The 128,271-nt window shown below is 34.8% G+C and overlaps 4 protein-coding genes across 11 annotated transcripts; 1 reads left to right on the forward strand and 3 right to left on the reverse strand.

Annotated features, from left to right (window-relative positions):
* Nucleotides 1-16,566: 16,566 nt before the first annotated feature.
* On the reverse strand, nt 16,567-52,057 carry LOC126814926 (uncharacterized). Of its 2 annotated transcripts, XM_050540376.2 has the most exons (11): nt 51,216-52,057; nt 50,235-50,413; nt 49,142-49,567; nt 47,909-48,091; nt 41,630-41,728; nt 35,170-35,292; nt 33,998-34,167; nt 32,853-32,895; nt 30,721-30,857; nt 20,114-20,290; nt 16,567-17,392 (listed from the first exon to the last, which is right to left on the reverse strand). In XM_050540376.2, the coding sequence occupies exons 1-11, from the start codon at nt 51,235-51,237 to the stop codon at nt 16,573-16,575; spliced, it is 2,379 nt and encodes a 792-aa protein (XP_050396333.1). In that variant the 5' UTR covers nt 51,238-52,057; the 3' UTR covers nt 16,567-16,572. The 2 variants fall into 2 exon arrangements, with proteins under 2 accessions (XP_050396333.1, XP_055955697.1); XM_056099722.1 differs by lacking the exon at nt 50,235-50,413.
* Nucleotides 52,058-56,615: 4,558 nt separating this feature from the next.
* LOC126814922 (toll-like receptor 6) lies at nt 56,616-65,414 on the reverse strand. 2 transcript variants are annotated; one of them, XM_050540368.2, is made up of 2 exons: nt 65,290-65,414; nt 56,616-61,054 (listed from the first exon to the last, which is right to left on the reverse strand). In XM_050540368.2, exon 2 carries the CDS (start codon nt 61,023-61,025, stop codon nt 57,387-57,389), a length of 3,639 nt encoding a protein of 1,212 aa, XP_050396325.2. In that variant the 5' UTR covers nt 61,026-61,054; nt 65,290-65,414; the 3' UTR covers nt 56,616-57,386. The 2 variants fall into 2 exon arrangements, with proteins under 2 accessions (XP_050396325.2, XP_050396324.2); XM_050540367.2 differs by lacking the exon at nt 65,290-65,414 and adding an exon at nt 63,031-63,140.
* A 1,393-nt stretch (nt 65,415-66,807) lies between these two features.
* Nucleotides 66,808-83,184, forward strand: LOC126814923 (uncharacterized). 2 transcript variants are annotated; one of them, XM_050540369.2, is made up of 9 exons: nt 66,826-66,885; nt 70,715-70,802; nt 71,767-74,184; nt 74,787-75,364; nt 76,095-76,282; nt 76,548-76,668; nt 78,450-78,570; nt 79,388-79,503; nt 80,621-83,184. In XM_050540369.2, the coding sequence occupies exons 3-9, from the start codon at nt 71,823-71,825 to the stop codon at nt 80,672-80,674; spliced, it is 3,540 nt and encodes a 1,179-aa protein (XP_050396326.2). In that variant the 5' UTR covers nt 66,826-66,885; nt 70,715-70,802; nt 71,767-71,822; the 3' UTR covers nt 80,675-83,184. The 2 variants fall into 2 exon arrangements, with proteins under 2 accessions (XP_050396327.2, XP_050396326.2); XM_050540370.2 differs by lacking the exon at nt 70,715-70,802 and having other exon boundaries at nt 66,808-66,885.
* A 1,144-nt stretch (nt 83,185-84,328) lies between these two features.
* On the reverse strand, nt 84,329-105,400 carry LOC126814928 (F-box/LRR-repeat protein 17). Of its 5 annotated transcripts, none has more exons than XM_050540386.1 (7): nt 105,346-105,400; nt 98,658-99,945; nt 97,743-97,854; nt 97,357-97,488; nt 96,967-97,074; nt 86,945-87,152; nt 84,329-85,948 (listed from the first exon to the last, which is right to left on the reverse strand). In XM_050540386.1, exons 2-7 carry the CDS (start codon nt 99,845-99,847, stop codon nt 85,662-85,664), a joined length of 2,037 nt encoding a protein of 678 aa, XP_050396343.1. In that variant the 5' UTR covers nt 99,848-99,945; nt 105,346-105,400; the 3' UTR covers nt 84,329-85,661. The 5 variants fall into 5 exon arrangements, with proteins under 5 accessions (XP_050396343.1, XP_050396341.1, XP_055955781.1 ...); XM_050540384.1 differs by having other exon boundaries at nt 105,282-105,394; XM_056099806.1 differs by having other exon boundaries at nt 105,069-105,394.
* Between the last annotated feature and the right edge of the window lie 22,871 nt (nt 105,401-128,271).

Raw genomic sequence — 128,271 nt, forward strand, 5'->3', positions numbered from 1 at the left:
TAAGTGTATCGACAGCTATAGGATAAACTGAGTCGTTGAAAGGTTATTACCTGGTATCGATATGGCTATTTGAAGAACAGATGAGTTTGTTTGTAGGTTTCGGTTCGAAATCCAGGCCAGCCACCACGCCAGTCGATAGGAAATAACCACAACGAGACGACACTTGGTTAGTAGATGTTTAATGGCAAAACTCACAATGGCGGGATAAACAATAACAAGAGGATAACTCTCGATATTCCTCAAGGGAGATAACTACATATTAATATGCCTACTAGCGTAGGGCATTAAACCCCATTTCATTTCATTTCTAGTTTTATCCCTCATTTTCCGCAAACATAGTGAACGTTATAGATGCTACAGTTTTGGTGTAAAGCTTTGGACTTTGAGACGATGAACCCTTTTGATTGTCAAATTTAGTGTGAAACATTGCGATCCGAGTAGATGAACCCTATTGATTTACATACAGCACTCTAGGACTGTCTGTATACCAGAGATTGATTTCGGATAAGGTGTTGTGTATGGATATCTTTTTACGAGACATGGCCGGTCTGCGTGGCTTTCAATTTACACAACATTATCTCGATTTATCTGCTGTAGTTTGAGAGGAAAAAGAACAGTAGGACGTTAAACTCCATTTCATTTCATTTGAGAGGAAAATACAAAGGACCTGAAAACGAAACATGGCTATAAGTGAATAATTCAAGTAAATCGGCCCGGTCACGTATTCCAACTTCTTTTTCATTAATAACAGCAGCGGCTAATTATCACTAAACACGCCTATCAATAGACACAATACCCAGTCAACATTGATCGTTAGATTTACGTAAAGTTTACGTCATTTTGGTTAGATTATGGTTAGCGTCCAATAATGGTAAAATTTTACGGTTAAATTTACGTTACTTTTACGTCATAATGGCTACGGTTACTTTTACGCCAGAAAAGTATTTTTGCTTTGAATACTTCTTGATTAAATAACCATACCAGTGTTTGCGCATTCTAACAATTGATAAATAGTCGGAATTCAGACATAATAATGACATATTATGTATAATTCTAACGTTAATCTTACGTCAGGTTTCTAACCGTTAGTTTATGGTTAGTTTTCATTAGATTTACATTAGTTTTCTCCGGGTCCTTTGGTTTCCTCCCACTGTTAAAGACCCCTACGCGTAAGCGAATTATTGAAAAAATATTAAACCATATGTTAGTCCGGAAATGACCTAGTTTGTTTTGAGTAGACGTTAAACCTCATTTCTTTCCCTCTCTCTCCCGTTGGATAGTGCCACACACACTTTTTTGATATCTTGTCTATCTACAGGTTGCAGTTAGTAACAGATTTTGTTCCATTTCCGCATGATCCACCATAGGGTTGTACCTATTTATATTGATCCATGTTCGCGCCAAATTTTTGTGTTTTTGTCCACAGACTGCAGTTCTGAATGGATCATCTTGGAACTTGGCATATTTAATCCTTATACCGTAAGGATGTTAGCAACTATCTATTTCGGTGCATGGCCCGAACCTAGGGGTGGTGCCACACCCTCGTTTTTGTTAATGTTTTGTCTGTAAATATTATACAGGTTACAATTATTATTTAAAATTTAGAATTTGGGTAACTTAAATGATTGATTTTTTATTAATTCTGACATGTTTGAAAACTCATTATAGATTATGGTTAGATAGCTAAGAAACCATGCTACTTAATTCAATGACAGACCTTATGATGCAACGCACATGCGTTAACTATTTGACCACCGAAACCTCTAGGAGGAAATAGGTAGAGAGAAATGGGGTTAACTTCCAATTGGCAAAAATTTTCCTTTCGGGCCTACGATTCAGTTTCAGTTGAATAATTTGCTTGCCCCAAGAGTCTTTAGGAGGACCAAGAGAAAATCCACGTTCACGTCTGGTATCGAAACCAAGCCACTTGTATCAATGACAGACCTTAATGATCAAACCTGCATGCGTTACACCACTTGACCATCCAGCCCTTCCTATGGTTAAAGAACATTTGGTTATTGGTTGACTGAATTTCACATTTACAAGAGTAAATAATAGATTATAGTAAAGGTTTTAATTGCTCATTTGTCCTTAGAATTGCATCCGAAAATTTATCTAATGTTAGATTTACGTTAAAAAGGTCGGTTAGATTTCCATCATTGTCATCGTCCTTTTAACGACAATTTAACGGCAGGAAATGACGTTAATCTAACGTAAAGTTTACGTCATTTTTACGTCATATTTACGTCATTTTCTGATATAAATCTAACGTTAAGTTTTCGTCATTTTCTGACGTAAATCTAATACAAATGACGTAAACTTTACGCAAAATTCACGCTAGATTTCCGCCAAGAAATGGCGTAAACTTTACGTTAGATTTACGTCAGAAAATGACGTAAAAATGATGTAAAGTTTACGTTAGATTAAAGTCATTTCCTGACGTAAATTTATCATTAAAAAATAAGCAAAAAGATGGAAAACTGACGAGGAAGCTTTAATTACGTGGAGGCGGCATGACGTCATTTTAGTGAAGCAATTGACGCCATATAGGTTAACTAAAAAAAACCCAGCGAAATGCCGGGCTGCTCCTGGTGTACGTCGGATGTGAAAAAAAAAGAAATATAACATTTTTTTGGGGAAAATCCTTTTGCCTGCTAGTCAACAAAATAAAAGGTCCTAAATCACATGACTTTTTGGTCTGAAGAAATTCTGCATTGTGCAATTTTTTTCGGTTTATCCATTTAAATTGACTAATGGATAACAAAAATAATAATAAAATCAGTGTAATAAACAGTGTCTAGCGGCACTTTAAGACTATAGTCACCCTGCTGTAGGGGCGATAGTTTGTTCATGCCTCATCAGTTCATGCCTCCAAAGCTGTTTTAGGTGGTACAGATTTGAGCTAATCTAGTCTAACTTTGGTCTGGAAATTAGATAACTCTTGTCAGGGATACTCCATCACTACAAATGTCTGGCAATTAAATTGCTCTGTCAGGGGTACCCCACCACTAGAAATGTCTGTCAGAGTGTTTTTGTAATACCTGAAGATGTACGGTACATTGCTGTGCGATTTTCATGTGGTACACTTTTGAGCTAATCTAGCCTAGTTGGGGATCATGGCATTTTGGGCGTGGAATACCACACCCACCACCAGAAACCCGGCAGACTTACATTCTGATGATACCAGATATATATACATTGATACCATATAGGAGAAAATTGGTACACTTTTCAGCTAAGTTAACCCCCTGGGCTCCTGCTCTATTGTGTTGTTTATATTTCATTTGAACCGAAGTCATGAAATTTTAATATATATTTTAATCCTGGCAGTATCGATGTTTGATTTGCATTTTTAGAAAGATATCAAATTCTCACGGCTGAATCCACCCCAATATGTAGGCCTACTGTATTCAGAATAATTCTTTAACATTTAATTAAGACAACAAACTCAAAATACAAACGCTAGATAATATCTCGGCTTGAATTCAGTCGGATTAAAAACTGGTTCATTAATTTGGTTCACGGCAAATAAAGACATCGACTACCCTGTTATAGGGTGTCGCATAGATTGGTGGAACTGAGTCATATTTGGACAGGTATTCGTATTAAATATTCCACGTTAACAATATTATAGTTTGCAGAGAATTAATGTGGCGCGAGAATCACACAAGCACAAGGTCTTTAATTGAAATAAATGCAATATTCTACAATCCGATGTACTCTGCTTTCAATTCTATAACTTTATAGAAATTAGGGCCTACATGATTTATTATAACTTAAATAATTCATTATTTATATCTGTACGTGTGTTGCTTTCACGTAAAACAAATTTCGTCTGGGATAATGTAGTAATATCTGATTCTTGTTTTAAATAAAAAATTTAACACCATGTTGTTATGTGGGTATTACTTTATCTAGGAGGCGGTAGCGTTTTGATGTTATTTAATTAAAGTTGCAAAGTGCTTGTTCTAAATACATGTTTGGGACAAACATACCGAGCCACTCCTTAGATATAAACATTGTACGCGTAAGTATTAATTTTAATATTATTTTTTTAGTGATTTAGCCGAAATGACGCCCATAATAAAAAAACCTTTAATGTAAGCCAGTGTTCAGATTTTCTGTCATTAGGGAAGTTTACGGTAAATTTGAACATTATTATTATATTCAAAATTAATTTGATATGCACGGGCTATATTTATTTGCAAGCGTTAAGGAAGGTGTTAACTTGACACATGTTTATCGTGTCGTTATATTTTGAAATCGTCTGAATCAAATTGCAGTGCAAGTGGGTATACTTAGGTTGTTTTAAAAGTTTCACTGTACCGTCCTTAGAGTCTGACAGTCTCAACTGGCCCTGGCAGTGTTCGTTTAATACATCTGTGGTGTAGGCGAAGTTCAGAAAAATACAGTAACGATTTTCAAAACATTGTTTTAAAGGAGCTAAAACGCTAATATTTGAGACCTAGAAATTGAATCAAATGGGTAGCAACACATATAATAATGTAATCTGATTGTATATAAACTGATTTACATTCAATTGTTTCCGTTTTGACTCTAATTTCATATCAGTTATCTCCAGCGAAATACGGCTTGAGTCTCAACCGAAATGCCATTTCTAGTTTCTGGTTATTCCAGCCTATTGCGCATGCTCTTATGGCGTCACCGTTTGACATGAGTTGTGGAATATGTCTAGCCTCGTTCTTTCTGGTCACTTGTTACAAATGACGCTGAAACGCACTATGGTACACGATTCGTGTACCAATGGTAAAATGATTATTTTATCTTAAATATTGGATCTTAGAAGCCTACCTTTTCCCGGTAAGATCACAACATCAATGTTGATTTGAATTGAGAAATAATTCGTGTTTTCAACGTGTAAGACTTTGGATGATATTGAGTTAGAGACTTAGCTACATTAAAGTACACGGAAGGTGTTGGATTTATTATGAATACTAGCGGTTTTTCGTGGCTTTAGCAAACGATAAATTGACGATTTCTAGGAGAAAACATAAATTCTCTTGTTGCTTTTTTTAGAATTGGTAAAAGGTCAACAAATAAAATATTCATTATCTAACACTCACAACTTTCAGTTTGAATACATACTAAACAGACTTAGTTATGCACAGTAAAAGTCACGCAATCATCGTTCGATCCTGCTTCCATCTAAACCATGTCTTGGGCCGTTACACGTTGTTAATAAGATAGTTACTCATGAAAAATTGGCCATTATTTGGGCATTATCACTCGCTTCAAGAAAATAAATGTAATTATTTTCGAAGGTTGTGATTTAAGCATTTTTTTTAATATTCTATTCCACAGGTGTGTTGTTAAAATGCGTGGGGAACAAACCAACAAAAATAGATTTATTAATACATAAAGAGTTCCCCCTGTAGAATCCAGACCACTGAAAAAGACAGATTCACTTCATTACACATGAATGTTTTCCTTCTAGTTATGATCATACTATCCCTTGACATTTTTTGTCAGGTGTGAAAGTCATGATTTTGAGGTAACTGAATAACCGGAGAAGTTGGTTACGTTGAAATGTACGCTAATCTTTCAAATTTGTGTACCTCATGTAATATCTTTTGGGAGATACGCTGCACATATTGCTCCATGTATGGTAAAAAGCGTCAGAAGGACAATTTTGGGAAGTAATAGAGCTGAGCAATCCCGATTTACTTTAATTTCGATCAAATAATTAAATTCTTATAATTTATTTCCAAAGTATTCTTCCTATTAGTGCATAATAAATATATCCGGTGATTTATGATTTTTTTGTTAGACGTTAATAATTGTTTGATGACAGAAAAATTATATTAACTAGGCGTGTTTGATGTTCATTATGGTATTCTAGTCAATCAAATGGTTGTGATGGGGTTTAGTAGAAAAAGAATCTAACGAATATGCGGCAAAATTGATGAAGGTTATAACCGAGAATTAAAAAAAAAACAGGCAGGACATTAGTGATGTCTAGAAGTTTATCATGTTGTCTCGGTAAGGAATTAGTTTGATTTGATTCCAGACGCCATATTAAGACTTCGTTTCTTTAAACAGTGTAGATTATATACCGCTTGAAGTAGAACGTTTTCTCTCCCAGCAGCATGAGACAAGAGGAGTTTCCATATATAGCCTGAAGTTAATCACACGATGATAAGAAGACCGGTGCTATAGTATCCTAAGATACAGACGCTTTCCTCCCCCACATCCGTTAAAACTCTATTAATGGGTGATTTTAATGTGTCTTTCATGCCATTCATTATTAAACTAGCCGATGTTCAGTAGCCTTACATGACCAACGTTGTAATTATAAAGTCTACAAGACTTTCTTTAACAAATGTCGCACCACTGATTAGACAAAGATTTGCATGGACGATAAAACGGATATTTCTCCCAAAATAAACACCAGTGTCATTTTCAGATGAATAAGCTGGTGATAACATTTTATTTATAGCTAGGAAAGAGATAAAATCATCGAGTCGGAGAAAAATCATTAATTTATATATTGCATGATAGGCGCCCCTTATTAAAGATTCTAATTTGATTTTTTTTTTATTTCATTCAGATAAATGTTGATATGCATCAGTAATTTTTATAAACCTAATTTGGATTATATTTATAGAAAGTTCAGATATTTACAAGCACAACCCATAAAAAGATACATTGTTAAGGGCTATCCGATGTATACTTTATTTAGATCTTGGAATTTAAAGCACCCGAAACTTTTAAATCTCAAAGAAAAGCTGTATATGATAATCTCCATCCACATACTGCTCGTTAGGATTGTACCTTTATTCATATCCTTTAATCAACTTAAATTTTGTAGCCCCCTATGAACTCTTTCGGAAATCATAAATTTGAAACTGGTTTGGTAAATATATTATGGAATGCGCCCGGTGATGACGAATTAAAAGCATCTAAACAATTTAAATGAAATAAAGTTTAGAGTAAAATGGACACGTACAAACAAATGATACCATATTAAGTGTCTGAAATACCTGTATTTTTACGTTCAAAAGCAAATAACTTTCATATCAAATTTACACAAGTCGATAAAGTAAAATAAAAACGAGGCTCTGCCGAGTTCTTTTTTTACTTTATCGACGAGTGTTGACATTTTTTGGTATAAAAAAAAGACGAGTAGGAGATTTTATTTATCACTTAATCCTTTCTTATATGCACAAATAAATAAATATAATTCTTTGCTGTAGATTTCACTTTTACTGAACCTGATTACATTACATCATTTTTGACCCAGTGTTTCCATCAAAGTCAATTAAATAAAAATAGTTCATTTTTTTTATAAGAAGTTACTTTTAATAATAATAAAAAATGAACTGTTCTTTGAAAATAAAAAAAGTAGTTCCTTTTTGATTGATCAATCAAATTCATGTAAAGCGATATTTCGTAAGAGAATCGCAGTAGATTATGAAATTTATCACACAAGCGATATCTACTGTAGAATGTATTATTGGGTGATAAAATGTATTAGCATACATCTTTATGGATACCATTCATTAAAAAAACATTTCAAAGCATTTATAGTTATCCAAGTGTATATTTCTAGAACAGAGAATATCTTTTGTGTCAGGCTTTATCTATTCCAGGTAGTAAGATGACATTAGTTTAGTATCTACCAGACCTTACTTTTAAACTTTGGAATTTTAATCCATCTGCTGTGTAATCGAGAATAAGGAATTTATGTTAATGGTTTGGCTAGAGTTGTGCCAAATTTGAATATTCCGAGTACTCTGTTTAGGAGTAATGGTTCAAGAAGCAACAAACCAGAGTTTATATAAATGTGTACATACCATTTCTGATGGTAACTATTTTGATAGCCATGAAAAGTTGTAACAAGTTTTTGGGTTTTTTTTTTTATTTTAATTTTATACTCCCACATTTCAGAGTGGGTGCATTGTGTCATCGTCATGTTTGTCAGATCGTCAGCAATATTGACTTGTGAACGCTATAGAGACAACAGTTTTTGGCGGGTCTTTTTCAAATTTGGTGTGCAGGATTGCGGTATTGAGAGTACAAACCCTACCGATATTCCGCTGTCTTCTTTACCCGGGTTAGGCCCCTTTGTCGAAAATCGATACAGACTTAAGTTTTTAACGGATTTTTTAAAATTTTTGAAGCATTGGGGTTATAAAAGGATGGACCCAATCGATATTCAGCATTCCGGTACATACTGTTCTTAAGCCCAGTTTGTGGAATAACATGTGAACATGTAAGAGACTTTTTTTCATATTTGGCGTGAAGCATTGTGGTCATGAGAGGACAAACCCTGTCGATATATAGCGTTCTGTGACATTCCGTTTTAGAGGTATGCACCATTTTTTTTAAAGCCTAGTAAACGTGATAGGGGCTGCAGTATTTAGTGTGAAGTACTGGAACTCCAGAGTTATCCCTCACCCTCACCCCCACCCCATTTCCAACATCCAGATGAATATGTTAGCGGCTATAGTTTTCAAGCTTGTAACACCATTAATTTTCGTGGAGGATCCTTTCCTTATCAATTCTGATAAACATCCAAGTTTTCCTTGCCGATAAGCTGCTGCCCAGACATAGATCCTATGGGGCGTACTTCCATGCTTTCCGTTGCTTTCTTTATTGATGACAAAACAAATACTTAATAATTTAATGGGGTCCATCTTAATTTTTGTGCTTATTCTTTCAGGATCCGAGTAGAACTTTTACCAACATAAAGAATTTGAATTTCAACTTTAACGTCATTTAGTTTACGCCTGATATGGAATGGGAATCGTTTAATCTATGAAGACAATTTATCGCTGTGGAATTTTGATGTCTTTTATGAAAATGTTTGAAGTAAGGGAGCTGGTAAAGAAAGGATATTAGAACAAATACAATTAACATCCTTGACGAATTACTGGCGCAATACTTCCCGGTTGGGGCTGACGTGCCATAAAACTCCATTTCATTTTGAGGAATCGAGTTGATTAATGCGTGAGATGTTTTTAAAAAGTACTTTTAAGAAATTAAAGTAAATCAGTAGTATTTTCATATGATTATGTCCAATTGAATACAAAACTGTCCTCTGATCAAATGATAAGAACTGGTTTAATTTGTGTCTTTGTAGTTTAAGATTAAGTCAATAGACTTCTTCGTTTCACTAATTCAAATAATGCATATAAATTTCACAAAGGTCGGATGATAATATTTGGTGTTAGAGCGTTCACAAGGTTCAACAAGTGAAACAAGGGCCATAACTCTAGACTATTAAACGGAAATTGCTGAAATTCAATAGGATTCTTCTTCTTACTAATTTAAATGACGCATATCAATTTTATACAGATCGGCTGATAACTTTTGATGTTAGATTGTTCACAAGGTTCAATAAAGTGAAAGAAGGGACATAACTCTAGAAGTACTTAACGGAAATTGCTGAAATTCAACTGGCTTCTTCGTTTCCCTAAATTAAATAATACATATAAAATTCACAAAGGTCGGATGATAACTTCTGGCGTTAGAGTGTTCACAAGGTTAAAAAAAAGTGAAACAAGGGCCATAACTCTATACGTAATAAACGGAAATTGCTGACATTCAATGCATATAAATTTAACAAAGATCGGATGAAAACTTTTGCCGTTAGGGCGTTCACAAGGTTAAACAACGTAATAGAAGTAATAAACGGAAATTGCTGAAATACAATAGGCGTCTTTGTTTCCCTAATTTAAATATTCCATATACATTAGAGTGTTCACAAAGTTCAACAAAGTGAAACAAGGGCCATAAATCTAGACGTAATAAATGGAAATTATTGAAATTAAATAGGATTCTTCGTCTCATTAATGTAAACAACATATATCAATTTTAAAACAATTGGATGACAACTTTTGGTGTTAGTGCGTTCACAAAAGATTGTGGACGACGGACGGGGGCGCCGGCGATATACGTCCACATTTCCATGTGGGCGTAGAAAAACGATGTTTTAACATCACAAACTATCCTTATTTTGGAAGTTCTGCATTCATTTGCTGTCGTATAAACGAAGACACGTAATTTTGAAGGAATATTACTGTTGTGAATTTGAAGCCGAAGCAGGATTCGTAAGCTTTCATTCAATCAATGTATTACGAAAACACGTAATTTTGTACGAATATTAATAAAATAAATTTAAATACCATACGGGGATTAAATAGAATGAATGGAATGAAATTGGGTTTAACGTCCTACTGCTCTGCTCCGACTGGGCTGATGAAGACGGGAGAATTAAATATCAAAAATATCGAGGTGCACCTATTTTTTATTACGTACGGGATTTGAATATTTTGTTGACATGTGATTTTTAATTGTGGTATGAATCCGTCTGCATAAATAACGATAAGAGTTATGCCCCTTTATTTTCGGTAAAATATCCGACAAGAATTTTTGATATCCCAACTCTAACTCATTTGTTTTTCAATATTTTCGAATGAGATATGGTTGTCGATAGAACAACGTGTGAACTTCAAATTAAATCCCTGATGACCTCGCGATTTTCATGGAAATTGGGTCTGTTGACTTTTATCATTTGAACTGAAATTTCTCATTTTTCATAGAAAAAAATATTTGAAAAATCAGGATCGACTCTTTAGATAGAGAATTTGCGAAAATCCATATTCTCTGGGAGACGCCAAACCACACCGAGACTGAATATTTTGGCAAAGTGGGTTGAAGGGGAGCTGGAGTTGATATATCGACCCTTTGAATAACAATGTAGGCGATTGGGTAACTGAATAATCCGCCGATGTATTCCAATCAAAACTGAAGTTTTTGGTAACTTTCGACACGAATTTTCATACTGTTGCAAGTTAGCTGACAACGATTTTATTTCTTATGTTGTTAGAACTGGTCAAGCTGCAAATAGATTGATTTTAATTTTTATCGCAAACCCTGCCCTAGTTGAGTTATCGCGATCTGAAGATAGGGTACATCTCCAGACACGTATGTTCTGTAGTCTCCTGACACCTACGATAAGGAACTTGAACCGGGTGACCATAATAATGTGATAGAGTAAGACCCCGACTATCACGAACAACCAAAACCTAGTTCGCCAGGGTCATGTAACAGCGGTAGTAGTGAGACAAAAATAACTAAAAGTTGGCCTAAAAATGGCAAAAATCAGCCGAGAAACGTAATCGGCATGTATCTCGGAAACGGTTGATTTCTTAAATCGGCGATTTTGGCTGGGGAGTATACGATGGGTCGACGAAAGCCCCTGAATATGAATTAAAACGGCCGACCCTCACCTTCGAACATCTACATGATATTGCATGGTTTTCTCGTGGAATGACTCTTAAAAGTAACTTCTTTTTTTATTAAAGAAGAACTTATTTATTTTTATTTAACTGACTTTGATGGAAATACTGGGTTAATATAAAGAACATTGCAATGATTGAATTGCTGTCAAAAATGATGTAATCAGGTTCAGTAAAAGTGAAATCTATAGCAAAGAATTATATTTATTTATTTGTGCATGGAAGAAAGGATTGGGTGATGAATATTTTTTTTTCTTTATCGACTTGTGTTGATATTTTTTTTATATCAAAAATGACTCGTAGGAGATTCTCTATATACCGTAAGGTCTGTGTCAAGGCGAAATTCAAATTAGATATAATTTCCTAGGTTTGAAGTATTTTACAGTTAGAATCAGATATTTTAGATATCAAACATTTCAAATATTTCAAATGTCAAATATTTCAAATATCAAATTGCTTTCATGGTTTAAATAATACCGTGAGGTCTGTGACGTGGCAAACTTCCTCTCACTTGAGATCTTTTACTGTTAGAATGATCTCCTTTAAAAAGATTACTTGAGTATAGCCTTTCTAATCTAGATTAATTAGAATGTACAAGTAACATGGTAATAAAGATTTGAGATAACAGGAATGTTATACAACATATTAACGTCTGCCCTTTTCTACTATTTGAAGATTAAAACTAGATTATAGCGGCATGACGTCTATCTGATTGTACCATTAATCTCCCTCAGTATATCGTTATATCTGTATGGGGAAGTTGTGGGCAATAAATTAAGAAAATGAGTTACATGCGATAGTAAATCATTATATAACAATCAATAGTGGAGCCCGACAGGAAGTTTCCCAATACAGAATAATGGTGTGATAAAGATTGGGTGTCGTGCTACTCACGATGTGACAAATTTCGTGATCACGTTAAAGCATTAAGCTATCGTCAGAGTCGTCTACGGTGACCTTTTAATATTAACCAAAAGAAATATATAAAGATAAATGTTTAGGATAATGGATTGATAAAGCCAGTACTTGTGTATTAAATATAGCTGGGTTAGGGGAAATTATGGTCGAAATAAAATTGAACCAAATGTTAGTCTCTCTCTCTCTCTCTCTCTCTCTCTCTCCCCCACTAATCTTATAAGGCAGAACTGGGAGAGCTGGGTTTATAAACCTATATTAGTTGCGAGTTCTTAGTCTATATATTGAACGGTAGGACGTTAAACCCCATTTCATTTCATTTCTTAGACTATCCTTAAGTCCTTGACAACGTACCCTTGAATAGGATATATTATATAATGAAAAATTTATAAGAAGCAGTTAAATCGTCTGTTAAACCAATCCCATACCTATATGATGGAGAGATTAAGTGATTAAACGACTCCAATTTCATCAATGCCACTGTTCTTTGCAAATAAAGGTTTAGTTTTCAAAAAAAAGTTCCATCAACCAGACAAGAACTTGAAATCCAAATGACCCTAAAGTTACACAGTGGGTAGAAGGCGGGTACCAGTTACACGAATGGAATCACTGCAAAACAAATGAACCGAGTGCTGGAATGTCAGAATCAAGACTTTAATAATAGACAAAGCATACCCCAAATCTGTATAAAATAATGTCATTGTAATGAAGAAGTTGGGTTTATAGCAGAAAATAAGATTCTCCAGTATGACACAGGACAACAACCATGTATTTCTGTCCATCTGTAGATTAATCTAATTTAAAAGGCCTGGCAACACAAAATTGTCACAGAAAAAGTGGATGTTAGAATGTTCTGGAATATGTTGCATGACTTGGAAAACGAAATATCTTTTGCTACTCTGACAAACGACTTCAAGTTACAGACATTTACAGTAATTTGATTTTACAATTTTATTTCCATTAAAGGGACAATAACACTCTTGCTGGCTTGAAAGCTCCAGAAAATAAATAATATCTCTATCTAACTACTAGATGTTTAAGTGTCCTACCTGTTGTGTAAATTATCCATTACATCCTATTTTACTTGTCCAGAGGGTTCGAAAATATTTTTAAATCGAAGTTTCATTTGAAAAGGTTTACGTTAAACGTTTCAAACCATTATGTTGAATTTTTCAAAATTTTTAAATAAGGTGTGTTAAGATGAAATTTGTATCATCAATTAATTGAAATCTTCTAAAATAGTTCAATTTGTTGACCAGAATAAAGATTGGGACATATTATTCAGTTACAACAAGAGTGGTATTGAGCCTTTAAGGTTTGAGTTTAACAAAACCCGTTATATGCAACTGAATTTGGACTTCTTAGATTTTATTTATTGGGCAATTTATAGAAATTACTCCACATGACCTCTACTACCATTTATTTTACATTATTATTGGAAGGAGGAGGGGGGGGGGCATGAATGGTCTAACGCGTTCGCTTTAGTTTACTAATAGTCCAGTCAATACATGGTTCGACATTCCACAAATTTATTCGTTTTATCTACACGCAACATATTTCTTAATAACATATCAAAAGTATAGAAACATCCACTGAACGAAAATTCGAAAAATGTTATAAACAGATTCGAAATGACGGAATGACGTCCAGCAATATAGAGGAATTGTTTTCTAATTATCGACCATGGAGGTGTATATTGACTAGAGTGTATGGTGGTCACGTGATCGCGTGCCGACTATGGAAATTGGCAGCCATTTTACAACCGGGATGATTTCGCCTACGTTGGCAGATACCAACATGCCGGAGAGTTGTTGTTTAGTTTAAATCAATGTCAGGCGAAAAGGGAGTGAATTATCATTTCATAAGTAGGCATGATAAGTTATAAGTGAAATAATGATCTAATAGATATAGTATAATCAAGATAATAGTGTAATAAACATGGCAAGAAGACGTCGAACACTCGAAGCTTAAGGCCGGAAACCAGGCGGGTCCATTCACTTAATTTATTAGTACTGATACTTTTATTATGTAATAATTACAATGTTCGTGTGTTTAGCGAACTTTCAAATTAATGTATATTTAATTATTATGGAAATTGCGCATATTATATATGCATAAACTGGTTTAAAAACATGGTTAATAATAATGACAAAGTCGTGAAAACTTCATTCCCAGTCAAATTCTGTAAATAAATTAGACCTGATATTGTTTTTAATCGATGCTACTACTAAAATCTCATTAAGTTAGTCTTTTGTAAAATTTAATATACCGCCGTATTTTTCAACCAAAGTAAAATCAGACACCAGACCATGGAAATTGAAAACCACATAGGCCTACTAAGGCCTTGCTAGCCCTGTTAATATTTTCCTTTTTTTTTTAAATAATTCCCATTGGCATCAGATATTATTCTACTGGTAAATGATAGAAGTATTATTTATTTATCACCCGTTATCATCTGGATGACGTTATAGTTATTTGTCAATCAAGCAGTCCTTTCTTTCATTTCAAATCGTCCAACAAATTATTTAGATCTATCCAAAATAAAGTTTTATGTGAACTACGGGGAGCAATGCTCAAAATTTAGCCGAACACTTTATAGATCTGGACATTCGAGGACGTTTACTTTGCTCAATTAATAAAATAAACATGATTTCGTCAGGTCTGCATTACATTTTACACGATGACCATGTTCACGGTTTTCATTATGCTTTATGATGATTATGATAGAGTTATTCTTAATAATACAGTCCCAAAAATATACCAGTTGACCAAAACGAATTTGTTTTTAGGACAGTAAGGTAAGACCTTTCAATCATCATTTTTTTGGTTGACATTGTTGAATTAGAACTGCTTTTTTTATGGGCTCGTCCGCCCTCCGTCAGTCTATTTTCTTTTATTTACATAGCGTTCATCCGAGCATTTCTGTCATTCTTTCCCGGATGAAACATGGCGGTCGGTCTCCAGTGATGGCCCACGGCGTTAACGTTACGTCAATGGGGATCACGTGACCACAATACACTCTAGTCAATATATACACCTCTATGTTATCGACTATAAGAGACATCAATCAGGTAAGCTACACGGTGATTCATAAAACGGTCATACGCAATGTGCAATATGTAAATATAAGTATTAAAGGATATATATGTCGAGCAAGGCGCTGATGCTAACGTCGCCAATGGGCAATAATAATTACCGCTCAAGTACGGTACCCTTGGTATGGAAATTACGTAACTTTAATCTGTACCGTTGTTGCCATAAAATAAACTGGCGAAAGTTGCCAAAGAAAGCCATTTTAGATTTCGCATTTTTTATATCATAGATTAACGTAATTTGGCCTGTTTAATGAACTGTACTTTTCAATTTCAGATATCAACATCGATCCATGTGTTCTATGTAGCAAGCCTTTCAACAATGGATCTGCAACAGTTACTCTAAGAGCCAAAGACAGTGTCAGTATTAACAGGGCAAGTGGTGAACGAGGTAATAACATCTACACAGATGAAGAGCAGGCTGTCCACCAGGAGTGTCGCCGCATTTATATTAACCCAAATAGTATTGCAGCAGACAAATGTAAGACAGAATTGAATAATACACCAAGCCGCAAACGAGAACTGCGTTCATCAGAAATAAAGTTGAATTTTCAAACAGACGGTATACTCTGTGGAAAATCGGGATCGTGGGATTGGAAAGTGGCGTGATTTCAATCCAACACTGGTACGTGACACGGAGTAGAGTCGCCAGCCTAATCTCGTGGGTTTTCTCTGGGCCCTCCGATTTAGTCCCACTGCTAAAGACGCCTATGCGCAAACGAATTATTGGGAAAAAAGTTTAATAAGCATAATTAGTTCCGAAATGACATGGTTTGTGTTTAGTAGATGTTAAACACCATTTATTTACCTGTCTCATTCACATTATTATAACCACCCTATTACATAAGGAGATAGGGAACTGAGTAACTTAATACGATTAGGGAGCCATAGTAGATCAGTGAGTAAGACGCTGACTCGCTAACCTGGAGGTCCCGTGTTCGATCCCTGCGTTAGCCGAGAAAGCACATCGGGATTTTTCGGCGTGTTACCCCCTTGTCAGTGGTGCAGGACTGAGGGCCTGTCAAGTGACAATGTATATTTGTTTGAATGGGACGAAAAACCAAAGTCCCGTGTTCATATTGGCGTGTACGTAAAATATCCCTTGGCAGTTGGAATTCGTTTTAAGAGTAGGGCGTAGTGCCGATGTCCGGGTAAAATTTCCCTCACAACACACTGTAAGCCCGTCTTCATTATCCTATCCTAGCAGAACAGTAGGACGTTCAAAACCATTTCATTTCATTTAAAGACTAGAAACTCACAAATTATGAGGACATTAAGGACGAGTAACTCACAAATTATAGTCATTCTTTTATTTCAATCGTTTTACTCCTTTTCATTTGAGGTTTCCGTTCATAGCCTTCTCGGAAAGATGATTTGGAGATTTTTTTCGTGGGAGCACTATTGACGCGAAATAATTTCAATGGCCACTTTATTCGTGATTTGCTACCAGATCTTGAATTAGCTGTTTTTGATAAATCCGAACAAGCAAACGGGTGATTTATTGACAAATTGATATGCCCCGTACTTCTATTTCGTCCTGTAATGCTCTCTAGCCTTTGGCCATTTGCTGTGACAACTGTCTCGATAAATTCACCTTGATCACTACTTAATTTCTGTATGGCCTCCAGGTGCTTAGCTAATCTTTCTTCGCGCAAATGTTCATGAGGTAAATCCTCATTTATTACATTAAGCTTTTTGATGTTAGTTCGACCTAGTTCCGAATCCGAATTATAACTAAATTCTTCGTAATTCATTAGAGAGCAGCTAGTTCCTAGACTTTCACTCATTGAGTCCGTATTAAACGAGGTCCTACTAACGGTGGATTGGCTATAAATTTGTGTTAACGTAGATGCAGTATCATCACTGGTATTACTGACGGAGTCTGGAAATATGTCGTAAATAAGCGGACACGAACTAGAAATGGACGAATTTTCGTATAAAGGATTGTGGGTGTTCCCTGTGACGTCACGATGCGCGATTTGTGTTCCTTGGTGAACTGTATCTGTTTTATGGGATTTTGAAGTCTTAGTATTGTCTTTAAAATGATTTTTTAAGAAGTTGTTGAATACGTCATCGATGTTTTCATCCTTCATCTTGGATTTAATACACTTAATAAGGTCTCTGAAAATATAAAATAAAACAAGCATGCAACTATTAAAAAGTCAAACAATATCTTAATTTATCAAATACAATGCTCCCTGGAAAGGAAACTGGCGATTTTGAAAACCGGTTGAAGACTATGACACGCACCATGAAATGGCGCACGGGGACAGAATAAAATTCCAGCCATTATATTTGAAATTTCTCGTGACCTATTATAGCCAAGAGCGTACCAAACTCTTGATTGATCCACTTCGATTACATCTGTCTAAGGTATCTTGAGAACTCTAAATTACCGAGCCGAGAAACGAAATGTCAAATGTCATCTATCTCCTACTCTATACGAGACATTTTTATTTAAATAATTAATGCATTAATGCATATGGACTTAACTTAAATTTGTCTAGAATGGGACGTATGCCATTGAAATCCAGATTATTTTTTTTTTGTTGTATTGTAAGTATCACAGGACAGGACATGTTTTTATGATGTTATTTTAAGCCATCCACCTGCAGTCACAGCGGCGACCTGGTAATCTTTAAGATTATTATGATTCCCAAAGATAAATCTGTAAGTCCAGGAAAACGGCGGGACGATTTACCCGATACTACCCAATACTACCCGAATACCACTCCAATATCACCACATACTACCCAATACTACAATATAATGGTGCAAAAATTACCATAGTACTTGGGGTTTTTTTTAAAAATAGTGAGATATATCATAGAAAATGTACTTCACAAGCAAATAATAAACAATACTACCAAATATTTATCAAATATTACCAAATACTACCCAATATTATAAAATAAACCCTAATATCGTCAATTAGCAGCACATCAGTATAATAATTGCAACGAATATTCGATCATTTGCAGAAAATTGAAATATGTATGCATTTATCTCCCTTTACAACCGATAAATAGATTTTAGATTGCTATTCAGATTAATCATCTTGTTGGGCTTTGCAGTTTGTTTCCAAGACGACGAAGTTAAAATAAGGAAAACAAGTTATTATAGATGCCCCCCGCTATAGTTTATTCATACAATATTACACGTTAAAAGCATGTCAATATATAACATAACATAAAATAAAAAGAGTTTTAAAAAAGTATTTTAGAGGATAATTTAAAAATGTTCATTTAACGGTCTCGTGGGCTACTCAAAAATTTTCTTATTTTATATTTCTTCATCCTGGTGATTTTAGTATAAGAACACGCTGTGCACGCGGTCCTGTGAAAACTCATTTGGGTATAACATGTCGGGAAAGCACACGAATTTATCTTTATATCTGTCTTTTAATAACATTACTTATTAACGCGTTTCCTTTGTCTTTTAAATGATTCCGGTCCCAAACCAGGCACCTTTGAAAAATACTCTCTTGTCAAAATTTTACCGACTCTTCGAATATTGTCACTATTGAACAAATTCTAATTATTCTACGGTATATATCCACGGGTGACGTTGTCGCGGCGATGTCATTACCACATTACCACCTAAATGAATAGACACGGTCTCCCGTTTCCTCTCACTATTGCAATAATTTAATAGTTGACATGAAAAATTGAATATAAACATTATGCAATTTGTTTTGTTACAGCTTTAAACATACATTATGCAAAAGCTAAATCTGTCTATTGCAGGTCTTTCTTTAGGCCTGAAATGTTATCTAAATTATTAGACATTATTTAACCTATCCAGACCATAATCAACTCTCGATGGCATCGCTAGCCTGCGATCTTTAGTGGATTATGAGCCGATTTACTGCATAACTTTCCTTCACGATTTAATGATTAAGTGGATAATCGAGACTATGCTGTTTATCGTGCTGACTTTAGTAATGATGATCGAGGCTAGGCGGAAATTTTAATCGCTTAATTCTCGGTTCATAGTGGATCAATTTGAATGAAATGTTCAGCAAATTACCTTTATATTATCTAGTTTTAAATTATTATAGTGAGAACCGCCAAATCGTTATCTAATCTCTCATAATGTATCTTTAATTTTAAAATCGATACTAACTAGGTAATTTCGGGACTAACATATAATTCAATATTATTTCATTAACTCGCTTGCGCGAAGGGGTGTTTAACAGCGGCACCCGTTTAACAATGAGATGAAACCGGGGGGCCAGAGAAATCCACCTTGTTTGACAGACGACCCGACGCCTTGTCACTATCAAGCGGTAAGAGAGAGATCGGTCATTTTCGGAATAAAATATGGTATTATCGTCATTGTTTTTCGTATTTCAAGTTTGTCGTCTTGGAAACCAACTGCAAAGCTAAAGAAGTTGAATAATCTAAGTAGCAATCTAAAATATATACATATATTGGTTGTAAAGGGAGATAACTGGGTAAACATTTTAATTTTCTGCAAAATATCTAACATTCGTTGCAGTAATTATACTAATGTGCTGATAATTGAGCATTTTAGGTTGTTATTTGATCATACTGAGTAGTATTTGGTAGTATTTGATGAGTATTTGGCAGTATTGGGTTATTATTGGCTTGTTTTGGGTGGTATAGGGAGGCAAATGGAACAGCCAGACATCGGTATCGCATTTGAATTACATTTCCCGCGATATAACTCTCTATTTTTGAAAAAAATCAAATGATATGTCTATTTTGCATCATTATGTTGTAGGATTGGGTAGTATGTGGTGATATTGGGGTGGTATTGGGTAGTATTGGGTAAATCGTCCCACCTCAGGGAAAGGGTATAAACGCAAACATGTTTTACCTTAGAATATGGCTTCTATTTTCTACAAAATTAGACGATCTTCTTAATTCTCTTGTCATAACGTTGTCTATAATGGTACGAAGTTTATCGTCTCTTGACCAAGTTTTTTGTACAATAATGGCTTGGTGTCTTAATTGTTCTACAACATTAATCAACCTCTTCATACAACCCTTAGACCTGTAGGTTTAAAAACATATCTTATAATAAATATACCAATATACTCACAGAGCCCTCCCTGATTAATTATATGTGAAAAAAATTTTCTTAGTCCCACCCTTTTGCCGGAAAATGTAATGGTTGTTCAACGGAACTCCCAAAGAATAACTAAATGGGTTCTTTGCTAGCAATTTGGAGTTTAATTGCTTTTTCAAACCAACTTGCGTCGACAAACTATATGCGAAATACGAGACGGCTCCATTAGATATCAAACCTTATTTTGCTCTTCATTTAATTGCTTTTTCAAACCAACTTGCATCGAGAGGCTATATGCGAAATATGAGACGCCTCCATTAGTGATTTGGGTGACATGAAAACACGATTTGCCCCTGTGCACATTGACGTCCACGTAAAAAAAAAACCTTTGCAATTGGAATTCGATAAAAACAAAATAGATACTGACCAGTTCACCCTATATTCTCAAAATGAGTGTTGTGTTAAAAAGAAGTTAAAACACTATCCTTTCCTCACTAAATACACTTTGTTTAGGTGGGGGCGAAGGGGGGGGGGGCAGTGTATTTTATTAAAGGGCCATTCAAGAGCCAAATAGTGAGAACTTGCAGCCCTTTCTCTAAATCTTACATAATGCATGTTTAAATAGTATTATTTGAATCAATGAAATCGTGGTGGGTATCATACACAATAATAGGGTATGTTTAATCATGATCTGTATAGTAAATGCACGTAGCTATCATTTGTTTTGCAAGCAGCATTTGTATTTAACGAGGCATTTACATATAAGGGGCCTTGTCTAATTGGTAGAATATAATTTCGTTTTGTGAGTGGTTGTGACGCTGTATGTTTACCCTATATGCAACACATAATACCATTACGAATGATTGTATATTGCCCTTTGTCTCCAATTATAGAAACCGCATTTATGCACAATAATTGATTGCTAAACTTTAACATTTGGAGGCTCTCCTAACAAAATCAATATTTTTGTACGATGTCTCCTAATTCGTCCAAATATAGATATCCTAACTTGTTCCTCAGAGAATCCGTATGATTGTAGCAATACTTTAATAAGTTAAACATTACGGGGGGTATGTAAGCCGTCTAAAATAGATCTGGAGCTTGTTGAGAAGTTCTAATCAATAAATTCCATTTCCTTCATATAAATAAAACGATTTGAAGAGATTTACTTTAGGTCCAGAAGTTGAGTTAATCAAATTGTTGGGATACTCGAGGATTAGTGTAGCTGCTGCAAGAATATTATCTTGACTGGTTATGTCGTTTATTGCTAGAATTTTCAGGGTATGCAATTATTACGAAAATTATTGAAACCAGAGAGGCGAGAGAGTACTGAAATACGTGCTTGATTGGTTTTATTTCTGTCTTTTTTTCATCAGAACCATCAGAAATTTTGTGAATCGAATTAAGGATACGTGAAAGTTTTGATATAAAGCCTGGCTTACACGGGCGTACGTTACCTTGGCGTAGGTAACGTACTTGATAACGACAAGAGAATCATTGTTGAAACGTAGCTTTAATAGAAATACAGTAATTGTTATCCATAGAACTGTTGTTTTATTTTAATGTGTTCAATTACTAAACACCATTCAAACAGTATGACTCCGTGGTCATAACACAGTGACGCAGCTATGCAACATGTACGTCAGATTACGCACCCATACCCATGAGTCAGTCGATTTTTGGCCATCAGTTTTCACAAAAGCTTCATCAAGTACTGCAGTAGCGCTTGTGTCACATCTTACAACACTGCGTTACTCATAGAAATATTTATATGGCATTACAATTTGTATCACCTTTGCATTAACGAAGATTTTCGCAAAATTTTAAACATTTTGAAAAAACGATGCACTTTATACGTCACCATGAACTACCGACACACTGCGCTACCGTGGTCTCACACAGCTCACACTATAGCCTTTAAAAATACCTACTCGTGACGCACTCGTGTGAATCAGGCTTCAGAACTGTAGAACACAACTTGACATTTCGCTATTGGTGAAATTATTGCGCTCTATTCAGATTAGTGCAATAAAAGGCTTGTTATATTTATTGATGACGTTGATTGTAAAGCTGGGTTACATTTTAGTAATTTGTTATTTAATGTAATATCATTTCATACTTGTTTTTCTCAAATAAATATTTCTTGTGGCATTCACCATGAAAAACGGTAATGTGTTTTATTTTCATTCTACACGCTATTCAATTCTAAGATGAACTGAAATGGGGTTTAGTTTTCTGCAGCAACCGCGCTAATAAAGCTGAACAGGATGCTATGAGAGAATTACTCTTATGTTGAATTCAAACTGTCAAGGATTCTTTTACGTGCACGCAATAATGAACACGGGACTTTTTTGGTGTTTCATACCATCCGAAAGACTAGGCACAGTTCATTGTCAGGCCCCGTCCTGCACCAGTGACGAGGGAAACCACACTGGATTATCACAAGGAATTTTCTCTGTTAATACATCCTGAGCCACTGGAACTCTCGTTCGCCAGCTCTAGCAACAGAAGAGTCAAAGTATGGCGTTTAACGTCTCGGTCGTTTTAAGATTAATAAATGATTATGCATATGGTCATATGTGCGGGGGGGGGGGGATTTTGCCCGAAAAATTGTGTTTCCGAGTTTTGACAACCATCCCTCAGATGGATCAGGGCTTGAAATTTCACCACCCCCCCCACCTCTCACTCGCTGGATTTTGGACTATCGAAGCAGCAGCAGCAGGCTTTTAATTTCATTTAACGATTTGTACGAAAACCTTTGCAACGAACAACAATGCATAAATGCCACAATAAACCGAACGACAAGATAAAGATGATAATGTCCTTCTCACGAGTGGCCCATAAATCAGTCTTAATCATACTTGTGCTGTATCCACATACAAAATCAATCTGATTAAAACAGATCCTATTTTGTTCCATTTTATAGTTCAAAATGTCGCTTTACTTCGAACGTATAAAAAAAAAACGAAATGAAATATAGATTGTTAAATGTCAACACTCCTCCAATCATTGGTGTGTTTTCCTTTCTCTGGTCAGCAGAAATTACCTGCTCCTTCTACGTCAAACGTCAAATATCATGTTTCAAATCGATTAATTCGGGATTATATTTATCTGATTTTGTTATGAATTCTATAAATAGAATTGCTATTAAAGTTTAGATAAACATCCGCCGTTGTATTTTCGGTAACATACCCTGCGGTATCGTTGTTAATCTAAGTTGATTGTGTACTCTGTTAGAAAATGTTGATGCTATTCATGGACAAAATCGAATTAATTCTACTGGAAAACACACAGCTTTAGATGTGGCGATAATAAAGTGGTATACAAGAATAAAAAAGCATCCAGCTCCAAGTTTTTCTTCAATTTAAATACTACAAATAATACTAAAAATATGAAAAATGAAAATCCCGAAGCATCAATCGCTAAAGATTGTGGCGCATTGTGGGATATAAACTATAGGAAGCATGGTTAACTTCCAGAATACATCAGACGTGGCATCAGGTGTTCTAGAACGACCAAGTATATAATATATAATAAATGCCTGAAGAGCAACTTCGGTTATGAAAACGTTAGAACAAATTATGTAGTTTCATTTCGCCAACATAAATGCATATACATGTATATATACTCTTCAAAAAAAGTAGGGGATATTGAAAAGCAAATACCTATGCAGGTTGTGATATGATAAATAGTCATGGAGACTTGATATGCTTTGAGAGTATGTTCACAGATGAAGAACTTATCGCCCCAACAGAACCACTGAGCTGCATGTGCGACACGCAATAGCGCTATACACGTGGGAGGGGTTCATTGTCAAATTTGACACACCAAGGAAGGGTTGATGAAAACTGCCGCTTGCTGGTTTATTCTATCCAGGTTTCTTTTCTATCGGTTCTTGCTTAAGATTTACTGTTTAGGGTATCTTTGCTTTAGTGTGTTACGTTTAATTTGATCGGCAGACGTGTTCGTCGACGTCAACGTCAACCGACAACACTGCAAGAGGAGTGGGTCAGATTGCCCCAAATCGTGATTGGACGGTTGATTAGGAGCACGAAACGACGAATTGCTGAAGGTCTGAGGATTGGTGGAGCAATTACTCATTATTAAGACAAAAATCAAAAACGTCCATTTTCACTTTTGACGGTGTATCTCTTTGCGAGTGAAATGGAGCCGTCAGATAAGTTGCCCATATGAACTGTTTATGGTCATGTGTAGGCATTTGGCCTGTTATTAACATACACTGGTTACCTCTAATAAAAACAGCAGTGCATTTCCGCAGTTTTGTATTGTTTCCGAATATCCCCTACTTTTTTGAAGAGTATATATGTCGGCATACCTTTGAAGTTTGAAGTTTTTAAGAAGATAGTCCCAATTGACGAAGAAGCATTGCTACGATAATAAACAAAGTCTCGATTATCCATTTTTAAATTAAATTATCAAATGGCGCGAGTGTTATAATCCATTTAATACCAGGCCAATCTGATAGTCTAAAGAGTTGATTTTTCGTTAATAAACGAAACACGGAAAAGGAACTAAAGTATACAATGATGTGCAATTTCTACAGCAAAGCTTTTTTAATGTTTAGGCTAGAACAAACATTTAATGGAGCATAACTAAGTGCTTATATTTTGATGTGAAAGAAAATTTGATTTAAATCTTGATGTTTTTTTACATTTATTATATTGACAGCGACAATTCGGTCATTAAAGATGCATTGTGTAAGATTTAGATAAAGAGCTGACCGTTATTGCTTTAAAACAGATAATGCAAAATGAATATATTGAAATTTTCATTCAAATTACTTTATTCTGAGCGACGTTATCACTGTTTGAGAAGATCTGACAGACATTGTTTATTATCGTAAAACGCTATTCGCCATTTTCAAATTTAATGGCAACGCTGTTTTAATCCGTTTAAATCTCCACCATTCGATGGTCTAGACAGTTCATTATAGGTTGGTCATGTGAATAAATGTCGAAATAATAGTTTATATAACACTTGATGCCAAAATAAAGGCATCCTTAATTCAATTCCATCTGTCTTAATATTCACAGAATATTATGATTGTACCGATGTATACAATCTACTATGAATAAGGCTTGCTATATTGAAATCGGATCCTTATTTACGATGCCAGTAAAATGCCAAACGACGACTAAGACAGGGAAAATAACGAGATAATTTCCCTGAAGACAAAGATCAGATAAAATGGTTAAGAAGTCAGGGTCTCTAATAAGATCCCATATCCTTCTTACTTTATCTCATGAATATAAAACAGTCATTGATCAGGCCTTTTTTGTCATACCAGCTTCGACACTGGAATTTGAATGATTTTTTTTTTCGAAGATTCTATCCTAAATGTACTAATATGTTCTTTCCACGTCTAAATACGCCTTTCCGCGATACCCTAATTGGGAGTGCACTGTAACAAAAATTTCCGTGAAAAAACGTAAAAAATTCCGGAAACAAAAATTACCAGGAAAATTTTATCCGTATTTGTTTTTCCTGTAATTTACAGAAATTCCTTCAATTAACATAAATTCCATTTTCAAATACAGAAAAAAAAAATCCTGGTAAATTTTGTTTCCTGACCATGAAGGTGATAAAAATTTCATTGAATTAACCATTGACTTTATACGCGTGCGTGAAATAGCTTTATTTAACGTCCGCTTCCACCGAAGTGATATCGCAAATAATTTTTAAACGTAACCTCTTTTCGCTATTATACGAATCGAGAGCAAGGTATCACAAACCGCTACTCGTCAGTGGTTGAAGGCTTTCAGATGTAAGTTTGCGGTATTATCAATTCGCAGGTATGCAGACTCTGCCATAGAGACATACCGACTTACACTGGCCAACCGGTTGTACTATCCGGACTTTAGCGTGCTTGATTACCAGATACTACAACCTTATCACCCGCAGCATTAAAACATACTTTTACATATTTATGAAAATACTTACAATCTGATTACCGTATGATGAATAACAATACCCTTTATAGATCTTATAAATAATGGAAATTAGATATACATGTCAATTAATATACCAAACGTTACAAAATATGATTCTTCATATTATGGTTAATAAATTGAAATGAATACTATAACATGATGATTATTAGGAATGATTATATATGTATACGATTACTTATCGTTGCACCGTTTATCCCGTAAAACAACAGAATTAAGTCCATTACAGAACGGAATAAAACATTTTATCCCTAAATTTCACGGTACTTCCTTGTCATTCCATCGTTTATTCCGTAAAATAACAGAATTAAGTCCGTTATAGAAGGGAATAAAACATTTTATCCCTAAATTTCACGGACATTTCCTGTTTAATACTGAATATTCCACAGAAATACATAAAACACGTAATTTGAAGAAATAATTCAGACAATTAACACAATTTCTCCAAAAAATCCATCGATTAACAGAAAAAAGGTGTTAAATTACGGAATTCGGCCACATAAAAAATGGATATTTTTTACAGTGTGGTATACTATTATGGCATGATTGTAATGGAACACAAGTTATGAGTTTAATCAGAAATCAGAAAACTTGCGTGGTGTGTGCCAAATAAGTTTTCATGATACTTACGCATATACATCCCTTCCCATAATAGTATACACATACTATATTGCGCTTGATAACGACAAGATAACCAATGTATGAACGCTGCGCCTTTGAAATGTGGTTTAACGTCCTACTTTTCCGCTCCGACTGGACTGATGACGAACTGCGCTATGGCCTACTTTTATATCGAATTCCAATAGTCAATGGTGCTTGTACACGGAAGCACAACTGACAAGGGAAAAAGCGCACAGGAAACTCCCGAGGGTATTTCTAGGCCATCAGCGGCAGCGAACCCAAGATCTCATGAAAAACCGTTCCCCACCCCATCCCACCCCACCCCCCTTGCGCCTTTTAAGGCCATACGCTGTACTACTAACTGTAAGGACATACTTTTGGATTGAAAAACAACCATCTTAGCCTACAACGGGATATTACATGACTTGTGTTTCTGTAACCTGTCATAGATAACCCCAAAAAAATGAATCAATCGTTCTTATTTCATCGACATATACGTATCATTTGAAATAATATCATTGAGAATTTGATATTCACTGTATAATACTCCCGACGGCAAAGGGCTTTTGCTTTGAATTAGAAAAACAAAAGAAGTCTTATTATATTTGTAGACAAATTGTTTCTTGCGCAACATAAAAATTTGGTCCTTTGGGAAATTTTGCTGTGAATATTTTGTCCAACCTCTAATCCTGAAACAGTGTTGCCATGTGACAGTGATAAAGATAAGATATGTCAAGTCGTATTTCATCAATAATTAGGTGCTTGGTTAAAAATAAACTTTCATTTGCCTTTCTCGAAGATATTTTGTCTTATTTGAGACAGGTTAATCAATCATTTTTTGAAAAACATACAAGTAAAATTGCTGAACGTCCACCAGACAGTTTAAAATTACTTCACGGCAAAGTTTTTTAATATTTTCATTTCGTTCCCTCTATTACTGTATAGATAATGTATAATTTAATACATAGATAAATATAGGCTATATGTCTACATAACATGCAAACGTAAATTAAAGAGGAATTATTTGTGCATTGCCTTAATAGTGGTGTGGTTTACAGAGACATGGTCAATCTTACCACGAAAATTAATTTTGAATTATACAATGTTCAACATAACCTTAAACCCACCTGATTATGGACAATCGTCGCACTGTCCATTTAGAGTGGTGAATTTTTCAAAATCTTTAATTAGATCGCTAACAAAATTTGAACTAGTCGTAAATTAGAAGTTTAAAGTTATAGCTTAGTAGCAGATTGTGTTAAAAGTTTTGCACACAATCTAACCGTTCAGTTTAAGCAAAAAAATTGAAAATTGCCTCTGAACGTATTAAGAAATATAGAAGAAATTACAAATATAAATAACTATAAATCACGAAGTTTATATTGGAAATATCAGCTTCTGTTAACAAGCTATGAGAGTAGTCAACCCTTGAGAATACCAAATGATTCTTGGTTAATCAAGTGTCTTACGTAGCCAATGTTTCTGAATAGAAAAAAAACCGTTTTCGACAAATTTCACTAATGTGACTGCCCATGCTTAAATTGGATTCAACGCGCACACTCAATTCTGACGGTACAATCACTGCATCTCATACAACCACATAATTTAAATTTGGATTTTTCAGAAGTGTATCTGGACCAAATAATATACGTTCTGTTTTACTGTCATTTTATTTCAACATATACTATTCAAACAAAGTAGGGGATATTTGATTTTGGGGGCATAATACTAAAATATGCAAATGACTACGAAAAAAGTCACTATAGAACCTAACAGAAGAAACATTTCCAGTTACATGTGACGCCCAAACGCACCAATAGCTACCGCATGGAATGCAGGTGATGCTTGGGATCATCATGGGGGTCCAACCCAAGATTTGCACGACTCTGACTTTGAATGTTACAGTCATTGTGGCATTGAATTCCAGGGTGGAAACATCAGTTTAATTGTTTTAGTGACCAGAAAACAAATTTTGATATGCGTCGGCTTACCCAAAATGAAAGGTTACGTGCCCTTGGCATGCTACAGATCGGCACAACACAGGCGGTTGTGGCGCGGACGATGAATGTTTCTCAGTCTGTCATAAGCAGGCTATGGTCCAGATACCGTGATACACAATCTGTACAGGACAGACCACGCTCAGGTCGACCAAGGGCGACAACTCAAGCCCAGGATCGATTTATCCGTACCTTGGCCTTGAGAAATCGTGTCATCACAGCAAATCAGATCAGCGCTCGTCTTCAAACAGACACTGGTGTGAGAGTGAGTGGCCAGACGATTCGGAATCGACTGCATAGGGGTCACCTTCGCGCCCGACGTCCTCGCGTGATCCCTTGTTTGAGAGATCATCACATTCAGGCAAGACGTCGTTGGTGTAGGGATCGTCAACACTGGGATAATCGACGCTGGAGCAATGTGATGTTTTCAGATGAGTCAAGGTTCACTGTTGATTTTTTGGACAGACGTAGGAGGGTGTGGCGTCGTCGAAACGAGCGCTTCCAAGACGTTAACGTCATCAGACATGATCGATTCGGGGGTGGTTCTGTTATGGTGTGGGGAGGCATCACTGTTGCTGGAAGAACGGCTTTACATGTTGTTGCAGGGAGTGTTACAGGCCAGTACTACCGGGACAACATCTTGGCAGTCCATGTTGTGCCGTTCGCACGACGTCATGGCCGCCGTTTCATCTTCCAGGATGACAACGCAAGATGTCACAGGGCCAGGATCGTTACAGGTTACCTCCAACAACAGAACATCACCACATTACCTTGGCCAGCACTGAGTCCCGACCTCTCCCCCATCGAGCATGTCTGGGACATGCTTGGACAAAGGTTACGTCAACGTCAACAACGTCCTGCCAATGTCCAAGAACTTGCTGCTGCGTTGCAACAGGAATGGGACAATCTGGACCAAAATGACCTTAGACGTCTCATTAGGAGTATGCCACGTCGGATCAATGCTTGTTTGGCAAACAGAGGAGGATTTACCCGTTACTGACTTGGTTGTGATGCTGTGGTAACTTTGCTGTTTGACCCCGGGTATCATTTTACCCTTATAATGGTCAGTCTGTGCCTTACTTAGTCTAACGATCATTTGGAATAAATCGATGAATGTGAACTTCATTTCATTTTGTCATTTGTTTCTTCGTCAGTTTCATTAGGTGACTTTAATAACACTTAAAAATCAAATATCCCCTACTTTTTTTGAATAGTATATTATCCTTTGTCATCCAATCTTTAATGGCATTGAATAGGGAATAGAACAGTTTTTGAGAGGGGGTAATTTGCAATCAGTTGCTTATCATCGGCATAAGAATGTTGCCCTACACCATGTTTGGCGATTGGTTGTCCTAAATTATGTATATACATTATAGAAGGGGGTCACGGTGGCTAAGTGGGTAAGACGCTGGCTCGCTAGCCTGGAGGTCGGGTGTTTGATTCCTGCATTCATCCACATTTTCCGGCGTTGTTTCCCCTTGTCAGTGATGCAGGACGGAGGGCCTGTCTAGTCGTTCGGATGGGACGAAAAACCGACGTCCCGTGTACAAATTGGCATGCACGTAAAATATCCCTTGACAGTTGGATTTCGATATAAGAGTAGGCCGTAGTGCCGCTGTCCGTGCAAAATTTCCCTCATAGCACACTGTATGGCGACTGCCCGTCTTCATTATCCCAGTTCGGAGCAGAACAGTAGGACGTTAAACCTCATTTCATTCATTCAATCATTATAGAAAGGAGAGGCCTAAGGACTAATCCTTGTGGCACTCCACAGTTTCACTGAATCTTGGGATAAAGATCTATACTTTTAACATCATTTAAGATATACCTGCATTTCGTGCCCAGGCTTTCTTCCTGTTGATTTTCTTCTAGTATTGAATTCAGTTCTTGACGCATAATGTCTAGATCATTTAATCTCCTCTTAGTTTCACAAGTAGTATCAGTTTCATTCAAACACATAGTCAGCTACAATAAAACAAAAACATAACATTAACATTTTAATGATCTTCGAGAAAATTGAAAATGGTGTATTGTTTCTTAAATATATATTTCATGACATAAGTTTCAAGAGGGTTTTCTATAGAAATAACAATCCAATCATGAAATGATTTAGATGTTTAACCATTTGCTATTAAATGATAAAATATAGTGGTAACAGCCTAGGTTATAAATGAAATTGGCTTTAACATCCTACTGTTCTGCCCCCACTTGCCTCTTGGGTCATATCAAATGTAAAGATAAATATTGAACCCCTACATTCATGTTTATTTTAACTGTGTCAGCCATTGAAAGGCTAAAGTTCAAATAAGTTCGGTAAATGGAGTCCATTATTAACACGGTTCGTTAAATATAAGGAAAATGAACCCTTCGTCGAATAACTACTGTCAAATGTTATTTACGTGCACCGGACCTGGTTTTTCCGTGTCACCCGAAAGACTAGGCTCTCCGTCCTAAATAGAAGTAATGATAACTGTAACTCATATCTCGGGAAGATGGGATGGCGGGTGGTTTGGTCCACAGATTATTTTCAAAAATTATCTTGTATACCAAATAGACAGCTACATACAGTCTAAATTTAAGATGTAAATTTCTTTAGATTTACAATTATTACGTGGATTTTATTCCGTTTAGAAGAATGAATACGTCGAGATATAAATTTAGATTATGATAAAATATAGTTTATTTATTACAATGTTATCTAAATGTAACTTTTATTCTCAAAACATGTCATTTTCAAGAATAAGAATGTTTTAATGAACTGTTTTGATATAATATACTACATAACGGCGTGCATTAATCTACTGTCTGGAACAGTGAAATTGTATACGTATATAATATATGCATTGACGTCAGTGGCTGTAAACAACTTGCCTAAATAATCCATTTATAATAATTTACAACTAAATAAAGGAATGTGTATATAAAACGGAACATGTCGTCTAAAATAGTTTACATTATTATTACAATGAAGACAAACATATTTGAAGAGAATTCGATTGAAAAACATCTCTTTACAAAAGCAATATGGCAAAAGGCCAATAAATATTTTCCTAACTTCAATTTGACAAAAATGAGATTGGAAACGTATTTTCTATAGTGAAAATGAATTACCATTCAATCAGAACATCGTTAACGATTACAAGAAATAAAGATGAAGGTGTGAAATCAAAAGAAAATATAATATAAAATTTGGATCAAAATAACTGACGTTTTATTTGATCAATATACTTGTTTACGATAGATCTGAAAATCAGGTGTTCGCCTTTACTTAGGAATTACTTCCATGGGGGGGGGGGGGGTATTACTAACCTAAAATAACCTAAAATTGAGTCGTTTTGTAATGAAATAGGAACAAGACGTTCAAAGTTTTATTCAAACATTGAAACTTCGACCACATAGAACCGAGATTTGTAAAGTTTGCCAGTTATTACAGATGTATTATGTAAGATTTAGATAAAGAACTGTCCGTTCTCGCTATAATAATTTAGAAATAGATAATGAAAATATATTATTGAAAATTTGAGTCAAATTACTCCATTCTGGGCGAAGTGATAACTGTTTGAAGAATAGCGTAGTCTCGGTTATCATTGCTGCCGTTGTTAAAGTCTCGAATATCCATTTTTAAATTAAATGGCGATGGTGTTTCAATCCTTTCAAAATCACAACCACGCAATGATCTAGAAAGTTGGTTGGGGGCTTGCCATGTGAGTAAATGTCTAACTGATAATTTATATATCGAAATGAAATGAAATGAAATGGGGTTTAACGTCCTACTGTTCTGCTCCGACTGGGCTAATGAAGACGGGTATATATCATTTGAGGCCAAAAGAAAGACCTAAATACGTAGATTTAGCTGTTACATAATGCATCTTTAAGCGGCATCTTATTACTGCAGCTAAACTAATACCATCAGCCAGCACAGTGGGTTCATTACAAAAACACAATAAACGAATAAGATACCTCAAACATAGAACTCTCCAAAACATCAATGTCGTCTACGGTTCTGAAAAACGTAAAAAAAACAATAGAAATCAGTGGTAATAAAACCTGTGTTTGGAATCAAAGGCATCACGTTGACGTGTTTTTAAAGACAATAGCGTCTCTAATGTTCCAATGTCATTAGAATTTCAGGAAGAAAACAAGAAGAAACAAAGCCTAAAATAGATCAGAGGATGACATAAAAATGTCTGTGTCTGCGTTTACGACACTGGAAACTAAAACTGATTGATGTACAATTGATGTTTAAACCATGATGTTCATCCTAAAAGATCAATTCACCCACTAAGTAATTTAGCGCCCATAAATAGATTTGGAAAAGAAATATCAAATTAACACTATCATCATTCTAATGTCTACGTGCCTATGATTTCATTAAGGATTCTCTTAAGTAATCTATAATTTCAAACAGACAATTTGCAGGAAGAGAACAATATTTCCTTGAAAAGAAATTGCTCAGCAACTTCAAAAATAGATCGTTTGATTAACGATCATCCGGAGAGATAATGCCAAGCTTTAGAAACCAGACCACCATATTTCCTTCCCTAATTTATTTACCCACGAATGTACTGCCAACTATTTATCTATAGCGTGTTCTTCTTTTCATCCGGTTTTGCTAAATTTTCTGAAAGGTTTTATTGAATCTGAACAAATTTTCAGATAAGTCAAAGCGGTTAACAAGCACGACGCAATGCCTGATTAAACATTGTGATCTGAATTACAGAGAATTTTGATCTGGGGCTATTGTATTAATAGCATGGTTTACTTTGGTATGTCAGGCAACAAAACACACGTCCACTAACGGCTATGTAATCTGGGCTTGTCATCAGATCTATCACGATTCCAATGCTACAATACACTAAAATCAGAACAATATAATTTTCCAATATTACTATCATAAAATGAGTCATAGAAAAGGTCTGACGCGTGGGCAGCTTACATTGTTAGGGTGACACTATAAGCTTACAAATAGTGCGATTTGCAATAGGAATCCATTAGGGTTCCCAAACTTTTTAAGCACAGTAATTACAGTAGATAGAGTACCCGCGGAAACGTGTCATCGCATTATACGACCAGAATTACGATCGTAGTATACAAAATCAATTTACCGTGAAGAATCCTGTAAACATGTAAAATATCTATCTAGAAACTGGTGACATATTTCAACCATTATTAAATAATTATAACATTCTAAATGATTATTATCTCTCGCTAACTCTAGTGCTGTTTTACCATCTTCATTTACATAACACACATCTAAACCATACTCTAGAAGTAACTGCAAAAAAAAAACCCATAAAACTTATTACATATTTTGCAATAAAAGTCAATCACCGCACCGTAAACCAGCTTCCAATGGCAAAACTGACACATTTATAGAGGACAACAATCATTGGTTTATTATACCTACGCATCACGTTTCGATAAGCATCATCTTATCGTTATTAAGTACAGTGATATTTAGTAAACTGGAAGGTGTACAAATAAGCAATAACATGGATACTGTAGATGAGAAAATAAACATATTTAATACCAGATATCCCGAAAGGGAAGCAGGGTATTTGGTGGGTTTATTTTAAATGGGGAAGGCAAATTTTTGTGTTGTTTTTTCTTCTCTTTGTTGGAGGTAAAAAAAATGATGCATTGAAGAATTTACGAAAAAAAAAACATTTTGTAGATATCACTGGATCAAAAATGGTCTATTAAGATGTCAACTTACTGAAGTGTTAATGCTTAGCTTCGTCAAGGGATGAGTTGACATTTAAAGTTATATCCACGCCTACATTAACTAATGACATATTGTTAAGTACCTTTTTTATGTATGTGGGATGATGTGCTCAACTTATTGAACTGAATAAATCACAAATTAATTATCTTTTCTGGCCATAGGTCGGTGCATGTGCGCTTGGGTCCGTTATTTTGAACTGATTGGCCATTCAGACATGACGTATGAAAGGTCGGGTTACAAAACAGATACAGATCCACGGTTTAGCTAATCTAAAGTGAAGAAAGACATAAATATCCGCAAACATCAAAGGACCTTGGGGTGAATATATTTCGAAAATTTTCTCCATAACGAAATGACAAATGTCAATTCTATAATAAAATACTTAAATCAAATTTCTGTTTTTGTATCTGTGAATTGATATATAGCCGGCGAACCTAAATCCATTCCCAAACGGCCGTGTGACCTTTAAAACAATCTGTTTATAATATGAAATATTCACGACATCATAATTGTACTAAATGTCATCATTACTTAAGTTACATTTGTTAGCACCTGTAAGCATCCCACGTATCCATATTTAGCTGCCGAGTGGACCGGTGTTATATTAGTAATGCCACGGTAAGAATCTGTTCGGAGATTGGAATCTGCTTTGAGTAAAACTTCTAGACATTGTAGCTGAAAAAGATTAAAACAAATAATTGAATGAAGATCTAATAATGGATACGTATTTTAGAAAGTATGAAAATATTCTAACACGATTTGTAATTGAGAAAATCCCAACAAAAATATAAATTTAAACCAGGGACGGGTGACCATAAGCATGACTCTGTGAGGCCCTCCGACTGTAAAGGGCGGGGCTGGGTTTTTTTTGTTTGTTTTTTTTTTAAACTGACTGTAAGCGGCACTTTCTAGAGTATATCATGGGTGCCAGACCTCCGGAAACTGGTTTGCTATCTAATTCTTTAAAAACGACGACGTAAATTCAAGATTAAAAAGATCTCCCAAAAACAGTGAGACCATTAAACGCTTTTGGGACCCCCCCCCCCCATCTCCAATAGAAGGCTCGATCTCGCTTTAATTTCGTACATCTTATCAAGCCCTTCGCGTAATATCCTGCATATTCTGACACTAATTTCGATTGGCTAATGACCCAGCTGGGGAGCTTATCAGATTACTCGATCTTCGCGAAAACCAAGTCTTGCGCTTTCCAGCTAAAATGTCTACCTGTGATAACCGAGTGGCAAAGTTATAGATTCGTTCAATGTCAAGGTTTGATTTGAGTGAGTTTGTGTCAAAACATCTGCTGATTGAACGCTATAACGTAGCTATAAGTTCGGGAATTACAGACCAGGCTAGCGACGTCTAGATGTTGAACAAACACTTACGTACAAATACCTTGACTTAAGTAGGTCAGTGGTTGTACTTTTAATACTTAACAGACATGTGAATTAAGAACAAATAAGAAACGTGTGGTTTAACATTAAACTTTCCAAAGTCTTTCTAAAATAATCTGAAATGTTTGGAGTTCATTTCAGTGTAGACAGAAGGCCCATGGTGCTACCCTATTACGCTGTCACCTTGTCCTTCCGCCGGTCCGTCCGTCAGCAAATGGCTCGTAATCGCGTTAGAGGCTTCAATTTTTTAAATTCGATAATTAGACCTCAACGACCTTCCGTTCGGAAGTCTCCCTCCCTCCCTTTAAGTAAACATTGCTTACACGATAAAGGCTACATATGATCATATTTGGTGTGAAGCATTGGGATCACGAAAGGATAATCCCATTCAGCATTCCGCGAACTCCTTAACAGAGGCAATAGCTTTTAACAGATTTTTTTTTTCAATATTGATGTGAAGAATCACATTGGTTTTTTTCTGCCGAAAGATAAACCCTATTGGTTTTGAAATTTGGTGTAAAGCATTGGTTTCAGATAGAATGAACCCTGTTGATTTTCAGAGTCCTATGACTTTCTGTTCAACAGATATAGTAACTCTTCACAAAAGCTTGCGAATATGATAGAGATCAGATGTTTGAAGGCATAAATGATCTTCATCAAAGTTAATCATCCATGACTGTCTTTTTATGAGACGTGATTGTACGGCAATACTATATACCGGAAAACAACCGGAAAACACTGGAAAACACCATTTTATACTGAATACCGGAATACACCGGAAAAACACTAAATACCGGAAAACACCCTAAATACCGGAAAACACCCTAAATAGGTAACCCGGAGCCTGGTCCTCTGTGTGCGGTTTTGGACCAAGTGAGCGCCGATGAAGGAAGGTCAAGGTCATTACGATGTTCGTTATACAAATAGCCCCCACACCCCCCCCCCCCCCCAAAAAAAAAAAATTCCGATCTTTTTTTCTCCATAATTTTTTTGACGAAAAAAATTTTCTGTCACAAAGAAAAAATTCGAATTTTTCCGAAAAATTGGTTTTACAAACAAACATTCCGTAGAAAATAATTTTACAGAGAAAAATACTGGCAAAAAAAATTTGAATTTTTTTTTGAGAGAGAAATTTGGGAGAAGAAATTGTTAAAAAAAATCTGAAAAGATATTTTTCTTTGACCGTAGGCGATCGCTCGCTTGTATGTTAATGAACTTATTTCATCAGCGCTCACCTGGTCCAAAACCACACACGAGGACCAAACTCCGGGTTACTAAATAGCTACCGGAAAACTTAGAAGAGTAAACTGTGCCCGAGATTTTTTTAGAGAGCGCGCCGCGCCGCGCCGCTCCGGGAGGGATCATCGTCAGGATGGGACGTTGGTGGAATTGTCCAGTCACGTGACGAATATAGATCTTCCGTTCCTCAACCCATATTATTTCCACAGTCATTGTCATTAATCACAAATTACGGGATGATATACGAAAATGCAGGTTTACTTTGAAATAGTGCAAATGATACTTTTCCATCTACAATCTTCAGATCAAAGGATGCAAGTTCTTACACAGTGCAGCATAATTTGTGCAACAGAAGACATCTCGAATATCGATTGTCGGAAAAAACATTTTCTCGGGGACATTTTTTTCCGAATACGGTGTAAGCATTCGGTGTAAGTCTTCAGCCACCAGGAAGTGGTTAACATAGTAATGTTTTACTACGATAGTAGTACATAAAACAAACTGGTTGCCTGAGGTTCCCGGGGAGAAAGTAGCCTCGTCGGCTAGAGTCCTCTATTTCACAAGCAAAAACAACAATTGCTTCCTTGAAAATTTATCGATCAACCCTTTTCACAGACGTCCAGCTTACCACTTCCAGTCAATGCAGTAAGATAGAATATGTTGTTTTCTCATAGACAATTGGGCGAAGGTTGGGGTTTTCTCAAGGAAAACTCGTCAACAAGTTGGGGAAAAAGCTCGAAAAGTAATCCAGAAAAAAATCCTGTGTGCGGCCCTCGGAATATGATTTAATATGTTGAATATTATTATGGTTCAAGTGATTATATTTGACCCTGGAATGAGTGTGAGCTCAGAAACAAGTAGATTTTTGGCCCTTCCAACGAGATGGATAGCTCTTGGAAAGGATAGACACTTTTCAGATTACAGCCTGTCCGAGAATTGCGTGGCATCCATTTCGTTTGGTGATTAGAACACATAGCGGTTAAACCTGGAACTTCAACTCGAACTATTCATAGATTTATTAACTCGCTTTTGATGATACTTGCTGTTTTATGATGCGATTTGTTACCTAGGGAGGAGTTGGCCTAGTCGTGCCTTCCACTAATTCGTACCACCCTGATGCCAGCGTTACTGGTAAGAATCGGGAGACCGGCGCAACCGGCATATAATGGGGCCCTTCGAGGGCAGTGTTTAATCTACTGAAATACTGAAACACTGAAATTTACTGAAAACTAAAATTAAAATACAAAATAAAATATGGTCAATGATGGAGGTAGACTGGATGCGTCTTTTAAAACATTCAAAACATAATAGGCATCAATAAAATTTTGGAGAAAAAAAATCGGAATTTTTTTTTTTTTTGGGGGGGGGGGCTATTTGTAAAACGAATATCGTAATGACCTTGACCTTCCATCATCGGCACTCACTTGGTCCAAAACCGGGTTACCTATTTATGGTGCCAGTGTCCGGGTTACCTATTTAGGGTGTTTTCCGGTATTTAGGATGTTTTCCGGTATTTAGTGTTTTTCCGGTGTTTTCCGGTATTCAGTATAAAATGGCCCGTGATTGTATAGAAATAAATCGACAATACTATATACCGGAAAACACCGGAAAACACCGGAAAACACCATGTTATACTGAATACCGGAAAACACCGGAAAAACACTAAATACCGGAAAACACACTAAATACCGGAAAATACCCTAAATAGGTAACCCGGACACTGGCACCATAAATAGGTAACCCGGAGACTGACACCCTAAATAGGTAACCCGGAGCCTGGTCCTCTGTGTGCCTGGGTATAGAAACCTTTGATATTGTGTTACTTAAAGTCTAATTAACCACCTTGGGTCTATAAAATCATATATCTGTGAAGAAGAAAAAAAATATTTCAGATAACAATAATTATCCTCAATGAAATATATATTTAATCCAGCCTAAGGCGAATAACCAAAAACTTTTGCACTTTTTGAAAATGTTAATCATGCTAGAAGGGGAGATCTATAACAAAATAACATGCTCTCATCCATCAGAGAGTATTTTGAAATGTTGTTTTAGTTTAAAGATACATTATGTAAGATTTAGATGAGGAGATGGCCGTTCTTGCTATAATAGTTCCAAAATAGGTAATTCAAAATAATTAATATATTGAAAACTCCATTTAAATTACTTGTTAATCGTTTCTCTATTTTTAAATTTAATCATTAAATACCGATCATATTTTAATCATTTTCTATCTGCGCCAACCGATGTTCTAGAGAGTTTATTATAGGCTTGTCATGTTAATAAATGCCTAAATAATAACTTATATATCATTTGAAGCCAAAATAAAAGCCTGTAATAGGCTCTTACATAATGCATCTTTAAATAGAAGTAAGCAATAACCTTTTACACAGAACCATTAGTTGTGTTTGGTAGGCGTAACGTAATGACAAATAATTTGAAACATGTTGACAATAAAAAGGGCTTACTGTTAATGTTAAACATACCAGATTAAATATAATCATAAAACTCCGCTATTATAAGATATAAAAAGGAAATAAGTTTTAAGGCTGGTAAAAACTAAAATAATGACAGTCATTTGATATAAAAATTCTACACCCCCATTTTAAACGGCGAAAAAGCGGTAATGAAGAATAGAAATCTATTAAACAATGTTTTTTAATAGACTCCCACTTTACTCAATTAAACTTCCTTTCTTTCTCTTAAGTGAAAAGAGCTAAGGTACCTTAGATTGTTCAAGAGTAATCTAGAATAGATTTAAGATTACTCAAAATGGTCTGTAAACAGTTAGGTGATAAACAGTATTAGAATTTTTTGTCATGAAAGAGGTGGGGTGGTTGTTGGGTTGTTGGCGCTGCTACCTACTCGTCTATAGAATTCCAACTGTCAAGGGTACTTGTACGTGCACATCAGTGTGTACACGGGACCTCGGTATGTCGTCCCATTCGAATGACTATACCTTGTCCCTTTCCAGACCCTCCGTCCTGTACCACTGACAAGGGGGGAGCCACCTCGGAAAATCTCGATCAACACCAGGAATGAACACGGGGGTTCCATTTTAGACGACTGGTGTTATTGATAATGAAAAAGAATCTTGTTAATCAATTTTTGCGATCATTTCATAATGGTGCCATATTTTTTCCTGAAATTGTCAAATAATGTCAATGTTCCATTTTGTTATATTTCATTTATAATTTGTATATGTAGATCGAGTTCTATAAACGGGTACCCTGTCACATTTTGAACTCTTACTTTAAGGGTCGATATCTTATAATAAGGTAGTCAGTGGAAAATTACAAAACTTTTGTATAAATTTAACATGGTATCATCTACAGATAAATACTTAAGGATTACAATCACGAAATAAAATCATAAACATCAATATTGATCCGGAGTGCCGATGAAAAGGTCATTTTATGTGACACACAAAAATAGGAATGAGAAGATATTTCTGTAGGAATCATAACAAATTTATCTAATTTGTGTTTGTTTTCTATTTATATAGGGAAACTTTAAGGCGCCAAAGATTTAGATCATGTGCTTGAAAACAAAATAGAACAAAACACAGTTAATATTGTACACGTGCCACACGATTCAACAAACTTGATCAGCTAACCTTGAACGGTTCCACCGTCTCAAGCCAGTATGAACCAAGAAGATCTGTCCGATAATGATATATGTGTGTTTAGTCCATGGGTTTATACGAAAAGCTTCGACCCATGAACAAATCAACACTTAAAGTAATGATTCCTTGACAGACAGGAATATCATCGCATTTGACAATAACATATTTTTACTAAAATGCCGTATACAATAAAATATAATACCATTAACCGATCAACAATGGTAGAAATTTGTTTTGAATCGAACGGAACCTCACTAACATTTCACTTTACGACTGGGTCAGTCATAGGCGATTTTGTTGTATAAAGGCATCCAGCAATCGCAAACTTGCTTAACGTTGTGCATTCGAAATAGGTGAGGCATTCATAATAAAAGAAATGTCTTATATTAGGAACCACTAACTACTGAATTTAAAAAAAGAAGACGGGCGGATTGCCTTTAAGTCGCCTAAAGGACGATGCGACAAAACTATAGTCCTGACAATTAAGCCTTTGTTCCACCTACCAATCTGACTCGATGCACATCGAGCTCAAACGGCAAATCAAAATACAATTTTTAATTAAAAAATGTAATTTAAAACACGAATCATAGTAATATGAACTGTTCTTAAATCCTAGTCGCATAGGTTCATAAGAACTGTTATCTATTTATGGTTACATTTATAATATTATTATAGTACTAACAAAAGATGAGAGCTGTGTAATCCTGTATCTTAGGATGGTTATTATCAGTGATTAACCGAGTTATTCCATTACCTGTTCTCGTTCAACAGCTAAGAAAATCAATGATGTATAATGATCTCTATCTTCTATCAGATACTCCACCATTGGCTTGAGACAGGATACATGGTCTACCTGTTACAAAATATTTTTTTAAGAAAGAAAACGTTTTAAAATGATGGTAATATTATTCAGATGAATATTTATCCAGAAACACTTTAGAAATTCCCATTGGTTTCACCATTCAGACATTCAGTCTTTATATATTTATCATCTGCTTCACAATAAATTCTCCAATTTGGGATGATATATCAAACTTCGTGTTAGCGAAACATGATACAATCAGATGAGAGAATCGTATTATCTATTGAACTTTATATTGGAATTGTATTAACAAAAACAAATGTTTTCATTGCTACATAATGAATATAAACTTCTGGTATTAGGATGGGGAACTAGAAATTCCAAGCATTCGTGACCTTGGTTGTTTTGAGCTGGCAGTTTGTGCTCGTGCTAAAGATATTTTTATTATTATATGGATTCAGTGCCAAGTATGACAGTACACCCTAGACGACAATATTAAGAATAAACGCAGCAACCTTTTGGTAATAATATAATTTACATAATATCATGTTTGTTCATTTGTCTTGACAACATAACCGTGTGTACTAATTACACCTTTATAGACTTCTGAGTTCATATTGTTACAACAAAAATAATAACATCTTCGGGTTTCTTAATGCTAAATGATAAGTCATGGCGTGCAAAACCAAATAACATTGAGCGAGTCTCTGTCAAATTTCATTATTTTAGAAAATGAACAGAAATGGAGAATTAATGCACGTCATTTCTCATATTGAACATGGCCGTTTTGCGTCACAAAAATGTAATGTTATGTCCGTTAAAGTAAAAAATAAGGCCGCGTTGCCAGGCAAAAAACACAACCTATAGAATTTTCTGTTCTGTGCCTAATAAAAAGTAATGTTTTTTGTGAAAAAACTTCAATAATTTAATCAACATGACAATCAATCAATGTTTATTATCTCTTAAAATATAAACTAAAAAAGAGACTTGAAACCCGATGTCGAGGATTGAGTTGGTACCTCGTTTTGAATGGTACCTTTTTAATTAGTTACAAAACCAGAGACTTAAAAATACATTGTTATTATGCAAGATTTAGATAAACAGCTTGTCGCTCTTGTTACAATAGTACACAAATAATGCAAAATGAATATATTGAAAATTTCATGCAAATTACTTCATTCTGTGCCAAGTTATCACTTTTTTTGTAGTTTTGAAAAGATGAATGCATTTTTTGTTTATTATCGTAACCACGGTGCTGGTTTATTCGCGTCTTAGCCTCGCTTCTCCATTTTTAAATTAAATCATTAAATGACCGAACCGTTCTAATCTAGTTAAAATCTCTAGCATCCGATGGCACCGAGAGTTGATTATGGTCTTGTCATGTTAATAAATGTCTAATGTGAAGAAGATTTATTCCATTTTATGTTTGAATGTTGTAAAACGAAACATATAAGATCGGTTTCTTTCGATACTATTGATATGTTCTATGTAAATCGACATAATTATTTAAGCTTGTCAAATACCAGTGATCCTCATAGTTTGTCCTCAATTTCTATGTATATCTATAATGTTACAAACTATCGCAAAAGTTTGCTCTAACAAATCTGTTCTTACATTATATATTATTTATTATTATAAATTATTTATGTAATCTAATAGTAATGTCACCAATTCATGATGTAAATATTGTTGTACATATGTTATATTTGTAACTTTTGGTCTTGGACCTATATTACAGAATAAACTATTCTATTGTATTCTATTGTATTCTATTGTATTCTAAATGTCTAATAATTTATATAACATTTAAGGCCTAAAGAAAGATCTGCAATAGGAAATTCCGAATGAGACATCGAACCAGTGTTGAATGTACAGTTTTTATCAACTCAATTCCTCGTCAAATACCCGTAGACATTGCTTCCGATGTTTCCATAATGATATTGTATACGTTTGACAAGTCTTATATTAGACAATCAATTGACCCCTATTAGACGTTACACTTCACATTCCATTAAACTTCTTGGTATTTGTTGCACATTTATAGAATATAATAGTAAAAGTTCAGAATGTGTATTTTATATTGTCGAGAATGGTACAAATTTGCTAGGTAAAGATATTATCTAAGCCTTAGGTATTAATATTGATGGTTCTATGTTAACATGTAATTGTACTACCCAGTCTTCTAGAGGTCCAAATACTGTTATTGACATGAGTACAGTTATAACAGATGTTATTCCTATCGAAGATAAGTGTAACGTGGTTGACAATTGTAATGTTTTTGAAAATTGTTCATTTACTGATCCAAATGTTATTGATTTTCCAGAATTGTTTAGTAATAACTTGGGTAATGTTAAAGATTTTCTACATAAGGTTAAGGTTAAACCTGATGTTAAACCTGTTCAGCAAAAGCTGCGTCGCTTGCCATTAATTTGCTGTTCGTGAAGCCGTTTCGCAACGTATTCGTGAGTTAGAACGTGGCGATATTATCGACGCATCTGAATAGATTACGCCCATTGCGGTGGCCTATCGTAAATCAGGTGACATTCGCGTTTGTGTTGATGTACGAAAACCAAACGAATCTACCGTCATCGTGATTTAACCACCTTTATAACGCATAACGGTTTATTTCGTTTCAAACGAGTATGTTTGGTTTGGCGTCCGCGCCAGCTTATTTTCAGAAAACGATGTCTTCGATTTTACGCGATTTAAAGGGGGTAATTTCTTTCATCGATGATATCACTGTATTCGGTCGTACATGGGCCGAACATGATACTAATTTCCGCAAAGTTTTGAATAAACTCCCAATTTTAGGAATTGCGTTTAACGCGATAAATGCCAATTTAACGTTTCTAAAGTACATGTTCATTTCTCGGTTTAACCGGATATTATTCCAAATTTGTAAAATATTTCACCATGGCCATTCAACCAGTACGCGCAGTTACGCAACTTCAAAAATTTACTTGGACAACCGAAGTTCATCGTGCATTTACAGTTGTCAAGAATAAAATTATTTCGAGTCCAGTATTGACCTTATTTGATCCAACTGAAGCTAGTGGCCATGGTTTAGGTGCTGTACTTACACAGTACAGGAGTACTTCAAAGTATTCCGCAGAGAACAATTATTCTGTCGGTGAACGTGAAGCATTAGTCTGCGTATGGGCCGTCGAAAAGTGGCATACCTACCTTTGGGGTAGAAAATATGTTTTGCGTACTGATCATAGCTCGCTTACTACCTTGTTAACGACAATGGGCATGGCCATAAACCAATGCGTATTGCTCGTTGGAATGCTCGCTTACTGCATTATGATTATACCGTTGAATTCAAACCTGGTTTACAAAATAAAGTTGTCGACGCCTTGAGTCGATTACCACTTCCACTACTACACCCGCAATTAATGATGATTGTGACGCAGTTTGTCAAATCCAACAATGATGATTGATACCGTTATAAAATCGGATGAAATCATTCAAGCTACTTGTGATATTACTTGTACACAACTAATGTCATATATCCACAATGGTTGGCCGCATGTCGCGAATGATTTCGAAAGTAAAACGAGTCCTTATTTTCGAATTCGCGATGAATTATTTGTTTATCATAATTTCGCGGAACACGTGTCCTCGTTCCAGATGTTCTTCAAAACCACTTGGTTCATTTAGCGCATACCGATCACCAAGGAATTGTTAAAACCAAACAAAGACTCTGTGATTTACATGGTGGCATTAGGTGGATATTCATGCCCAGGAAACTATCAAAAGTTGTCAAACTTGCCAATTTAATGATAAGTCCGCTAAAACGCCTTCTTCACGAATGATACCGGTTCGCATGTCCAAACTTGGTTTAGATTTCGTTGGACCCGATTATTCCGCGCCTGCTCATGAACGATTTGTTATTGCATTAATTGATTATCGTAGTAAGCTTTTACTTAAAGTATCACTACATCTACTACCATTGATTTTCTTATTCGTACTTTTAGTCGTAAGTGTTATCCTGACGAAATTGTTACAATGGTCCTCAGTTTACCTCCCACGAATTTAAAGAGTTCATAAGAAAGAGAGGTATTATTCATCGCTTTTCTTCCGTTCATTATCTGGAAGGGAATTCTGAAATTGAACGCTTTAATCGAATTTTTTCTGAAGTTAATCAAGCAGCTCGTTTTGAACATAAGAATGGTAGTACTGTTGTTACAGAATTCTTAGGTACCTATCGTTCCAGTCGTCACTGTACTACTGTTGAATCTCCATCTATTGTATTACATGGTAGACATATGAGAACTTTATTAGATATTCCATGTGTTACACAACCTCCTACTCTTTTGTCTGATTATGAAATTAATGATAGAGTTAGTCATAAGCAAACACTACGAAAGGCTTACACTGATAAACGTAAAGGTGTTCTTTCTAGAGATTTCAAAATAGGTGACATTGTTCGCATAAATAAGAAACCTTGGTATGCTTCAAAAGGTCATTGTAAATATACAGATCCAGTTCGTATCAGATCTAGGAATGGTTCTTACACATACTTATATTTTAGATAATGGTCAGAAATGGAATGTTAAATATATTTCACCTTTCCATGGGAATTACTTTAAATGTGTGGGGGAAAATGGTGTTGATATGTATTTGATCCACCTAATAATGTCATTAATAGAAATAATGTTAATCCCAAATAATATACCATTTGTTCCACGAAATGTGCCAAACGATTCAATTGTTAATAATCCGGCAAGAGTTTAAAGATAATGTTGTTCATAAGAAATTGATAGTACACTGTTTTATTTTCATGTCGGAAAAAAGCGTTTCTTCGGGAGAGGGGAAATGTGGTGTCTTGATGTATTGTTATTACATACTGATGTAAGGTAGATAACTACAATTATCATTAGTGACTGTATTCCGGTTATGACGTAATAGGGATAGTATGATGGCTCCAACATGTATGAATGTTATGTCTAAGAATAAACATCATCTGCATTAATGTCGTCAGTATTCTATACATCCATACCATACTGTGGGCCAACTCGTTTTGGAACTAGAACACCCGACATAGCATGCCATTCTGTTAGATAGTTCTCTTAGCTAATGAATGTCGTCGTACGGTAGTAATAACTTGAGGTTTTTTCTTCGTTTGGCAGTGGACCAATTGTAAAAATAAAATCCGTTTGGGGGGGGGGGGGGGGTACCCTTTATTCATAACGCGCAAAGTTTTGAATGTTTGTTATAACGAAGGCAGGCAGTAGGTCTATTAGGGTCGTGGTACCTTGGTGGTTTGTTATTGTTTTTTTTTTTCAATTCCGACTGCTTTTGGTTAATTTAGAAAAAAAAACTGCCATCTTAAAGGTGGGAAATTAACAAAATGACAACGAGCATTTTTCTTCCTTTCGTAAAACTGATTCCTTTTATATTAGGAAAATTGAAGGGAGACCCCAGATCTTATATAAAAATTGGTTAAACATATATTATGCAAGAGCTAAATCTGCCTATTGCAGGTCTTTCTTTAGGCCTGAAATGTTATCTAAATTATTAATTAGACATTAATTAAATTATCCAGGCAATAAACAACTCTCGATGTCATCGCTAGCCTGCGATGTTTATTGGATTAGGTTCCGATTTGCTGTTCGACTTCCATTCATGATTTAATCATGAAATGGATAATCGCGACTATGTTTTTTATCGTAATGGTGACTGATTGGATCAATTTGACTGAAATTTTAAGCAAATTTCCTTTAAATTACCTAGTTTTTAACTATTATAGTGAGAACTGCCAGATCTTTATCTAATCTTCCATAATATATCTTTAAAGCGATGAAAGGAAAAATTCCATATTTGTCCAAATGCGCAATAAACTACCACAAGGTCTGTAAGATAACCCAATATAACATCTAAACGTTTTTAAACCATAATTTAGATACTCCTCTTGACATAAACCTTCATTTAAATAGCACAATATATCGGGTTGTCCATGTTGCAAGCTCCTTGGCAAATCACAATGAACAGAATTATCTAACTTATTTTCCGTGTAAGATTTCCTTTAATATTTAATAGGGCTAATGAAACTGCTAATAGAACAGGACGCGGTTTGAAGCATGCGCTTGTATAACCTTAATTCACATACAGGTGTCTTTCCTTTTTTATCTAAATCATATTAACACCACTTCCTGTGTGTGATCTAAAGAATACATCTAAAAGCGTCTTAATACAAAAAAATCTCAAGAGCAAACAAAGTGCACAAACCTTAATGGCGAGCAGTGCGGGGGTTAACTCATCAGAGTTCTTTTCCAGCAACAAATATTGGTTTAATGCTGCAAGGACAGAGACGCCATTTGTAATATTTTCTAGGACACACTGATGCAGTAGATTGTTTTGCGTGGTGTAATCAACCAATGTGGAACTCGATAACTTCTCCAATTCCTGCGTCTATGTAAGGGTAACAAAAAAAAGGCAAACAAACATTAATAAATTATTCTCATCCTCTTCCATAACTTGGTCAATTGGCCAAGGAAATGGGCTGTCAACAACACATGGTTTAATGAGAATAAAAATGATGGATGGCCTAAGGGTTAGAATATTTCTTCCAATCTTAAAGCAGATTTTTTTCCGTCTGTCATTTAATGTACCAATTTGAACTGAACATTGTATTACCCATAGGCTATAATCATCAGCCTGTGGCTCATCTGACAAGTAGAGAAATCAGGTAAGATCGACCGATTTTTCCCTTGATCTTCGGACCTAATCTATTAAACAGTTATAGAAGGTCTGGATTAGGATAGTAGGAGCTAAACATCCAACATCTAGATAGGGCATATTTCTATTATAGTACGTAGTGAGGTAGTTCAGCTCTGAACGTAGGTCTCATTACACTCACCCTGTACGTTCAGGAACCGTCCTATTGAATCCTTGCCGAAAATAAATCTGCTAAACGGTCTTGTGTCAGTCTCTGTGAACGCCTGAACACGGTAAAGGAACATTTCGGCAAGGATGAGTAGTGCTAGTACAGGGGAAGCAACTCCAATCGTGTTCGTCTCGTTCACGGTAGGGCCTAATATTTACACTGGAAAGGACTTTGTCAGTTTAATAGTAATTAGCAAATGAGCAGATCCGATTAGTCGACACAAAACCAGTTTTCCCTAAATATTTAATTAATATCAATCGAAAAGGGAATAATAACCTTTTCATTCATTAATATTTATAGAAAAACAAAAGACTTACAAATTCTAGATAAATAGTCATTTTTATAACTATATTTGGCGTTAGCTCTTAATAATAAAGAGCTAGATCTATTTCTTAAGGCCAACTCAAGATTTCTCCCAAGTTGCTTAGATGTAAATAAGGCTAGTTAACGTTAGGTTTGAGAATTTGGGGGATAGGTTAGCGCTAGCCCTGTTTACATCTCGTGACCTTTGACCAAACTTGAAGCTGGCCTTATGTAATAGATCTAACCGTAATAAAGCCATAATCACCACCTACCATTTGCCGAAACTGGCCTTTTCTAATTAAATTCATTATTATATCAAAAGGTTCATACTGAGTTGGCAGCACATAATCACTTTGATATTCTTCTTTCAAAAGTTCCTCTAATATTTCATTTCCAGCCTTTAGATATTCCACATTGTCGACTTCATTACATACTCTTAATGACGGTGGTAAAAACGATTGCATATCACAATATATATTCTCCTCTGTGTTGGTCCCTGGGGTCTTTGGCACCGCTAAGTGATCGCTGGCACCTTCAGAGGCGTCTTCGGTATAATTGTCTATTTTCATCTCTCTTTGTTCCTTAGTTCTTCTTTTAAACAAATCACTGATAGCTTTTCTTGGGCTATTTCTGTCTTTGTTTGAATCCCGACCTGTTTTACTCTTATTTCTTGATGATGAAGTTTTCTTCTTTTTTATCTGAAAATAACAAGATGATTCTATCTGTATGTGCCTAGAATGGTATAGGCCATTAGAACTACAAAGGAGGTCATTTCGATTTTGCAAGGAACTGGCTATAATTTTGATTTAATCCATAAATACCGTCGCGTAATGATGCCAAAGACGCTATGTTGTTGTAATTTGGGAACTGTTAAAAATGGGTAACTCAGGGTGAAGACCATGGATATATTATTTAACTAAATAGGTTGTTGCATCTTTGCACATACTCATTCGAATGGCTGCCAAAACTGGAGTGGGTTGGGTTGATTTAATTCAGCCTAATGTCGATCCCGTAGATTATATATATATATATAGTTGTATTTAACAGTAGGGTTTTATATAATGTGTTGTGCGTATGTGGCTCAGTGTGCGAGGCACGTGCTAACTAATCAAGAGGCTCTCGGTAATTTCCGGTGTGGTTTCGGCTTGTCAATGGTGCAGGACGAAGGACCTGGCAAGGAAAAGCGTCTAGTTGTTCGAATGGTCCAAAAACCGAGGTCCCGTGTACGTGCACGTAAAATAACCCTTGGCAGTTGGAATTCGAAATAAGAGTGACTCGAATCAGTCGTATGTCCAGTTGGCACAGAAAAGTGGACGTTAAACTTAATTGCTTTTCATTTCATCTGTATAGATATACCAAAAATACCTTTCCGTGAACTTCTATCTCCATGTCACTTGCAAAACATTCTGATATAGTATCATCAATCTTAAATTCTCTGACGATACTATCCAAATCATCTGATGAACTAGTCGAAGATGTGGCATGCGAATGTGTGGTTTCGTTATCTCTATATCTTTGTTGCAATGACAGCATGGTCAGTTTATCTAAAACACACGAAACATCTATACGTGCAATAAACTTATAGCAATATACAATGTTGATTTCACAACCAACTGTACAAAATAGTAACACCTTTATTATAGTTATATATATATACTAAATATAATCTATCTTAGTCAACTTCAAAGAAATAAATATGCACTCCTACAGATTATTGATATTATATTTCTTTGGATTTTTTTCAATTAATCAACCAACATAAACTTATATTATGCTTTGACAAATCACAACGACTATGCCCAGCTTAGACTCGAAATCTTAAAATAAGATCTATTTCACCTATGTATATTTTACAAACACAAAAATTCTGCATTTATTAGGTTGATCTAATATGTTATTTCGATCCAGTAATGATGAAATATCGATATTATTAAGCTAGGGTTTAATCTGTTAACCATGTTCGAAAATATCTATCTAAATCAAATTTAATCAAATCGAAAATTTAATTCATATTTCAACCACATCAAAGAGGTCGTGTCTATCGATGTAGAGAGTTGCGGCGGCTCAGTGGGTACGGTGGTGGCTCGCTATCCGAGATTTCCCGTCTTTCTCGTGTTGGCCAAGAAAGTTTACTTGCCAGTGGTGCAAGACGGGGGAATCTCAAGGGGGCAGCGTATAGTCTGTGTACACGCTGGCATGCATAACACACTGTATGGCGTATGTCCGTCTTCATTAGCCCGGTAGGTCCAGACAAATATAAACGTCAAACGCCATTCATTCATACCAATCTCGGTACAAACTATTCCACAGCAGAGAAGCAAAACCGCACAGATCAGTTCTACTTACCAAACATTGCTTCAGGATCCATTGTCTAGTTGCTTCCAAACCAGCTAACTATAATCATCATATTAAGTTCGTATGATTACGGTATTATGCATCTTCAAATATTCTTGGAACAAGCTTAATACAATATTCTAATTGCATGTATATACTTTCTATTAGATAGATATCACTGACCATTAATAAACAAACACATCTACATGAATTATACGGCCATTTCCAGTTCCATTACAATCATTCCACATATTAGTTCACAATGTTGATTTCCGTCATAATATTGCGTTTAAACAAACTGTCATGAACTAAATAATAGTATATCCACTAGATTAAATTATAATCCTATTATTACAAAATAACAACATTCCTTAAGTTATCAAAGTGACATTAACACTGATGGCTATCTATTATCTTCCAAGATACACTTATTCCCTGTAGTTAAAATAGATTCAAGTTAGTTAGTCAGTCGTACATTTTGTGAAGAAAAAAATAGTTCGCACGGTTACACAAAGATATGCTTTCACTGGACGGACACGTACATAACATTTGACACCTGATTGATGACGTTCCGCTAGCATCCTTGGCTTCTTTGATCTTCTGAGTAAAATATATTCACATATTTTTCTAACATTAGAGCTTTCGATATGTCAAAACGGTTTGGCTTGTCTAGGGAGATCTCGATGAATTTCCCCGCTGTTGATCCAACCAGATCATTATCTCATCCGATGACCCGTGACACACCTAGCCTCTAACGTCAAGACCTCGTAAATCTTCACCCTGGTCAAAGACACTTTACGACGGTGTCAACTGTCGTGACAACCCTGACTTGTTTTCTTTCACGAATATACCTGTATGGGGCTATCATTATGACTGACTTGCCTATTCATGTTGTTAAGGGATTTATTATATACCCACGATCCTATCAATCGGATAAATTTACTTGTACAAAACCCCTAAACTAACTATATATTTGTGAAGATTTCAGTTGTTCGTGCTTGACAGGCGAGACCGGGTATTAGTTTTGGAGCCACGAGTACCTCAACTGTCTCGTTTCAATGACTTGTGTAAAATCAAACGACAACGAGAAAATAGCTTAAAAGTTACGGTTTGGTTTTATTAAATAACACGTCATGTAAATTTGTTACTTATACATAGCTTTATAAATAAGTACAACCAATTAAATATGAATAAATTTAGCTTCGTATGCTGGGTACATTACTAGTATATTTATGTAATAAATAAACTATACAAAATTCAATTATAAACACCCCACCCTTTGTCTGTTGTTGTTTGCCCCGCGGTATTTAAATAGAACACTTTTGGGTGATATATTAAAGGAGCTAAATCGCTAATATTTGGGACCTACAAATGGGTAGCAACGTATATAATAATGTAATATGAATGTAAATAAACTGATTTACATTCAATCGTTTCCGTTTTTACTCTAATTTCAAAGCAGTTATGTTTGGCGAAATACGCCAGAAGTCTCATCGAATTTAAATCTCTAGCGTCTGGTTATTCCAGTCTACACCGATAGTATTTATTGCGCATGCTCTCCAGATAAGAATATGGGGTCACCGTTTGACATGACTTGTGGAATATGTCTAACCTCTTTCTTCCGGGTCGCTTGTTACAAATTGCGCTGAAACGCATTATGGTACACGATTCGTGTACCAATCGTAAAATGTTTATTTTGTCTTAAATATCGGATATCTGGGCCCTTATTCACGAAAACTTAAACTAAGATAAAATCGAAATTTTAAGAAATACTGCAATTCGATTGGCTGACCAGTAAAATCAATTTGCATATATCCAATGAAGTTGCAGTATTTCTTAAAATTTCGATTGTTTTTTAGTTTAAGTTTTCGTGAATAAGGGCCCAGAAGCCCATCTTTTCCCGTTAAGATCACAATATCAGTGTTGATTTAAATTGACAAGTAATTCTTGTTTTCATTGTCGAAGGTTTTTGGGTGATATTGAGTTAGAGACTTAGCTACTTTAAGTTTAGCTCTATCTAAAAAGATTGCCACTGATTTTTTCAAGAAAACCCCCAACGGGTATGACTGGTTGAACAACCCAATTAATTGTCTTGGTAAATGTAAATCACTGAGTGTAGATATGTAATTGCCCCACAGCATACAGAGTCACATGAATGATTTTTTTAATATATATTTACATCGACATGTTATATGTTCATGAATTCACGTAGTATTTCCGTGTCAAGATCATGCCTGGAGGTCATTTACTTATGAATGTCTGACTGAAAACAAATATTAATGTGAGCAATTCGCTAAGATTTAATATTTACATTTTGTAGCTTCATTGAAATTATAAAGTATGGAAATGGATTATACTAGGCGTAAATAAATAAAGCTTTTCTACTGATAAACTTCTAAATAATGGTTGTAATTATTCTTTGTTTCAATAAATTTTAACAAAGGGTTCAAATTTACAGTCGCTTAAAAAAGTTATATAATTGCAGTTCCCGGTGGCACAATGTGTATACAGCTGGTCGACGATAAGTTGTTTTTGCTGTAGTCTACAAAGTGAGTAAGGGCTATAACTCTAAAAGTAATTAACGGAAATTTATTAAAATTCAGTAGGCATTATGGTCTCAGTAACCTGAAAAAATACATTAAGCATGCGGGATGATAAGTTATTGTCTTTTTAGAGAGCACAAGTTTCTATAGTGTGAACAGTGACAATAACGCTGATCGACCTCAATAATGTAAACAACTCATATTGTAGACGACCGGCTGGCAAGCGAACCAACAGACGGACAATCAAGGGAAACTGCAAAACGAAAAGTCTAAGAAATGAAATGGGATTTAAAGACCTACTATTCTGCTGAAAATGAAAACGGCCATACGTCATACAGTATGTGCTATGAGGGACCTCGGTTTTCCGACCATACGTTGGCCCTTGCCAGTCCCTCGGTCCTACACCACTGACAAGGAGGAAGCACGCCGAAAAATCACGATGAACTTTCTCGGCCAACGCAGGGATCGCACACGAGACCTCCGGGCTAGCAAACCAACGTCTAAACTTCTGAGTCACCGTGGCCCCGAACAGATTAAGAAAGGTTGTTATCTATATATTTTGAACATCAAGGGAATCAAGGTATAAGTACCTCTATTTAGTGGGTTTTTTAAATTGAGATCATGGTTAAATAAGCTGTAGCTTAAAATGTCCATTTACTGATAGCCATTAGTGACGCCCAGTTGAGTCTATATAGCTTGAACCTCCCGACACGTTAGTTGAGATAACAGTATCTACAGGGAGAGGGGTTTAACATAGGCTGTGCCTTTTCCCCAATCCATATTTAGATAAAAATATGAATAAAAATATTGTTTATAAAAAAATATGTTGATTTAGATAAAGGGATATAAAGCAGGGCAGTTTCTTTTGGCGTAATGTATATAATAAATTGCTAAATTCACCTTTATTCTTTGTGACCCCGGGGTCAAAAGGTCAAATTTTCCGCTAGCCTGAAGGTCGGGTGTTCGATCCCTGCATTGTCCGAGAAAGTTCATACATATTTTCCGGCGAGGTTTCCCCTTGTCAATGATGCAGAATGGAGGGCCTGACAAGGACAACTGTCTAGTCGTTCGGATTGGACGAAAACCCGAGGTCCCGTGTACACATTGGCATGCACGTAAAAGATCCCTTGGCAGTTGGAATTCGATATAAGAGTAGGCCGTAGCGCCGCTGCCCGGGCAAAATTTCCCTCATAGCACACTGTATGGCGTATGCCCGTCTTGGAGCAGAACAGTAGGAGCAGAACAGTAGGACGTTAAACCCCATTTCATTTAATTTCATTTCCACCCCCGCACTGAGCCTCTGGTCTACTAGTTTGTGTCGAGTAGGCGTTAAACCCAATTTCTTTCTTTCTTTGCCGCGATACATATAATAAAATTCAATAGTAACAGCCAGTAAATTTAGTAGTCATAATCAAATACATGTAATACCAAAATGAAATTTGTCCCAGCCGTTATGAAAAAAAGTGGCAAAAAGTAACGACCGTTTACGGGTTGTTTCTTTTTGTCAACGAATGTATAGCAAGGGATAGCGTTTCGGATGGAACCAAAAAAGTCCCTGTACACGTTCGTGTGCACGTAAAAGAAACCTTAGGAGTTGGAATTCGAACGATGCGTAGGTAATAGCATCGCTGTAGGGCAAAAATCTTCCTCACAGCATTCTTCATGGCGTATACCCGTATTCACTAACATGGATGGAGTAGAAAAGTAGGACGTTAAATCCCATTTCATTTAATTTTCTTAAAGATATTAATATGTTCTTTCGTGTATAAAATTATTAATATGTTCTTTCGTGTATAAAATTAATAGCCAAAATATTCCACAGACAAAATATTGCATAATATGCCCACGTGTGACAAAGTTACACCTCCAGTCATCATTTACACAATAGTGGCCTGTGTACCCTCCAATTTTATTTAGAGTTTTTTAGCACTGGGAATAAATCGGGTTTGGGACGGCGATTCTATTTCTTGTCACACCGAAGCTTGGGATCGCCCCACCCCGTCAATTTCTAAATTGCAAGATTATTATGAATCTTGAGGGATGCTTGATTGTCAGTCCAGAACGTTCCAAATTGACGGAATTGCAATCGAGTGACGCGGAATTCAGTCCTGTCACAGTTATGTCAGTCCCGACAACGGAGCGGTGGTGTAAGTAGAATCGTGACGTGATTAAATCTAATGAATATGTTTCAGCTGTCATGGTTGGTTGAGATATTTTCTCATGCAGTCAGCGCACGCGTTCTGGCCCAAAATCCCATTTTCACTCGATTGTCACTATTTTTGGGTTTGACAGAATTCAATTCCGGAACGTTCAATCGAGCACCCCATAAATGACCATATAAGGAAGAAAATCAAACTTCGTCTTGCGGTAATCGATACGTGAAATGTGGAATCAGACTAGTTATTCTCTCTCCATTGATTTCAATGTTAAATCCATGATATCCATGCCCTTTAACATTTTTATAAGACCGAAGATCTTCATCTGTATAACTACACATAACCCAACATGTCACAATCGTTTGATAAAAATATTGAAGAGTTAACCATGACAAAGAATTGATATCCCTGGTCAAGGAATCTATACGCAGTGACTTGTTTACTTCCTGATCCTTCCGCCTCAAATTCATGAATATTCACCAAAACCTGGCAAAAAATGATAAATCCAAACACTCCTCTTCCACTTTAGACCAAAAACAAAGTCATGCAAATAACGTGGGGCAAAGGGAGTAAGAGAGAGTTGCTATAAATATGGGAACTACTAGTCTTAATCCGAGTGTGTTTTCCTCTGCGGCATTTGCTCTGCATAAAACGAACATTATAGTTTTAATGCAATAAATACAATATATGAGATTTTATTATATATCCTTCATGATTTATTAATATATAACAAATTAACAATGGGAGTATATAATGTACACAAGTCTTTGGTGTTGGTGATATACAACTAAGTTATCAAAATACACAAACACAAGAATCTATTTGCCCATTTTACTGACGACTAAAACTGACAAATACGGCTCATTTATCAAGCTTTTGTTCGTTTATATACCTTTTTTTTAAAAAATATATCTTGTTTTATGGTTTCATATAATTAATTATGTTCGTAATAGTCAGAAGAAGTATACACTGGCTTTACATCAATCTAACATGTCACCTTTCTGTCATCATTATGTCAGGGATGGGTCGTATTGTCATGTCAGTGTGCATATCCGTCTGTTAACACATATCCACTATAGCAAAGCTGGGTAAATTTGCTCTCTATACATAAGTACTTTCAGTGCAAAATTTGCCATTTATTTTGAGAAAACGTCTAATATAGAACAGTCTTTTCCTGAAATGGCACTCCTCTTCCAGTTATAAAATAAGCGCTGTATACCTTTAAGAATAGCGTACTTGCTCTTTCGTGAATAGTTTATTGTATGGTTATGACAGTCTTTCAATTCTTCTGATCTGAAGATCATTTACATGTTTATGACTCGACGGTACTAAATCAGAGTTAACCTAAATCTTCAAACTATACCAAAGGTCACCTCTATGTACAGTAGAAAAACACAGTGATAAAAACATGCAAAATTTGTTAGCATCCTGATCCACTTTGTCAGTTTTCATATTAACGTAACACTTGTTTCTGTTCTGTTGAGCTACTGCGACTGAACCGAATCAAAGGACGCATTAAGGATTAGGTTGTTTAATGAACCAGATACGCTAACACGGCGATGATGATCGTTATTCCTAGATACAATTTGGTTACATTTATCAGAATATGGAGTGGGCATTAAACAAATCAATTTATCGATAACAAAACGTTCTGTCACCTTTAAAAAGTCTCTTCTTTTGATATATTCTTTAATTTCCGACTCCAGAACTTCTTTTGTGAACTCACCCCATTCCATAATCAGTATCTTGTGACCCAATGTTGTTGACTCTGAGTTAGCATACCTGAAACTACTCATACAAATATAACTGCGCGTAAAATTCTTGGATATAAGAAAAAGGGTGGATTGGCTTTGGTGAATTTTATGTTTGACCTCATGCAGGAAGTCATCATCAGAGCAATTTTCAACATTAGCAATATACACCTTGAAGCGCCAGTTCTGCTGAGTCAAGCGCGGGAATAATGTTTTATTAACCCACCATTTACATTTCAAGTCCATTTCGTCATAAATGACAACCATGTCATAGAGATATCGACGGGGTATGGCGAACGTTTTAGAACTATGAAATCTTTCAATTTTTAATCTTGAGTAACCAAGAGCGATTAAGTTTCGACGAAAGCAGAAAATAAAGAAACCCAAACTAATGACAAAGAGGACAAAACATGAGCCGGCAACCGACACACCAATAATTAGAAACACTGGGTTGCTACACACAAACATCTCAGGGTTCTGTCGAATTATTTCAGTATGACCACAGTACAATCTTTTTCTGTCATAAATTCTACTTCTGTGGGAAATAATCCACTCTCGAAATTGTTTATTTGCACAGTCGCACTTCCATGGATTATTCGAAAGGTGTATCCATCTGAACTCTGAAATATCTGAAAGTTCAGATAAGCTGTCTGAAAGTAAATGTTCGATGTCATTAGAGCGTATATCAATGATCTGAAGATTTCCTAATCCCCGAAATAAACCAGGTTCTATGTATTTAATTTGATTGTTTTTTAAGTGCACTTCTTTCAAGTACTTCAGATTTTTTAAAACGTCGGCAGGTAAACTATGGATATAGTTCCTACTTAAATCAATTATCTGTAGGAAGGGCATGTTCGAAAATATATTACTACTTATTCCAGCAATTCGACTACTGTTCAGGTATATCTCTTCAGCATCTATCTTGGAATCTGCAATTATTTGAAGGTGACCTGCATTCCAAAAATTGTTCCCATCTAAGTATACGACTTTTACCGAAGTTGGAAGACGACTTGGAACTGTTTTAAGCTTATCATGGGAACATATAATAGTTTCCGGTGTGCTATCTTCTTCTCGTGAATAGCATCTGCATCTATCCGTGCAGTTTGAAATTGTACACAAGAATAGTTCTTTGGGCACTCCTTTGATGGGCATTTCTCCGATCTTGGGATAAACTATGCAAGCTTGAACCCGATAGTTGTTCGTTCGAATTAATCTTCCATCGAAGCTTTTCTCCTTCAGCCATTTCATTTGGCAAGTACAAACTGTTGGATTTTCTAAAAGGTTAAAAACAGTCTCTTCATTGCAAATGAAAGGCGCGAATGAAGTGATGCGGTTTTTCGATAGATCGACAGTGTGAAGATGCATCATGTTAGCAAAAACATCACTCTTTGTATGGGTTATTTTGCAATTTTTACAGTAGAATTTCTGAAGCATTTTCTTCTGTCCATCTGGATTTAGCGCGTGTGTCAATAGACCAATTGGGTTGTTCGAGACACGAAGTTCGGCGAGCGAGTACAAAGAGTTGTTTCTAAACAAACCATCCAGTCGGTTGATCTTGTTGTCCCTTAGATCCAATATATGCAAGCTATCCAATCCGCTAAAAGCATCTGAACTGCCAATGGCATCAATCAAATTATTACTGATATCTAATAAATTTAAATTGCCTAATCCGGAAAACATAAAATTGTCCAAACTGGTTATTCTATTGTATTTCAGTGACAGAACTTCCAGTGTTGGCATTTGGGAAAACGAGCCACTCGGAATATGAGTGATCCTATTGCTAGTTAAGATCAATTGTTTCACATTAAAAAGACGTTCTGGGAAATCAACGATGCGGTTGAAGGATAGGTCTAGCTTTTCTAAGCTCAATGGAAATTTACAAAATCGAATAGTATCAATGTTATTCCTGGATAAATTTAACATTCGCAAAGAGATCAAGTTCTCAAAGACGCTGTCATTAAAACGGTAAATGTGGTTGTTTTCCAGATCAAGAGATAGAAGACTGCTGAGTTCGGCAAAAGCGCCTGAGGTTATATTTGAGATATGGTTATTATCTAGATGAAGATGCTCCAATTTTGTCAAATTGCCGAATAGATAATCCTGGAGATTTGTCAACATGTTATTTCCAAGATCCAAAGTTTCGATGTTTGTTAGGTCATTTAAGTTTCTATAAAATTCGTTGGACTGAATCTTGATTCTGTTCCAACTTAAGTTCAGATGAATCAAATTTTCTAGACCACTGAATGCGCGTGCGTGTATTGCTTTGATATCGTTGTTGCTAATGTCCAAGAAACGGAGACTTGGATATCTGTTGGAAAATACGGACTGTGATATCACTTCCAAATCATTGTCAGAGAGATTCAGATACGTTACAGATGGGTGGCCTTCGGCGTGTGTCTTCAAACCATCAATCATATTCTTAGACAAGTCAATCAATCTTAACTGACTGCATTTTGCCAATGGTGAAATGTCTGTTATTTGGAAACTGTTTCCTTTGAGATATAAGTTCTGTAATGATTGTAAACCAGCACAAAAATCGTCATTAATATCAGAAATAAAGTTCTCCGAGAGATCCAAATAATGTAAAGATGTTGCTTCGATGAATGGTGTTAAGGGTAAACTTTTGAGTAAATTATTGGTAAGATTAAGAAACAGGAGACGTGGAATATTGCGGAATGATTGATCTGGTATCTCAGAAATATGTGAGTTACTCAAATCAATCACCTGTACGTTTAATGTTGAATCACTATTACAAGAAAATATGTCCCAGGGGAATAATTCCAAAGACAGTTTTTGAAGCACAAGAACTGTCAAGTTTTTCAGTCCACACAACAGTCCAGTTGTTATCCGTCTTAATGGGTTATTTGATAAATTAAGGAATCGTAAAGATTTGAGTTTAGAGAACATTGTCATTGGAAACTCTGTTATGAGGTTGTTGGATAGATCGATCAGCTCAACATTTATTAATTTATCAAATAATCCGGAAGAAACGTGACCAATTTGGCAATAGGTAAACCCATCCCTCTGTTTATTCTGTCCCGGATTGGCAGCCAGTGCTCCATTCTTGCACAAACAGGCATGTTTATGATTTGTAAACACGGCTTGCTCCATGCACTTCACTGAAAGATATTTGATCGCATCTTGGCTGTAGCTCCATCTTGAGGTGACATCACTGTATCCATAGTTTCTCATGCAAATTAGATTGTCACGTACACTATCATAAATGCATTCAGATTCCTTTTTAAAGTCATAAGAAAATTTTATCGTTGTTCCATTTGGCCATAGCACATTATACACTCTTTGGGGTACATTTTGGGAAATTGTCTGTGTAATAACCAGAACCATAAACATTAAAAGGGTAATTTGGGCCATTTTATTTCTTGATTAGTTGGGTCTTCATTCTGAAAATATACGAACAGAAAATGAATAACAGTACACACGTAGAGCGTCCAATGAATACATTAAAATATTAAAGCAGGAATATTAAATTCAAGAAAGTTGTACCCTCGCCGGCGCAGTAAATAATTTAATTGTGTTTACAGGTTTAAGAATGATGCCTGTGTTGGATTCCTGTGTGTATCCCAAACGCTGTCTCTGTCAACATCATCATCAAGGTGAACGGGGAGCTGCCCATGACCCTACGGTGTTGGCAATATATGAAATGAAAGAAAAGGTATATTTTTCCGAAGTTGTACAATTCACTTGGGTTTAAAATGTCTGTAGGAATTACATATTATATTGCTTAATATAACACTATTAGTAGGCCTAACTCAGTAAGTGCAGAAGAACAGTTCTACACACAAACCGGGATCATTAAGACAAACCCGCGGGCAGTGGCAAGACATACAGTCCCGGGTCAGTATTGATACAAGCTCCATTACACAAAATGAAAACAAACTCCCAAAGAGGGGGACAATCCACGAAAAGTTAAATTTTCCAGCCCCCCCCCCCACCACCTAATCTCGACTATCTTCTTTCGGTAGTATTTCTGTTGATATTTCTTCGTTACGCCACACACGAAGGCAGGACAATGTACTGTAAACTTAAATTTTACGGGCTTTATGAGTACGTGTTTTGGTTTGGCGATAATAAGTTGATTCTTTGTTTTGAGTTTTTTATTTGATTTTTTGTTTTTTTTGTTTTTGTTTTGTGAGGGGGAGGGGAACTACACACATCGTTTCGAAATTAATTTCAATTTACGAATCTTAATGAGGCATTATGCAAGAGCTAAATATGCTTATTGCAGGTCTTTCTTTAGGCCTTAAATTAAATGTTGTATAAATTATTAATGAATCATTAATTAAAGATACATTATGGGAGATTAGATAAAGAGCTGACAGTTCTCACTATAATAGTTAAAAACTAGATAATGTAAAGGGAATTTGCTGAAAATTTCAGACAAGTTGATCCACTATTAACCGAGAATTAAGCCATTGAAATTTCGGGCTAGCCTCGATCATCATTACTAAAGTCAGTGCGATAAAAAAAAACATAGTCTCGATTATCCATTTCATGATTAAATCATGAATTAAAGCTGAGCAGCAAATCAGATCATAATCCAATAAATATCGCAGGCTAGCGTTGACATCGAGAGTTGATTATGGTCTGGATAAGTTAATAATTTAGATAACATTTCGGGCCTAAAGAAAGACCTGCAATAGGCAGATTTAGCTCTTGCATAATGTATGTTTAACTTACTAAGACCATAATCAACGCTCGATGCCATCGGATGCCTCCGATATTAAAGATACATTATGTAAGATTTAGATAAAAAGCTAGCCATTCTTGCTATAATAGTTAGAAAATAGATAATGTAAAGTGAATAATTTGAAAATTTCATTCAAATTACTTTATTGCGAGCGAAGATATTAGCCTTTGAAGGTTTCACAAGACGTGTGCAATAATTTCAACCACGGTACTGGTTGTTCGAGGCTAAGTATCACCCCTCCATTTTTAGCTTAAATTAAAACATGGCTGAACTGTTCTAATCTATTTAATATCGGAGAAATCCGATGCCACCGAGAGTTGATTATGGCCCGATTAAGTTAATTAATGTCTAATTAATAATTTGGAAAAAATTTCCGGCCTAAAGAAAGACCTGCAATAGGCAGATTTAGCTCTTGCATAATGTATGTTTTAGCAGATTTAAATACGTTTTGTGGTCGACGCGAACCGTAAACCTAGATAATCGAGACTACGGGGTAGTGTTATTATATCGCCAATAGCTTGGCTCAGAGTGAAGTAATGTGACTGAAATGTTTAACATATTTGAACTATTATAGCTAGAACAGTCAGCTCTGTATCTAATCTTACCTAATGCCGCTTTAACGATTATATTCAATTAGTTCATGATGTATACGTCTTAAATCTTATGTACTTATATCCTGAGAAATGCCCGTTTCGCAAGGAGATACAAGCCTGCCGCCGTCATCCAAATTAATTACATCAGGCCACGCATCCTCGGTATACCCAGTGGTTTGATTCCGCTCTACTCCACTAATCCCTGAATTAATCGGGGGGGGGGGGGGGGCACGTTTTTAAGTTATCCGTCCTTGATGATTGTGCTATTTTATCGTTCAATCCCATAAATCGTTAATTGCAAAGGAAGGTGGCAAAGGGAAATAAATCTCATCGGACAAGGTTAGGAGTTAGCCAGAAGGTAGCCTAAATGAGAGAAGTTCAAATGCGTATTTATTAACAACAAATTATATAATATTATATTAATGAAGACCTGGCGTTTATAATAGGTTCAAGAATTGAGAATCTTTCGTTCGTTCCCGGAGTTTTACGTCCATGTTATATCGTTACAAGTTACTGTTATTTCAAATTGCCAAGTGTAAGTTCAATGTCAATAATAATAAACATAATAGAATGAAACATTTCAGACAAAGAACGAATAGTAATAATAACACAAGTCAAACATATAGATGTTATACATATTTGAAATAAGCCAAACATACTACAGATTTTTATAATGCAATTAAATATAAATGAATTAGAAATATATACATTATTTACATAAATCATTCAGTAAATGGACATGAATATTGTTATCTACCCTTATAAAAACGAACGCAAAACGACTGGTTTGTAAATTGTTTTTTGATTGGTTCGTAGACTTTAGCTAAAATCAAGGCCAGAGCAGATAATTTGAAATCGTGGAAACCCTATGGATTAATCCAGGGTATAGTGGAGTAGAACGGAATGAGAACACTGGGGATACCAAGGATGCAGGTCATGATACTTTTTACAAATTTGGGTCTATGGGTGATTGATGTTCATGTCGTTTTTATAATAAAGGAGCTAAATTCCCTAACTCTATATTTTCCACAATATTCGAAATTAAAAAAACGAAGTGGTAATGAACAAAGACAACATATCCTACGGGACAAAAGTAATTAGTAATGACTGATTTACAAACGACAAAATAATAAAAAAAAAAAAACGTGTAGAATGGACTTCGTAGACGTAAAATTAATTAGATGTTACAATATTTTCCCTTAAAAATGAATATGAATCACTTTATATACATTCGTATTTTTAATGTGTGCTTTGAGGTCCATTTTCATCTTTTTTTTAAAGGGACAATAACACTCTTGCTGGCTTGACAGCTCCAGAAAATATAAAAAATAGCCTTATTCTAAGTACTAGATGTGTTAGTGTCCTACCTGTTGTGTAAATTATCCATTAAATTCTATTTTACTTGTCCAAAAGGTTCAAAAATATCTTTAAATCCAAGTCACATTTGAAAAGCTTTACGTCAGGCTTTTCAAATCATTTAGTTGAATTTTTCCAATTTTTTAAATTAGATGTGTTAAGATGAAATTTGTATCATCAATTAATTGGAATATTGTAAAATAGTACAATTTGTTGACCAGAATAAGGATTGGGACATATTATTCATTTACAACAAGAGTGGTATTGAGCCTTTAAAGTTCAAAAAAAAAAGACCCATACACCCTTTAACTAAGTTATAAATCATCAACTGTGACATTTATTGTATCTAAAATAAAGTAAAATCGTCATTTTGGCGTATATACATAGAGCTTTTTAAACAGAGAAATTCAACACCTCGTTTGACGTCACTTTTTATTATGAATTAATACAATGACGCGATTCAATTTCATGGATGCAAAGCATTGTGATATCACATAATGTCTATATCATTATCTCGTGCTTTGAGTGCCCATCCTGTCCCATATCTGACGATAAAGGATAAAGCACACGGCCGAGAAAATTTTCTCATAAAAAGTGTTGATTTACAAAACAAATTATGTAGCTGAGCAGCGGGGGGGGGGGGGGGGGCGATCCCCAAACCCCACTCTGGATCTGCCCCTGCAGTGGCATTTACTACCAGGCTACCAGAAATATGTACATAGATGTTAGATTTAGTCTTTACTTTCGTAATTGATTAAAATTTGTGTAATTTGTTAAATTAATGCATGCGATGTGTGTTTTGTCGAAATTTTTGTTGTGGTCCCAATCCATAAACGGCACAGTGTCGTATTGTCTGTTTATAGGAACCATGTATATAACTATAAATATAGCACACCATGCAGTGTTTCTCAGTTTAAAACCTGTTGAACCGATGCGATTTATAATAAATGCCCTTTAAATTTTTATGAAAATAATTTACCTTTTGTATTTCCAGTGAAAAGTCCACGAAATCGTCCTTTGGCTTTGCATCAATTTAATTTTTACGTCGGGGTGGTGTAGGCTATGTAGCCTAATGAAAACATTGTTTTAGCGTGGATAAAATATGCCCTCTGTCTTCTGCTTTACACATTTCATTTGTCAAATGATGTTCCGCTTTATAAACAGGTTATATGAAATGACAGCCCATGTCACTAGATTCGGGGGCAATAATTCAAGATTTGGATTATATAATATATCATAAAGTTGGTTAAAAGCTGGATTTATTCACTTATAGTTTTAGTTTTGTTCTGGTGTTGATGTCAATTTGAAAATCAAGGTTATTTAAAGTTTGGGTTTACATGGGATATTTTCCTTTGCATTCATTTAATATTGTTCCGTCATTTTACGCGAAGAAGGGGTTTTTTGGTTGTTTTAGTTTATTTTTCGTGTGTGTATGCGCTGTCATATTCTTTTTATTTAAAAAGGAATGACCAGGAAGGTGAGCGAAGGTGTAGAGGCGCTTGTTTGTGGTGTTCTAGATTTGTTATTTTATTCTATGAAGGACTACTGTCATTTATGCTTTTTTATTTTATGATCAGTAGGGGAATACCGCGTTTTATCAGTGAAATAAAAGTGTTATTTCACTGGCTAGGTTTTTTTTACCTAAAATGATTGTAAAATCATAAAATAAATAGAAAATTTGTCGTTTTGTCGTGAATAACATATTTTATTTCATCTCTAAGCAAGAAAACGTTTATATTTTCACGAATGCGTAGCATTCGTGAAAATATAAGTTTTCTTGCTTCTCGATGAAATAAAATATGTTATTCACGACAAAACGACAAATATCCTCTATATATTTCTAGCTGGGACAGACCCGAAGGCGTGTAGGGCATACAAGGAAGTGCCTTTGATAGACAAACCATTTTAAGCCCAGCGCAGTGGGCGTGTAATATCCCTTGGGGCTCTTGAAGATCACTGATGTCCTGTCAAGACTGAGCAAATAAATTACAAAGGGGAAGCGTTTGTTGTTGGCGAAAGTAGATGTTATTGTAGATTAAAACACAAAATATTTTCTTTGGGTTTTTTTTTTATATAATATTCTCATCACATCTCATCCTATTGTATCCGTGAAGTGTATAATATAGCCCTAATTATGCCACCGATATAGACTGTCTTTGGTAGATGATGTTGATAAAGAAATGTTTAAAATTGATAAGTATTAGATGCATTTTGATTTATTAAACAAACCAGGGAAGAAACCCCAGGTCTTGAGTAAACGAAATTTCTGCTAGTACTTTTCACTATTTTAGTAGTAAAGCAGGTTATGTACATTGTAGGGTAATTGCTCGTCATCATTCGTTATTTATATACGTTATTTATTTATTTATTCAAAATATTTAATATATAATTGCAATACAATTTAACGCGAGACATGATTATTCGGTCTTGAAAGAAAACGGGTGATCACTGACCTCTGGATTTTTGTAAGAGTTTTGTCCCTTATTTTCTGCTCTCTGAGATATTGAGGTGTAAATGGACAGTTGTCTAAAATATGGCCGACAATAGTTAATTTATTCGTCAATTTTGTGCATAAGTAGGTATATTTCACTTAATTGATTGTATCTTGTTATGGTCGCTATCTGGTAGATTTACAGGGCACTTCAATAAAACATAGCTATGGCATAGAATGCGTTTTGGCCAAAATGGTTTGTGTTCGTGCTTGTTTGCATTTTGTTTCCGTGGCCCGTGCCCGACGTACGGTGGTGCCGGAGCGAAAAGTTAGTTGATGTCTAATAATAACGCTTAGAGTTAGACACTGGGTTTCTAATATATCAGAAATAACAAATACATACGAATTCTAGATTTGCCTAACAATCCATAAATACTGATAACTTGTTCTCAGTTTTAAACTGCAAAATGAAATTTGACATACATTGCACATCATCTTTTTATCGTACAAGGCCTAATAGTAATAATACAGTCAGTAGTAATACTATTACTATTGTCTATTAAAAACATGCCAAATATAAAATAATTGATCTATCATAGAGACTAATTATTTTTACACTGTTCATTATAATTCATCATATTTAGGCCTAGTCCGTTAAAATAACCAGCAAAGCTGAAAAATGCTTGGGACTGGGAGGCAGTTTTACATCAAAGCAAACTTTTGACACAAAATATTAAAAAAAGTCCCTATTATGGACTATAAAGATTTGCAGAAAGGGTGTTACTCAACAAAATGTAAATGCGAATTAAAACATTCTAACCCATTTAGTGAATTCATCCCTAGTATATAATATAATGAGAGTCAAGGTAAAATTTGACTGGTTTTGTTTATCCATATTTTTGATTTTCAAAAGGAGTTATATCTAACATTTAATCATTTAGACAAACATGTATCAAAAGTACCAATCTTAATAGGCTAATATCTTTATATACACAACTTTTAGTATGAAAAGTTCATTGAAATCAATGGGCAAATAGTTATTCTGTTATTCTTATGAAACGGCTATTTCTTGGAATGACTCAAATATTTTTTGATATTGCATAGATTTCCCCTTTTTTGGTGATATTGGAATATAGCATTGTTGAACTTTTAAACAAATAACGAACAAGGCTCATTGGAAAATAAAGTTGTTCGAAAGGTTAAAAATACAGTTTTTGCCAAAATAGCGCCGTTTTTGTTAACCATGGATATTTGTAATTGGCTACATGATGAATATCTTCAGTAGATATCAAATGTATGGAGCCAAACATAGTCAAAATTTGCTCTATTAAAAGTTGAACTTGGCACAGCGAATGTGCACGCTTCATTGACTACTGTCTGATTCATCGTAAATTTTAAACGGATTCCTTCGATTATGAACAAACTACTTAACTTTGGTTATTATAAACTTACCTGTGTGTTTGTAATGAACTCCCGTTCGATAAAATCCATTGCACAACTAATTATCACAACGATGAGAACAATTTCTCTCTTGAAAAATTTGAAAATTTACTTGTAATTTCGACAGAGGCGATGTCAACAATGTCTTCGTGACGTATTGGTCGAATCCAATATACCTGTTGCGGGGGTTGGTTAACATTGAAAGATAGTTTGACAGCGCGATCATTTTGATCGTATATGGGTTTGGGCGACGAAAAATATCAATTGAAGGCAATTACATAGGAGATTTATATGGAAACCATTGATCGCCAGTCTATCAAATTTTCTTCACAATTAAAATATCACTGATTGCACGGATACTCGTAAAAATAAAGTCATGAATAAACTATAAATATCCTATCTTCTTTATGTTATAAATAATTTAACAAGGATCATGAAGCTTACCTCCGAATTCTCTGAGTGTATTTTTAATTTTATACGCATTCTTTCGATCGAATAATAACCGCTTCAGTAACATCTTTAAGCGTGTTGCGGCAGCTCTCAGCGTGTCTATTGCCGTATTGGGTGCCCGGGTGGGTATATAATGCTACTAAGCCCGTATGACCCCGTAAGAAGCGGAACATTAATTCTCGATTCGACAGTTTTGACCGAAGTGTGATAAAGCCCGTAAAACGAATGTATAGTTGTGTTTGTGAGGCATGCGTGTTCAAAAGTAAATAATCCCATCCGAGTCGCTAATCAAATAATTAGAACAAAATATTTCAAAACGTAAAGCTATAAAATTTGCAGAGATTTTACTAGAATGTAAAAGACGGTAACTAAATACAGGAATGCGGGTAGTTATGTGTGCGAACGCTCAAACTCAATGCCAATTGTCGTAGGTATCCAGACCACTCGGACCAAAGACTACTCGGACTAAGACCAGTCGGACCAAAACAAGACCAGTCGGACCAATTAAATTATATTATAAGGCTAGACAATATGCTATTTATTTATTATTAAATCACAATACAAAGAAGCAAATAATTCTTATACGGAATTCTTATATTTAGAGTTGTTTGGTTCAATTTTGTGTACGTAAATAAATCAACGATTAGTTTTAAAATTAATTAATAATGGTGCAAAAAAAAAATATCAATCTAATTTTTCTTTACTCTTGCAATGAGACTCGGTATTTCCAGACTTTTGACAGTTTCTACATATACGGGTATACTGTTCTTGTCTGATAGCCTAATTTTACTTTTTCCACATTCGCGGTATCCCCAGTGGTTTCATTCCGTTCTACCCCACTAACCCCTGGGTTACTATATATGGGGGGGGGGGTGGAGACACGTTTTCAAGTTATCCGCCCTTGATGCGTTAATATAAACAGCACATAATAATACGAAGACCGGACGTTTATATGCCCCTTTTTAATCGTGACTACAAGTGTGGTTCTCGATATTTTGCGATTTGGAATACAATTATCAATTTATTCAAACAACACGTTATTATTAGTTCGAGTAGTTATATTAAAACACACACAATTATCAATTTATTCAAATAACACTTTATTATTGGTTCGAGTAGTCATATTAAAATAAACACAATTATCAATTTATTAAAATAAAACTTTATTATTGGTTCGAGTAATTATATTAAAACAAACGCAATTATCAATTTATTAAAACAACATTTTATTATTGGTCCGAGTCGTCTTTCTGTTGGGTCCGAATAGTCTTTTTGTATGGTCCGAGTAGTCTATTTGTTTGGGCTGAGTGGTCTATCACTTGGTCCGACTGGTCTTGAACCGAGTGATCTTTGGTCCGAGTGGTCATGGATTCTTGTCGTAATTGTACTTGAATTTCCTATACTGTCACCCCTAATACGAAATGATATCTTCCGCAGAGTGACGTAACCATCTTCCATATTGGTATTTTTCTCTGGGAAAAGTTTGTGATATTTCAATTTTTCAAGAGAGAACTTGTTTTCATCGTTGTGATAATTAGTTGTGCAATGGATTTTATCGAACGGGAGTTCATTACAAACACACAGGTAAGTTTATAATAACCAACGTTAAGTAGTTTGTTCATAATCGAAGAAATCCGTTTAAAATTTACGATGAATCAGACAGTAGTACCGAACTACATATAATTTCTGGCTAGACACGCTGCACAAGAATACTTAGCACTGTATTTTATGAGGCTATAAATAGCCATAACACATGAAGTTTTCAATACATCTATCAACTATTAAAACCTTAAAAAATCTATTGTTAACGATTCTGAATAACAGTAATATTTAGATGCTTCCTTGTTACAGCAGCTTTAGAAAATTACGTTTGTTTTGTTTTTTGATTTGCTTTATTGTGAACCATACAGTTTGGAGTGGCATTTTTTGGTTTAGTAAAATTAATATCTCCGTAGTTCCTTTGTTGGGCAAGAATAGAATACTAGTAGTATTTTCCTTTTGCTTTTACACGGTTTCCAAAACAATTGATGAGTTCCATACATAAATTAGATTTATTGATCTAGCTTTTTGTAATGTTTCATAGAAAATGGTCATGATTATCCTGGCCTATCAACCAGCCAGAGAACTGTCAGTAGACTGGTGAAGGGGGACTAATTTCAAACCAAGGGCAGGTAACCTATTTTGCACTCAAAAATGTCTGAATATAACGGTTACTTGTCGTTTATATTTTAAGTCTATTTTTTTTTATTGATGTTTGGTTTTAACTTGTAACACGGCCGTTGATTTAGTGATTATAAATGTGAGAAAGTATGTTAATCATACATTATGCAAGAGATAAATCTGCCTAATGCAGGTCTTTTGTTAGGCCTGAAATGTTATATAAACTATTGATTAGAAATATAATAACAAAACAAGACCATAATCAATTTTCGATGGCATCGGATACTCAAGATTTTAACTAGATTAGAACGGTTTGCCATTTAAAAATTATCACTTTGCACACATTATGTCAAAATTTTCATTTTACATAATCTATTTTTGGGCTGTTCTAGCAAGAATGGTCATCTCTTTATCTAAATCTTACATAATGTATCTTTAAGGCTTGTTAATATTGTGGTATAATTGTTGAAATATTTGGAGATATTTATTTATGACACCCTATCAAATGTGACTAATCTAAAATTGCATATTTCTTAGAATAAAATATTAAACTCATTTTAAATTCTTAATTTAAATTTTGTATATTACTACAAAGTACTAATAAATATTTCAAAATGATCATTAATTTACTTTGTGGCCTTTTTATCAAAATTGCAGGAAAACAAGATTCTAACTTTGGCTTCCAACAACATTTGCACATTTACAAGTAGTGGTATTAATATTCATTTAGTGCTGATCAGTTCCTATACAGGCTTTCAAGCTTAAATTTTCTAAATTAGAAAAAAAAGTGAAAAAGTCTAAAAAAATTAACATATTGTGTATCATTTTGCCCAATGCCTGCTATTGGAAACTGACATTTTTCAAACTTGGATGCATGTAACTTTCTCACAAGTTATGCTCTGTGATACGGTAAGCTAATTACAGTCTTATTATAGTTAAATCCTATAATTTATATAAGCTTTTTTCTTTATTTAGTTTGGAGGCAGAATTGAGAATACATACAGTAGCTTGTGTATGTGGGAAGTGCAGTCATGTCAGCTTCTGAAGAATCTTGCTTCTCTGGTGGAGCAAGACCCAAAACAACCTTAGCAGTTGGAAAGAAAGATAAAAAGAAAACAGACTATCTAAAAAATGAACCAAATAATTCAAAACTCCACGAATATTTAGAAAGCAAACCTGAAAGAGACAGTGTACAAATTGTGAATCGACAGAGAGACACATCTGGAGATAATGGAGATGGTATCAGTGTAATTAAACCATTATGGAACAAATCTTATCAAGATTCTGTGCCCTCCTATAGTAGAATAATGAATTATAATTGTGGAACTGATTCAGATTTCAGTACAAACAGCATTAATCTCTTTAGAACTAAACAACCCTGTTTGCAACCTATAGTGACTTCTTCGCGAGTTAATAATGCTGATAGCATTATGACTGGTTCTCTTCATAATCTGAGTTTAGAAACACAAAGTGAAGTAAATATTGCTGAGAATAACCACTTGCAAAACTGTAATGGCGCCTCTGATATTTTACATGAAGAACTTGGTTCCTCAAGAGCTTATGAGACCATGTCACCTCAATCATGTAGTAATACGAATAGTAGTGCTGCATGTAATATTTGTAAAGCAGATAACCCAGAGGCCTTAGTAAAGTGGAAAACTGCTGGGTTAGCCTTAAGACAACTTCTCTTAAAGAAATCAAATAAAGACAGTACACCATCAAAACAATTAACCCACTCTCAATCTCATAAACATCATCAAAAATCAGATCACACCAGTTGTTGGTTACAAAGACTTAAAGATTTTGATGAATATGATGAAGAATATTTTAGTTGTTGTACTTGTGATGATGCAGAGGATGCAACATTAACAAAAACTGGTTCTTCTTCAAGTTTAGCATCACTTGACTCCGAACAAATGTTAAAATTACCAAATGATATGAGGGGAGATATGTTAGAAAATGAAAAGGTTTGTTGTAACTGTGATAACAATAGAAAAGAATCTAGTTTAAGCTTTAACATGGTTGAATCACCCATACCTGAGGTGCCATTATTTTCTGATGGTGATTCTCAGTCACCAAAAGAAACAAACCAACAAACACAAGCTGTTAGTAGTTCAAATCTTGCTAGTACACCAGGCACAACCCCTTTAACTAACACAATTTGTAACTCTATTGTTTGGGAAATGCTACAAAAACCCTACACAGTGGCATTTAATGACAGTAGTGTAGAAAATACTGCAAAAAATCAAAAGAACAAAACCAAGTTTGGTTCATCTCCAAATACCTGTGATACTTTTCCGTGCAATGCTTTCAATTCAGAAAATGAATTAGACAATACGCGTTCAGCTCCCGCGTCAAATTTGCTAATAGAATTCCCACGATCACATTCATCATTAATGTCCTTTTATAGAAATAGACCTGTTCTGTCACAGCTGAGTTCAAGTTTTCATTCTGAACCAGAAAAAAATGAAAGTCGTTCAAGCTTGCAATTTCAGAAAATGATACATTCAGACTACCGTGGGCAGCCTTTTTCATGTCAGGTTACAAATGTACATGGAACTATAAATGCTATTGAATTCAATGAGGAGGCAAAATCAAAATCAAACTCTTGTGGTGATTTTGAAGTGTTGGAATATGATAATTCTAAATTAGACATTAAGAAATCAAAAGATTGCTCAATTAATGTACAAGATGAATATGAAGCTGGTTATCAATTAAAAGTTTCTAGTCCAGAGTTTACTAGTCTCCATTATTCAGACAATTCACAAACTCACCACAATGACCACAGCCCGTGCTGTCATCACAGATCTTCTTTATTGCAGCCATTGTTAGAATCCTTGACAGCGTCAAATTCATGTACATGCAACACCTCTTCACATAATGGCTCTGACATTCTTGCAAGCTGCAGCAATTGTGATACATCTACCAGTAGCAAATTTGCAAGCATTCCTTTAAATTCTTCAAAAAGTACTAACAGTATTAATAAAAACTGTGCAATGTGCCATTATAATACAACAGCAGTGGACTCTTCTAATTCATCAGTATTAAGTAGTGAAAATCAGATTAATATGAATCATGAAAATATCTCTTGCAACAATTCAAATAATACTGTGGGTGGTAGGTTACTAGAAACAGAATCTGAAGTGACAGACTATAGTTCGGTGTATGCAGACACGAGTGGTGAAATATTTTTCAGCGAAGGAACCGACAGTTCAGATTTACCCTCTAAATTTTTGCGACTTAATCCCACTAAGAAAGACGATGGAGAGTATTGTGTCAAATCTGCAATTAGAGAAAAGAAAAAGAAAGTTCTACATACTCGTAAGTCTCACAGACGATCAGGTTCTACTTCAAGTGATGTAGAGGAAAATGATAAGCCAGATGAAAACAAAGGTATGTATGGTAGCCTAATGATGTGCATATATTTCTTTTGAACAGGAAATTGGTAACCATGCCAAAACAGCATGTGCATATTATGTTAATTTAAGATTGTCATGGATATGTACATTAGTCTTAATCATTCCAGCCTGAATTGTCTCCCCCATCTTCATTAGCCCAGTTCATACATGTAGCAAAACAGTAAGACGTTAAACCCTATTTCATTTCATTTCCTAAATTGTCTCCACTTCGACTTTGAGGAATATTATTAATCTGAACAAAAAAGCATCTGTAAAGTTACTGAATGGTTGTTCATGTATAATTCAATTCATATAAATGTGGTCTCTATCCACCAGTTAATGCATTCTACATATATTTCAAATATTATACATGTATATGGTAGCTATTTTGTTCTGACTAATATTTGACATTTTAGTCCGCGAGTGATCCAGATTCCAAACTATATTGTATGTAGGCCCTAGATTTATGTACAACCTCATATGCAACATACCCTGTGTTCTTGTAATTCATACTGTACATGTATATTTTATTTTGTCATTTTTTCTCAGTTTTATTTAACCATGTATGATGAATAAAATATTTCCTTATCTTTCCAGGCTGTCCAACCATAAATGATGAGATAAGCCTAAACGATGAAGCCAGTTACATGTATAGAAATAATTTTATGTTGACAGAAATTCTTCACCCCTCAACACCACTAGCTCGCTTTCTAAAAAGTCATACATGTATTCCTAATGAGGCACAGAACTCTACACTTCCATGGGAAAATATAGAAGATGGCCTAAGTGTTGAAAGTTGTGCTGATGGTGATTCTGTCTCAGGATTCTCAAATGGTAGCACTATCCCTAGAAAACATTCCTGGGTTAATTTTGGTAGCTTAGATGAACAAAATGGGCAATCAACTGAGGTCGAGGGTAAAGAAAATGCCCATAAGATGCGAAAAAGCGAGAGTGCAGATTTAGATGGACGGAAATCAAATCAGGATCGCCCCTCAACAGCACTCCGTAAACTTCTCAACATGGAAATCAACACAGAATTAAAGGGAGATAATTCTCAGTATTCACCAGAAACATGGATTCGACTTGTTGATCAGATCTCATTACCGTTTGAATGTACAGAAGAAGATGGAACTGATATGGTTAATGATACCACACTGGTTGATTCAACTGAAAAGGTATAGTAGGGTAGGAAATAATGAAGGTGCAATAACATTTAGGTAAACTGGAAGAGAACCAATAGCAACCAAAAGAGTTGCTATATGTATGGTACACATTATTCATCATAAATCTGTCCTGCCTTTGGTCTAAATTATAGGGTTGACTCAATAGCTATAGTGCTTTTGGTATACTTAAACCATGATTTAAAAGTTAATAATTGCAACATCACTTATAGTACCATAGATTTATTCAGAATTGCACAATAACTTTGATGCTGTTGATAAGACCCCAAGTTTTCAAAACATTCTCGGACTTAAGTTGAAAATTTACTCACCTTTCAATCACAACAACAAAAGTTTTATAAAGGGCTGTATTAATTTTAAGTAAATTCTTAACTTAAGTCTGAGAATACTTTGTGAACTTATCGTATTAATTTTAAAAAAAGATAATGTTATGCAATATATGCCAATTGCTTTTTGGACCAGGAACTGGATCCGTAGCGCTACTCATCTTGTTGTTCTTTGGGGCTACACTTTTTGAAAAAAGTCTAAGGCTCAGCCAAATCAAGTTCGATCAACATGAAACTTGGTATGCTAGTTCCTTGGACAATTGTACATCGATTATTGATATGACATCACAATTCCAAGATAGCTGTAGTGACATTCTGCTCGGTGCCTGGTTCATAATATTTTCATACTTGTTAGACAATATGGTTTTTCTATCCTCCTTGTTATTTTCTACCTTTAGTCTAATGAATTTGCTGATCTGTGTTTACCTAACTATGAAAGTTCTACCAGCTGTGATGCTGATGATGAGTTTGAATGTGATTGTGAACATTGTCAATTATTGAAGAGTATGGGGAATACAGATGATGTAACAGCGACGACGGAAACTACTGTAACCAGTAACACAACAACACAAAATTATTACACTTGGTAAGTACCGACAATTCCTTTCAGGAGTAGCAAGGAGATAGTTATGGCCATAGCTATAGAGACAGCCTATTGTTAAGAATACCAAAAATAGCACCATTATTTGACAGATCAGAATTTTTTAACTAGTCTTTTGGCCCATTTGCCATCTAGTTATTTGTTGAATAATAAACTGTGATGTTGTTGCAATACATTTTGGGGGAAGGTGGGGTGCATGTTTTTTACCTGGTTTTTTTTCTCACCTTAAAGTAATAATTGTATATTTCAGGCCTGACTTTTTAGAAGATGACACAAGTTTAGATTTAGATTTATCCGAACTAAGACCATTAGAACCATTGTTGATGAACTTGCAAGATATACCTCAAGATCTTATAGATATTATGTTTCAGGTAATTATATAAAATGTATCAAATCAAAAAGAATAGCCTGTAATGAAATAAATATTTTATAGAGTTGGCTCATCTACATTATCTCCTGCTTTATCTAGGTGTGTGTGTGTGTGTGTGGGGGGGGGGGGGCAATGGTTAGCACGTGCGCGCTATATCATAAGGCCTGTCATTGAGTCAACTGGCGTGGTTTCGAATCCCTGGGTGTACGTGACAAGGGAGTAGGGTCGTCTGTCCAACCTCGTGGGTTTTCTTCGGGTACTCCGGTTTCCTCCCACTGCTAAAGACCCACAGACGCAAGCGAATTATTGAAATAAAATTAAACCATACGTTAGTCCCGAAATGACCTAGTTTGTGTTGAATGGATGTTAAACCCCATTTCTCTCTCTCTCTCTCTCACTTTATTTAGGGATATTGTGACAGGCAAGTTCTTTGCTGTTAGTGCAATCTGGCAAAGATTCATAATAAAATGAGCTTTATTGATATATTACTTCAAACTGGATTGAATACATGACGATAATAAGATAAAGACCTAAAGCGAAAAATTCAAAAATAGACTTGTATTACTTCAAAACTATGTGAAGGCAATTCTCCAAAATATAAGTTTCCAAAAAACTGAGCTATAGAGGCTTGAATCTCACTTATTGTTATTACAGTGTTTATGAATATATTGCAAATTTCAGTCCAATGACAAGAAATAGCAATTGACAAGTACCATCGCCATTATAATAAATGAAGTCTTGATTGTCAGTCCATTCAATATTTATGCCATCAGATGATCTAGTGTATTGATTATGGGCTTGTCATGTGAATAAATGTCTAAATGATAATTTATATAACATTTGAATCCAGAAAAAAGTGCTTCAATAGGCAAATTTAGCTCTTGCATAATGCATCTTTAAGTTAGCCTAATGTCAGCCATGTCAATGTTAAGCTCTAGAGCATCAGATATATGGTTAATTGAAATGTGCTTACATGATAAGGGGATTATCTATACTAAAACATAAGAAGATTATCCAACTTACATATTTAGAACAAAATCTTATGTGATCAGATAATATAAGTACTTCTCAGGTTTTAATAGTAGATAATAATTATATTTTTTTTATGAGTTTTTCTTTTCTTTAGAATGGTGGGGGGGGGGGGTGGACGGCTGAATGGTTAGCGTGCGCGCGCTGTATCATAAAGTCTGTCATTGAGTCGACTGGCGTGGTTTCGAATCCCCGGATTTACGTGGCAAGGAGTAGGGTCGCCTGTCCAACCTCGTGGGTTTTCTCCGGGTCCTCCGGTTTCCTCCCACTGCTAAAGACCCCTACGCGCAAGCGAATTATGTAAATAAAATTAAACCATATGTTAGTCCCGAAATGACCTTGTTTGTGTCGAGTGGACATTAAACCCCATTTCTCTCTCTCTTTAGAATGGGGGGGGGGGGTATTGTCACATGCCCAACCTCAAGGGTTTTTTCTGTGGTTTTGGGTTTCCTCACTCACCCAGTTGTACGTGACAAGGAGTAGGGTCGCCTGTCCAACCTTGTGGGTTTTCTCCGGGTCCTCTGGTTTCCTCCCACTGCTAAAGACCCCTATGCACAAGCAAATTATTGAAATAAAATTAAACCACATGTTAGTCCCAAACCCCATTTCTCTCTCTCTCTTTGCTCCCACAGCTAAAGACCCCTATGCACAAGCAAATTTTTGAAATAAAATTATATCTCTTAGTCCGGAGCCTGAATTGACTTAGTTTGTGTTGTGTGGACTTTAAACCCCATTTCTCTATTTTTACTTCAGAATGTTATTATGCAGATGTTAGCTGTACACCCTGAGTTAATGGGTGATCAGGCACCCCCTCCTGTTCCACATGATGTTATAGAAGGTCTTCCTATAGTTTTAACAACTCAATTACAAATTGGTAATCACTCTTATATTTGTTGCTTCTTTACTGTTTCAAATTGATATTGATAGATTACTACCAATATAAAGAAGCTTTTGCACCTCTGAAATAAAACTCTTGCTGGAACCTTAAATCTTGCAGTTACCAAACCAGGTTAACTGAACACTATTTGTAAAACAATTAACTTACTCTTTGTGCATTCTTATGATCACTATTTATTATGCTGTGTCACAATGATAACACAACAATGATTTGATTGGAAGTGCTGGCAAGACATGATGCAGCTGAAATATGCAAGAAAATCCGAAACAACCCATGATGGAGATTATAGCTTTTCAAAATTGTCATATCTCTAGTCCTTTTGAGTATTAATTGTATGGGTTTATCTCTGATGGTATGAAATTATGATTTAAATCAGTTTTAACTTTAGCATCAACTGCTCAACTGATTTTCCCTGAGTGCACAGTACACAGCACAAAGGTTTTGAGAAATACATTTAGCTACCTAGGTATCAATTTTTGAGGAAAACAGAGAAGGTGTTGGTAGACTTATTGCCAAATGTGATGATAATTATTTATTCAGAATAATGATTTTATCCTGGAAGACTTCAAAAACCTGACTTCTGTCTAGTGCTGGCACAATATATTGACTAAAAATATCAATTAGCGGTTTATTCTGTTATTTTTTTGGTATATATTGACCTGGTTATGAATCGTGATACAAATCATATCATAGCACCTGAACCGGAATCCATATCGAGACTGCAGTGGCAATAACCAGCTCTACTTATGTCCATTTCAAATGAAGCTGTATATCAGATCTTATATTATTTTAGATCAAGAATTGAGTTGTCCTATATGTTTATGTCCTTGTCAGCTAAATGAAAGTCTAACCAGATTGTGTTGTCAACATTTATACCATCCATTGTGTATCCAGGCGTGGTTAACTAAGGTTAGTTTTATGAAAATAAATCCATTAATCCACGGGGAAGAAATTTGTATTAAAAATCTTTTGATGAGGAGAAATACATTTATAACCCCAGCTTTTTATTTAAATGAAATTTTAATTATGCTGGAAGTTCAGCAGGATAAATAACCCCATTTAAATTTGTTTAGTACTGGTATTTTTTCAGCTCACTAAATGCAATCTTCATCAACCTATATGATGTACCCATCTCTTGACTTCCTCATTTAAAATCTTATAGATTTGGTAAAAGTAATGATGTGCTATTGGCTTTGTCACTAAGATATTAAATTTCGCACAGCTTAATCCATGCTAATATGTACTCAGATTGATTATTAACATTTAATAATGAAATCAAAATACCAACAGAGAATGTGCCAGCTTGGATTCAGTTGAATTTAAAACAGGTTTATCAACAACATGGCAGATGCTTTATTTGTATAGCAAGTAGAATTGATCAATGAAATTTCAATTCCACATATATTTGTAAATACTGAACAGAATTGAACCCTTTTTTTTGACTGATATACCTATTAGAGATTCATCTTTCACAACAATGTAGTGTGCGAGTGATTGTGCATCAAGACTTTAATGAGCAGGAGAAACAATGATATAATGATATAATGAATGTGACCATTCAAATTTGGAGCCATGGTGGCTAGTTGGTCAAGACGCTGGCTTGCTAGCCTGGAGGTCGGGTGTTCGATCCCTGCATTGGTCGAGAAAGTTCATCTGGATTTTCCGACGTGGTTTCCCCTTGTCAGTGGTGCAGAACGGAGGGTCTGACAAGGACAGCTGTCTAGTCCTTCGGATGAGACAGAAATCTGAGGTCCCGTGTATACATTGGAATGCACGTAAAAGATCCCTTGGCAGTTGGAATTCGATATAAGAGTAGGCGATAGTGCCGCTGCCCGGGCAAAATTTCCCTCATAGCACACTGTATGGCGTATTCCCGTCTTCATTAGCCCAGTATAGGAGCAGAACAGTAGGATTTTAAACCCCATTTCATTTCATTTCACCATTCAAATTTACCAGTCATATTAGTTTTATTATCAGTCTATAATTGGTGAAATTTTTATGTTCATTGTCTACTTTTTTTTTACAGTCAGGAACTTGTCCAGTATGTAGGTGTGCAATAAATGGCAACTCGGCTAAATAACAGAAAATTTAAACACATTGGGTAGCTAAAAATGGTGGATCAACACATTAAAGAATTTGTTTTGTTTATGATATTAGAAATATAACATAACATAATATGCATGTTTTATATTCATAATCAGGAGATCTACAACTATGAATAACATTGTATTTCGTATTTTACTCTATGCATATATACAAAACACTACACCGCGAAAATAACTTCTTTAACCATATGCTAACGTATATCCTGTTGAAGAAGGAGAGAGATAAAATTGGTTAGTTTTCTTGTCAGAACAATATTACACAAATGAAATGATTATCATGGTGTTTGGTAAACACACAGTTAATAAAACCTATATCTGATCTGTGTACAAACATTGTGTAGGATGTCTGGGTGACAGAATTCTTTTCCAGTTGTCTGTAGGATAACATAATATGTCAAATGGAGGGAGCATCATTAGCTTTCAGGAAATCTTTTGTATTAGGTACATACATAGAATGATTTCATGGTTTAATGATGTATATTTAGTTAAAAAAGGATAGACAGTTTATGATTAATTATAAAGTTAGTTTTGCGGTGTAATGTATATTAACAGTTATTTAATCTGATGTTGTCATATTGTGTTATACTCAAGGTTAAATCTCTATTGTTATTTATATTGATGTTATATTTGTTTTATTCTTTAGTTACAGACATATCACTTCAAAAAATATTAAATAGTTCTTAATATATGAATCATATGGGTATGTACTGTGCATAAATCATACAGCTGTTTAAATTCACACGCAAAAGAATCCCATTGAATATATTTCTGTGAAGTTTGTCTTCCTAACTATATCCCTATCAGTTGGAGAATATATCCCCAACTATTAGAAAACTGTAGTTGCTATGGAACAGAATTTCTTTGTTGGAGAAGTCTTATATATACCTATTATAAATCTCCATGATAATTTAAGATATGCTACGTACTGACTGTAAACTTTAACCTTGTGTTTCCAGAGTGCAGTCAGTTATACTTGGAAAAATCTTCTGATTGACAGAACAGTATGGCTTTATTCACTGTGTGTTTATTAGTTACTCTCATCCTATAATATTAGAGGGGTGAGGGGTCGGTCATTGAGTCAAGTGCCAAGCTTGTATGTGACAAGAATATGGCTGCCTGCCCCAACTTGTGGGTTTTCTACAGTTTCTACTAACTGTTATAGTCTATAGACCCCTACATGCAAGATATATATTATTGACATAAAGGTGTACTGTATGTTAGTCCCAAAATGACCTACATTTTCTGTTCCTATGAAATGTCATAGTTTCAGTTTAAAAATAGTTTTGAGAATGTAATAGATGACTAATTAATCCCAAAGGAATAGATCTTTAAAGAGTTTCTGTCTGTCTCTTAGTGGTTTTAACATCTGCTTCCACAATTTACAAAGCTTTAGACTGCATCTAAAAGGTCTTCATCTTGAACAGTGTGTGTAACAAGTCATCAGAAACACCATCATGGATGAACAGGCGGAAGCAAGCTGTGTCTACATATAACTTTTCTCTCTTTTCATTAAAGCCCCAATATTCTACAAGGCAAACAATACAGATGCTCAGATCATTCAAAATAAAAAGTAGTTTTAACTAAAAGCATATTCATAATATTACTAAAATCAATCAATGGCCTTCTGAACTTCCCATCTATTATTGTAGATTTTATATTGCCATCTTATTCTTGTGAAAGATAAATAATTTCAATCCACAATCCAGGTGCTCAAGATATTATCCGACCTAGGTTTTTTGTTGTATTTGACTAAATACGATCTTAAGAATACTTTTTAGCCCTTATTTTTGTTAAATTTAAATAAGGAAAATGATTATTCTACAACTTTAAGGTAAAAAATAACATGGACTACATGCATATTGTTCAGCTGAATATATCTTATACTTTGCTTTAATTAAGAACGGGTATATTACCACTGATATTAAATGTTGGCTGTATTTGTTACTCTTATTAAACATACATTATCCAAGAGCTAAATCTGCCTATTGCAGGTCTTTCTTTAGGCCTGAAATGTTATCTAAATTATTAATTAGACATTAATTATAACTGATCCTGGTCATAATCTACTTTAGATTAGAACGGTTCAGCCATATTTTGATTTAATCTAAAAATGGAGGAGCAAGACTGAGCTTCCAACAACCAGTATGGTGGTTAAAATTATTGCACACGTCTTGTCAAACCTTCAAAGGCCAATATCTTCACTGCAATAGAGTAATTTGAATGAAATTTTCAAATTATTCATTTTACATTATATGCTTTCGAACTGTTATAGCAAGAATTGCTAGCTCTTTATCTAAGTCTTACATAATGTATCTTTAATCTACCACCAGTAGTAAAGTAGAAGTTCATGATATATATGTGAACATGAGTTTCATGTAGAAATCACTGTACAGTATATAACACGCTAAATGCCATATGATCAATGTTTTAAAGTACTCATTGTGCTTTTTAAATGTATATCCATCCCAAATAAAGCTCATCAAAGGATTGTGTTTATTTTTTTATTGTCCCCGCCTTTTAAAGAAAGCAGGGGAATATTAAAATGGGCCCGTCCTTCTGTCCATCACACTTTTTGGGACACAATAACCTTCCTTCTAATTGAGCTAGAATGTTAAATCATGCACATGTTCCACTAAGGCTAAGCGGAAACAAACAATTTGATTGGTTGAGACTTTGGAACACGATAACTTTGGTTCTAATTGGGTGAGAGTGACAAAACTCCAAGTATAGTTTCATTATATCAATACGTTGACTAAATTCGATGATGAGAATATTCAGCTTAAGCTAGGTAGAGATAAGGAATTTGCTTGGTTAAGACTTTGGAATGTAACAACTCTGATTTTTATTGAGGTATAGAAATGAAATGGGGTTTAACGTCCTACTGTTCTGTTCCTAAACTGGGCTAATGAAGACGGGCATACGCCATACAGTTTGCTATGAGGGAAATTTTGCCCGGGCAGCGGCGTTACGGCCTACTCTTATATCGAATTCCTTCTGCCAAGGGATCTTTTACGTGCACACCAATGTGTACACGGGACTTCGGTTTTTCATCCCATCCGGACGACTAGACAGCTGTCCTTGTCAGGCCTTCCGTCCTGCATCACTGACAAGGGGAAACCACGCCGGAAAATCTGGATGAACTTTCTCGCCCAATGCAGGGATTGAACACCCGACCTCCAGGCTAGCCACCGTGATCCCCCAATTGAGGTATAGATGTTCATTAGGTGAATATCTTGTCTGAGTTCAATGATTAATATTTCCATGCTTTGGGACAAGATAACTATGATTCTAACTGATGGAGTGTAATGAAACTTAGTGTATAGTTACACTACCAGGTACTTCAAACCCTGACTAGGTTTGATCGTGAATATTTTATGCTTAGACTAAGCATAGATAATCAGTTTAATTGCTTGATAGTATACTTTTAAAAAAAATAAATGTGCTATTAATTAATATGAGTCATCTATTTATTTGGGGATTTCGGTTGAGGACATCAGCCTCACTGCTAGCTTGTTTGACATATTAAGGTTGAAATGTTGACTTTTTATACAGGTCCAGTTATACATTCTTTTGTCACAGCATAAGCATATCTTTTTGACTGCAATGAATTTATAATATTCATGAACTCGTAAAGCTTACCGATATTTATTATTTAGGCCTCTAGTAATGCATATATAAGCACCTGAAATTCAACAGTGACACAATCTGAACAAATTACATAGTACATATAGATAGAGAAGCAGTGTTCCAGTATATTTAACTGAATCGAACAGGTTTATTGTGTATGGTACAAGATAACTATGTCTACATACTTGCCTAAGTACTAGCAAACTGTCCAACACGGATAATCCCAAAGCCTTCTTTCCACAAGAGAGAGAGAAATGGGGTTTAACGTCCACATGACACAAACTAGGTCATTTCGGGACTAACACATGGTTCAATTTTATTTCAATAATTCGCAGTGGGAGGAAACCGGAGGACCCCCAGAAAACCCACGAGTTGGACAGGCAACCCTAGTCCTTGTCACATACTGCTGGGGAATCAAAACCCCGCCAGTTGACTCAATGAAAGACTTTCTTTCCACAATGTGACAAGTCAAGTTTTGTTGCAACCCCATTAAACAAGACTAGCTCAATATGTTGTAATATTGAGCTAAAACATTCATACCAGTTAATCAATTTTTACATTAAATCCCACTTTTATCCTTTGGTAACTTATTAAGTGTGAGCTACTCCTTTATTAGTGGCAACTAATCTCTATTTACCAAACCATAATAATTATGGGGGCGGGGGGCTCTCTAAAATGTAGAGATATTATGCCTATTGATAGACGTGGACCCATTTCACAAAACATACATGAAATAGACCCACTTATTATCTAAGTCTTGCATGTTCTTTGTACATTGGGAACCAGGACAATAATTACAGTTGGATAGACAAAACTAAATATGGTACTATAATCAAGAACAGATATGTATTTTCTACACAAGTTTTTTATATTTACCATTAGTAAATAATTACATTCATGATATCACAGGTCTAATAGGTACTGGTCAAATCATTATAGCATTGAGTTCATCATTGAAAAAAACACAGCTCTAAAAACATACACAAAGATCTCAGAATCTGTCCTGTGCAGAGATCCATGTAAACCTTACCCTCTGAATCTGTACAATTCTTGCAAAATATTTTTAAAATTTCAGTTCCCATTTGTCAGACTGGCAGTATTCAGATAATAGTTAAAATAGAGTTACATCAATAATAATCCCAATCATCTACAAGAAACCATTTGAGGTGATTTTTGTGGATTGTTATAATCATAAGAGAAATCTTGGATGATTAAAAATGATGAATAGAAATTCTTGAAGATCCATGAAACGAGAGTTAAATAAACTTCCAATAGCTTATAACACATTTGTCAATAATAAATCTTTCAAAACTGAGTTCTGCATTAACTACACTTTTAGCTCAAAACTTTCAGTGTTTGGAATTCATCATCCACTGTCATGCAGGCTTTTTTCAAAATCCTTCGCGATTCTGTGACAAAATTAGAGTAATGAATATCTGGATGGATTTCTATCATTTCATCTATGGTATCAAAGGTGACTTTACGGCACTGCATGAGACCAAGATATCGTAGAGATGGACAGGCATCAGAGATATGTTGTACGCCATAATTAGTAATATCAACACACCAAGCTACGTCTAAATGTTCTACACATTGACCATATTCACCTACATATTCTAAAGCTGAAAATATACAATTAAGTAATGTTTAAACATATTGTCAGACAACAAATATACACCCATCCCTCAGCAATTTCTAAATAATAATATACCTAATAATAATATTAAATAATCATGTACATTTGTGGAGTGCCAAATCCATCCAAAAGCATTCTCAAAGCACAATGAGACAATAGTTATTGAAGTTGAACAGAAAGTCTAATTCTCATAGCATTATTGAAATAAGTGTGTCTTCAGCTGTGATTTGAAATTAGTCAAAAGTTTCACGGTTTCGGATTTTCAGAGATAAATCATTCCACAATTTAGGAGCAACTACCAAAATGTTTCAGTCTTGAGTTTGACTGTAGAACAACAAGAGTGTTCTGGTTATATATAAGATCTCAAGGACAGATTTGGTTGATGAAGTGTTAGTAGTTCTGATAAATAGCTGGGTGCAAGATTTCGTAGACACTGGTATGTGAGACAAAGGACCTTAAAGTTGATGCACGCCAGAATTGGGAACCAATGTAAGGATTTTAGAATAGGTGTTGTGTTAGATGATGTTTTGGTTCATGATATGATTCTGGCTGCTGTATTCTGTATTTTCTGTAGCTTGTAGACTTGTCTGATTAATTAAATGATGGCTTTTAAATTTCCAGGGTCAGGGGCTATAATTATGCATAAAATTGATTATTCAAGTCAATAGGTACATGTACATGTAGGTTTTTCTCAAAACTCAGTTTCTGTGTCAAGGGCAGTAACTACAAAAAAACCTTGTGGATGGCTCAGAACAAGCTGAACAATCCCAGCAAGTTTGGAAAAACAATCTAAAAAAACTCAGACATGAAGAAAATTTACAAAGTTTTTCCTACCTAAAATAGATAAAATCATCCAAGAATTAGTATTTCTCGCACACATACACATAAACAGCCATTACACTTAGTGACTTAGGTAATACACAATGTGTATTACAATACATACACATGGATTCCTGGCTTCAGTGGATCAATAAATAATTACCTTTATCAGTGAGGCGACAGGCTACACAAGATAGAATCCTCAATTTAGGACAGGATTTTACAATCATCTTTATACATTCATCATCAACTGCTCTGTTTAAAGACACATTTAACACTTCTAACTTTACACAATTTTCAACAACTTTAGTCAGTACTTTGGGACTGAGCTGAGTAACATTAGAAATATCTAACATTCTTAAATGTGGTAACTGAAAAAATATATATAGAATGTTAACCATTAGTAAATATATCAACTGTATGGGGTGCCATGCAAAAGGCAGTTGTGAATATATATTGTAGTTTTGTATTAGTTTATTAAAAGATTGGTTGCCAGGCAACGAAATATACACCCACAGCAGCTAAATCGTCTGGGTGGTCGCATATTCAATCTTTTGTAGGTAATTGGGGGCCTTTACAAGACAATTTCATTCAGATCAGATTATAATTTTTGTCGTTTGAGAGTTCACACGGTTCTACAAACTGAAACAAGGTCCTTAACTCTGGAAGTAATTTACAGATAATTTAGACAGGCTTTTTCTATGGGAAGACCAATCAGCTATTTATTCAGTGTTGTTGTTAGTCCTTATTTTTTAATTCATAGTCCTTTATTCTTATTTCTTCATTTGTTGTCATATTTCGACATTTGAAAACTAAAATCAATATTTGTTTTACAAATCAGAGATTTGTCAGATCAGATTTGTAAAATGTATTTTAATTGTATTTCAATATAAAATTGAGCAAGCATATATACAATAAGAAAAATCGCTGGATGACCACAACTCTAGTGAAACCACATGCATAGTATGGCTAATCTGGCCGAGCCTTCAAGAAAGAAAATAAATTGAAAGTGGTTTATTTTCATAAGGGTCTTTTATCTCTTCTAAATCATGTAATCATGAATGTGCCAGGGAATAAGTAATATATTGAAAGAAGGATAAAGAAATAAATACTTTTTGCTCATGCAATACACGATAACCCGTATTTTAAGTTTTAAAAAGGTAAGGTATTCCACAGAAAAGGAGAAGCATAGGAAAAGGAGCATTTACCATAGATGTGGATTGTGGAAGGATAAAAAGGTGTAAGCAGGTTGCTATTTAGAGATCGGAGTGTACGGGATGGAGTATATAAGGAATTTAAGGTAATCTTGCGAATTATCTGAATGTAATGTACTACATTACCCCTGTTTTACATGATCTACACTGGCTTCCTATATCACACCGTATCACTTTCAAAATACTTATACTTACTTCCTACATTAAATGTATCACTTTTAAAATACTTATACTTACTTCCTACATTAAATGTAGGAAGTAAGTATAAGTATTTTGAAAGTGATACGGTGTGATATAGGAAGCCAGTGTAGATCATGTAAAACAGGGGTAATGTGATTGGTAGGTTTAGTTCTGGTAATGATTCGTGCTGCTTTATTCTGAATTTTCTGGAGGAGAGACAACTTATTTGCAATAATATTACATAACAGGGATTTACGGCAGTCCAAACGAGATGTAACAAGAGTATTCACAAACATTTTACAGGTTTCAATGTCAATGAAGTTTCATATCCGGCCAATTTTGTACAGTTAAAAAATTTGTTGATTTACAGATTGACGATATATGGTTACCCATCTTCAATTTACTGTCAAAATAAACAATTAAATTTCTAACATTCTTAGCAGGAGACACTTCACAACTACCAACTTGAATTTTATGGATGGACAATTTTTCTAGTTTTTGATTTGATCAAATAATAAGCCCTTCAGTTTTATCATCATTTAGTTTTACTAATTTAAATGACGCATATAAATTTCATACAGATCGGCAGATAACTTTTAATAGTAAGTGCAGGGGGACTGCACCACACATACTTTACACAGAAACAAATACATGGACAAGACATCATACTCAGAAACCACAAATAAACAAACAAGTGAATGGGTCCAGGGGCTAGCCGTAAGCGTCCACTGCGCTGTACAGTCCTGTGCCTGTGGTGACACAGACTTCACTCAAATTTGAAAACAATCAGGAATACAGCCCAAAGAAACCATTGTGTAATGTCAGTACGAGTCATGATCTGCTATATGCTACAAGAAATACGAATGTGAGCATATTGTAATAAAATTCAACTATACAAGTAACCACATCAGTGAAATGTATAAAAAAGTAGTCTAAAACTGAATGCTCTAAATCAATCAAGAAACGTTCAGGTATTCAACGTAATCGAGGTATATTGAATACATTTAGGGCACATGTTCCACCTGTCACAAAAACAAACAAAACTGAAAAAAAGAGAAGAAAATAGGAAATGTAGACTGTCTCGAAAGACAGCTGTCTGCTGACTGAATGGTGTGACGTGAAAAAGCCATTATTTTGGCAATGATGTCATAACTTAGAAGGTAACAAATAATCACAATAAAAAGGGCGATAATTCAGATAAAATAACGTTAAAAGCTTAATAAACTTTAAGTTTTAGCGACTAATTGGAATTATTAAGTTATGTAATTGTACAATTTATAATATATAATACCCCACACAAGAAATGTTAGAGCGGTCACAAGGTGCAACAAAGTGAAACAAGGGCCATAACTCTAGAAGTAACTAACGGAAATTGCTGAAATTCAATAGGTTTCTTCATTTCACTAATTTTTAAAAATAATGCATATCGATTTCACAAAGATCGGAAGATAACTTTTGGCATTAGAGAGTTCACAAGATTCAACAAAGTAAAACAAGGGCAATAACTGTAGACGTAATTAACAGAATTTGCTGAAATCCAATAGGATTCTTCTTCTAAATGACACATATAAATTTCATACAGATCGGCAGATAACTTTTGATGTTAGAGCCTACACAATGTGCAACAAAGTGAAACAAGGGCCATAACTTTAGAAGTGAATAACAGAAATTATTGAAATTCAATAAGGGTTCTTCATCTCACTAATATAAACAACATATATCAATCTTAAAACAATCGGATCATAACTTTTGGAGTTCGAGTGTTCACAAGAAATTGTGGACGATGAACGGACCGAGTGTTCGCAAGAAATTGGGGACGACGGACCAACGGATCGACAGTTGGCAGACAAACAAATGGACGGGGGCGAATCAATGGCAATCTACGTCGACATTTCCATGTGGGTGTATAAAAATTAAGTTTCATCAATATCATACAATTAGATTACAAGTTATTGTGTTAAAAGTCTTGACCAATCAAACTGCAGAGAGCCAGACAAACAGAATTTAATAGTCCCCTACTTTCTTTGAAAGGCAAGAGACAAAATGATAGTGGTTCATAATTTAAAAATAGATCAGTATTTGTAGTGAATAATAAGTAATTTGATTATGACTATTGTACATTATACTTCCTTAAACTTATATATTGAAGGTCTACGTATGATAAAACAACTGTAAACTTACATGTAGTGTTGGATTCATTAAAATAAAGTTCATTTAAGTCACTACTCTCAGGCATAATCAATATAGTCAGTAAATAGAGGTAAGTATATGTACCAAAAACTTGGATTTCTTATTATTACATGTATTCATAAATTTAAATAATCTGATATATACTATTCAAAAAAAGTAGGGGATATTTGATTTTTAAGTGTTATTAAAGTCACCTAATGAAACTGACGAAGAAACAAATGACAAAATGAAATGAAGTTCACATTCATCGATTTATTCCAAATGATCGTTAGACTAAGTAAGGCACAGCCTGACCATTATAAGGGTAAAATGATACCCGGGGTCAAACAGTAAAGTTACCACAGCATCACAACCAAGTCAGTAACGGGTAAATCCTCCTCTGTTTGCCAAACAAGCATTGATCCGACGTGGCATACTCCTAATGAGACGTCTAAGGTCATTTTGGTCCAGATTGTCCCATTCCTGTTGCAACGCAGCAGCAAGTTCTTGGACATTGGCAGGACGTTGTTGACGTTGACGTAACCTCTGTCCAAGCATGTCCCAGACATGCTCGATGGGGGAGAGGTCGGGACTCAGTGCTGGCCAAGGTAATGTGGTGATATTCTGTTGTTGGAGGTAACCTGTAACGATCCTGGCCCTGTGACATCTTGCGTTGTCATCCTGGAAGATGAAACGGCGGCCATGACGTCGTGCGAACGGCACAACATGGACTGCCAAGATGTTGTCCCGGTAGTACTGGCCTGTAACACGCCCTGCAACAACATGTAAAGCCGTTTGTCCAGCAACAGTCATGCCTCCCCACACCATAACAGAACCACCCCCAAATCGATCATGTCTGATGACGTTAACGTCTTGGAAACGCTCGTTTCGACGACGCCACACCCTCCTACGTCTGTCCAAAAAATCAACAGTGAACCTTGACTCATCTGAAAACATCACATTGCTCCAGCGTCGATTATCCCAGTGTTGACGATCCCTACACCAACGACGTCTTGCCTGAATGTGATGATCTCTCAAACAAGGGATCACGCGAGGACGTCGGGCGCGAAGGTGACCCCTATGCAGTCGATTCCGAATAGTCTGGCCACTCACTCTCACACCAGTGTCTGTTTGAAGACGAGCGCTGATCTGATTTGCTGTGATGACACGATTTCTCAAGGCCAAGGTACGGATAAATAGACCTGAGCGTGGTCTGTCCTGTACAGATTGTGTATCACGGTATCTGGACCATAGCCTGCTTATGACAGACTGATGTTTCCACCCTGGAATTCAATGCCACAATGACTGTAACATTCAAAGTCAGAGTCATGCAAATCTTGGGTTGGACCCCCATGATGATCCCAAGCATCACCTGCATTCCATGCGGTAGCTATTGGTGCGTTTGGGCGTCACATGTAACTGGAAATGTTTCTTCTGTTAGGTTCTATAGTGACTTTTTTCGTAGTCATTTGCATATTTTAGTATTATGCCCCCAAAATCAAATATCCCCTACTTTTTTTGAATAGTATATGTATGTGTAAAAATATTAGTGAATTGTCCCATTAAATATTTAGGCTAGGGGCCAAGGCCCAAAACAGGGCTTAACTTAAATGGCGAGATACCCCTACCCGAGGTAGAACAAAACACTTTGGATATTTCTTGATAGAGTCACATCACTAGAACTCAAAACTGGTTCTTGGGCAAATTTTCAACATGGCCCAATATATTTTTTTGCACTTTTACCAATGGTTAGGGTTCTTTAACGATAATAGATTTGATGAGGGTAGGGATAGATTTTTGGTTCTTGTTCTTTTGTGCTGAACAAACTTGAAAATCATTTACTATCATCTGAAAGAGTAATGGGTGACCAGGTCATATTTTGGGTCAAAACTTTTAAATTTGCATATTCCGTAATTGTGAAGTAAATAGTGACGTCATTGCTATCATATCGTTATGAGAGTACCAATTAAAGGGTAATTTGTTAATTAAACTTCGAAATCCTTATTTTAAAAACACAGATTTTGAGTTTGAATAATCCATTGCAACGGATTAATATATTTATTATATTTAGACAGCAATAAAATATGGTTTATTCCATATAAAGGAACATAACTCAAACAGGAACTAAACTACATCAGGAACATAACAATAACATTAACTAGGTGTCACAGCTCCATTGCCCACGTTGGAAGAAAGTCATTTTTTCCCGATTTGTAACCCCTTTTCAACTTAACGTCATACGGTGGCTATTTAATATTTTGTAATAATTTTAAAATATTTTGGAAGCCGATATCCTGTTCTTTTGTTTGATATAATTTTTATATATGTGTTCATTTTATTAATTTCATAAACGTAAGTTGAAAAACGTTAATTTCCCGTGTTTTGACGTTACGCTGAAAAATTTTGTCACGTTTTTAAACGAGGGTACCCCACTTCAAGTGCTCGGCGGGCGCACTTATTATTAATATTATTTTTTCATTCTAATATCATTAGAAAAATAAATGAACGATCTTTCAATTGGTCGGGGGTGCTTTGTTGGCATTTCGAAATACCATGCATTTTTTGCAAGTTGAACGCTTCAATTCACGCAATCTTTTTTTTTGGCGATTTGTCAATATAGCACCCCCGACCGATTGAAAGTTCGTTTTATTGTCGTTTTGATGCTATTAAAATCAACAAAATCGGAGCATGGCAAGTGCGCCCGCCAAGCAATTGAAAATGGTATACAATGAGAAATTTTGTCAAAAATAAATCGCGTAGTTTAGCCTTGTTATGACGTCATTTCAACACCAAAACTAAAATGTATTCCATGTTCCTTAGACTCATATTCGCGGTAAATTACGTCGAAAGGCAACTCCGATGTTTATTTATGAAGTAAGCGTTATGTTATATGAATAAAGGACTTGCCTGAAAATAAATAAGGATAGTTAATTCCATTTTTTTTCACGCCTTTTGGCTTTGCTGGGTTGACTGTGTTTACATCACGTGACTCATATTCGCGCGCTTTTATAACCATGTGACAGGATATAAATATAAAATCGAATGGAAATTTCCTATCGGCGACCACACGTCTTTACTTTTAACACCAAACATTTTTCAAGAATTGAACAATTCCGTAAAATTGACGAATGTTTCAATGCTCTGAAATCATAAATTCGCTGTTCACTGAATTATTCAAGCCCAATTTTAAAGCATTTCTGTGCACACGAATGGAAATGAAACCGGAAAACATCCACACGGGTCTTGCTCTTGGTACTGACAGCAGGCGTGAGGAAGATAGTATAGGTACTACTGATAATTAGTACATCGATTTCTATCCACTTAAACGGATATTATACCCAAATATATAAAGTTGGACCAACTAGCTGAAATAATTTGAAAAATGGCTCAATTTCTGGATTTGCCGTTGGCGATTTGCAACATTTCGTTTGAGATGATGGAACCGACATAGATTATGAATTAGGTCAGTCATGTCAATACTAATTACTATTACTATCATCACTCAGTATTGATACGGATACCCAATTTTCGCAAAACGTTTTAGTTTTTACTAAATAATTTAGCATTATATAACAGTTGTCATACTAATTATTATAATTTTAATTCTTTTTTTTAGGAAAATATACTTAACACCTCGAGTATCACATATTTGTTGGCCAGTTAAACAATTGAATGAACCGACAAACCTAAGGCCTTAATTGGGCCTTGATTCGATATTTGTTTACATTGATTAAAATATACAAAAAAGGAAGCTGCTCAATGGGCTACATACCAATTTGAAGGAATAATATAAATATTCAAAAGTGAAGTAAAAACATAACAATTCTTTGAGTTAAATTGTAGCTTTTAGGCCTAGGCCTTTATAAACATGACTAGGCCTACCATAGCCTATCAGTAACTGAGTAACCTACTTTTACTCTTTAGTCTTTAGAGAATAATTTTTTATTGGTCAATGTTATCTTCTGAGTAGAAAATAATATGTAAAAGCAGAATTCTAACAATAATGTAAGCAAGGAATGCTGAGAACAATGATAATGCAACAAGAGTTGTCCGTTTTTTAAAATCATGTGGTTGCTATGACAACCATCCAAAATCCTTAATAATTCACTAAAATTTTACAATTCTTAATATTTTGTATTACATGGGCTATAAATATATGCTAAAAAGCTTTCTGCTACTGTACTAAAAATGTGGCGATCAATTGGTTTGTCATGGTAAACATCATTGAAAATGGAATAACATTGCCTTTTTTGGGGTGTTTGTTTTCGTTTTGATTGCTATAAAAACCAAATATTAAGTAATATACAAGAGTAAAGATAAGTAATTTTAAAAATTCACAAACATATTTACTTGTAAACAAAATTTCTCTTCAAGATCCTTATTCCTTTTATATTTTATTTATGTCTTAATAATGGCCAAAATGGACAACTAGCTACTGCAGAATGTTCTTCAAAAGGGAACCCCTTTCCAGCTCTTGGGAGAAGACATATAAATATTTTCATTTTATTTATTTTTTAAAATCTTGTCCAATAGCTTCTGTTTTTAAAATAATACAATTATCAATATTGATGTCATGATTATTGGAAAATAATGCTTTTCGGAAAAAAATAAATGTGGTTGCTATGGTAACAGCCAAAACTCCTTCATATTTTTCTCAAACTTACACAATCCATATCATTTAATATTACATGGGTTTCAAATATTTTAAACTTACTTTAAAATGTGGTGATGACCTTTTGGGTTATGGTAAGTAGCGTTGAAAATGGTCAAAAATTGCATTTTTTCCATTTTGGTTGCTATGACAACCAAAATTGATAATATATGGCGGATTGGAAATAAGTGATTTTAAAAATTCACAAACTTTTTGACATATTCCCATAATTTCACATGTGTATCTCCATTCCTTCTTATTTTATTAATGTCCCAAAAACACCCCAAAAATAGGCAATTGTGTGCCGCGGAAAATTGTTCAAAAATGAACATATATTCAGCTCTTGAGAGAAGGCATATATATATTTTTACTCTTTTTTTTTTCGTTAATCATACTTGATAGCTACTGATTTTAAAATGCATAACAACCAGGTTCAAAATTTCAGATATAACATGCACAAGACCATTTTTGATGAAAAAATTGACCAAAATCGCTCTGACAAAATGGAATTTTTGAGAAAACCTATGTATTTTGCAGTTACTGTGGAAATCGGTGTAATTATTACAAAAATGTGAAAATTGAAGCATAATTAGCCTTAAAGTTGTATTTCATGAATTTACATCTTCATTTTTAATAGGTTTGATATGAAATGAAATATGGCATCACAAAAAACACCAAAAATGGCTTTTTCAAAGTGTTGAAAAACCTTTCTTCCGCGAAAAGTCAAAAATCGCAACTTTGAGCCTCAATAAAAAAAAAAGTTTTCATCCGATTTTGAATCTGTAAAAAGTTTTGTGAGAAGAATGATGAGATCTACTTGGAAAGCTAATAAAATCAAATGTATAATCATAATCTCAAAATCACCTTTTCCACCTACATTAACATGGTACATTAAGACAACCATTCCACCCTTCAGTCAGGGCAGCGGCTGAACTTGAGTGAGTCCATAAACCGATCTTCATTCTCCTCTGCTTTTCTCCGCTCGCCTCAAGGTCTTATATACCTTTGTATTACAATACATTCTATTTAATCATTTCGTCAACTTCCGGTCCGTCTAAGATACGAATAGCCAAGTGATCACGCTTCAAGTTTGATTTGTAATTAATAACGCTGTAAAATGACCAATTTAATTACATTGAAAGGTGTATAATGATCAAATAAAGTCTTGTTGGCAATAAAAATGATGGGAGGTGTTAGAACTAGTGAGTATTGTGAGATGATAGCAGACGAAATGTTGTCAACAAGTCAAAACAAAATGTCACCTTCTTATTACTGTAATATATAGTCAAAGAGTTGTAAGAAGTTTTATTTTAATCCTTTCAAGTGCCTGTGATACAACACATGGCCTAAGGCCCCCCCGCTGTGTTTATGCAACCTTATAATATAACAAATAGTAGCATACTATGGGCCATGACGTCATCTTGGAATTGTGACGTGATATCTAAACGCGAAATCCCTCAATTGAGGCGCAATTGTCCAAGGAACCATCATGCCTAATTTTATATTAATTGTAGTACATAGATTGACAGAGCCTTTGACTTTTTTCGAAAAGCGCCACCTACAAGAACAACATGATCAGTAGCACTAAGGGACCAATTACTGGCCCTAAAATGATATTGTGTGTGCTATTTGCGATGTTTTTATTTAAATCACAGAATGTGCTGGAGAAAACTCACAAAATATAGCTTATCTGAAGCATTTTAACTGTTAAATAGTTGGATTTTACGCATAGAGTCGAGATCTATGATTTTTTAGGGTTGCTATGGAAACCAGGAAAAATAACTATTAGAGCCCGACTTTGAAAATTGCCCAAGAACTGATTTCATAATGTCGATAAAATTACCTTTCCAACTATACCAAATAACCTTTGTTCTACCATAGGTAGGGGTATCGGAAAAAATATGGGGTTAAACCGCTAGCCTAATTAGTAAGTTACCTACAGCTATATATGATGAAGGTTTGGCTACTTACCATTATTAGCTGACATATACTACTATCTGTTAAACTACATGATAACATATGTAAATAGAAGATATCTGGACAGTATTTTGTCAGCTCTATAACTCCTTGATCAGTTATCTAAAAACAGTAAACAGGTACACACAGAGTGTTAGCATATTGTCACATAAATATTGATAGAGAAATTGACCTTACATTAAAATTCTGTCATTTCAGGACTAACATGGAGCTGTATACCTCTATTTCAATAATCAAAAGTTCCAGAAAAACCCCATCAAATGACATACAATTACAAGTCCTGCATTAAACCCTTGACTTAGTGACAAACCCTAAGCATAGCAGTCCACATGTTTCTACACAAGGCAACACTTGATACAACAACGAACCAATCACTATCATTACCTTATCACACTGTTCTATACGTAATTGTTGAAGTAATGGACAGCCCCTGGCTACTTCAACTATACCAGTATTCTTTACATTACTACATTGTCCCAAATATAGTACCATCAATTTGGAACAGCCTTTACCAACCTATAATGACAAAATAAATTACCATAATTGGGTACATAAATTTCATTTTCTTCTGATTTCAAATAGAATATGAAAAGAACGTTCCTTAATTTTTCTGTCTGTGACATTCAATTTAAATCAATTTAATACAAAAAATTCCTGATCTGAAAATTGTCATACGTAATATGTATTCATTTCTTTCTAACTTTAAAAGCAGGATATTCAAAAAAAAAGATTTCAACAAAAAATGAAATAAAAATGTTCCGTTAACTTACAGCTATAATGGTCTCATTTAAAACATTAGAACAGATATCAAGATCTAGGTGAACAAGATTGTGACAAAAATTACCAATTGATATAAAGGCTTCAGCAGGCATATCAAAACATCTGGAAAAATAAAATTATTATTTTCTAATCAGAGCGGCACATACATGTACCCATCAACTTCCCTCCCACTAATACATCATTTCATTTTTCAGTGAACTGCAGTGTTCTATCATTCAGTGCACCAGAGAACCTGTGTACACATATGTACATGTCTGTGGAGATAAATTTAAATCTTAAACTCTGCAGTTGATAATAACCTGTATTCTACATGTAAATGCATAACTTGACTTATTATGCATTACAAAAACACAACTATGAATCAATTTAAATTCTGTATTCAATAAAATTATCTAAAGCCTGGTTTCCAACTGACTACTTTGAAACTTTTGAATAAATGCTATGTTTTCATATACATGTACGAGGGCTCGCATCTCTCATGAGAGGATTTAGCACAAGATCGCCAGCGATTGGATGATGTCCTTCCTTTTCCACAGTAAAGAAGTGGACTGTGGAATTTAAGCATGGCAGAAAGAGCCTTGACGATGACCCGCTCCTGCAAGGGCACCAACGCTAACCATTCCACAAAACATTACCTGGGTGATGACATGGTGATGGCTGATCGATGATTAACCACTTGACATATTGCCAGTGTTGTGGGCATCTCTCATGAGAGGGTTGAGCACACTATCACCAAGTTAGGAAACACAATAGTATCTGCAAAATGGTTGGTAAAGCCCTTGAATGTGGATCAGAAACATGTCAGATTCCTGACATCATGTGACAATCTGCGCCGTTTAAAGCAGAATCTGACTCAGGTATTTAAAATAGATTTGAAGGTACGAGAAAAGAAAACTGATAGTTACCTTGACAGTTTTAATTCTCGTAAATTTGGGCTTCTTTGCAAACATGTAGTAACTGTATCTGGACTAGACTGTAAATGTCCACCACTAGATGATAAATTTATACCCAATATATTATCACTTATACCAGTCAACTTTAAGAATATATCATCTGTTAATCTCTTTTGTTCCTGTAGATTTACATATCTCCACAACGCTGGGTCCATAACTGATGTGTACCAGTATCTACACACACGACTAGCACGACATAATAAGTCATAAAGAGGGAGATAACTGAACACATGTACCAAAACTGGTATGGGCAATATATTATTATAATTCTTAGAATCTGAATCAATCTGTACATCTATTTGAAGACCACTGTCTGTGCTGGTAGTAAATGATTTCATATTTGCTAGAAGTGTTTGTTTTGATCGAAATAATGAATTTGATTTTGATGATGTTGGACGAGCTGTCTTTTCGACTATGTAATGATTAGATCGCTTTCCAGAGTTTATAGGAGCGGTCCTAGAAATTTTTCGAGATCGGAAGTAATCCAAAAAGCGATTTGGATGGTGAGACATGGGATTCCCATTCGAGTGATTCACATTTAAACCATCAAATCCACCTCTGTTTCGTGAATATCGTCCATGGTGTGCACTATTATTAACCTTTTTCATGGCCAATATGGATCCCGTAGATGTGGTGTTTATATTTGAGATGACTTTACTATTTGTACAATATGGTTTGGTTGCATTACTACTATAAGCCATCTGGGTTTCTTGATTATTAATACCAATAATTTCTGCAGTACATGTATCTAATGTAGGCCTACTTGAGTGTTGCTGTTTATCACATTCTGGCTCACTATCTTCAGCCTCATCTAAATGTAATACACAAGAGGAAGCTTCAGATTTTTTGGGTGGACGAAAATTATCTTCTTCCATCCTTTGACCAATTGCAGGAATATCAAATATTTTACCACCAAATTCACAAGAGTTTATGTTTGAATTTGATGGATCATTTTGTTCCAATGGTCCATTAGGATTAATTTCTTTTTTCTCTTCAAACATGACACATGCTGTATCAACCATAACATTGGTATGGTTAGTAAGATTCTGTGTATTCTCCATGGCATCAGAACATATGTTTGTAGATACGGTTGGTATATTTTCCTCATTAAGCAGAGAGTTGGTTACCTCAAAATTGTCCATTTTACATCAGTTACATAATATAAAACCTATTTTTTTCTTTCGTTCTCAGATCACCATCACATTCTAGACCCTTCTCCTAAATTTCACTGACTGTCAGACTGTTAAAGAAAATAAACATTTGTAATATTACCAAACCATATATATAGTAATTGATTAATAAACTTATCCTTAAAGACCACATAAGATGAAAAATCTTTATTGCGTGTACTTAAAGCCAATGGTTACTACATCTATTCTATGGCAAGTTCAAACCAATCTCATTAAAATTAATTCAGCTATCAAGCAATTAGCGCATTTATCAGTAATTTGGATAACCATGTAATACTTGATATCCCAAACTATTCTCTATAAGTACAGAAATACAAATGATGCCAGTCATTTGTCGATATATTCATTATTAGCTATATATAATAATAATAATAAGCATTTCGATACACAAAGAACAACTTTTATCGTAACTCCATTTGAAATTCACAGCGAATATGGAATTTTCCGATGACTATGCATAACAATAGATCGCCCTCATTCCTCAGCCAATCAACCCCGGGAATCTTATTAAGATGTACGGTTCCATGCATACTACGGGTGTAGTAACTGAGGTTAAATTTTGGCACGAAAATTGCATGGGATTCATGGACAGGAATATCAAATACATGTTATCATACGTGGAATTCCTGATGCCGTTTGGTGAGTGATTAAACTGATACATTTTGCATGACCACATCTATTTACTCCTGTACTGTTTAACTCGGGGAAATTAGAATAACAATACTCTTCTGACAGAAATGTATCTAGAATCGTTTGGACTGCACACGATAGTAGAGGGACTCTATCAAAAAGTCACTTTAAAACACAGTTTTAAAATCGCTGTCGTGAGAAGAGAGGGTGGGACATTATAAAACAAATTCTAAATTGGATCTTAAATTAAAATAAATTACAAAACAAATTATTTCGTAGTCAGTTGTTTTATTTAACTAGGGGATTAAGGAATCAGTCAGGCGTTAATGAATACACACACTGGCCGTATATAGGTAATTAAGGAATAAACATTCCGAATATGCATTTTAATCAGATTGATGTTAACTTGCCTTAAAGTGCAAATAGTAACCATTGGCTACACGTACCGAAAAGTTTCCTTGTCCATCTTATGTGCCCCTTAATAAAATAATAAATATTATATGAAATTGCCCACTCTCTAAATATGAGGAATTGAAAATCATGCAACATTTGGCATAGGATCTTCAACAAATTATAAAAACCCGATAATGGTCAAAACGGACCTAAAATTCACAAAACGACTCAAGTATATTATGGTCAAAATGTATCTTAACATACATCACTAGATTTTGGGCTGTTTTGGTTTATGGCTGCTTTGTCTACACACATGCACTGGTATAACTTTGGGGTGTTAGACTATATAATGAAGCGGAGGCTCTTAATACTTATAAAGATGTTCAACCCAATTCATTTATATCCAAAATGAGTTTTAACTCATGTTCATACTACAAAATAAACAGTTTAGTAAAAACAGTTTCAGGTCTATATGTATGGAGCCGAATCGTTGCCATATTAAGAGAAAATATAATAGTTAAAATTGACAAATCATCATTGTCAAAAAGGTACAAATTGCCATTTTCAAGATTTTTTACTTGTAAATATTACATAACACAAAATCACTATATTAGTATCAAAACAAACCAAAAAATCTAGTTATGTTTTTTCACTTTCTACTTTTTGCCCTTCCAAATTCACTGTAACTTTTTCATCTTTGCATTTTCAACTATCAGAATTTCTCCATTTTATTTTCCACCACCAAATTTTCTTCAATCGAACAGACAGAGGACTAGTTCCGAGTTCAGCCGAAGTTGGCGTTATAATATTAGACGTCAGTATTTATCGTGCCGGCTAAAATTACTGCTCCATTGGGTTATTCATAACTCTTAAGAATTGTCCGATTTTATTTATTATTTTTTGGAGAAAAAAAAATGAAATAAAAGTCATTGTCATGTCGAACAACTATTTGTTTAATGACTTATATCATCGAACCTTGAGGTTGGCTCATTGTCTTAATAGATCGTATGAATCTTTGACAGCACATCGACATGGATGTGAGCGAATTCCTGGCATTATATCTGAAAGAGGTGTCTGGCTGCCTTAATCAATTACAAAAAGCTTTACAATTATTAGACGATGCAATAAATTGCAAACAAGGCAATAAGGACATGGTAGAGAGTATCATGTTTCGTCAGGAAGAGTTGATCTGCCAAAGTTATTTATTCCACAAGAACAGTTACAATATTTAGTTGATAAAGATCTGTAATTTGTGGAAAATAAAATAATTAAAAAATAAAATATCCCTGAAAAGAGGTATGAAATATTGTTATCACTGGGTCGGTTTCCCAGAATATTTCAATTTACCTTCTCAATCGATCATGATAAGCTACGGTAGTTGTGATCGCAACACATGCAACACAGCCTATACCTGTCCACTTTCAATATTAAAATCTAATAGATTATGTATTTGTCATCAAACATGAAAGTAAAGACATAAATTATTTGTTCTTTTCACATTGACTGGGGTTAAATAATGCAAAACTAGAAACAAAATTTATACAACTAGAAAAAAAAGTTATATTAATTAAAATACAAGTCGGGCCTACTTAGGCCTATATACGCCTCTCCGACAAGACTCAAGAGTTAAAAAAGCAACATGGTTGGATGGTATCATGTTATTAATTTGAATTTTATACTTTTGCAAAGTGGAATTTTTTAAAACAAGTACCCGGTAGCCAATATATAGGCCTAATAAGTATTATGTGGTCTCCAATAAATATACAGATGTGACGTCATCTTTTCATGTTCGTGTACTAGTACTTCAAGGGTTTGTATTGTGTAATTGTTTATGTGTGATGCTGTCCTCATGCTCTTATTATTCACTCAGCTAACCGAAGAACTCTGGATGCATTAGCTGCTTATATCAACGTAGATTTATGACATTGTGTGCCCATAGTCCCTATAAGGGAGCATTAATTTTAGTCCAGACGATAAAAACAGGTGAGTTATGGCGTCAACTTCGGCCGATCTCAAAAACACACCCCTTTCCTTATACGGTCAGTTAGATTGGAGAAATTTTGATAGTCGAAAATACAATGGAGAAAATACTATAGTTGAAAATGCAAAAATGAAAAATTTACAGGGAATTTGTAATGGCGAATAGTAGAGAGGGAAAAAACATAACTATATTTTTACATTCTTAATTTTTCTTGAGCAATTTTTGTTTTGATACTCATATAGTGATTTTCATGATGTTAAATATCAATTAAAAAGTGTTATGTTATATTTACAAGTGAAAAATCTCGAAAATGGCCATTTTTACCATTCTGACTATGATAATTTTGCAATTTTATTTTAACCATGATATTTTCTCTTAATATGGCAATGATTTGGCTCCATATATATGTGTCAAATCAGCTTTTTCTGATTAGAGAAAGACTTTAAGACGGAATGGTTTGATATTTTCTGAATTTTTGATTTGGGTGAATGCTAGGAGATGGGTTGCCAGGAAACAAAACATTCGCCCACAGCAGCTAAGTCGTCCGGGCAGTCCACAGGGGGAGCGGGGTCGCATATTTTTTCTTTTGTTGATAATGAAACATTTACAATGTCAATACACTAAAATCTAATTAAGAGTTACAACTCATTAGGTAATTATCAGAAAATCATTAGAATTTGTTTGGTCCATGATAACGTTTAGTATACAAAACATTTAATATTATAGATTTAGCTGTTCAAGTTATCAAAAATCATTGAAAATTAATATACAGTTTTACTTGTTTGTCTCAAGACCTTAAACTCTGTGTAGGCTACCATATCAATTTTAAAATCAATGGAATAACTTTTACCTGTAGCACATCCCCCCGATTTTTTGAGGTAATCAAGGGACATAAATCAATAGGCCTCTTTGTCGCATAAACGTAAACACAGTGTATTAATTTAGGGCCCTAGAACTTCCACAAGATTTTTCAAAGTGATTAAGGGTCATAACTCTGGCAGTAATTACCAAAAATTGTTGGAAATCAATAGGAGAGAGAGATAGAAATGGGGTTTAACGTTCACTCGACACAAACTAGGTCATTTCGGGACTAACATAATATGGTTTAATTTTATTTCAATAATTCACTTGCGCATAGGGGTCTTTAGCAGTGGGAGGAAACCGGAGGACCCAGAGAAAACCCATGAGGTTGGACAGGCGGGAAATCAATAGGATTCTTTGTCTCACTGTGTTTGAATTTAAATTCAATCCGATATTAACTTGAGCCTCTACAGCATCCACAAGTAATAGTGGACACCGGGGGCAACAGCAATATACGAACACACCTTTCAATGTGGGCATATAAAAATCTTTTCCTTTGAGTATGATTAGGAATAGGATTTCCAGTCCACATTATTTTAAATTGTTTTTTTTTTTTCATTTATTGCCTCGGGTCACATTTCTCAAATGATATCAAGACTACCGAAAGACTTATTTCTAAAATCTATTATTACTATTATTATTGTGAAGATTTATCTTATCTAGGCCCTACACACAGCTTGAGCTTAATATCATCCAGTCTTCGACATTGAAAATACAAATTTTTTGTCAATTTAAATTCAACATTAATGTTGTGATCTTCCCAGGAAAAGATGGGCTTCTGATATCCGATATTTAAGATAAAATAAACATTCTACCATTGGTACACGAATTGTGCACCATAATGCATTTCAGCGCCATTTGTAACAAGGAAGTCTACTCTAAGAACGAGGCTAGACATATTCCACAAGTCATGTCAAACGGTGATGCTATATTCTTATATGGAGAGCATGCGCAATAAATACTATTGGTGTAGACTGGAATAACCAGACGCTAGAGATTGCCATTCGATTGAGACCTCTGGCGTATTTCGCCGAACACGCTGATTAGAAATAGTAAAAACAGAAACGATTGAATGTAAATCAGTTTATATACATTCATATTACATTATTATATGCGTTGCGACCCATTTATGTCAATTTCTTGGTCCCAATTATTAGCGATTTAGCTCCTTTAAATTAAATTTCGAAAATTAGCTTTAATAATTTTTATAGGCCTAAAAACAAAAACATTTATTAAACAAGTAGATCTATAATTTATAAACTAACTACCGGTGTGCATAATGGTACTCAAAGGTGTAAAACAATTTACGTCATAATTTTTCCTCCTGATCATCTGATATAGCTGTTCCCTTTTTCTAGTTTATTTATAAATGTACTTTTGGTGGAATCGGGTTGCTGCCTCCTGCCCTGATGACCTGGAATTTGGATTTTTAGACCAAAAAGTTTAATTCTTTTTCCTTGAAAAACATATTACCCCGGCTTTGCCATATTTAAAATTAGATGGTATATATTTTCAATCAACCTGCTGACTGTCAACATAATATAACAAAAAATAGTATATCTGAAGAGGTGTTTAACAACTGAACTGTAATTTCCTTAGTCTTGTGGTAAGCCATTTTTTGTCAATAGTGTGAACTGACGTCATTTCTTTAGGAGCGCAGTTATTCGTGACGTAGTCACTCGATCTAAGCGGAAGTATTTGTGACGATTGGAAGAGTTGTGAGAAAAATATGTTTTTATTTGGACCTAACAAACGATATCTGTACAAATTATTTCCTTTCCACAGTATTGTAGTTGAAGTTTATAACTGTAAGTAGCTCATTATTTGCTGCAAAGATAAAATCATGCCCATCTAATTATAATAAAATCGCCTTACTTCAATACTTGCAAAGGAGATCGAGGGCAAGTGATTCTTTATATTTTTTGGCAGGTCTTTAGTTGTATACTAAGCTCTACAAAGGCTATACAAAGTCTCATTAAAGGACCTAAGTCCGTAACTCAAAATCCTCCAAAATCTTCGACATCGAAAACACGAATTATTGGTCAATTTAAATCAACATTGATGATGTAAACTTACCGGGAAAAGATGAGCTTCTGATATCCGATATTAAGATATTTAAGATAAAATAATTTTTTTAACATTAATGCACTTCAGCCCCAGTTGTATTGAGAGACTCGAGGGACGGGGCTAGACACATTGCACCAAATCAAATGGAGTTATGTAGACTAGAATAACTAGACGCTAGAAATTTGCACTCGATTGAGATTGCTGACTTATTTCGCAGAACATAACTGATTTGAGATTGGAGTAAAAACGGAAACCATTAAATGTAAATCAGTTTATATACATTCATATTACAGTATTATATGCGTTGCGACCCACTTTTGTGAATTTCTAGGTCCCAAATGTTAGCGATTTAGCTCCTTTAAAAAAAAAGCCGTGGGTAGGGCCTATCTTATTTCTTAGAATTGACTGCTCCATATCACAAGTTACAAAGACCCTCTAAATTGTACTACATGTACATATTGTATATTATATGATTTATAATTAAAAATATTATATTTTGTATAGGCTATTATTATAGGCTATTTATAATTATTGTTGTTGACATTGTACTAAAAACTAGCAATTATGTTATATAATATCCACAGCCAGGGGAATTTCTTTGTTAAGCAGCTCGCAAATAGCTTATTCCAGTGGCCAGAGGTGTATATTCCAGTGGCCAGAGGTATATATTTTGCCGAGGGATCACGTGGCTAAGTGGGTAAGACACTGGCTCGCTAGCCTGGAGGTCGGGTGTTCGATCCCTGCATTGGCCGAGAAAGTGCATTCAGATTTTCCGGCGTGGTTTCCCCTTGTCAGTGATGCAGGATGGAGGGCCGGACAAGGACAGCTGTCTAGTCGTTGGGATGGGGCGAAATACCGAGGTCCTGTGTCCACATTGGCGTGCACGTAAAAGATCCATTTGCAGTTGGAATTCGATATAAGAGTAGGCTGTAGCGCCGCTGCCCGGCAAAATTTCCCTCATAGCACACTGTATGGCGTACGCCCGTCTTCATTAGCCCAGGTAAGGAACAGAACAGTAGGGCGTTAAACCTCATTTCATTTCATTTTGTATATTTCGCCCAAAAAAATTTTACGCGGAAAATAGGCTACTCACGTAATGAAAGATGTCATTTGATAAATTGCATTATAAATGCATGCATGTCTTATGATGATTCATATTCAATTATCATTGAACAACAATAAAACTCACTGACAATAGTGACAAACAAAAAGGGTCCAGTTATACAATATCAAAGGAGGGGGGGGGGGAGATAGCCAATGTAAAAAAGTAAAATCTTTGAAAAAATTAGCGGCAAGTGTAATAGTAAAAAAATTTGACAAAAGATAGCCAAGTAAAAAAGTAAAATGCTTGAAAAAAGATAGAAAACTAATATAAAATATAACATTTCAGGAGTTAACAGTGTCCTGATTCTGTTTGTTTCTTCAGATGGAATAGAAAGAACTAATAAAAGCGCAGTAAAAGACTTGATTTTACAATTAGGGCATGTAATTGTGGACATGGGTACTAATAATTGGAAACAGCAATTAGCACCATATTTTTTATGATTGTCTGATTTAGGGTTTGAAATAGGAAATTTAAGGCATTGTAAAAATTCAAGTGAACCTTTTGTAATAATAATAATAATAGTTTATTCACAACTAGTTGAAGTACAAGCATGAGTATGGAAATTACAACAAACATTGGTAGTATCATTATCATTTCCTTCTTTGATTGGCATTTAGTAATTGAACTTATTATTTATTAATACAAGGTACAGTTTTATGGATACACAATTACTGAGTTTGATACTAAGCGACGTTTCAACGAGGATACTCTGGTCTTTATCATTTGCTTGGTAAAGACCAGAGTATCCTCTTTGAAACGTCGCTTAGTATCAAACCCAGTAATTGTGTATCCATAAAATTGTACCTTGTGTTATTATCATTTCCCTTGACATATTTAATGTCAATAAACTCATTTGTAGCCATATTATATGTTTGATTTAAAATTTCCTAGTTACTAATTTAAATAATCATTCTGCTTATTGAAAATATTAATAACAAAATTTAATATTGATAATATGTATTTACAGTATATAATTTTTATAATACAATGTATACATACAGTACATGGCAGTGAGCACTGAGTATCACAAAAAATGGGAAAGAAATGATGACTGAAATATTTTGGGTCAGCCATAATGTAATCTCTACTATTGATACTATTGAATTCAATATAAAATGTCCTTTATTCTCCATATAATGGCACCTACAAATTTGTAATGTGAGTAACATTGTAAATACATATGTAAAAATGAAATGAAATGGGGTTTAACCTCCTACTGTTCTGCTCCAAACTGGGCTAATGAAGTGTGCTATGAGGGAAATTTTGCCCGGACAGCGACACTGCGGCCTACTCTTATATCGAATTCCAACTGTCAAGGGATCTTTTATGTGCACACCAATGTGTACACGGGACATTGGTTTTTCGTCTCATCTGAACGAATAGACAGTTGTCTTTGTCAGGCCCTCCGTCCTGCATCAATGACAAGGAGGAACCACACTGGAAAATCGGGATGCACTTTCTCGGTAAATGGCATGCAATGATCGAACACCCAACCTCCAGGCTATTGAGCCAGCATCTTACCCACTTAGCCATCGTGATCCCTACATATGTAGAGTAACGGTGATTAGTACAGATTACCTGTATATATTTAAGTATCGTAAAATAGTCTTTATTTAATAAATCTGTATAATCTGTTTTCATTTGAATTATTTAATATTTATATATCTTTGATCATTCAGTAAATAAAATTGATATTTTTACAAATTTTACAACTGACTTATTAATACTAGAAAAAATAAGTTGATAAAATGAATTTTGATTTTAACATTTTCGAATCTACTGTTGACAGGTAGCCCTTTGGGTAATATTTGTGTTATTTTATGATATATATATAACATCTTTTTTCTCTGGCCTATTTCCCCACAACATCACAAAATACCTTTTAAATCTGCTCCAGTAATTTCTTCTACTTCACCTAGACATACCCGTAACTGATATTCATAGTATACTCTACTACCAGCAATAACCATTCATATATATGTAATTACTGGAAGGTTTAAGTTCCCACAAAAGTATTCTTAAAACAATTTTTTAAATTATCTTTTGTTAATAGATGAGGCACGGATAAATTATCTTTTAGACCGTGAAATCTACAAATATCGGGAATAGCCTTACATTGTGAAAACTGAAAAGTCATTTCTAATACAGTGGACTCTGTCACATCCGACATCGTGTGGGATCGTTACAATAATTCGGATCACACAGCGTTTCGGAATACCGAGCTTTCTCCAAAACCGGAAATACTGTAACTTCGAAAACCGGAAGTATTTTTATATTGTAGCTTCGAATCACCAGAATGCTATTCCCTTTATAAATGATAAACTTTTCTGTACTTTCAAAATTTTATTATATTAAATAATTAACAATAACAATGCATGCGTACAATACATTATATTCATAAAATCGTTTACATGTAATATCAATGCATGCGTACAATATATTTATAAATATCAATGCATGTAATCGTTTAAAGTAGTTTGCTTAGTTAAGATTACCGGAAGCATATCGTAAGGCGGAGTCCTGGGCAACATCTTCTAACAAATGAATTGTTGCGAATAGGTCAAGTCTGTCGTTAGTATATTCTTCATCGTCCCCGTCTTCAGTCAATTGTCATTTATAATCTGTCGTTCTATGTCCAGTTTTTCAAGCCAATCAAAGTAAACGGCACCTGTCATCCACCTACCGACCAATTGACTGGCAGGTAGATCTTGTCCACTCCCTTAAAACAACTCAGGTTCACTGCTTTACCGATCAAAGTAATCAACACAGTTTTAATCTCACCGATAATTGATTGGTGATTACTTGTTAATCTTTTCTGACTTCACACCCATTGAGTTTTAATCTCACCGATAATTGGATGCTTCACACCCACCGTTTGAAGTACATGTACGGATTATACGGTGTCGATTCAATGGAAATTATGTGACGGGACGGCTGATTGATTTCGGAATCTGGAACATACAGAATTCGGATTTACCAGCGATTTTTTGGCTGAAGTAATAAGGAAATAAATCGGGACATGAAAATCATACCGGATGTCACAGCCATCCGGAGTGATCAGAGATCGGATGTGACAGAGTCCACTGTACATGGATATTCTAAGGTATTTCCCTAGCAGCTTTGACAAATTTGTAACAATGCAAGACATTTTCTTTGATTAACCTTTTCCCAAAGAAACCACTTCACTCACACAACCCCCAATCATCTACTGGACTTTTTACATGGGAAGTAGCAGAAAATTTAAACAGGCATTATATAAATCTGTCTTTTGCAATAAATTATTAATGAGGGATTTAATAACACAACAAGACCATAATCAACTCTCGATGCCATCGTATGACTCTGATTTTGAGTAGATAAGATATTTAATTTAAAAATGGAGAAATGAGGCTAAGACTCGAATGACCAGTACATTGGTTACGACTAATGCACACATCTTCTTGTCAATACTATAACCATTGATATCAATAACTTCGCTCAGAATAAAGTCATTTGAATGAAATTTTCAATATATTCATTTTACATTAAAATATCTATTTTTCAAATATAGTATAGCAAGAACAGCCACGGCCCTTATTCACGAAAACTTAAACTAAGATACAATCGAAATTTTAAGAAATACTGCAATTCGATTGGCTGACCAGTAAAATCAATTTGCATATATCCAATGAAGTTGCAGTATTTCTTAAAATTTCGGTTGTAACTTACTTACTTAGTTAAAGTTTTTGTGAATAAGGGCCCAGTTCTTTATCAAATTCTTAGATAACGCCCCTTTAACTAAGTTAAGAAATATTTCATGTTTTGTGGGTTTTTTTTTCAAGTAGTGGAAAACAAATGAAATAAAATGAAATGATATGGGGTTTACTGTCCTACTGTTTTGCTCCGAACTGGGCTAAGGAAGACGGGCATACGCCATACAGTATGCTATGAGGGAAATTTTGCCCGGACAGCGGCACTACGACCTACTATTTATATCGAATTCCAACTGTCAAGGGATCTTTTACGTAGACACGCCAATGTGTACACGGGACCTCGTTTTTTCGTCTCATCCGAATGACTAGACAGCTGTCCTTGTCAGGCCCTCTATCCTGCATCATTGACAAGGGGGAACCACGCCGGAATAGTGGAAAACAAAGAAGCAAAAGTTATTCTGTTGGCCTAAATGAACTTGAGCATTTACTCAAATTCACTGTAATGAATTAAAATTAAGGGATTTGTATTTCTAAAATTTTAGATAACCTTGCACTCTTTTAAATAAGCCTACCAACAGTTTGATATAGATTATGTAAACACGGCAGTTCGGTACGCTCTGTAATACTAGTGCCTACTTTTGTTATAATGTAATAATTTGTTCCCTGGGACTATTAAAATGGATTCATCTGCCCGTCCGTCCATCTGTCTGTCTATGTACAACCTCGTGGGTTTTCTCCGGGTCCTCTGGTTTCCTCCCACTGTTTGGGGAACGATAACTTTTGTTCTAATTGGGTGAGAGTGATGAAACGCTGAGTATAGATTCATTATCAATAAATTGACAAAGTTTGATGATGAGAATTTTCTGCTTAGGCTAAGTAGCAATAAGCAATTTGATTGGTCAAGACTTTGGAACATAACAATTCTGCTTTAAATTGAGGTATAGATGTGCATTAGGTGCATGTCTTGGCTGAGTTCAATGATTAATATTACTGAATGCTTTTGAAAAAGATAAATGTGCAATTAATTAATATGTGTCATCTGTTTTTATACGCCCACATTTTCATGTGGACGTATATTGACGCTGCCCCTGTCCGTCCGTTGGTCCATCCATCCGTCCACAATTTGTTTGTGGACACTCTACTTACAGGTCACAATTTTTATTCAATTTTGACGAAACTTAAAATATAGGTCTATCTCCCAAAGATCTCAGTTCCTTTCGATATTCGCATATATCGGACCATAACTTCATGGATTATGGCCCCTGATTGTACGAAAAATCACGTTTTTAACTTGTGCACAGGTCACAATTTTAATCTGATTTTGATGAAACTTGAAATGCATGTTTATAACCCAATGATCTTGGTTCCTTTCGATATTTGCTCATATCGGATCTTAACTTCCTGAATTATGGCCCCTGACTGTACTTCTGCTTAGATCATTTCCTATTTGATACTCATAGTTTGTAAGTAGTTCCTTGTCGATGAAAAATTTGGTAAAAAATAAATGGACTCAATATGAAAGTTTAATAATTAGCCGTGTAGATACATTATGTAGCATAAATTTTTGTGGCAAGATCTGATTATTTGGATATTAGATGTTTTGGCATCGGAAGGAGCCACAGTGTGTAAGATCCATGTCTTCTTGTTGCATGTTATGGAAATTTAAGTTCATTTGGTGACCGTTCATTTTATGTACAAGCCCCCCTACTTTGGAACAAATTACCACTAGATATTACAACATGCTCATCACTGGCTACTTTCAAAAAGCATCTAAAAACACATCGTTTTAAAGAAGCTTTTATATAAACGTTTTAAAAGTTACTTTTATATAATATGTTCTTATTTTTAACCTGTGTTTTACTTAAATGTATTCTGTATGTTTTATCTTGTCATTACATACTTGTCGTTATTTTACAATTTATGTTACCCTTTTATTTATATGTAGTATGTAGTTCTTATTTATGTATCTTTTAAAGGCTCAATACCACTCTTGTTGTAACTGAATAATATGTCCTAATCTTTATTCTGGTCAACAAATTGTACTATTTTACAATATTCCAATTAATTGATGATACAAATTTCATCTTAACACACCTAATTTAAAAAATTGGAAAAATTCAACTAAATGATTTGAAAAGCCTTACGTAAAGCTTTTCAAATGTGACTTGCATTTAAAAATATTTTTGAACCCTTTGGACAAGTAAAATAGGATTTAATGGATAATTTACACAACAGGTAGGACACTAACCCATCTAGAATAAGGCTATTTTTTATTTTCTGGAGCTGTGAAGCCAGCAAGAGTGTTATTGTCCCTTTAATTGTGTACAGCGCATATGGGCACCTAACGGTGGAAGCTATGCGCTTTATAAATTTTTCAATAAATGAAATGAAATGGCTTTTAACGTCCTACTGTTCTGCTCCTATACTGGGCTAATGAAGACGGGCATACGCCATACAGTGTGCTATGAGGGAAATTTTGCTCGGGCAGCGGCACTATCGCCTACTCTTATATCGAATTCCAACTGCCAAGGGATCTCTTACGTGCATTCCAATGTATACACAGGACCTCGGTTTTTCGTCTCATCCGAAGGACTAGACAGCTGTCCTTGTCAGGCCCTCCGTCCTGCATCACTGACAAGGGGGAACCACGCCGGAAAATCTGGATAAACTTTCTCTGCCATAATGCAGGGATCAAATTTTTCATTAATAATAAGACGCTAACCAAAAATTTTATAGCACCAAAGAAATAATTAAGTTTATCTGACACAAATCCAATTCATTATAACTTTAAAAAAAGATATTTAACAAATTATAAGAAGAATAAGAATGCATTAAACATTTTCTTTTATTACTTTTAATGTAGGACCCTACAGGGTCGCCTGTACAACCTCGTGGGTTTTCTCCGGGTCCTCCGGTTTCCTCCCACTGCTAAAGACCCCTACACGCAAGCGAATTATTGAAATAAAATTAAACCATATGTTAGTCCCGAAATGACCTAGTTTGTGTCGAGTGGACGTTAAACCCCATTTCTCTCTCTCTCTCTTTTTTTAAGACATGTAACATAAAAAGAGGATTTCTGAAAAGATGTATATTGTAATCAAAGATTAGTACTAATTTGCAGCCAATCAATCATTCAATCAATCAATCAGAACAATAAATAATTTTACTACACTTTAATCTTAATCTCTAGACAAACTATTTGGATTGATTAAAAATTTTAAAAAATTACTTAAAAGAAAATACAGTTAATTAACTATACTTTTGATTAATTTTTCAAGTCATACAGTGAAAATGTCAGTTTTTGTCACCACTGCCCATCACTATAAAATTTGCCTTGATGTTATAGTTGCTAGAAATGACAATTCATAAACATATATCTATTAAACATGCATTATGCAAGAACTCAATCTGATTATTGCAAGTCTTAATTTAGGCTTCAGATGTTATAGAAATTATAAATTAGATCTTTATTTAAACAACAAGACCAAAATCAACTCTGTAGACCCACGGATGGCTCGGCTACAGCTCGGATTTAAATAGGATTTCACTAATTGATTAAATCAAATAAGGGGTAACCTGATGAAAATACGTCAGTTAGATCGAGGCTAAATGAAAGAGTGTACTTAGCGAGGCTGCTGTAAAGCGTTTCCGTATGCCATTAAAAACTTTACTTGATAATCGAGATATGTAGGTGGAGTTAACGCCTGTCAATCAAACGATCGGCGAAGGTGAAGACACAAATCGCTACCATTTCTAGGCAAATATTACAACGATGATAACTATGTTCAGAATAAAGTAATTTGACTGAATTTTTCAATATATTCTTCTTTCATCATATACTTTTGAACTGTTATAGCAAGAATGGCCAACTCTCTATAAAAGTCTCCCATAATGTATCTTTAAGTGAATCAAGGATTATTTTAACTTTGATTTTGTAGGCGCTTCATGGCAGAAAAATAAGGTTGTCTTATTAATTTCAATGAAAAATGTTTTTTATTTATAATTATATAGTCATGAAGTAATGGGTAATGGTAATTAATTACTTTCAATGTAAAATGGGTAATGGTAATTAATTACATTGCTAAAAATGAGAAAGTAATTGTAATGATTACATTTAAAAAGTAATGGTAATGTAATTAATTGCATTGGCAATGTAATGGCCCTAGTCCTGCCCATGGCTGCAATTCTCCTTTAATAAAATTTAATTTGAAAAATTAATAATGAGCTTTATATGTACATTTCAGAATGTAGATTCATCTTGTTTTTACCATGGGGTTTGGACAAAATCTGCAGGGCAGGATATCCCATGAGGCCCTAATCAAAGTTCAGGACACTGAAATTAAAATTTTAGAGAATATAAAAAGATGTATTGCTCTGAGAGTAGAAAGTGATCGGCAGTATGCAACAGCACTTTCTAAAATGGTTGCTCAAGCAAATAAAGTTGATTGCTCTGAATTCAGTGATACACTGAGATTTATAAAAGTAAGTACCATCATTTCTAGTACAGTACTAGTAGACTTTATTGTCACACATTTCAGGATTTTTATTTCTGATACTTTTAATGAAGGATATTTTATTTCATGTTAGTTTTAACTGTAGTTTAGTCCACTAATACTTTTTCCTTAACCCTTCAAATATATGTTATGTAAGCTTCTACATTTTGACAGCCCAGTCGAAAATAGTCAGAAGAATTCTATATTTCAAAGCATTTTCATCTCATTACACATTGTCATTTATTATGTGGAGATTTTTTTTTTCGATTAAAGTGAAGTGTTATAAAGTTTTCTGAAAAGAGTAAGAGTACCCTGTTGTGTTCATGAGAACCTTCACTGCTTATAGCTAAATGGAGTGATAGTGTTAACAAGATCCATCTACTAAAAAATACAGGAACTTGGGGCTATTTACTGTACAAACAATACACAGAGATGCTATTTACTACAAAAGCACAGCTCAAACTACTCTTGGACTAAACACTGATGTCACTGCAAGAAATGTTTGCATAAAAAAATCCTTTTAAAAATATTCATAATTATATTGTATTTCATGGTTGATGTGATTTCTACTAAATATGCCTTCAGGTGTGGGAGAATATGGTAGTAGAAACTGAATGTCTTACATCTAATATTAGAGATAATGCAGATACACTAGCCACTAGAACCCTGGAAACCATGACTACTGTGATAAATGAAAAGAAAAATATGAAACGATTTTATCTTGATGAAAGAAATAGATTAGAGACAGAATTTAATAAAGTAAGAATGCATTATTAAATTTCATCATTAAGATTAGTCCCGATAATCTAGAAACTGCATTTGTATAGTCACCCTTGAAAATAATGGAGAAATTTTATTCATTCAAAAATTGATAAATTTAGTAATTAATGTTTAAACTCAAAGGTAACAACGAAAAATACTGAAAGTAGTAAAAGGGCAGAAGAATCCCTAGAACAATGCTTGTAAGCCTGGATCTCAGTGGTACAGTCAGGTAGGTACAGGAAAATATCTTTGAAAATAATCTGAATGAAAATAATGATCCATAGAACACAAAATATATGGATGCCAAATAAACAGGTATGCCTCTATGGACATCTCTACTTCTGGTTTACTTATTACTTACGTAGCAGTTTAATATAAACATTGTTTTATATTTACTAGCTGCAAGAAGATGTCCAAAAATTAAAGATTGAATATTCAAAAACTGTTGAAAGGTTAAAAGCAGAAAAGGCCAAATATCAAGATATACAGTCAAAAGGTAAGATTTTGTTACTTTTTTCCCCTATGGCATGGAATCATTGTACAGAATATAGAAATTGCTTAGGATTCAAGCAATTTGTATATGTAACATGGTTATGTTTTGTGATGAATGTTCTGGTCCGTATCTTTATTAGTTGGAGTTTTGAATTAGTGAGTTTATAGTTTTTGGTTTTAAATAAGAATTTAAATCAATGATCAGTCCTGTTTATAAGGATAGAATTGATTACTGTCACATTTCTTCCTTATTGCTGGTCTGCTTAAAGATACAGGGTATCACTAACTGCCACTGGCAACCCGACTGTTGTCTTCCAGCTTATTGTGTGCTAGCTTGACTGTGGGAGCGATTGTTATTCCATGATCAAATGGTTAGGTGGTTTTGGGAACTTTGAGGGTTGTCAATGTACAAAAGACTCTGCAATTAAACGTTGAAAAAAAAAGTTGGCAGAAAATAAATAAGAATTTACTTAGGCCTCAATATGTATGTTAAATGGACAGTAAGTAATGAAAAATATATTCTGAAAAATGGCCCTCCCTCAATAAAATAGGTCACAAACATGGTTTCTAACAGCAGTTTATATATAATCCTTATAAGACATATAGAAATAGATTTCACTAAAAATAAAACACACTTATATGGATATACTACTTCTGAATTTATTAACATGCTACGTTTCGATACACATACAGATATCGTTTTCAAGCAAATAATGATAATCAACAATAAATGTGGTACAATATATAGGTAACACGTGGAAACCATTTAACAGAATAATCAATACTATCAACAACGCATTATCAAGATCAAAGAAGTTATATGATGAAAGAATAACACTAATAATACAAAAGGAAGAGATTAGAGGATTATTGACTACTAATAATAACAAAAGGAAGAGATTAGAGGATAATTGACTTAATGAAACCGTAACATCAAGACGCTAATTAACTATATGAAACCATAACTATAAGATGAGATGAAAGTCAGAGATAGAAACAATCATCACAAGTGAAACCTTAACTACAAGATGAAATAAAGGGGGGGGGGGGGGTCATACACTTATGACCACAGACACTTCTCATCACTAACACACACTGATTAAGAATTAAATAACAAGAACAAAAACAAGAACAAAACAAATCAGCGCTAGCAGAACATATCCACCAAAACCCACAGCACCAAATCAAATGGGAAAGTACAGAAATACTAGCTAGAAACCTATCAACATGGAAAAGCAGAGTTCTTCGCGAGGCTTTGGAAATTCAAAAACATAAGCCAAAATTAAACAGAGACTCAGGACATTTCCTCCCAAATCTTTGGGTTGATTTATTTAATTCTTAATCAGTGTGTGTTAGTGATGAGAAGTGTCTGTGGTCATAAGTGTATGACCCCCCCCCCCCCCTTTATTTCATCTTGTAGTTAAGGTTTCACTTGTGATGATTGTTTCTATCTCTGACTTTCATCTCATCTTATAGTTATGGTTTCATATAGTTAATTAGCGTCTTGATGTTACGGTTTCATGTAGTCAATTATCCTCTAATCTCTTCCTTTTGTTATTATTAGTAGTCAATAATCCTCTAATCTCTTCCTTTTGTATTATTAGTGTTATTCTTTCATCATATAACTTCTTTGATCTTGATAATGCGTTGTTGATAGTATTGATTATTCTGTTAAATGGTTTCCACTTGTTACCTATATATTGTACCACATTTATTGTTGATTATCATTATTTGCTTGAAAACGATATCTGTATGTGTATCGAAACGTAGCATGTTAATAAATTCAGAAGTAGTATATCCATATAAGTGTGTTTTATTTTTAGTTTATATATAGCTTGGGGTATCTCCCGATGAATACAAAGTTTTGAGAGGGATTTGAAGCATATTTTTGATAGATTAATTAGTTTGAATATGTTTTTACTCCAAATATATCATCAAATCACACAGTCTGTACGCGGGGAAAGTATCTTTAAGTTATCAGAGATTGCATTCCACAGGCAATTGATAACAGCCTCTTAAGAATTCTGTTTATAACATAATAATAGTCTTCCTCACAACTAAATAAATTTCTTGAATTTGGGAGCAATGGTAGCTCATTGAGTAAGAATAAGATGTTGGCTCGCTAACTTGGCAGTCCCATGTTTCGAATTCGATCCATGTTTTGACCGAGAAGTTCTCGTGTAACTGGAGTTCTTGTGGTACTGAATTTCTGTAAACTTGAGTTTTAACTATTGAAAGAACTTTGTTTTTTTGTCAATATATTGTCTCCCACCTTTTGAAGAAAGCGGGGGAGTATTAAAATGGGTCTGTCCATCCATCTGTTTGTCTGTCCGTCACCCTTTTTAGGACACAATAACTCTGATTTATTGAGCTTGAATGTTCAAACTTGGTGTAGGTGTTTATAAGGTGAATGCCTCGACTGAGTTCGATGATGGGCATTTTCTGCTCAGACACAATAACTTTGGGACACAATAACTTTGTTTCTAATTTAGTCAGGGTGATGAATCTTGGTGTAAAGTTTCACTACATCAATACCTTGACAAAGTTCGATAAAAAGCATTTACGGCTCAGATTAATCAGAGTAATAAGCAATTTGATTGGTTGAGACTTTAGTGCTTGACAACTTTGATTTTAATTGTATGAGAATGGTGAAATTTGGCGTATGTCATTACATCAATACCTTGACTAAGTTTGATAATGCACAATTCCTATAGTTTCATTACGTCAGTACCTTGACTAAGTTCAATAATGAAGATTTTCTGTGTCAATGTTTTGGGACATGATTACTTTAATTCCAATTGTGTGCAAGAGTGGTGAAACTTGGTGTAAAAATTCATTACATCAAACTTGGAGTATAGTTTCAGTACATCAATACCTTGACTAAGTTCGATGATGAGCAATTTGTTGGTCGATGCTTTGGGACAGAGTGATGAAACTAGTGTATAGTTTCATTACATCAATACCTTCACTAAAGTTAAGCATCTGTCACCTTTCAGAACATATTTCTGATAAGCAAAATGATCGATGCTTTATAAAAAGATAAATATGCAATTAAGAAATGTGTGTCATCTAATTACTTTTTCCAGGTAAAGGAGGATCTAAGTTGGAGGATGCCAAAACAAAATGTAATAGAACTGCTATCCGTCTCCATCGATTACATAACGACTATGTGTTAGCTCTACAAGATGTAGTGGAACATCAGAAATCTTATTTAGAAAACACTTTACCAAGTTTCTTAGAATATCAACAAGCTGCTCAAGAGTTGCTTGTCCTTCAAAGGTAATATTATGGATGACTTTACATGATGTTAAAGTATATACAATCTATTGAAAAATGAATATCGTCTAATGTTTGACAAATTTGGCACAACACTGAATAATTTATTCTGTGGTTCTGTTTGCAATTCAGCAGTGAATTTAGTCTAAATACAACTTCATTTTGACTGCCATTGGATATCTCTCACATGTTGTTTTCCTCCATTCAAGGTGATTCCTTGAGTAAGGCGCAGACTCGCTAACTTGGAGGTCCCAGGTTCTCTCCTGGTGTTGACCATGAATGTTCCACAGGATTTTCTATTGTGGTTTCCCCATTGGGTGGCCTGGCAAGGAACAGCACCTAGTCATATATGGATGGTACAAAAAACCAAGTTCGGATGTATACGTTGGCGTGCATGTAAAAGTACCTTAACGGCTGGAATTTGAAATCCGTTTTAGAGTAGGCTGTTGCCCCAGGCAAAATTTCCCTCATAGCACACTGCACGGCGTACTTCCATCTTCATGAGCCTGGGATAAGCGAAGAGTAGGATAGGATGTTAAAACCTAATTTCATTTTCAGTTCATTTGCTTCATTCAAAACTCCCTTGACAAGCCCAGATAATTATGACTTGAATGGATAGTCTCCTTGCTTCTTCTTAGCTCAACCTGAGATTCGGGCCTGATATATATCTATCTGCTTTGCCCTGAATTTTCCCCATAAATATCCATAATATGTTTAATATTATATTGATAAGGAAATAACCATTTAGATAATAAATTACACTTTATTATCGTTTAAAGTGGGGACTTAATAAAACAAAGTAGTTGCAATTAGGATTGCAGATTTGTATCAGTCATTGAAGTAGGGTAATTCCATTATATTTCACATCCCTGTTAAACTCATTCATAAATGAATCATAAGTTCTTATTTACTCTTTCATGATCATGATATTATATCTTATGTAAACATCACTTTCCTGGTTTCTGACTCTTTACAGTAAATTTGTGTTAGAAGAATATCACAAGTTGACTAATTTCTCTACTAGTGATTATCAAAGAAAATTTGATAAGATTGGCAGTGATATAGATAGCATAGTACCTGAAACCGAGTATACTTCCTCCTTTATAGGAAAATATAAGTAAGTAGACACAATATATCTAGTTTTGAGAAATGTCTGCTTGAAACTTTAAGGACAATATTGTTGTCAGTTATTATCATATATGTGATAGAACTGGTTAAACACATTCCAAATATAATTTTAACACATAGATCATTGCTACCATATAGATGCTTAACAAAGATTTGAAGAAACGGAAGTGACGCAAAAAATGGAAAACAAGAGTTATCCTTCTATATAACTGACTGAAGTAACGAGCAATAACAGGTACACGGGCGAATTTCTGCTCACTGATAATTCTGTGGAAGAGGAAAAGTTGTTATGAGACTTTGAGAGGATATCTGACAAATTATAAGAAGAATTGACTGTCACTAGATAAGAGATAACAAAAAAAAAAATAGATAAAGTCTGTGCATTACAGTGTTTTTATTAAGTAGTGAATGAATAAAAACAAGGGAATGTACAGGCTATTTCTATTTTTCTCATTTTCTATTATCTGGTGAGATGCAACTATTTTAGCTCTTCACCAGAATTATCAGTGAGTAGAAATTTGACCGTGTATCATAGCAATGATCTCTGTTAAAATTATATATGGAATGTGTTTCAGTAATTGTTTTTTAATGCGAGCGGTCGCTTTCGAGCACCTGCCGCTCACCTGAATGTCGACCGAGGGGAGGGTTTTGCCCCTTTCCTTAAAATTGAAAATCGCTCTCCATTACAAAGTCAAGGGGGGATTTATTATCATTTATGAAACCAGGAATGACCCCCCTAACATGCAGGTATTGATCTTCAGAACCATTTCCCATACACACAACTAATCACTCTCCTAAGTTAATATCAGATCACTCTCCTTAATTTCTAAATCATTCTTCTCATCGAAACTGGGAGAGCTTTTTTAGGGGAGTGATTTTTTTCAATTTGTTGATTAAGGGGAGCTTTTTTCGGCTCTCCTCTAGTAAAATACAAACAACAACGACTGGTGTTTAACCAGTTCTATCACATATGTGACAATCGCTGACACAAATATTGTCCTTTAAGCAAAGGCAAAAAATGTTTTTTGTAGATTTATTAGACAAAAATCTGGCTTTTTGGATCACAATAACTCTTCTTCTAATTGAGCTAGAATGATTAAGTTTGGTGTAGGTGTTTATTATGTGAATACCTTTACTGAAGGCTTTTTTATCGACTTGCCAAATCGATTTGAATTTAGTGGAGATGTCATGTGACAGTATAGTCGATTTCAAAGTACTTTGGCGAGTTCGTTAAATGCTCCGATTAGGTGTAAAGAATTGTTGTGGCTGGACACAGTTTAAAAAAACATGTGATCACCCGATCAAATCGTCAAATCGCACCCTGAAGTGATTTGGCGATTTGATGTAATCGCTTCGCAAATCGGTGTCGATAAATTCGTTGATTAGGGTAACCAATTTGAATTAGATGGACGTTAAAGATGAAAATTTGATTGAATGCAAATCACTTTGGCTAATCAGTGGTTGATAAAAACGCCTTAAGTTTGATGACAAACATGTTCTGTTTAGGCTAAGCAGAGATCACCTATTTCATTGGTCAATGTGTTCGGGTCTGATTAAGTGTGAGACTGATGAAACTTAGTGTATAGCAGTGTTTGGATTTCGCCTGTATATTCTGAATATGTCCTATGCTATTTTCCAAACGTCCAACCAGGAATATGCTCAATCGGACATCAAGATATGGTAAATTATATCCAAAATTCCAAAATTAATATAGTGTACTGAGTGTATATCTACCACTCAACCCGATTATCATTGATAATACACACACACATGGTTAAACTACAAAAACTGAAAACTAAAATAGAAATCTCACAAGATGCATGAAATTACAAGAGATGTAAACAGGACAATTATCATATGAGTAATGTCAGGGAAAAGATTCTATTTTGATGTCATATTCTCAGGTTTATGATAATATTTTGAATGGCGTTTATGTTTTTTATACGCCCACATGGAAATGTAGTCGTATATTGCCGTCGCCCCTGTCCGTCCATCCGTCCGTCATCCACAATTTCTTGTGAAAACTCGACAGACTACATTTATCATCTAATTGTCTTGAAATTGATATATGTTGTTTGCATTAGTGAGATGAAGAAGCCTATTTAATTTCAATAATTTCCGTTAATTTCTTCTGGAGTTATGGCCCTGTTTCACTTTGTTGCACCTTGTGAACTCTCTAACGACAAAAGTTATCAACCGGTCTGTATGAAATTATTATATACATGATTTAAATAAGTAAAACAATGAAGCCTTTTGAATTTCAGCAATTTCCATTCATTACATCTAGAGTTATGGCCCTTGTTTCACTTTGTTGAATCTTGTGAACGCTCTAATGACAGCAGTTATCATCCGATCAGTTTGACATTGATATGCATCATTTAAATTAGTGAAGTGAACAAGCCTATTGAATTTCAGCAATTTCCGTTAATTACATCTAGAGTTATGGCCCTTGTTTCTTTTTGTTGAATCTTGTAAACGTTTGAACAACAAAAGTTATCACCCATTCTGTATGAAATTCATATGCATCATTTAAATTAGTGACATGAAGAAGCCTATGGAATGTCAGCAATTTCCGTCAATGACTTCTGGAGTTATGGCCCTTGTTTTACTTTGTTGAACCTTGTTAAATTTATATGCATTATTTGAATTAGTAAAAAGAAAAAGCCTGTCGAATTTCAACAATTTTGGTAGATTACTTCCAGAGTTAAGGCCCTTGTTTTAGCTTTTAGATTCTTGTGAACCCTCGAACGATGAAAATTATAATGTCATCTGTATGAAATTGTCTATTAAATGCCCTTAATTACCTACAAAAGAATAAATATGCGACAACCCTTGTCGACCGCTCTGACGATTTAGATGCTGTGGGCGTATGTTTTGTTGCCTGGCAACCTATCTTTAAAAAAGAAATAAGCTAAGAAAATTCGACAAATATTTTGATTGGAATAGTGTAAGTTGTTAATTGTTTTACACGATAGAACGCTGTTATTTAGCAAATCATGTCACTCGCTCGGATCGTGGAGCAACAGTTTCTGCCCAAAAAATTTTGGGATGTCGTTTTTTTTATTTGCTATTTAAATTGTGGTCTGAAACTGCCTGCTTAAACAACTATATGTTTTATTTATGTCCTTTATTTTCGGTAAATGTCCGACAAGAAAAATTTTGAAATAGCAACACTGGTGTATAGTTTCATTACTTTATTGCCTTGACAAAAAGTGATACTGATCATTTTCTACTTAAAGTTAGTCACATTAAAGGGACTATCCCGATTTAAACAGAGTCTTAAAAACAAAAGTCTGAGTTTGTATGAAATTTAAGCGCCAAAATATAGCGGAATGGTGTATTTACCCTGCCTCAAAATTTCAGCTCAAAATATTGAGTTGTTTGGACGTGAACGTCAAAAATGCTTATCCGGACACGTAACCCTTTTAAGATTTCTGGTCAATTTTTTCATTGGGTGACCTGATAATCTATCGCCGTTACTTTAGAGGTCTATACAGTGAATGACTCATGTGCCGTACTGGATAACGAAAAGTAAATTCCACCTACACATTGTTTTTATAAAATAAAAGTCTGGTTTTATCCAGACACCGCATAATACAGCTTGGGACACCGGTCTCCATTTCCAGATGAAGACTGAAATGTGGTCGTATATTGTCGTCGCCCCCGTCCGACAGTCCGGTGTCCACAATTGCTTGTAGACGCTCTAGAGGCTAAAGTCAATATCCGATTGACTTTAAATTTATACACAGTATTTAAGGTCATGAGACGAAGAAGCCTATTGATTTTCACCGATTTCCGATAATTACTGTCAGAGTTATGGCCCTTGATCACTTTGAACAATCTTGTGGATGATGATTTAGAGACCATAGTTATCATTTGATTGATTTTATGCGCTGTGTTTATGCCTATATACAATTGTTTGAATTGATCTTAGATTGATACACAGAGTTTAAGGTCTTGAGACAAATAAGTATATTGATTGTCCCCTGCCTTTCGAAGAAAGCGGGGGACTATTAAAATGGGTTCGTCCATCTGTCTGTCTAACTGTCTGAGTGATGAAACTTGGGTGTATAGTTTCATTACATCAATACCATGACTAATTCCATAATGAGCATTTTCTGATCAGGGTAAGCAGAGCGATAAGTGAGAGTGAGGACACTTGGTGTATAGCTTTATTCCATCAGTACCTTGACTAAGTTCGGTAATGAACATTTTCTGCTCAGGGTAAGCTGAGCGATAAGCAATTTGATTGGTTGAAACTTTGGAACACAATAACTCTCCTTCTAATTGAGGTAGAATGTTCAAACTTGGTGTAGGCGTTCATTAGGTGAATACCTTAATTGAGTTCGATGATGAACATTGTCTGCTTACGGTAAGCCGGGATAAGCAATCTGATTGATTGATGCTTTGGGGCACGATAACTTTGGTCATAATGAAGTGAGAGCGATGAAACTCCAAATATAGATTCGTTATATCATTACCTTGACTAAGTTCAATGGTGAGAATTTTCTGCTTAGGCTAAGGAGCGATAAGCAATTTGATTTGTCAAGACTTTGGAACATAACAAGTCTGCTTTTAATTGAGGTAGAATGTTTAAACTTGATGTAGATGTTCATTAGGTCTTGACGGAGTTCAATGATTAACATTTCGAAGTGATAATCTTGATTCTATCTGATAGAGAGTGATGAAACTTAGTGAATAGTTTGATTGCTCGATACTTTTGAAAAAATAAATGTGCGATTAATTAATATGTGTCATCTATTTATTTTGAGATTTCGCCGGGGGACATCAGCCTGTTGGCTTGTTTATAATGATTTTTGATAACTTGAACAGCTAAATCCATGATATTAAATGTTTTGTATATTAAATGTTAGCATGGGCCAAACAAATTCTTACTCTTATTCAGATTTTCGTGTATTATAAATGTTTCATTACCGACAAAAGTAAAAATATTCGACAACTCTTGTTGATTGCCTGGACGATTTAGATGCTGTGGGCGTATGTTTCTTTGCCTGGCAACCTATCTTTACACACCCACATTGAAATGTGGTTGTATATTGTCGTCGCCTCCGTCACTTTGAAATATCTAGTGGACGCTCTAGAGGCTAAAGTTAATGTCCGATTGACTTTGAATTTATCCGATAATTATTGCCAGCATTATGGCCCTTGATCACTTATATAAAATTTGGTGGATGTGCAGAAGACCAGAGTTATGGCCCTTGATTACATGTACTTCGAAAAATCTTGCGGATACTCTACAGGCCAAAGTAAATTGATTTTTAATGATTTTTGATAACAACTAAATCCATGATATTAAATGGTTTGTATTCTAAATGTTAGCATGGGACAGAACTAGAAGCCAAACAAAATCTGATTTTAGTGTTTTATGAATATGCTGCCCTGATGACTTAGCTGCTGTGAATGTATGTTTTATTGCCTGGCAACCTATCTTTATAACCAAGAAACAAATAATTCTCACTTATTTAGAATTAAGGATCAATTTAACAGTATTTGACAGAAATTGCAGGAATGTGTATTTTATAAGAGTGTAGGCAGTTTTTTACTCTGATTCTAAAAAAATTAATATTGATTTTACGTTTTTTTTGTTCACATTTCAGGTCAGAACCTATTCAGAGTAATACTTTTGAATTCGATGAGCGGTTGATCGATAGTTTTAGTGTTTCGTTACAACCAGGCATATTGGAAGTAGATGATGTCACTATTGAACCATTACAACAGAGGTATTACATGTGTTTTTCTTTATTTTTGTACTGTTTTGTTATTATCAATTTAAAGATAATCATATTTTCAAGTATCTGTTATTTTGTTATTATCAATTTAAAGATAATTATATTTTCAAGTATCTGTTAATATTCTGAAATAGAATAAATTGGGCGAATATAAACAATGTGTGTTTCTGAGAAAAAAAATATAAGGGGAGATAACTCATTAGACATGTTCCCAACTTCATATTATCTCCCCTTAGACCACAAACTTTCACTTGATGGTGGTGGGGGTTGTGAAAAAAGAAAAAAAAGAGTTGATAGATGTGAAGTAAAGAGTAATACAAGACTTGCAATGTCAATAACTAGCTCTATGACAGACACATATTAACATGAACACAAAGGATGTACATTTTAAAATTACTACCTGCACAAATTTATTTTAAAAAAAACAAAAAAAAAACCTAGCTAATATTGATCAGGATTATATCTTGGAATCATGTACATGCTCTGAAAATCTATTTAAAAAATACTTTCATTGACCAAGTCCGCAAAATAGTTCTAATTCATTGAGATGGTGGCACTCATAGCCTTTTTCGCTTGTATATTTCTGTTTTGGTAATTGATTTACCAGTTTACTTATTCATGTGTCATCCATCAATTCTCAAGGTCAACTTTTGGGTGTAGAAACATTTTGAAAGTCTACTTCGAATATTTCACCCTTGCTTTGTTTACATTGCAAGTAAAACACATGTGTTTCGGATATATTGTTGTAATGCATTTGAAAGGAGGCTCAAAGTAATCAAGTTCTGTAATCAAGGCATTGCTCTGTGTTGACAATGGGTAAAGATACCATTTGTGTTATATGGGAATATTTATTGAATTGTAAGCTCAGATACCTGAATATTATGTTTTAGAAAAACACAGTTATCAAATCAAATGAATGAATGTCAGAAAAGTTTAGAAATCAAAACCACACGACATAAAAGCCTTTCAGTTGAATTAAATAGATTAGAAACAAGTCTAGCAGTTGGGAAAACAGCAGAAGTGGTGGCTGAGTAAGTATTTTATTTCTTATTGTCCCCCGCCTTTCGAAGAAAGCAGGGGACTATTAAAATGGGTTCGTCTGTCTGTCCGTCACACTTTCTGGGACACAATAACTCTCCTTCTAATTGAGCTAGAATGTTCAACTTGGTGTAGGTGTTTATTATGTCAATGCCTTGATGGAGTTCGAAGATGAGCATTTTTTGCTTAGGGTAAGCAGAGATAAGCAATTTGATTTGTTGATGCTTTGGGACACGATAACTTTAGTTTTAATTAAGTGAGAGTGATGAAATTTGGTGTATAGTTTTATTACATCAATACAAAGCACATTAAATTGTCCGTCGAGCCTGACCAATTTCTGCCTAGGGTAAGCAGAGCGGTAGGCAATTTGATTGGTCGAGACTTTGGAACACAATTACTCTCATTATAAGTTAGTTAGAATGTTCACACTTGGCGTAGATGTTTATTAGGTGAATGCCATGGAGTTCGAAGATGAGAATTTTCTGCTTAGGGTAAGCAGAAATAAGCAATTTGATTGGTTGATGCTTTGGGATGTGATAACTTTAGTTCCAATTAAGTGAGACTGAGGAAACTTGGTGTATAGTTTTATCACATCAATACCTTGATTAAGTTCAATAATGAGCATTTTCTGCTCAGGGTAAGCAGAGCATTAAGCAATTTGACGGGTTGAGACTTTGGAACACAATAACTCTCCTTCTAATGGAGGTA

Source organism: Patella vulgata, chromosome 3, assembly GCF_932274485.2.
Source record: "Patella vulgata chromosome 3, xgPatVulg1.2, whole genome shotgun sequence".
NCBI lineage: Eukaryota > Metazoa > Mollusca > Gastropoda > Patellidae > Patella > Patella vulgata.

What these genes read in the sequence shown, in the direction of transcription:
- LOC126814926 (XM_050540376.2), bottom strand. Translation starts at nt 51,237, where the DNA reads ATGGATCCTGAAGCAATGTTTG. An exon ending in TGTTTACAGGATTCTTCACG is followed by an intron (nt 32,896 to 33,997) that starts GTAAATTGATTT and finishes TACGTTTTTCAG; the next exon opens with AACCGTAGACGACATTGATG. An exon ending in AGCCTGGGCACGAAATGCAG is followed by an intron (nt 20,291 to 30,720) that starts GTATATCTTAAA and finishes TTAAACCTACAG; the next exon opens with GTCTAAGGGTTGTATGAAGA.
- LOC126814928 (XM_050540386.1), bottom strand. Translation starts at nt 99,847, where the DNA reads ATGGACAATTTTGAGGTAACCAACTCTCTGCTTAATGAGGAAAATATA. An exon ending in TAAATGAGACCATTATAGCT is followed by an intron (nt 97,489 to 97,742) that starts GTAAGTTAACGG and finishes TTGTCATTATAG; the next exon opens with GTTGGTAAAGGCTGTTCCAA. An exon ending in CTGTCGCCTCACTGATAAAG is followed by an intron (nt 85,949 to 86,944) that starts GTAATTATTTAT and finishes GTATATTTTCAG; the next exon opens with CTTTAGAATATGTAGGTGAA.
- LOC126814923 (XM_050540370.2), top strand. Translation starts at nt 71,823, where the DNA reads ATGTCAGCTTCTGAAGAATCTTGCTTCTCTGGTGGAGCAAGACCCAAA. An exon ending in TAAGCCAGATGAAAACAAAG is followed by an intron (nt 74,185 to 74,786) that starts GTATGTATGGTA and finishes TTATCTTTCCAG; the next exon opens with GCTGTCCAACCATAAATGAT. An exon ending in ACACAAAATTATTACACTTG is followed by an intron (nt 76,283 to 76,547) that starts GTAAGTACCGAC and finishes TGTATATTTCAG; the next exon opens with GCCTGACTTTTTAGAAGATG.
- LOC126814922 (XM_050540368.2), bottom strand. Translation starts at nt 61,025, where the DNA reads ATGGCCCAAATTACCCTTTTAATGTTTATGGTTCTGGTTATTACACAG.